The sequence below is a fragment of the Gossypium raimondii genome, chromosome 1 (genome assembly GCF_025698545.1).
Source record: "Gossypium raimondii isolate GPD5lz chromosome 1, ASM2569854v1, whole genome shotgun sequence".
NCBI classification, from domain to species: Eukaryota; Viridiplantae; Streptophyta; class Magnoliopsida; order Malvales; family Malvaceae; genus Gossypium; species Gossypium raimondii.
The window spans coordinates 1,504,852-1,647,494 of record NC_068565.1 but is presented as its reverse complement, the minus strand read 5'-3'; the positions used below and the strand labels follow the sequence as shown (position 1 = coordinate 1,647,494).

General features: G+C 30.6%; 14 protein-coding genes and 2 non-coding genes across 18 annotated transcripts; 7 read left to right on the top strand and 9 right to left on the bottom strand.

Moving 5' to 3' along the window:
* The first annotated feature begins 11,081 nt into the window (after positions 1–11,081).
* LOC105774495 (ACT domain-containing protein ACR4) lies at positions 11,082–14,135 on the top strand. The gene is made up of 7 exons (XM_012597005.2): positions 11,082–11,387; positions 11,539–11,584; positions 11,683–11,797; positions 11,883–11,950; positions 12,382–12,981; positions 13,465–13,569; positions 13,654–14,135. The coding sequence occupies exons 1-7, from the start codon at positions 11,314–11,316 to the stop codon at positions 13,996–13,998; spliced, it is 1,353 nt and encodes a 450-aa protein (XP_012452459.1). The 5' UTR covers positions 11,082–11,313; the 3' UTR covers positions 13,999–14,135.
* A 1,209-nt stretch (positions 14,136–15,344) lies between these two features.
* LOC105774479 (photosynthetic NDH subunit of lumenal location 5, chloroplastic) lies at positions 15,345–18,292 on the bottom strand. Its single transcript, XM_012596986.2, has 7 exons — positions 18,130–18,292; positions 17,809–18,024; positions 17,570–17,720; positions 17,382–17,470; positions 16,702–16,756; positions 16,326–16,411; positions 15,345–15,717 (listed from the first exon to the last, which is right to left on the bottom strand). Exons 1-7 carry the CDS (start codon positions 18,151–18,153, stop codon positions 15,559–15,561), a joined length of 780 nt encoding a protein of 259 aa, XP_012452440.1. The 5' UTR covers positions 18,154–18,292; the 3' UTR covers positions 15,345–15,558.
* Positions 18,293–19,071: 779 nt separating this feature from the next.
* On the bottom strand, positions 19,072–24,326 carry LOC105774465 (uncharacterized). The gene is made up of 10 exons (XM_012596975.2): positions 24,029–24,326; positions 23,773–23,945; positions 23,502–23,660; positions 22,639–22,788; positions 22,364–22,507; positions 22,039–22,195; positions 20,865–21,037; positions 20,001–20,056; positions 19,784–19,886; positions 19,072–19,510 (listed from the first exon to the last, which is right to left on the bottom strand). Exons 1-10 carry the CDS (start codon positions 24,252–24,254, stop codon positions 19,418–19,420), a joined length of 1,434 nt encoding a protein of 477 aa, XP_012452429.1. The 5' UTR covers positions 24,255–24,326; the 3' UTR covers positions 19,072–19,417.
* An 8,114-nt stretch (positions 24,327–32,440) lies between these two features.
* Positions 32,441–37,506, top strand: LOC105774446 (serine/threonine-protein kinase PBS1). The gene is made up of 5 exons (XM_012596948.2): positions 32,441–32,828; positions 33,204–33,409; positions 34,841–35,030; positions 36,260–36,651; positions 36,766–37,506. Exons 1-5 carry the CDS (start codon positions 32,708–32,710, stop codon positions 37,246–37,248), a joined length of 1,392 nt encoding a protein of 463 aa, XP_012452402.1. The 5' UTR covers positions 32,441–32,707; the 3' UTR covers positions 37,249–37,506.
* Positions 37,507–39,141: 1,635 nt separating this feature from the next.
* LOC105774455 (serine/threonine-protein kinase PBS1) lies at positions 39,142–44,168 on the top strand. Its single transcript, XM_012596960.2, has 5 exons — positions 39,142–39,589; positions 40,112–40,317; positions 41,595–41,784; positions 42,767–43,158; positions 43,274–44,168. Exons 1-5 carry the CDS (start codon positions 39,469–39,471, stop codon positions 43,754–43,756), a joined length of 1,392 nt encoding a protein of 463 aa, XP_012452414.1. The 5' UTR covers positions 39,142–39,468; the 3' UTR covers positions 43,757–44,168.
* A 920-nt stretch (positions 44,169–45,088) lies between these two features.
* On the bottom strand, positions 45,089–48,787 carry LOC105774437 (bidirectional sugar transporter SWEET15). Its single transcript, XM_012596938.2, has 6 exons — positions 48,572–48,787; positions 47,880–47,916; positions 47,583–47,793; positions 46,667–46,828; positions 46,448–46,567; positions 45,089–45,662 (listed from the first exon to the last, which is right to left on the bottom strand). The coding sequence occupies exons 1-6, from the start codon at positions 48,621–48,623 to the stop codon at positions 45,312–45,314; spliced, it is 933 nt and encodes a 310-aa protein (XP_012452392.1). The 5' UTR covers positions 48,624–48,787; the 3' UTR covers positions 45,089–45,311.
* A 15,499-nt stretch (positions 48,788–64,286) lies between these two features.
* Positions 64,287–69,204, top strand: LOC105774430 (pyruvate dehydrogenase E1 component subunit beta-2, mitochondrial). Its single transcript, XM_052629258.1, has 15 exons — positions 64,287–64,340; positions 64,429–64,503; positions 65,133–65,213; positions 65,328–65,354; positions 65,473–65,535; positions 65,648–65,734; positions 66,129–66,254; positions 66,452–66,585; positions 66,686–66,758; positions 66,898–66,963; positions 67,751–67,789; positions 67,875–67,999; positions 68,094–68,208; positions 68,320–68,426; positions 68,859–69,204. The coding sequence occupies exons 1-14, from the start codon at positions 64,317–64,319 to the stop codon at positions 68,371–68,373; spliced, it is 1,089 nt and encodes a 362-aa protein (XP_052485218.1). The 5' UTR covers positions 64,287–64,316; the 3' UTR covers positions 68,374–68,426; positions 68,859–69,204.
* Positions 69,205–69,360: 156 nt separating this feature from the next.
* LOC105774413 (leucine-rich repeat protein 1) lies at positions 69,361–72,303 on the bottom strand. 2 transcript variants are annotated; one of them, XM_012596906.2, is made up of 7 exons: positions 72,062–72,303; positions 71,818–71,950; positions 71,084–71,155; positions 70,844–70,987; positions 70,342–70,413; positions 69,854–69,925; positions 69,361–69,586 (listed from the first exon to the last, which is right to left on the bottom strand). In XM_012596906.2, exons 1-7 carry the CDS (start codon positions 72,144–72,146, stop codon positions 69,511–69,513), a joined length of 654 nt encoding a protein of 217 aa, XP_012452360.1. In that variant the 5' UTR covers positions 72,147–72,303; the 3' UTR covers positions 69,361–69,510. The 2 variants fall into 2 exon arrangements, with proteins under 2 accessions (XP_012452360.1, XP_012452365.1); XM_012596911.2 differs by lacking the exon at positions 70,342–70,413 and having other exon boundaries at positions 72,062–72,270.
* A 15,976-nt stretch (positions 72,304–88,279) lies between these two features.
* LOC105774405 (zinc finger protein CONSTANS-LIKE 14) lies at positions 88,280–91,073 on the bottom strand. Its single transcript, XM_012596897.2, has 4 exons — positions 90,087–91,073; positions 89,796–89,996; positions 88,999–89,267; positions 88,280–88,607 (listed from the first exon to the last, which is right to left on the bottom strand). The coding sequence occupies exons 1-4, from the start codon at positions 90,924–90,926 to the stop codon at positions 88,505–88,507; spliced, it is 1,413 nt and encodes a 470-aa protein (XP_012452351.1). The 5' UTR covers positions 90,927–91,073; the 3' UTR covers positions 88,280–88,504.
* Positions 91,074–103,051: 11,978 nt separating this feature from the next.
* LOC105774388 (GSH-induced LITAF domain protein) lies at positions 103,052–106,575 on the bottom strand. Of its 2 annotated transcripts, XM_052627414.1 has the most exons (4): positions 106,472–106,575; positions 106,081–106,338; positions 104,771–104,897; positions 103,052–103,301 (listed from the first exon to the last, which is right to left on the bottom strand). In XM_052627414.1, exons 2-4 carry the CDS (start codon positions 106,260–106,262, stop codon positions 103,218–103,220), a joined length of 393 nt encoding a protein of 130 aa, XP_052483374.1. In that variant the 5' UTR covers positions 106,263–106,338; positions 106,472–106,575; the 3' UTR covers positions 103,052–103,217. The 2 variants fall into 2 exon arrangements, with proteins under 2 accessions (XP_052483374.1, XP_012452333.1); XM_012596879.2 differs by having other exon boundaries at positions 106,081–106,560.
* A 2,493-nt stretch (positions 106,576–109,068) lies between these two features.
* Positions 109,069–110,037, top strand: LOC105774377 (protein CURLY FLAG LEAF 1). The gene is made up of 2 exons (XM_012596869.2): positions 109,069–109,395; positions 109,649–110,037. The coding sequence occupies exons 1-2, from the start codon at positions 109,162–109,164 to the stop codon at positions 109,958–109,960; spliced, it is 546 nt and encodes a 181-aa protein (XP_012452323.1). The 5' UTR covers positions 109,069–109,161; the 3' UTR covers positions 109,961–110,037.
* Positions 110,038–113,661: 3,624 nt separating this feature from the next.
* On the bottom strand, positions 113,662–116,624 carry LOC105774368 (GEM-like protein 5). Its single transcript, XM_012596860.2, has 3 exons — positions 116,105–116,624; positions 114,704–114,978; positions 113,662–114,108 (listed from the first exon to the last, which is right to left on the bottom strand). The coding sequence occupies exons 1-3, from the start codon at positions 116,511–116,513 to the stop codon at positions 113,905–113,907; spliced, it is 888 nt and encodes a 295-aa protein (XP_012452314.1). The 5' UTR covers positions 116,514–116,624; the 3' UTR covers positions 113,662–113,904.
* Positions 116,625–118,257: 1,633 nt separating this feature from the next.
* Positions 118,258–118,330, top strand: TRNAV-UAC (transfer RNA valine (anticodon UAC)). Its single transcript has one exon. It is a non-coding gene; the product is annotated as a tRNA-Val (tRNA).
* A 627-nt stretch (positions 118,331–118,957) lies between these two features.
* On the top strand, positions 118,958–119,030 carry TRNAV-UAC (transfer RNA valine (anticodon UAC)). The gene has a single exon. It is a non-coding gene; the product is annotated as a tRNA-Val (tRNA).
* Positions 119,031–120,593: 1,563 nt separating this feature from the next.
* On the bottom strand, positions 120,594–123,966 carry LOC105774358 (protein TIFY 9). The gene is made up of 6 exons (XM_012596847.2): positions 123,691–123,966; positions 123,416–123,590; positions 123,213–123,303; positions 122,999–123,119; positions 122,853–122,910; positions 120,594–120,986 (listed from the first exon to the last, which is right to left on the bottom strand). The coding sequence occupies exons 1-6, from the start codon at positions 123,791–123,793 to the stop codon at positions 120,962–120,964; spliced, it is 573 nt and encodes a 190-aa protein (XP_012452301.1). The 5' UTR covers positions 123,794–123,966; the 3' UTR covers positions 120,594–120,961.
* An 8,023-nt stretch (positions 123,967–131,989) lies between these two features.
* Positions 131,990–139,815, bottom strand: LOC105774353 (ADP-ribosylation factor GTPase-activating protein AGD3). The gene is made up of 19 exons (XM_012596835.2): positions 139,433–139,815; positions 138,554–138,630; positions 137,800–137,900; positions 137,424–137,494; positions 136,979–137,041; positions 136,714–136,758; positions 136,513–136,578; positions 136,348–136,395; positions 136,152–136,247; positions 136,017–136,058; positions 135,518–135,724; positions 135,296–135,427; positions 134,955–135,179; positions 134,689–134,775; positions 134,270–134,605; positions 133,812–133,957; positions 133,603–133,696; positions 132,908–133,395; positions 131,990–132,405 (listed from the first exon to the last, which is right to left on the bottom strand). The coding sequence occupies exons 1-19, from the start codon at positions 139,475–139,477 to the stop codon at positions 132,291–132,293; spliced, it is 2,484 nt and encodes an 827-aa protein (XP_012452289.1). The 5' UTR covers positions 139,478–139,815; the 3' UTR covers positions 131,990–132,290.
* Positions 139,816–142,643: the final 2,828 nt, after the last annotated feature.

The following is a 142,643-nucleotide window of genomic DNA, read 5'->3' as shown; positions in this document are numbered from 1 at the left end:
TGATATTTTCTACTCTCTTTTTTTTGTTTTTTTTTTGTTTTTTGCAATCCATGTGGTTAGCATGTGGTAGACAAATAGTTAATGTTAAATAGGATGTGGGTCTTTGATTGCAATGGGGAGAAATTCCTCCATTCATTGTGTTGTCATTGCCATGTGTTATTCTTTGTTGTTATTATTTTATATAAAAAAACGAAACAAAAATAAATAAAAAATAATTCATACGAAGTGTCGAGAGATACTGGTGATAGTTAAGAGTGTTGAGTGACCTATTGAGACAACCCAGGTAAGGTAATAATGTATAACAATTCCTTTAATTTCTCAAATAATTTGCGTCTAAAGCTAATATGATTTCATGCGTGTCTTGATGACATTGTAACAAAAAAATTACTAATAAAACCATAATTTCTAAATTAAAAAAAAATACGAAGATTAAATCTAAAATTTCATTAAATACAACATTATTGGTCGATATTTTCAAGCGCTTAATAATTACATTGAATTATGATTAAAACTGTAATCTAATAACGTTTTCTCTATCCACGTGATTCAAACTCGGAGTTTTATTTTGAAAATTTTCCGTTGTAGACTCTTAAATTTTAAAAATTTATATGTTAATATATGATAAAATTATAACTTGCCCTCTAAAACTAATAAAATTTCAATTTAATCCTTTAACAAATTATAAAAATATAAACAAATAATAAAATTATTTTTAACTCTCATAAAAATATGTAGCGTACAAATTTTTGGCATCCCAAATTTTTGGCATCCCCCAAGGGTGAGTGGGTTGTTAGGATGGAACAGGCAATGAAGTCAGCTTTTGACTCTACACGGGGTCGGATCTCCACTTGATTTAATAAGCAAGGAGCATATTATAAGATGATATATTTTCAGGACCTACCACTGCAATTTAATGTGCTCCTTCCCTTTCAATTTTTTCTCTTTTATAATATCATGGTATAATGCAACATTTAGTCCCTCAACTTGATAATATTTTCTATTTTAGTCCTTAAATTTTTATTCATATTAGCCTCGAAACTTGGCAGTTTTTTTTTTCCAATTTGGTTCTTGAACTTGGTTGTTAAGTTACGTTGACGTGATACTGAGAAAGTGTCATATCATCACCTAAAATTTTTTTAATAATTTTTTAATGATTTTAATATTTTTTTTGTATTTTTAGATTTCATATTAATTTTTTTTAATTTTCAAATGATGAAATAGCATGATCTCAGAATGTCGCATTATCACTATTAGACAAAATTAAATGCAATGATTAAATTGAGAAAAATTGTCAAGGTTTGAGACTAATGTGAACAAAAAAAAAAATCAAATTGGAAAAATTGCCAAGTTCAGGGACCAAATGTTGTTTTATCCCTAAAACATTTTTTTGGGCCAATATATTTAGGACTAAAGCAACCCACTAGACTAAAACCTACACATGTCGTATAGCAACTACACATGGTGTGTAACAGCCCAATTTTCAGTAATGTCAGAACAATGATTTGAGATCACTAAATTCGATGAAAAAGTTAGAAATATTTTTGAATCAGTGAATTTTGTGATTTAAAAGAAATTATTAGGTAAATTGGGTCAAAAACGAGGTATCGAGACCTCGATATCATAAACTGAGCCGTAAATATTTTTATAAATATTTACGGAGTGTTAATAGGGTAGTATTAAAGTTTCATTAAGAAATTTTAACGTTTCGATGGTTAATTATGAAAAGGATTAAATTGCAATAGAGATAAAAGTTTAATTATAGATTAAAGAAGAGTTAAAAGGACCAAATAGGCAATTATGCCTTTTTCCAAAGTTGAGGCGGCATAAGTATAAAAATCTGAGATTTTTATGTGTTAAAAAAATATTATTATATTATAGTAATGATTATGTTTTTATATTATATTATTATTAATATATTATATTATATTATTATATTATTATATATATATGACAAAGAAAGAAAGAAAAGAAACAGAGAGCAAAACAAAACAGAGAAGGGAGAAAGAAAGAAACAGAGAGCAAAACGAAACAGAGAAGGGAGAAAGAAAGAAAGAAAGAAAAAGAAAAAGAGAAATTTGGGGTTTTAAGGTTCAGAGTTAATTTGGTAAGTTAATTTAATCCCTTTTCTCTTAGTTTTAAAGTTTTTGGAATCCTAGAGATAAATACTACTTGATTTATGTTGATATTTTGAAAGTTAGTAGATTATTAGATGATGTTCATGTTGAATAAATTGAAGTGTTAGGGGTTAAATTGATTGAATTTCAAGTTAGAAGTTAGTAAAGGATTTAATTGTAAAATAAAGTGTAAGTTTTGAATAGTAGGGACTAAATTGAGAGAATTTCGAAATTAGGGATTTATGGTGAAATTGAAGAGTTAAAATGAGTTTATAGTAAGAATTAAGAGAGAATATAGAGTTAGATTGGGAAAAATAAAATTAGTATTGATAAGGGATTAAATTAGAATTTGGGTAAAGTTTAGGTATAAAAGAAAATATTTTAATGAAATTGTGTATTAATGATTTTAATTGTTTAATTACGTAGCTAATGTCGTGTACACGAGTCATTGTCCGAGAAAGGAAAGGGAAAGTGGACAAGGAGTGACTCGAGAGAAATTCGTTAGTATTACTATAATTGAATTTAATTATTAATTGTTAAAATTTAAATTAATATACATGATAAGCAAATTGAGGTAAGCATCACGATTGAATTGAATGATAAATACGTATTGGTATTGAACTTATTAATAGTAATTGTTGAATTTTGAATAATATGTTTAGTATTAAAAAATAGATGAATATTGATATTGAATTGTACATGAATTCGATTGGAAAATGAATTAAAAATATATATATGAATGGAATAAAAGTGAATTAAATTGTGAATAAGTGTGATATATGTGAATGGTGGAATAAGTAGTAAATTGTAATGACGGAGAAATGATAAATCCTTTTTGAAATAATTTTGTAAAGTATTTAAATAAATGAGATTCAGATTTAATGCCCAAGTAGATGGAATTTAGAACTACCAAGATATTAGTGGCATGCCATTAAGGAACTTATTAAGGAACTTTAGCGCGCTCTCTGATATTAGCACGTTGGTGCTCTCTGATATTAGCACGTTGGTGCTCTCTGATTATTAGCACGTTGGTGCTCTCTGATATTTAGCACGGCAGTGCTCTCTGTTTAGCACATTTGTGCTCTCTGTATTTGTTCCGTATATCCGGGGTGTTCTGTAAAATCTACTTTGGGCTAAGATTATAAGCTGTGGACAAAAGTGAATCATTAATGTGTTAAGGTAAGTCTTATAAAGTTTATATGTACCGTTTTAGGCATAATGTGCCGATTGGTGTGTTTTGTTGGATCCGTGTATCCGCCAAGATCTGAGTCAAGTTAATAGGGTAAATGAATAATTTTGATAATATAAATTTTTATTGAATGATCTTGAATATGAATTGAAATAGCTATTGTTAAGAAGTGAGAAGTGAAAATAAAATAATTTGAAAGAGTGAAATAATATGTGAATTCAACTGAATACAAGTTATTGAAATTTAGTTATGGATTTAATGAATAAATTGAGTGTTAAAAGATTTAAAGTACATATTGATTATAAATAGAAATGATAATGAATGAGTTGATAAATTGATTGAATTTGTATGAATTGGAATGAATTATTAGAATGAGATGTCGAAAAATCCAATAGAATTGAGATAGTGAAATAAGGTATGAATACAATTAAATACAAGAATTGAAATATTGCTTATTGTTATTAATGATCAAGTTGAGTTAAAGTATGAGATAATTAATGAATAATTGTAGACATAAATTAAATGTATATAAATTATCAATTAATATTATTAATTTGAATTATGGTAATACCACTTGAGTATACCCATACTCAGCGTCACGTTGTTTCGTATGCAGGATTATAGAAAACCAGGTGTTCGATCCAAAGATCCAAGTAATCCCGACCTCGAGACATTTTAGTGATGTACCTTTCTATTGATAATGTGGCATGTACCTAGGTAATGTATATACCTAAGTGATGTATAGGGTTAGTCATTTTGAATGTTGTATCTATGATATTGCTAAAGAAAGAGGTGTGAGTATGTGATAATGTTTGGCTTTTAAAATGGTTAAGTATGAAAATCAAGAAAGAGTAAATTTTGCAAAGAAACAGAATTCAGGCAGCAACAGTGACGTAACTTTGAAAAATCACCTAGGATAGTATAAAATGAATTAGAGGGTGAATGATATATGAAATGAAAGATTATTGAGTCTATTTTATAGAAAAATAACGGTTTAGCAAAAAGAAATTTATATTTTAAGATATGTGAATTTTAGTGAGAAATGGTCAGATCTATTTCTGGAGTCCCCTGTTCCGAGTTTAGAAAATCACTAAAAATGGTATAAAAATATTTATGAGTTGTAGTTTATATGTGTAGAATCCTTATTGAGTCTATTTTCTGTAGAAATAAGTGGTAATATCATATGAAAATCCTATAATGAGAAAATTTATTTTTAGTACCAAGGGGTCAGGACAGTCGAGTGAAGAAACAGGGGAGAATTTAACTAATAAACTGTACTAATTGGTCAAATCAAGAATTCTGAAAATTTTATGGTAGAAAGATATATGAGTCTAGTTTCAGGAAAAAATTACGAAATTAAATTTGGAGTTCCGTAGCTCGAGTTATAATCAATTTAGTAACTGCTGCGCGATTGGACAGATTACTGTAAACAGTGAAATTAATTTTTAAAACGAATTTTTATGCCCCGAATTAGTAAGATAAGCTAAGTAATGCCTCGTACTCGATTCCGGAAACAGTCTCGGGTAAGGGGTGTTACATGGTGAGACTAAAAACCCACACGTGACAATTGCACATGATGAAACTCAAACCGGGAAAGAAGCTAGAAATATTTTATGGGAGGGGGGCGAGATTGAGTTATATATTTTTATGAGAATTAAAATGTAATTTTACTATTATATTGCCATATATCTTTGTGATTTTTAGGAAGACTAAATCAAAATGTTATCATTTGGGGGGTAAACTATAATTTTACCATTTATTTACTTAAAATTTTATACAACTTCAAGAGCTAAAAACATAATTTTCATTTTAAGGGGTCAAGACCATTATCTGTGCCCTCCTTTTTGCCCCTAACTTGAACTTAAGTACTCAATGTCTCGGCACATTAGCTTTTGCCAATAATGTCGAGACCTCATTAACTAACCCATAAACAAAATGTTAAACATTGATATTAAATCAATAGCACATTATAAAGCATAATCAAATCGAAACTAAAATATATTTAAACTTAAATATATTTAAATAAAGTTCACATATGATGAAACATAAAACCAAAATAAAATCTGAACCCGATATTTCAATAACTTCAACCTTAATATTAAATCAATAGCACATTAATAGATAAACCCTCAATTAACCTCATAAAATTGCAAAAAGAATTAACAAATTTGACTCAAATAATTTTAACTATTAGATTAATCCAATTTATACCAAAAAAAATATGATTCCATTTTGTCTTTAATTTTCAATTATTTCATTTCATTATTATTACTCGAAATAATGTTAAATTTAAATCTTAACGTTTATCCTTTCTGTCAAATTAGCTTTTTTTTTTAAAATTAAATTTGACACTCAACATTTAAAAAAAAATTTGAATTTGACCATCAACCTTTCGAGAAGAGTCAATTTGTTTTTTTAACAACAATATTGACTAAAACGTTAATTTCGTTTAACATGACAGCCTGTATGGCAATCCACATGTATTTTACGTTTTCTTTTTTAAATTTTTATTAACTTTTTAAAAAATATATCTTTATAATTTTTAAATTATTTGTTGATATTACATTTAAGACAAATAGTGTTATATCGATTATGAAGAACACGTAAACTATCTTGTAAGTTGCCATACCAACATCGTTAAAAATTATCTTTTAGTCAGTATTTATATTAAAAATTGATTTGACTTTTTAAAAGATTAATGACCAAATTTAACTAAAAAAAAGTATAAAGTCTAAATTTGCACAAAAATGTAAATTCCTTTTTATTTTAACTTTTTTAAATAAAACTAGATTCATTAAAGCTTGGGAGGAAAGTAAAAGTAAATAAAATAATTATAAATAGGAAAAAGGCAACCATTATCACACATGCAAGTTGTAATTTTAGATATAGACAAAAGATGTGTACAATGGACAATAAAAAAAAAGTGGAAAATTGCTCCAAGGAGTGGGGATGATAGGGATATCCATATTCCACCTTTATTAAAACTAGGCCATAAAAATAAGTGTATAAAAAAAAGTTTAGGATATTTTTTTAGTTTAAATTTATTTAATTAACTTAATTGGGTTTAGGTTATAGTATTGTTGATAAAAGTTGAGATTTTCGGTCCTCGAGTATACGAGTTTAAGTTTCATTATGCACAATCAGGGGTGAAGTTAGAAAATTATTTCAGGGAGTCGAAGATGAATTACAAATTTAAATTATACTGACTTGTAATTCTTAAAATTTGAAGGGATTACAGGGCAATTTTATTATTTTTGGGGGAAGGCAACGCCACCGCTTGCCCCTTTGTCTATGCCCCTGTGCACAATTACTATGTGTGCGTCTCTAATTCTATCATACGTAATTGTCATGTGTGAAAATTTTAATAATATTTCGATTCTTCATCCGTCTGTATATAATACGAGCACATCAAATTTTATATAATACAAATTATTAATATATAGAAATTTATTCAAAAAATTATTAAATTCGATTCGATAAAATATTTTCAGATTGAAATTTACTCAAATTTAAATGAATTTGAATGGATAATGATGACAACTCTAAAATTTTTGAAACTAACCTAATAAAAACAAATGTTATTGACCATATTGTGCAAGTGGCAATACAAAATCCAATAGGGAAATAGGGATGTAATTGTAAAACTTGAAATTATATTATAAATAAAGCTAATAATAAGTGTGGCCAGGCCCCTTCTTCACCTCACTTTGTCCATTAGATATATTTATGGGTCGGGTTTGTACTTATATTTTTCAATTTCGAGTCAGTTTGATTTAATCTGATTTATTTTATTGTTTATTAATAAAAATATACAAAAATAAATTTTATATTAATATTGATATATTTTTATAATTAAACGAAAATAATTTATTTTTACTTTTTAAATAGTAAAATAGACCTTTTGGGCAATCACTTAAGCTTGAAATTTTGGAATCGACTTACCAATGAATACTTTTATTCATCCCTAGAAATAGAAAATTTTCCAAATCGATCGGTTTCAAAATAATATTTTTGAATAAATTTATCAAAATTTATGAAAATATATTTCATAAAATATATTAATAATATGAAAAAATAATATGATATGAGAGATTATGTATTAAATGTCATTTAATTAGTTTTAACTTTAATAACCCAAAACATATATTTATTGCAACTATTAAATTGATGTTAGGTACATCACATATCAAGTGTGAATGTTGAATTTATAAATTATATTTAATTTTTTTAAAATAATTTAAAATAAAACTATGAAGATAAAGAAAATTAATTCAAATTTTATCTTGTTTTTATTTATAATTAATTAATTATTAATAATGAAAATATTTTTAATTATAATCATAAAAACAGAGTTAATTGTACTGGACATCCCCAAACTGATATCTAATCTCCCAAACTTCAAACACTCTAATTACATCTCTAAACTTTCGATGTTATATCAATAAGGTCCTTCTATTATCAAAACCATTAATTTAACCGTTAAATGGCATGTCAAATCTTATGTGGCATGATTTAAAATGAAAATTTCAAAGAAAAGTAGAATGTTACCGCACAACTTTCAACAATTAAAACTAAAAATAAAGTAAAATCGAAAAAAAAAGCGAGTGAACGATAAAGCTTTTATAAGTGTTTTTAAAACCTCGAAACCGTGATTTTTACAATATTCATTTTTCTTTAAAATCTTCATTTTAAACCATGCCACGTAAGATTTGACATATTATTTAACAGTTAAATTAACAATTTTAGTAATAGAATGACCTTAATTATATAATCTTGATAGTTTAGGGATGTAATTAGAATATTAAAAGTTTGGGGATCAATTTAAAATGAAGGTTGTAGTTTAGGGATGTCTAGTGCAATTAACTCTAAAAATTTATACATATGAATAGTTTTAATTAGAATCAATCATTAAATTGATAACTAGAATATATTCAGGTTTAAACCGAAATAAATATAAAACAACTCGCATGTAATTTGTATAGTATAAAAATCGAACCTAAAATCTTAAAATTCTCGAGCACGTTGCTATTAAACGAAAACCTCATTAGTGACACTCCTATTTTTATATATTACATTAATTATAGACATGTTGCAAATTACAAAATTGTCCTTACATCAATATCTAAATTCAAAAACCTAAATCCAATAATAACAAAATCCAATAATTTGCGTATAAATGTTAATCTTACCTTCCTTTTCCTTTCAGTTCATTTGGGAAAATATAAGTGTTAAAGCAACATTTAAGTCTTTAAATTTGAGAAACAATTATCAATTTGGTCCTTAAAATTTTAGTAACTTTTTAATTTCGTCATTAAATTTGGATTCCTTTAATGCATGATAACGTGACATTTTAAAATTGTGTCATATCATCACCTGGAAATTTAAAAAATTTATATATTTAGGCCCCTGTACTATGAGTCAAATTGCATTTTACCCTGTTAACTAAAAAAATAGATAAATTAATCTCTGTATATTTCTACTATTAAAAACTAGCATAGCTGATGGAATAACTAAACGGTTACACATACCTCATGCTAGATGGTTACTTTTATCTGCTTTAGCTAATGTAGACATGAAATTGGGAGGGTTTAAGCAAAAATATAGACATGAAAAATGGGTTTAAACAAAAAATAAGGTATCTTTTTTAAATGGGACGAAATTTGGGTAGGATTTTTTTGCCTAAGCCTAGCTCGACCAAACCCGAATCAACCTAAATTTCATTTTTTGCTATTGTTTTGTTGCCATTTCATTGTTATTTTACTACTATTTTGTTGTTATTGTTTGAATACTATATAAATCTTGTTTTATTGTTAATTTTGTTACTATTTTAGAGGCATTTGTTTGCTAAGTTGCAACTATCTTAATGTTATTTAAGTATAAAAACTTTTTGTAATGTATATTCAATTTATTGGAAAACATTTATTTTAATAATTTTAGTATATTTAATGTATTATATTTTTAGATTTGTTTTTATATACAATAATAATCTAAAAAAAATTAATACAATCGAACTTGAGTTTGACTTGGGCAGAATTTTAAGCCCATTGTTTGAACCGAGCTAGACCCAAGCTTAGAAAAACATACTTAAAATTTGGCATCGACTCAATTCAACCCAACTCAACCTAATTCATGTCAACTCTAGTTAAAATCTGATCCCATCGGTTTTATTGGATAGGTTGAAAAAGTACATTTTTATTTTTATTTTATTATAAGTGTTGCACCATAAAATTTTGCTTTTTTAATAATAATTAGTTTACTTTAAGATATATATTAATTACATTTTTTATTTTTTAATGCATTTTTTTGGTATTCTAAATTAATAATAAAAACAAAAGAGCCATAAGAAAACAACATTGAGCGCCGCCGCCTTCCTTGTGAGCACAAAACTCAGCCGCAACATACAAACCCTAATAACTTAGGGTGGGGCCCGTATTACAATTAAAGCACGCGCTGCCCTTTTATTTCTTTAATATTAGGGTAAATTCTACCTCAACTCACTAAATTATTACTCGGGTTGATCACTTAACTTCAAAAAGATATAAAATTAGCACTGAATTATTTAAAATTTTTTATTTAAGTCACCGAGCTGTTAAGTTTTTTATTTTAAAATTCTGCTAGCAAGTTCTAACCGATAATTCGACGATTAGTACAATAGATCAGTTTAATGACCAAAATTTTTAGACAGTTCAATTACTATTTTATAACTTTTTAAAGTTGAATGATCAAAACCTAAACTTACTAATAGTTTAACGATCTTGGATATAAATCAGACCGGACCCTTAAATCGAGCACAATTTTCTATTCATGTAATTAATGAGTATCTCATAATTTAGTAATAATTAAATAACTATGGAAAGATGTGTGTCATTGCTGAATTGGCTAAACATTAAAATAAAAATCCAAAGAATCATGGACACATATATAAACATCTGTACAAATGTAAACGTGCTGGCCGATGAAAAAAATTAAAATATTAAATATTAAATAATATTTTTATAAAAACGTTTTGTCTTTTATTCATTTAAATTAAAAAAGGGTTAAAATATGTTGGTAGTCTCTATATTTTAACAATTTTAAGATCTAGTTTTGATACTTAAAAGTTAAAATTTAAATCCTTTCGATTTTTATTTAATATTTTTTTGAAATTTGCTTACTATTGAGTATTTATCGAGTTTATAATAATTTATTTTCGAATTTATATGCTTACATAGGTGAAACGAAGCCAATTTTTAATAAGGAGGTATCGATAATTGGACTCGAATTTTTAAATTAAAAAATAAAAGAAGATTTAATTTTAAGTTCACTTAAATAGAATGACTAAATCTCAAACTTTATTTAAATCTAGGGACTAATAATAGAATTTGACCATTAAAATAAATAATTTATATGACTTAATTTATTAGTTAGTGTATAGGTGGATTGAGCAAGTGGCATGGTAATTTGTATGATTACTAGTTAATGCAAATATTATAGTACTGGTTCGATTCGGTTAAGTTTTTTTCTTAAATTTTCGATTATTTGAGTTTTAATTTTTATATTAATGTTGGGTTTCGTGTTTTGAAACTTATTTTATTTGAATTGGACTGATTCAAAAAGATATTATACTAATTAACTCGAGAATCAATTTGAGTAGACTGAATTAATTTTTTTATATATTTTTAATTAATTATTTAATCGAATCGGACAAACCGATTGAATAATCAATTATTGGTCCGATTTTGAAAACATTATTGTCGATAATTCGTTATAAGATACACTGACGAGGGATTAAAAACTCTTCATCCAACTCAAGAGGCAGCCACCACCACCCAACAAAATCACCACACACACACACCCTTTCACAAAACCAAACTCTGAATCCAAAGCTTAACAAACTCTGTGTCTTTCACTGAACAAAAAAGGAAATATATTATATATAAACACTACCCCATTTCTCTACGTCTTTTCATAATATAATTCGCATTCAAGTTCCTCTCTTTGTTGTTGGGTTCTTTTTGCTTTTCACAAAAAATGGATTGTTGGTCTTCTTCTTTAACGGTGGATGAAGAGTTTGAGAAGCTCGTTATTCGTATGAACCCACCAAGGTATACCATTATTATTATTATTTTGGTGTGAATTTTTCATTTATAAAGTGGGGTTCTTTTATGTTTTTTTTTTTAAATTCATCTTTCAATGGGGGAGGAAATTTCAAGAATTTTGCCTTTGAATTTTTTGTTTTTGATGTTGGTTTTGCAGGGTTACAGTTGATAATGCAACAAGCAGGAATGCAACTTTGATTAAGGTACCGGATTGAATATTTTTACAATTTGTTGAGGATTTTTGAAAAAAAAAAGTTATGGTTTTATTGGGATTTTTTTTTTGTTTTTTTGTTTTTTGCAGGTTGATAGTGCTAATAAGAGAGGAAGCCTTTTAGAAGTGGTTCAGGTTTTAACGGATTTAGATCTTTTAATTCAACGAGCTTACATTTCTTCAGATGGGGAATGGTTCATGGATGGTTAGTCTTCTTTTGTTTGTAAACTATTGGGACTCTGTTTCTTTTTATTCTGATTGGGGATTTTTATCAAACGGTTTGTGTGCAGTGTTTCATGTCACAGATCAACATGGCAATAAGCTATCTGAAGTTGATGTTGCAGAGAAAATTCAACAGGTAATTCTTCAAAAACAAAAACCCTGAATTTTTCTTATAAAAAAATTCATCAAACTATGGATATTTGGCTGAAAATTCCATTAAAAAAGTGGTATTTTGATATTACTGAGGTTATATAGGGGAGGGGAGGGCGGGTAGGATTATCCCGAGATCAAACTCAAGACTTAAGGTCAACCGGAACTTCATTTCAACAATAGTCCTTTGCCAGGCTCGTTATGAGCCTTATTGTTGCAGCTTGTTGTGTACTTATCTGGTTGAATGCTTCCATTACTCGATACCGACCTGAGCCGAGTTTTCGAGCATAATTGCCGTCCCGTACTTAAATAGATACAATGTTGTCAGACAAAACAGGGAACAGTGTTCATTGTATGTCTGTACTATGAATGGTTTTAGCTTAAATGTTATTAATGATTGATTTGACATGTTTTCAGCAACTGGGACCGAGATCGTATAGTTTCCGGTCCTTGACAAGATCTGTGGGTGTCCAAGCTGCTTCAAAACAAACAATTATTGAACTGACAGGGAGAGACCGACCAGGTTTGTTGTCGGAGATTTTTGCTGTTCTTACCGACCTTAAATGTAATGTCGTAGCTGCTGAAGTATGGACTCATAACTCAAGAATGGCATCGGTTGTTTACATTGCTGACGAGACAACTGGATTATCGATCGACAACCCTGAAAGACTAACGAAGATCAAACAGCTTCTCCTCTATGTCCTGAAAGGGGATAGAGATAAGATGAATGCTAACACCGCTGTTTCGTTAGGATCGATGCATAAGGAAAGGAGGCTGCATCAAATGATGTATGCTGATCGTGACTATGATATGAGTGATGCTAACAGTGGATCAACAAGTGATAGGAGTAAACCGCTAGTAACCGTGGAAAATTGTGAACATAAGGGTTACACCGTTGTAAACTTGAGGTGCCCCGATCGGCCTAAGCTACTATTTGATACAGTTTGCACATTGACAGATATGCAGTATGTTGTATACCATGCGACCGTCATAGCAGAAGGACCTGAAGCTTATCAGGTTGGTCCGGTATTATGTTCTTTTGGGTAAAAGTACTATGGAGGCCTTTGTGGTAGGAGTTGGATTGAATTTTGCCTCGTCTACTCAAAAAATGGGTAAATTAATCTTTGAATGTTAGATCAAAGACCAAATTGGCCCTTTTTGTTAAAAATTTCATTCATTTTTACTTTTAAAAACTGGTTTTTGAATGTTAACATGAGGTATACGTGGCACGCCACATGTAACTGTCTAGTTATTTCGTCAGCTAAACCAGTTTTTAATAATAAAAATGGATGAAAATTTCAACAGAAAGGACTAGTTTGCTCTTTGATCTAATATACAGGGACTAATTTGCCATTTTTTTGAGTAAAAGGGGCAATATGCAATCCGAATCCTAGTATGTATAGGAGCTTTCATGATACTTTTACCGTTCATTTCGATTTAAAATCAACAATCCCAAGATAGTTAAATTCATGGATTATGATCCATTTTATTGATTGATAGGAATACTATATCCGGCACATGGATGGTTGCCCTATTAGCTCCGAAGCCGAGCAACAAAGGGTAATCCATTGTTTAGAGGCAGCTATCAAAAGACGAGCTTCCGAGGTACAAAAAACCGCGAAGTTCTGATTACTTTCGCCAATGTGTTGTCTCAATATCAATATGTTGCTTGTTTGTCATGTGCTGCAGGGCATAAGATTAGAACTTTGCAGTGACGACCGAGTCGGCCTTCTATCGGATGTGACTCGCATATTCAGAGAAAATGGTCTTTCTGTCACTCGAGCGGAGGTTAAAACAAGGGGTTCCCAAGCCGTAAACATATTTTACGTGACTGATGCATCTGGGAATCCAGTAAAAAGTGAAACAATTGAAGCAGTTCGAAAAGAGATTGGTCTTACTATACTCCACGTGAAGGACGATGCCTACTCGAAATCCCCGCTACAAGAGAGTCGGATATTCTCATTGGGAACGCTATTCAAATCTCGATCCGAAAAGATTCTTTACAACCTGGGATTGATAAAGTCATGTTCTTGAAGTGTAAATTGTTGACAAAAATCTGGATTTAGACATAGCCATTTTCAGCTTGTAAAAAAAAAAGCTCATGTAAATACATTTCTTTGGCTTCCATCTCATGGTCTTAAAGACTACTGTAAATACATATATGTTACTCTTTTTCTTTTTTTTTTTCATTTTTTTAAGAAAACAATTTTTAAAAATGGCTTTAAAAGCTTCAAATTCTGTGGTATAATTGCTTTTAGACATTGCCAACATATTCTAGAAAATGAAATGAGAGTTGCACAATGCCCTTTGGCATATCATGGTGTCAACTGCAAGCCAATCATGTGTCTTCATTAACAAATTGAGTGGAGTAATGGATATATATATATATATATGAGTAAAAGTATTATGGAGGTGTTTGTATTAAAAGTTAGTATGTATTTATTTTATTCAAAAATACTAATTTATTCTTTGATCTAATGTATGGGGGCTAATTTACCTATTTTTTAATAGAGTGAGCAAAATACAATTTGATTTTTAGTATAAAAGTCTCTCTGAATATTTATGTATGTATGTATGTATGGATAGAGATCTACTTAGTGTAAAATTAACATGTTTTTACATACTTCAACAATTTTTTCTATGATTGATATTTTAACAATCGAACCGTCATATTTCATGTATAATAAGTATTTAATGTGAATTAAAAAAATTATGAACGTGTGTAAAATTATATTTAATTTTACACATAAATAAATCCGAATCAATGTATCTAATAGTAGCCATATAATATAATATATATATATATATAAAAGAAAAAGGTGTGGTGGAAATTGAGTTGGGTTGATTATTGGGGGCTTTTTATCGTGGATGGAGTTGGTATGCAGCATGAGGTGGAGCATCATCTTCACACTCACAATCATATGCTTTATCTATCTATGACATGACTGATGAATTTAAGGTAGACTATATATCCCCCAATGATTCCTATGTATGTATGTATGTATGTATGTATCCAAATTGCATTCCACTGGGTTTTCATGGTTTGTTCTTTTAGCAAATAAACAAACGGGTGTTGACCAAGCCACTCTCATTAAGCAAAGCAAGTGAACATAAACTTTCACTAGGGATGAGCAAAACTCAGTTAATGAACAAGGGAAGATAAGGTCATGTATCTTTTTATTAACCGACTTAACCAAAAAAAACCCAACCAATCAAAGTTATTTCGGTTTCCTTTAAATCAGTTTGGCTTTTAGTTATCGTTTATGAAAAAACCAGTTTATGGTTTTAAACCGAACCGATCAACTGCATGCTCAGTCAAATTGAAGTCCATTACAACTATTCAAGGTCAAAGTGAGCCATGGGCATTCATCAAATCAAAGTTTAAAGGAAAGCTCAGTCATTTTCAATATCACAAGTTTTCAGTCAAAATCTAAAGAGCACTTTTTGAGTGTTTGATTCCTAGGTATATATATCCATACATGAGATGAAGAAAAACACTTCTCTAGTAACTCAAAATTCATTTAAACTAGAGCCTTTGTATCGCGAAAACTACTCCGAAGTTCGGGGAAAAACTTGAAACATGAACACCTAGCATCAGGTTTCAGACATTGGAAGCTCACCACAGTCACTGATAACCACCTTCTTCCTAGGGCGGTCTCCCCTATCAGTCTCTTGTGATTCAATGAGCTTAACGGTATCCATGCCTTCCAAAACCTGCCCAAATACAACATGCCTTTGATCCAGCCATGGTGTCTGCAATACATATATATTAGCATTGGAGTTATAATGCCTGTATTAAGAGCAGCTATAGATAATTTCTAATCGAAACTAATATAGCTAAAAGAAAGCATCGGGAATAGCTCCTCTCTAACTCGTTGCAACTCGTGCGCAATGGTGACAGCAACTGAAAAGTAAACATTAATTGAAACCTAAAGCATGTGATCTATTCCGAGTAAAATATCAGACATGTAACTTGAGATAGTTTAGGGTTCAACAGTACAACAATGATAAGTCCTCTTGTATAATGTAATATTTGCAATGAAATCTAATGACAGAGAATTCAATTTCCACACATGAGAGACTGGCAGCAGCACATTCACACTATCATTATAAATAGTATTAGCAATAAACTATTTGATTTTATGTTGGTGGGTAAAATGTCAAGTCTTTCACAATTTTTTGTCAACTAAAGCATCAACCATCACAAGTCATGCCAAAGACTATAATAGTATCACTTTCGATAAAAAAACTACAGCCAAACCAGTAACCGGCCAACATGAGACGCAAGAAAAACTACAATGATAACATTAAAACCCAAAAACACTAGCAATGATGTTTAACTGAACAAGGAATCAACATACCTTGACAGTGCAAATGAAAAATTGGCTGCCATTGGTGTTGGGGCCAGCATTTGCCATACTAACGACACCTGGTCCAGCATGAGATACTGCAGGACATTCTATGTATCAGAAATATGCAGGAAGCGTGCATTAAAGACATAAATTTGGAAGCATTGTTCACTAGTTTCTGACAAACTAAAAGTTTGATTAACAGCATACTGGATAACCTGAGCTTGCTAGCTCAGGTCTTCAATGAAAGGGAAAAAGGATCAAAAGATAATAAGTTAATAGGTTAGATTATCCCGAAAAAGAATCCTGCACTACCACCATCTTGCTAAAACATGGATGTGCTAATCAACACTTCTATATTTGATACAAATAATAACAATCGACTTACGCTTGAAGTTTTCATCTTTGAAGGTACGACCATATATGCTTTTGCCTCCGGTTCCCTGCAAAATAATTCAAAATCATTGCTTCTTCAAGCATTTGGAAGCTGATAAATGCCTACATTCTATACCGACTCAGAAGGTCAAACAATAATGCCTCATTGCATAAGAAAACGGCAAGCAAACAGAAGGAGCATTTTCTTGGAAGATATAAATATACTTTTTAAAGAATCCGACAAGGAAATTGCTGACATTCAATATACAATAAAGATGAAAAGGAATTAAGAGAAAGAAAATTCTATGCAACTGAGACAAAGAACGGACAAAGAAAAAAAACTATATTAATAAAACAGATTGGTCTTCGATGCATGACTTTGTGTTGAAGCAAACATTATTGACGGAAACCTAAGTTCACCATAGCGGAGACGCAATGGCCATTAAGGTGGATTAGTCTCCAAATATGTTTAAGACCGCCACATGAAATATAATTTATATACATTAAACATGGAGATTATGCCTGCTAGACTAAGTAATGAATCGACCAAATTTCATTTTTGTTTGTCAACAATGTTCAATATGATCGAGAAAGTAAAGGCCGCATTTTTTTGAAACATTATCGGGTTCCATGCCACCAATACTACGAATGTGATTAGCAAAGCTTTCGTATATCGAGCACGAATATACTCACATTTCCTTTATCAAAATCTCCTCCTTGAATCATGAAATCTTTAATGACACGATGAAAAGCCGAACCTTTATACCCGAAACCCTTTTCGCCTAAACCAAAGAACACCCACAAGATCACAAAAAAAACTAAAAATCAGTACACCAATTCTTTATCTATGTTAAAACCAAAATCAAAACAAAATTTCAAACCAGTGCAAAGGGCTCGGAAATTTTCAGTAGTTTGAGGCACATCATCACCGTACAATCCAATCACAATTTTCCCAGCTAGTTTACCCACTGGGTTCCCGATACTTACATCGAAAAACACCTTATTTGTTATTTTCGATTGAATAGGTGCTACCTACAAAAACTCAAAAATCAAAAAGAAAATGATCAATACAAAATACTCCCAAAATCCCAAAAACCCAAAACCCAGAAAAAACCCTAACCTCAGCAGTGGCCCGAACACTGCGGCGAACACGGTGATTATTGGTCTGGGGTGAGTTAAAACGGGGAAAACGAAATGACCCAGAGAAGGAACTCGATGAAGATGAAATCTTGGGGGAAAGTGAGAGTGTTCGAGGGAAGTTAAAGGAATTACAGGATGTGGAAATGGGTTGGTTCTTGGGAGGGGTTCTTGGAGATGAAAGAAGACCCACATTTGACTGCAAAGAAGGTGAAAAAATGAGAACGTTAATGAAGAAGAAAATGATTAGAGATATATAACAAGTAAAGAGAAGTTAAAAAGGGGGAAATACAGTAATATATACCAGTGTTGTTAAAGAAGACGCCATGGGAGAGAATCTTGGAGCTTGAAGGGTATATTGCAAAATGGGGGAATATGCTAAAATGAGAAATGAAGGGTTGAAATCACTATGAATTTATCCACCGTGTGGGCTTTGTTTTTATAGGACAACATGAAGATGACCGAGTACTCGCAAGGTAACAGTTATGGATAGTGGAGAGCATGAGACGGTTAAAACTGATTTAACTGATTCATCAATTCCGTTAAAACTACTGCTTTAGCTGACTATAATTTTAACCGTTATCTAAGGTATAATTTTTCTTTAAAGCTGGAATGGTATTTGATATTTTAAGACAACGTGGATTCGAGTATGCTGAAACGCATTATTCTCTTATCTAATCATATTAAAGTTTAATTTTTTAATTATTTTGTAAACATTTTAAAAATAAATAAAATAATCAAAATTTATCAATTTGTGAATGTTAAGGGTTCAATTTATTGAATTTTTTATAATTTAAATTAAAATGATAAATTTTGTAAACATTGAGGGCTAAATTTATTGGATTTTTTATATTTAGTATCAATTTGATAAAATATGCAAACATTAAAAGCTAAATTTATTATTAGACCAATAAAAACGTCCACGTCAACACTTTCGTCAAATTTCAAACCGCTGGTAATGTTCAGTGACCAAAAAATTTGATTTTGAATAGTTTACTAGCTAAATCGGAAAAATTAAAAATTGGCTGATAAAATTCAATAACCAAAATAAAATGTAGACAATAATTTAGTGACAATTTCTATACTTTACTCTTATTTTTAGTTTTTTTTTTTTTACAATACTCTTATTTTTAATATAGTGGCCACACTTTACTCTCATTTTAAATATATTAATTAATTTACCAAAATATATATTTTTGTAATTAGGGATAAAAATAAAGTGTTTGAGATTGAATTCAAATTCTCATAGGTATAATATAATGTTCTTGTTACTAAATTAAAAGTTATTAGCATAAAAATACATTTTCACTTACATTATTTTTGGGAACAATGTTTACTCTCCCTATTCATAAGTACAAAACATAGTGTTAACATTTTTTTTATAATGAAATTTGTACAAATATTACGGACAAAAGTCAATTGAATTCTAACTCAATTGACATGGACATTATTACTAATATAAGAGGACAGTATAATTATGGTTTTAATCTCTCTACTATGTCGAAATCTCAAATCTCGACATAGTAGAGGGACGAAAACGAGAATTAAACCGGTTTAAAGGCATTTATTCATCAAGAGTACACTGCATGAGATCAGTGGATGACATTCATTCTGCTTGGTAATTTGATACCTGCTCTTCTCAAAAGTTTGCTTGAAGCTTCTTTTGCTAATGATATAACTTCCTCCTGAAACAACACAATATATCCGATTAGATTAGTTTCACATTGTTGTTACGGTTGAAAAAGTACTTTTAAGAAGTGCGTTTGAAAAGCTAACTTGGGGTATGCTTAGAAGTACTTAGAAGTACTTTTCAACTAAACCAACTTTTCAAGCTATAAAAAATGCTAAACATGTAGTTTTTTCGAAGTCAAACTAAAAAGTTTACCATGGTAATAATAAACAGTAAACAATATCAAGCAGAAATTAGAAGAGAAGGAACAGATAATAAATAATAATACCTCATCTACATTTAAGATCTTCTTATCTCTCATAATCCACCGACCATTGCACATTACAGAGACAATGTTCTCAGTTCGCATGCAATATACAAGGTTGGAGATACTGCAAAATATTAAAGAAATTAATTCAGCATCCAAAAAAAGAATCATTACAGAGGCTAGTGTTTCTGTTTTCATCTTGTTTTTTTTTTATCATGTGAATGGTTTTCTTACTCACCAATCATGAATAGGAACCATAGACCATGAGAAAGGGTTGATAACAACCATGTCAGCCTACCAAATAAGCAACACAAACAGCAGTCAGTTTGAATGTTCTGACACATTGTGATGAAATGGATACTTAGTGATGGCAAAAGGCTTGAAATACCAGGCATAAGTTGGTCATGGGGGGAACTGTACCTTGATAGTATATGTAATTAGGAAATATTTCAATGAGGAACTCATATGGGATAATCAAGTTGGTATTCATTCTACGGTGTCTGCATTGCATTCCATGAGTCCTAAATATATATTAAGCATTTGACTGAGTTGGTGTCACGAGTCAACCGGATACCAACTCAGTTGGGAAATGATGAAAATACCCTTACTTTATAAAGTAAATTGTATTATTTTAAGATGTTTTGTCATTTTATATAGAAAAATATACACATATAACAGGATTTAAAACCAAGCCTTTATAGCAGCATTTGTACTTTACAGTTTAACCAAAACTCATTTATATCAAGTATTTTATAAATATATTTGTTACATAATTCTATTTTTACCCAAGCTAGTATGTATTATTTGCTTGGCTGGTGATTTTGCTATTTTCTTCCAGAAGCAAAAAAGCAAGAAGTTTATTTGGATACTAGAGTAAATAAAATAATTGGAAAGATTATATACAAAATTATATCATTTATATGACCAAATTCGTATTTCTACTTTTTCATAGCATGAATATGTTATATTTTAGTACTATATTTTACTTATCTGCCCATTTAAATCAATTATGATGTTGTTTTAAAACATTTACTTTTTCTCTTTTTAGCAATCATTCAAAAAGCAAAAGCAAATAACAGAAGGGCAATTAAAATAGTCTGACCTTTTTACCAATCTCAAGCGACCCTATTTCATTGTCCCAGAGTACTGATTTTGCACCATTAATTGTCACCATTTTGAGAAGTGTTTCAGCAGGGAAGGCTGTGGGATCAGTTGTTCCGTTTTCATGCACTTCCCGTCCTTTGTTAATCAGAGAAGCTAGGTACATCTCATCAACTACAAGGAAGAAGGTTCAGACTGTAAATAGAAATTGAAATCAACAAGCTTCTTGCATATGACATGACTGAGATAACAGTATAACCATTTTATGTTGTAGTAACAAGAAGGCTATGAGAAGCAGACGATAAATGCTAACACTCGGTTTCCTTACGCCTTACGGTTCAGCAAATTTTGGAAGCAAATAACGTCTATCCGACAAATTTTGGCCTATGAAATGCATTCACATACAGCAAACTTTTATGATTAATGGTCAATTTACCATTGAGGTTGAAAAGTGTTTTTTAAAAGATAAAATATCCATTTTAAACATTATGTTGTAAGGTAGAATATATGTTCGACTTCTTTAACGAGGATAAGAAAGTGATAACCAAAAGCACTTTTGCAAAGCCAAAAGCTAAAATTTTTAGCTTGGGTTAAAATCCCAGTTTAAAAACATTATTTGGTTTGAAAAGTAGCTTATTTACCATTGTTTTTGGTTTAAAATCATGATTTTAAAGTAACTTTCAGCATTAAGGCTTCCCTTACCATTGAGATTGAAAAGTGCTTGTTAACCCAAAATATGATTTTAAGCCAAAAACAATGGTAAACATGCTACTTTTCAAACCAAACAAATGTTTTTAAACCGGGATTTTAACCCAAGCCAAAAATTTTAGCTTTCAGCTCTGCAAAAGTGCTTTTGGTTGAAACCACTTTCTTATCCTCGTTAAAGAAGTCCGACATATGTTCTACTTTACAACATAATTTCTAAATTCTAAAATGAACATTTTACTTTCAAAATCACTTTTTGACAGCAATGGTAAACACTGTCAAACTTTTCAAAAATACTTTTCTACGTCACTTTTCAAAAGCACTTCTCAATCTCACTGGTAAACTGACCCTAGGAAAAGGGACTCCTTGGTCTAGTACAGCAAAAGCACACACAAACCTATTAAGCACAATGGTATTTTCAAATATGCAGTAAATGCAGGAAGAAACCATGTTTAAGAGATCAAACCTACCAATGCTCATTCTATTATTAGATGGTGCCCCATCTGTGCCCAAGGAGACAGTGATGCCAGCGTTGAGCATCTCCCTTATTCGTGCAAATCCGAGCATTCGCATAGCAGAAGCAGCACAGTGAGATACTTTGACCCCAGATCTTGAAAGAAAACCAATCTGAATAACATGATGGGAAAAAACTATGTACTTATCGATTACAAAGTAAACATCAAACACTTATCGAAGTTCAGTTTAGCACATTATCTGGTAAAATGGTAAGAAATTATGCATAGCAATTGAATTGTAGTTCAATTAAGCGTTAACACAAGTATTTCAGCAGCTCACCTCAGTATCATTTACACAAACTGTATGAGCTGCCAATAAGTTTTCTTGCAAGAAGTCTATCTTGTCCAAAAATGTAACTGTCCCATGATCGGCTTTTCGGGTTTCCATCACAACTTGGTTCTCATAGGGTATCTCTGCAACATGCTAAACCAAGGAAGATTATCCGAATCTACCATAAAAATAAACAAACTTCACCCCTCCAACATCCTCGTTTAGCCCGGTTTTTGCACACAGCATAAAAAAAGATAGAGAAAGAGAGGTAGAGATTTAAGTACCATATGGATGCCAGTTTTTAATTCTCTAGCGGCATCTCTGGTTTCAAGCAGTAAACGATCAGTAGAGTTCATAACTGTCCTAATTCCAAGCCATATCCTTATACGGCCATCTGCTGTATTATTGTGCTTCTCGTAAAGCTTCTTTTGAGACTGCCAAATTGAAGGAGCTTTGGTCATTCAACAGGAAATTTTGAATACAATAATAGAACATTAATGATTGCAAATGAAATAGTAATCAAATTAAGCCCAACCCCAATAACGGTACTTGTTCAATGGCAAAACTTGTGTGTTTCGAGTTAATTGGCCTGATGTTCAAGTTTAAACCTTGAGTTTGTAACCCGTTTCTCCTTCTTAAGGGTGCACTTGAGCCAAGCTGAGCCTAAATATTGATAAGCTTGAGCTCAAACTTGACTCGAAATTTGGAGCTTGAATCTATTTCTAAGCTCAAGCATGGCTCAAGATATAATCAAACTACTCAAGCTCAAACTCAATTAAGCTCGTTTATCAATTTTCATACTCAAACTTGAAGTTCAGCTCAATAATTAAGTTTAGGGCTAATGACATAATTAAGGGCAATAATGTAATGTTATAATCGAAAAATATTTTTATATATTAAAAATGAAAAGTTCGATCAGGCTGGTGAGCTCTTCGAGCGGAGTATTGCTAAGCTCAAATTCGGCTCAACCAATAGCTCAAGCTGCTCGAGCTCAACTCAGTAGTTACCAAATCGTTCAATTTTTTCTTTGAAGTAAACACGAGTAGTTTGCAAACATCAGTGTCTCATTTACAATACTACTCATTCCGCCGTTGCCGTTGTAATGTAATTTCTTACCAGTAAAAAAGGAAAAAATATTAAGCCCAACCTGAAGACATTCATCCGTTGTTCGAATCCCCCACGATGGCGGTAAACCATCACCGGAGTCCATGACTGAATCCGTTAAGCAAGCTCGCAATCCCAGCAACTCAACGGCTCTGGCCATTCCAGTCACGTGCTGCCCTCCAGCTTCAGCGAAGCACGTGACCTGTTCCAAAAATTATAACCAAAAAAATTCCCGGGAAAAAAAGCAAGACCATGAAATTAACATTCAATAAGAACAAAAAAAAAACCAATCCGAACAAAAAGGAAATGCTTACACCAGAGTGAATAAGTTCGACTCCGCAAAGTAAAGTAGAGATGTAAGAGTCTTCTTCGGTCATGTTGGACTCGTACGGCCAGATCCGATGGTGAAGCCACGTCATTAGATCAACGTCGTCGGCGATTCCTCTACCGAGCTGCTGCGAAGTGTGAACGTGTGTGTTGATGAATCCTACATCGACAACGCCCAAATGAATGGATAAATTCCTTGTTGATTTCTTATAAATAAAGCAGAAATTCTAAAGAAGGGAATACCTGGAAGCAATATTTGACCGTGGAGGTCGAGGATGTGGTGAGCGACATGGGAGAATTGTTGAAGAATATCGGGAGATTGACCGATGGCTTTGATTTTGTCTTTGTCGATGAAAACAGCTCCGTTTTGAAAGACTCGGCAATCAGAATCCATTGTGACGACCACCGCGTTGTGGAGTATCATGGTCGACGACTCTGAGACTGATCCGCCGCTGCTGATAGTTTCCATCCGTCGTTTTCTTCTTGCTTTGGCTTTGGCTTAAGCAAATGGTGAGCTTGTGCTCAGAGTTTTGACTCTTTGTAGTAGTTTACTGTTTACTTCGGGGATAAGTACCGTTATCTAGGTGAAATTATGTTAATAGTCCCTGTATTATGCGTAAATCATGGATTTAGTTTCTGTATATTATAATAGTGTTAATTGAGAAATCTTTACCTAAATTCCACCTTAACATGAACAAGACTAGACTCAAATTGTAAAACGAACAACCCATATAATATTAAAACCCATTTTAGTACCCATTTTATCATGACAAAATTGTTGAGTGAGACTAAAAAGGAGGAAATCTTAAATTTAGCATATCATATTAGGATTTAGGATTTTGTTCTAAAAGTATGGTTATTTGAATCGGGCCGGATTGATTGGTTAAATAGTTTAGACTAGAAATCTGTTGAGATATTGATTCGAAAAAGACATTAGACTACTAGTTGATTCAAGAATCAAGTTAAAACCAATTGAATTGAATTTTTTATCTTGTAATATATTTTAATATTTTTTAATAATTTATACAATCAAATAAAAAACCGATCAAACCGATATATTTACCAGTTTTGAAAATCTTCCTAAAAGTGAGTACAATAAGTATAAATGTTACAATTGAGTACAATAGCTAGCAATCACCGATGCTTATTGTATCAATGAATGTAACAGTTGAATTTCGAGATGTCTTGAAAAAAGCATAAATATAAATTTAGTCCCTAATATTTATTTTATTAATTTGTTTTTTATTCTTTTCTGGGGTTATTTTAACCATTAACCTTTAAATTTTAGTTAAAGTATTTTCTTTTATAAGCAAAAACTAACTGAAATGTTAAATTTTAATGATTTTGACATGACAACTCGTATGGTAGTCTACGATACTTCATTACTAAATTGAATAATTTAAAAAAATTTAAGAACTTTTAAAAATTTTGTTGAATTTTAAATATTTTAAAATTTTAAAATTTGTATGAATTATATGTGGACTACCACGTGAGTGGCTACATCGATATTATTTGAATTTTAATAATTCAATCAGTTTTCCCATCCAAAAAATACAATTTAACTAAAATTTGAAGGTTAAAGACTAAAATGATATATTAAAAACATTAGGGTTAAAATTTATCATTATACCAAAAAATTATAGGTAAAAATTATAGGTAAAATTATAGGTATAAATTTTGGAAGGTTATTTGATGCAATCCCGCGTGTGTTAATCATCAAGCTCCTTTTATTGAAAGCTTTTGGCTTAAATGACATTTGGTCCCTAAATTTTGTACTTTTTTTAAGTTGATACTTATGATTTTTTTGTCTCAACTTGATATTTAGATTTTCATTCCGTCAACTAAAGTGGTATTCTTTTTAACACCGTTTAATGATGGGACACGTGGTATTTTTAGATTGTGACACGTGATGATGATGGTGTCATAATTTGATATTTAAAAAAAGAAATAATAAAAATAAAATAATTAAAAATATTAAAAACTTTTTTAATCCTCTTCATCTCTCTTCGCCAATTTGTTGTCAATTTTATCATCAATGTCGGATTATGACGTCATCTCCGGCAAACCTCTCATTTCAAGAAAATAACAGTGTTTTCATTGTAACACTAAGGTGGATAAGATCTTAAAACTAGAAAAGGGAAAAAAAATCACAAGTTATCTTCAGAAAATTGAGCTCTCCTTGATGATCCTCGTGACAACAAAGGAAACATTCTTCGGCGTCTTCTCCAACAACTTTATAATTTTTGTATTTTTAAATTTTAATATTTTTATTTTATAAAATTTTTGCTTTTTATAATTTTAGATATTTTTAATAATTTTTTAAAGGAAACCAAATTATGACATCAACCATTTCACGTGTCACAACACATAGTAGTGCCATGTGTTTCCTATTTAATGTCGTTACAATAAAAGATTATAATTCTTGGCGAAATGAAAATCGAGATACCAAGTTAGGACAAAAAATTATAAGTACCAACATGGAGGAAAATACAAAATTTAGGGACCAACTATATATTTAAACCAAAACTTTTCTTTCTTTATTTTTATTTTTTGAAATTCTATCTTTTAATTATTATTCTCAATTAACCCAGTATAAGTGAGCACATGTGTGTCTCTAGAAGCTGCTAATTTTGAAATTTGGAAGAAAAATCATTGGCAAAACTATGAAAACAAGAAGTTTGTTTTTGTTTTTATTGAAAATTATGTTATAAATATATGTCCGAATAATTATAAAATAAAATAAAATAAATATAAATATAAATCAGAAATAGACGAAAATTAAAATATAATTGGACAAAATTTAACTATAGCAATTGGACATAGTAGAGTCTAATATTTAGAGATTCATGTATGATAATTTCAGTTAAGTGAGTCCGATAATGATGACATTGCCAATTTGAGAAGGTTTTCACTTCCTTAGAATCTTTGAACATAATATTTTTGTTTAAATCTACTAGCATTTGTCTAAACTCTTTTTTCAGGGCATGATATTTTTGTCAAAATTCATCCAAATTTTGGATACATAACACGACCCTTAAACAAGTCAATCGACCAAGCAAGGCGAAGTAAATCTTGAGGTAAGGTATCACTATTTTAATGAAGGATTCATTGATTAAAGTGGTTGACTTCTCGAGTTCCTTTCTACACGTGGTGTAATCATATGATAAATATTTTTCATATACGCTAATTAAAAAAAAAAGAATATAGCAACATCTAGTCTTTGAACTTGACAACTTTTTTTCAACTTAACCATGAATTTTGAAAAAAAAAATCCCTAAGTTTTTTCAAAAAAGTTAATTAAATCCCTTAAATTTTTGGGTAAACTATACCCAATGTCACTAAATTTTACTAAGCTTACATTTTGGCTACTCAACTTCAAAAAGTTACAAAATTGCCACTGAATTATTCGAAAGTTTTCATTTAAGTCACTAGCTATTAAAACCATAGTTGTATGACCTTCTTTATTTGCACCGCCTACACCAATCGAAAATTCTCCTTCTCCTTCTCCTTATTTTTCATAATTCAATTTTTTCATGAAACAATTTTGAACGTCTCAAATCTGTGAATCAAAATTCAAATAACTTTCTTCTCCGGTCTCCAACACTTACTGTCGGATCAAATGTATATTTTTCTACTTATTGATGATTACTAATCCATCATACCAATTTTCGAATAGGCAATAAAAGCTCGCTAGTAAAACTTTAATTTAAAAAAAATTAATAACCCAACAATTTAAATAAAAATTATCCAACAATTTCTAACATTTTTTAAACTAATAGTTTAGTTTTGGTAACATTGTCGGTGGCAGGCCAAAGCAATTTGTAGCCGACATGGCCACTATTACATGTTTTTTTATTCAACAACGTGGCACTATTACATATTACAAGGAAGATATTTAAAGGCCATTTATTTGGTACCCCTGTATGACCCTCATCTTATAATTAACCACATCAAGGGGTACACGTGTGCCATTAATTGGTAAATTTTATTTCACCTAATTTGGAACCATCCGAAAAAAATATCTTAAGTTTTGATTAGGGTAAATTACACCATTAGTCATTAAACTATAAGTAGGTTTTAGTTTTGGTCGCTTAATTATAAAAAGTTATAATTTGGTCATTGAATAATTCAAAAGTTTTCAATTAAGTCACTAACTTATTCAAACGTTTTTATTTAAGTCACTGAGTTGTTACTTTTTTTTTAAAGTTCCTCTAGCGAGTTCCAAGCGACGATTCAGCGATCGGTACGATGGATCAATACCCATCGACGAGTAGAAGAATATACCTTAAATCCAAGACGATCTGACAGTCAGCATCGAAGATTAAAGGAAAATGTTATTTGAATTTTGGTTCGCAAATTTGTGATGTTCAAAGTTGTCTAATAAAAAAATGAATTGTAGAAGAGAAGGGAAAATAGAGCTTTAAATTGGTGCAGGTAGTGCGAACAGAGAAAGCCGTATAGCATCAATTTTAACAGCATAGTGACTTAAATGAAAACTTTCGAATAGTTCAATGACCAATTTGTAACTTTTTAGTCAAGTGACCAAAACAAAAACTTACCCATAATTTAATGACTAATGGTGTAGTTTATCCTAATAATAATAATTATATTATGGCACACTTACTATATGAAAAAAAGAATTAATATATTTATAAAAATTGATAATAAATTAAATGTGACTTTTGTTGAAATGTCGAATACGCGAAAGTAAATTTTATTGTGTATTGAGTTCAAATATTATCATATGCATATGTTTTCTTGGATTTTATATTAAAATGACAAAAAATTCTTTTGGTAATTTAACAACCGAGTTGAATTATGAGAGACACCAACTCAATAATAATAATGATACTTTTATATTCGATATTCAAGAATCACATTAAATTTTGATTATTGTATATGATATATTCCTAATATTTGAAATGAAAACTTTACTTAAAAAGGGTACTAAATTTGTGGTAAAAGTACCATAAAGGCCCTTGTAGTTAGAGTTACATTGCATTTCGTCCCCTTTACTAAAAAAAGGGTAAATTAGTCATTGTACGTTAGATCAAATAGCAGACTAGTCCTTTCTATTAAAATATTAAAATATTCAATAGAAGAACCAATTTGCTATTTGAAATAATGTATATTGATTAATTTGCCCATTTTTTAAGTAAAGAAGAAAGAACACAATTCAACTATTAGTACAAGGACCTTTATGATATTTTTACCAATTTCTTTGTGCTTGATCTAACTGTTTGTAAGTTGAATATTAATTTCTTATAAGGTTGTTAAAAATCATTTAATAGATCATCCAAGTTGTGTATGTGTATTCCATGTGGGATGCATGAATATGGATGGTGGCATTTTAAAAACAAAAGTTATTGTGATTTGATACATTATATATATATAATTCCATGAAACCAAATTTATCCATTTCACACCATAGGTAGTCCACTTTGACCATTTAAAAGAAATTATAGATTTAAGATAGTGTGAAATGTAAATTTTTTTTCTAAATTTTAATATGTTATATGTATTATTATTATTATTATTATTATTATTATTATTATTTTGGTTAGAATATATACTAAATTTCTATATTTTTATAAATTTAGAATTTAATCTCTGTATTTTTATTTTTAGGAATTTAGTTTTTTATTTTCAAATTTCAAAATTCAAGTTTAATTGTTAGCACTGTTAAAATTATTTTGTTAAATTGATTCATTCTGACGTCGCTTTTTAAGTTACACTCTACCAAGTGAGTGTATATATTTATTTTAAAATGTCACACCAAAAATTTAACAAACAAAAAATTAATCTGGGACTAAATTTCTAAGAATAAAATTATAAAGACTAAATTTTAAAATTGTTAATAGTATAGGGACCTATACAAATTTTAGATGTGACAACCCACGTAACAATTCGTGTGTACTTCATGCTATTTTTTGAAAGTTTGTGAACTTTTAAATTTTTTTTTTAATTTTAAATTTTTTTTGACATGAAAAATAAGATAAATAATGTCATACTAGCATTACTAGCATGAAATGCATGTGAACTGCTATGAGCTGCCACGCCAATATCATGTAAAAATTAATGTTTTAGTTGGCATTTCTATTTAAATAATAATTTCGCTCTTTTTAAAAAGTTAAAAGCTAAATTTAGCTTGAAAATAATAAGAACCAAATTGATAGAAAATATAAACGCTAACAACTAAATTTATCATTATATATATTTTTATACATACTTCTTTAAACTTCAATGTGGTAATTAATTTAAGTTGTTAAATTAATTTAAAGTCTAGGTACATGGTTAAAGACCAAACTAATTGGCAAAATAACCACCAAAACTAGCTCATCAACAATTTCAGCCCTATTTAGAAATAGGTAAATTAGTTGATCTAGTCTTAACTTGATTGGTAAGAGTATTGTTATTAATGCAGGAGGACGTGAGTTCTAGTGCATTGAAGCACATTATCCTCCCATTTAAGGGTTAGAAAGGAGCTATGGGTAGTTCTAGTCACTGTATCAAAAAGAGTATATATGATAAAAATCTATAATGAGATTATTATTCAAAACTTTCTTTATCAAATTGTAAATGTTAAGGGTTAAATTTTTTGAGTCTTAAAATATTAAAATTTGTTGATTGAGTTTTAACTCGATTGACATGGGCATTGTTGTCAATATAGGAGGACGTGGGTTCGAATGCGTTGAAGCACATTATCCTCCTATTTATGGGTTGGGTAGGGGCTATGGGTAATTTTAGGCATTGTATTATAAAGAGTAGATATGATCAAAATTAATAATAAAATCGTTCAAAAAAAAGGATAAACTATATTAGTAGTAACCCAACTATAGTTTCTTTCTTTTTGGTCACTCAACTACAAGGGCGAAGTTAGAAAATTTTTCTAGGGGGGTCGAATGAAATTTTAATTTTTAATAGTCTATATCTTTATAATTTTTAAAGTATTAAATCAAATTTTTATAATTTTAGGGGGACTAAAGTTAAATTTTACCTTTACTAATTTTAAATTTTAAATTCTTTAGAGAGCTTAAATAATAATTTTCTATTTTAAGGGGGGCCGGGGCCCTTGCCAGCCTCCTAGATTCGCCTCTGTACAACTATACAAAGTTACAAAATGATCGCTCAACTATTCAATTTAGCAAAAAAGTAAAATGGTTATAAAACAATACTAAAAAACTTAATTTTAATTAAAATGAATAAATAACACACTTACTATTAAAAATTATGCTTTTCATTTTTGGTAAAATATAATAATTATTTGGAGTTAATAATTAATAATTATACAGAAAACTACTTATTAGGATAAAAAGGAATATAAAAGAAAAAGAAGAAAAATAAGATTCAGTTTAGTTGAAGTAAAACAAATAATTGCTTTATATTTATTAAATTTTATTAACATGATTAAAAATAATTATTATGTGTATATCTTATTTATCTATACTATTATTTAAGTTGTTAATTGAAAATTTTAATTTAGTCACTAACGTTTTAGATCATTTCTATTTTGGTCACTCACGTTTTAGATGATTTATATTTTGGGCACTCTCTCTTAAATAGTTAGTGAAAGTGATGATGTGGCATTTTTCTATCTGGTATAGTAACATAGTTAGTCCTTAATACTTACACATTTTTAAGATTGGTCCTTGAACACATATAATTAATATAAACTATATATTATAAAAAGTACAAAATATAATATTTATAAGACACAAGTTGGTACTTATGATTTTTTTATCATAATTTGGTATCTGGATTTTCATTCTGTCAAGGGTTTTGGTACGTTTTGTTACGGTGTTAAATATAAGGAACATGACACTCTTAGGTTGCAACATATGGTACTGATAATGTCATAATCTAATTTTTATAAAATAATAAAAATTTAAAAGAAAAATATATAAAATTGTATAAATTTTAAAATATAAAAGAAATTATAAAAATATATGTATCTAAAAATTAAAAATATTAAAAAATAAAAAATCTAAAATTCAAGCTAGAAAAATTGAAAACCGAAAAATTTACATCTTTTTCTAAATAAATTGCAAAAAAGTAGATGAGTATAAATTTTACAATAAATTTTAAGTTTAGAGATGAGTACTGATTATTACACGATTCTTTAAGTTGACAAGAACACAAAGATAATGATTTGAAAAAGGCTTAGAAGAAGCTTTTTCGTTTTTGTGTTGAGAATGTCATGAATTTTATAAAAATGCAAATTTACCTATAATTTTATTAAGATTTAATTATGTGTTTAAATATAATTGTAATTATATTTAGTAATATGTGCTTAAGGATTAAATTGAGAAAATTTATAAATATGAAAGCTAAATTTATTTAATTATTTAAAATTAAGACTAAATTGATAGAATGTATAAGTATTGTAGATCAAATGTATTATTATACTAATTAAAAAAGACCACATGATCACCTCCGTTAACTATTTAACTAAGAGTAATTAAAATAAAATGATCTACGTGAGTGATCAAAATAAAAATAATCTAAAATTTTAGTGATTAAACTGAAAATTTTCATAGTTGAGTGACGAAAACCGAAATACGCTAATAGTTAGGTGACTAATTCTATAATATACCCAATTTTACGCAGAATATGCACTGACCGAAAGACAAAAGAAAAAAAAAGCCGGCTTCTTCTTCCATTTTGCTTCAAAACTTTCTCTTTACTTTCAAATTTTATCAAAATAAACCCTTCCATCATTTTGAATTACGCGTATTTAATCCTTTATTTTTCAAAGATTTGATCGTTTAAAGGAATAGAATCAAGGGTGCCCGACATTTTAAATATATATTTTGAAAATTTTATAAATAAAAATACAGTATTGGGTATGCCAAGTTAACTGTAAATCTGATATAATTTTTAGGAAATTTTTTCTTGGTTCGTTTTGAAATTTTCTTTTAAGGGATGGGTTGTTTTTCTTGTTTCGATTCAAAGGAAGAAGAGAAGTTAAATACTGTAAATGAAACCAATGATCCAAAGCGACCCCAACCTATTGTTTCCTCTAATATTTCCAGATTATCATCAGGTTAGCCTTTTAATTTTATTTAAACTAGAAAATTAATTACCTAATTACCTTATTCATTTGATCTGATCTGGGTTTTCTCTGTTTTTTTATTTATTATTTCAATGTTTAGATGATGATAGTTACATTTTTATTTATCCCCATGAACCTTTTAGAGATTTAAAGTTGGGTTGTTGTTTTTTTAATGGAATTAGGATCCAATGATGATCTTGATTAAATGGAATTAATTCAATATTCATTGATAGATGTCTTGTAATTGGAATTAGCTTACTTTAGAATTATAAGCAAGTCCATGTTTTTTTGTTGTCAGATTGTTTCTTTGTATGTGAATGATAATTAGATCTTTAAATAATGTCTATTTCAATGGAGTTTTGGCAGGAGGTGACCGGCTTAGATCGAGGAGTAATGGAGGGTCTAAAAGGGAAATACCAAGTCTTAGGGATGGTCCTGGTGTTCAAATTGCTGCCCAAACTTTTAGTTTCCGAGAACTCGCTGCTGCAACGAAGAATTTCAGGCCGGAGTCTTTCTTAGGCGAAGGTGGATTTGGACGTGTTTACAAAGGGCGGCTCGAGAGTACTGGTCAGGTAATTGTTTATTGCTTTGGCCCTTTTCTTATGCTGCGGAAGGAAGATGGAAGTTGTATAATGTTTAGAGGTTGAAGGCTCAGTGTCTGGAAAGAAAATCTGTTGTTTATCTAAGATTCGGACATTTATTAACGTAGCATGTGAAGCATGGTATCAAACGCGTTAAGTGAAAGAATATAGCCTTCCAAGCTGTCTATATGGTAAAGACGTACACATGTTTAAAATTTGATCCATATGTTTTAAAATGCTTTTCTATCATATTTGAATTGGCATTTAACAACCAAACTAACAACCAGGTTAATAGAAAAACTTGATTGGTACAGTAATGATACTTTGAGGACTAGATTAAAACGTTTTGAAGTTTGAGGATCAATTTAGAACTGAACCATAATTTGAATCACATTTAATTACCGGTTATTGTGGCTATATCTGGCTCAATCTCAGTGGAAATCTATTAAAAAGTTATATAATCGAACTTGGATGCAGTTCTTTAATTTGATTGAACAATATCCATTTAGATCCAATATATCGGAGTATAGTTGATCCTTTGGTCAAATAAAGTATCATTCATCCTGCTGGAGTCTGTCTTGCTAATAAAATGTTGATTTCCAGTCTAAATCCTCGACAGGTGTCTAGAAAAAAAAAATCTATTGTTTATCTAATATTCGAACATTTATTAACGTAACACATGAAGCATGGTATCAAACGTGTTAAGTAAAATAACATAGCCTTCCAAGCTGTCTATGTGGTAAGGATGTACACGTGTTTAAAATTTGATCCACGTGTTTTAGATATGCTTTTATATCATATCTGAATGACATTTAACAACCAAACTAACAACTAGGTTGATAGAAAAACTTGTTGGCATGGTAATGATGCTTTGAGGACTAGATTAAAACATTTTGAAGTTTGAGGGTCAATGTAGAACTGAACCATAATTTAAATCTCATTTAATTACTCATTATAGTGGCTATGCTCAGTCATAGTGGAAATCTATTTAAAAGTTAAATAATTGAACTTGGATGCAGTTCTTTAATTTGACCGAATGATATCCATTTAGATGATCCGATTAATATCGGAGTATGGTTGATCCTTTGGTCAAATAAAGTATCATTCATCCTGCTTGAGTCTGTCTTGCTGATAAAATGTTGATTTCTGGTCTAAATACTCAACAGGTGTTATCATCACGTAGTTAAGTTGTGGAATGAGTCTGAAAATCCTATTGCTTCTTGTAGCACCAGTTTTTGTTATTAGGCTTAATGTCTTTGAAAATTATTTTGTTCTGTCGTAACTTGTAACTGAATTGTCATACAAGTGTATGTGAGATTTAAAAGAGGATCTATAAGTTTTCTTTTGAAATTACACAAATTGAAGGTTCTAATAGGACTTCATGTCATTACGTGTCTTAGATATATAGTTTCGCCTTTACAGGTAGTTGCAGTTAAACAGTTGGACAGAAATGGTCTCCAGGGTAACAGGGAATTCCTTGTTGAGGTTCTCATGCTCAGCCTTCTTCATCACCCTAATCTCGTTAACCTGATCGGTTATTGTGCTGATGGAGATCAACGGCTTCTTGTATACGAATTCATGCCCTTGGGATCCTTGGAAGATCATCTTCATGGTAATATTTTGGTGCTCTAATATGATTACTTTCATTAATTTATTTTCTCTAGAGGAACTGGTCCTACATCAAGCTTTAGAGCATGAGAAATCATTTTGTTTTTTAACACTTTGACTTTATGTGTCATTGACAGTCTGAAAAGGGAGTTATTGAAGTTAGATTTCCTCTTCTTTCTGTGTTAGTTCTATGCCTTTGATATTTTTTCGGGCTGTCAAGTAATTTTAATCTGTTTATCTTGGGTTAAAGTACCTATGAGGTCCTTATACTATTAAAAAGAATCAAATAAGTCCAAATCGTAACGGAGTTAACATTTACTGTAAAAATGTCTTGAAATTTTTTTCAATTGCAGTTCAATTTCAAACAAAAGATTTCATTTACAAAACTATAAAAATTTAAAAATATTAACTCTGTTAAACAGTAAATGTTAAATCTATTTCAGTTTGGCCTTATTTGATTCTTTTCAATAGTATATGGACCTCTAAGGTACGTTCACTGTCTATCTTGCATGGTAGATACATATTTGTGGATTTAAATATATTTTAATCTGTTTGTCTCACATGGTAGATGCTTAGCTGTGGGGTTTACATATATCTACTGATGAAGTTAATATAATTCTATAATTAAAAGCTACATACCTATAACATGAATATTTGTGCTTTTTATTCTGGTTAAGTAGTTATAATGGTTATTGTGTTTAATTTTTTGCATGATTTTTAGTTCGAGAATTCATGCTAGTAGCTTTAATAAATTGTATAAATGATCTAAATATCCATTTGTTTTGTATGAGAGTGACATTATTGTACTTGGTGTTCAACATGAGCTTAGATGACCTTTGCTCGGCTATTTGACATTGAAGTTAAACTTATGGTTAAATCGTATCTGATTAAGGCCAAGTTTTGCATTGTGGTTGACATGCAAAATCATGATTTGCCCTTGAAACTGAGTTTTGAGTAAAAAAGTGGCTTTTCACCATGGTTTTCCAAACAGTTTTCTGACCAGCTACAACGTAAACTAAGCCTAATTATGGTCGGAATCAATATGCTGTATGTATCTGTTTGAGACAGGTGATGTATTGTTAGATGAGTTTTGATTGCAGTGTCATGCCCTTTGACAGGTAAAAATATGATGGAGGCCCCTGTACTATGTGTCAGATTAAAGCATAGAAATTTATATAGCAGGAAGTGATAAACTTGATTGTATAATCTATTCTTTCTTTAATCTCTCTGCAGATCTTCCACCCAGTAAGGAACCGTTGGACTGGAACACGAGAATGAAGATAGCAGCCGGTGCAGCTAAGGGTTTGGAGTACCTCCATGATAAAGCAAACCCTCCTGTTATTTACAGGGACTTCAAGTCCTCCAACATATTACTGGAAGAAGGATTTCACCCGAAGTTATCCGATTTTGGGCTCGCGAAACTTGGTCCCGTTGGAGATAAATCGCATGTTTCCACCAGGGTTATGGGCACATATGGTTATTGTGCTCCTGAGTATGCCATGACTGGTCAATTGACGGTGAAATCTGATGTTTATAGTTTCGGGGTTGTCTTCTTAGAGCTAATTACAGGTAGGAAAGCTATCGACAGCTCTCAACCCCATGGTGAACAGAATCTTATAACATGGGTAACACATTCGAAATGTTTTTGTAGTTTGGTTGCCTAACTATCATGTTGTAGTATTGGCTAAGACTACTTAATAATCGAGGTTCTTTTTTTTCTCGTGGTTTTGTATATACAGGCACGTCCATTGTTCAATAACCGTCGCAAATTGTCAAAATTGGCAGATCCGCTATTGCAAGGACGGTTTCCAATGCGAGGTCTCTACCAAGCTCTAGCTGTGGCATCTATGTGTATTCAAGAGGAGGCCGCCACACGTCCTCTTATCGGTGATGTGGTCACAGCTCTCTCGTATTTAGCAAATCAAGCATACGATCCTAATACAACGGGGAATGGCCATAGAGGCTCTGGAGAAACCGATGAAAAAAGATACCGAGACGACAGAGGAGGAAGGGTATCGAAGAACGACGAAGGAGGAGTATCCGGCCGTAAGTGGGATTTAGAAGGGTCCGAGAAAGAGGACTCCCCTAGAGAAACAGCCAGGATGTTGAACAGGGATTTGGATAGGGAACGAGCTGTAGCTGAAGCCAAGATGTGGGGGGAGAATTGGCGAGAGAAAAGACGACAAAGCGCACAAGGTAGTTCCGATGGTTCAAACGGCTAACATCCCGATTTTCTTCTATCAATGTTTATCCAGATTTCTCACTTGAACCAGATGAAAAAAAAAAAAAACAAACATTTCCGAGCTCTCTTCAGCTCGTTCTATCCAAAAAGCTCGGCCCGATCGGCCTTGATGCGGAGACAAAGTGCAAGGACTTAGATGCTGACATATTCTTGAACTCCCATTCAGGTCCCTTTATATAAATTATAATGATTGACTATGTTTCTATAAACTTAAAACAAATAGACAATTTTCTTTATCGATCCTTTATATAAATTATAACAAAAAATTGGTAACTTTTGAAATAACATAAATATAATAATCATTTAATTTAAAGCTGTTAAAAGGATTTTATTAGAAAAATAAATTATTATTAACAAACAAAAAAAATATAATAATTATATGTATACTAAACTTGTGCATTTCGATTTCAAGGCATTGCGAGTCAGTAAAATGATTATAATATAATACTAAAAAGAATTAAAAATGTTAATTTTAATTAAAATAAATAAATAATATTAAAATTCTATCACAAGCTATGCGCATGGGAACTAAGTATTTAGAATATATAGATGCATGTATAAATAACATATAATAAATAATGAAATGTAATATTTGAAGCTAATAATAATACGATATATACAATATGACCAGTTTAAACTGTGAGTAAATATATTATATTAAGAATATTAAATGTACTCCAATAGTTTATCATAATTTTGTTATTTTTCTTGAATTGATATCGAGTTAACTTATGACACTAACTCAGTTAACGACATTATCAATGAGATTATGATATTCCTAAGATGTGGGCGAAAATAATTAAATAATATGTTTATTAAGAATTTACCCAAAAATCAAATGTTACTTTAGTTGAGATGGTGAAGCTGGGAGAATGTTTGGTGTTTTAGGTTTTGCTAAACAACTAAATTAGCTTGAAATGGCAAGTATCGTTTGAAATGGTGATAACACATAGCCCACTATTTTTTTTAGACGAGAGAAATGAGAGAGAGCTTCGATGACATCAAGCTCGGAAGCGACTCAACGGACGGCGTTTTCTTCCATTTTGGCTAAGAAGCTATCGCCGTTCTTGCAACTTACCATGAGCTCAAAGACCACATCTGCAACCAAGCCATTCAAAAGAGGAAAAAGAGGAGGGAATCGAAAAGTGAAAAGGAAACAACGAGAATTTTTTTTAAGCCGTAAAAGGAAAACGAAAATTTTAACTATTTTGCATAATTATTTTAAAGTAAAAAAAAAATCTCTTTAGTCTCTCTCAATTTTGATATTGAGCAAATTGGTCCCTCTCAAAAAATTCGAAGTAATTTAATTATTATCAATTTCAAAAGTGAGCAACTAAGGACAATTAACCACAACATTAATATTTTCATCAATTTTACATAAATTTGACTGGTATAGTAACAAATTTAGCTATCATAATTTAAACATTCTATCAATTTAGTCATGATTTAACAAATTTAGCCCGCAATCTTTTTGTAAATGTGTAAACGTTGAGGCTAAATTTGTTGAATTTTAGAATCAAGACCAAATTAACAAAATATGTAAACATCAAGTGCTAAATTTATTATTATACCAATCAAACTTATTCACAATTGTCCTTAATTGCTCACTTTTAAAATTGATAAGGATTAAATTGTTCTAAGTTTTTTAGAGGGATTAATTTTCTCAGAATTGCAATTGATAGGGACTGGAGAGGCCATTTTACCTTATTTTAATTAGAGTGACTAAATTGAAGGAAAAATTTAAAGTGACTAAAATAGAACAAATCCAATTGTAGAATCGCCATGGCTGTGATTTACGCTTTATTTTATCCAAGTTTTCACTCTATATGGTCAAAAGGAAGAGAGTTTAGTGGTAGTTATAAAATTTTTTTAATACATAATATACAGTAACCCAAAGCCGGCTTCTTCTTCGTCTTCTTCTTCTATTTTGCTTCAAAAATTTCTCTTTTACTTTCAAATATTTTTTATTAAACCCTTTCATAATTTTTAATTACGTTCATTGAATCCTTTATTTTTCAATGATTTGATCGTTTAAAGGCATAGAATCGAGGGTGCCCAAAATTTTTGTAACTTTTTATTTTGAATTTTTGTAAAAAAAAAAAGTATTGGGTATGCCAAGTTAACAGTAAATCTGATATAATTTTTAGGAATTTTAAGGAAATTTGATTTCTGGGTTCGTTTTGAAATTTTCTTTTAAGGGATGGGTTGTTTTCCTTGTTTCGATTCGAAGGAAGAAGAGAAGTTAAATACTGTAAATGAAAGCAATGATCCAAAGCAAGCCCAACCTACTGTTTCCTCTAATATTTCCAGCTTGTCATCAGGTTAGCTTTTAATTAAAAAAAAGAAAGAAAATTAATTACTTTATTCATTTGATCTGATCTGGGTTTTCTCTGTTTTTTTTCTTATTATTTCAATGTTTAGATGATGATATGCTTTTTTTTGTTGTAAAATTTTATCATTGTTATTTTTTATTTAACCCCATGGATGTTTTTAGAGATTTAAAGTTTGGGTGGTTTTTTAAAATGTAATTAGGATCTAATGATGATATTGATAAATCGGAATTTATTCAATATCTTAAACTAAAATTAGCTTACTTTAGAATATAATGATGACTTTTTAAAATTTTTTAGAGATTTAAAGTTTGGGTTGTTTTTGTTTTGATGTAATTAGGATCTAATGATGATATTGATAAATTGGAATTAATTTAATATCTTAAACTAAAATTGGCTTTCTTTAGAATATGATAAGCAAGTCCATATATCTTTTGTTGGTAGATTGTTTCTTTGTATGTAAATGGTACTTTAGATCTTTAATTAGTGTCTATTTCAATGGAGTTTTGGCAGGAGGGGACCGGCTTAGATCGAGGAGTAATGGAGGGTCCAAAAGGGAACTACCATGTCCCAGGGATGGTCCTGGTGTCCAAATTGCTGCCCATATTTTTAGTTTTCGCGAGCTTGCGGCTGCCACGAAGAATTTCAGGCCGGAGTCTTTCTTAGGTGAAGGTGGATTCGGACATGTTTACAAAGGGCAGCTCGAGAGTACTGGTCAGGTAATTGTTTATTCCTTCGGCCCTTGTTTTGTTCGAGCCTCGAACCTTGTTTTATTTGTCTTTATGCCACAAAAGGAAACATGGAAGTTGTATAATATTTAGAGGTTGGAGGCTTTTATCTAAGATTCTAAAATTTATTAATGTAGTACGTGAAGCATTAATAAAGCCGGAAATATCGTCATTAAGAATGTATTGGCCATATCTGGTTCAATCTTAGTGGAAATCTATTTAAAAGTTAAATAATCGAACTTGGATGCAGTTCTTTAATATGATCTAATGATATCTATTTAGATGATCGATTAATATCGGAGTATAGTTGATCCTTTGGTCAAATAAAGAAGCATTCATCCTGCTATAGTCTGTCTTGCTGATAAAATGTTGATTTCTGGTCTAAATCCTCAACAGGTGTGATCATCACGTAGGTGAGTTGCGAGATGAGTCTGAAAAATCCAATTGCTGCTTGCAGCACCAGTTTTTGTTGTTAGACTTATGCCTCGTTTGCTTACTAGTGTAATAACATGAGGAAAAAGCTTATTTATTACATATGTATTTCAACAGTTAGACATAAAATAAAGAATAGTTAGTACAAATTTAAATTTGAAAAATAAGTAATAACTTGTAAAAAATAAGACCTCTTCAAAATAAGTGAAAACTTCTCCTTCTCTTTGCTAAAATAAGTCATGAGAGTGGTTAAATATTACCAATTGAATTAGTTTATTGCTAACACAAATACTAAAACATGTGTAAAAAATAATACTCCTACCAAACATATCATTAAATTCTTAATAGGTGAAATACTATAGTTAGTAAGTATATTTAGGAACGAAGCCAAAAGTTTTATTGAGGGGAAGATTAAGTTACCTATTTTTATAAATAGTTAAAATGCAATTTCATCATTGTATTTTCTTATATCTTTATAATTTCTAGGACTAAATAAAAAATTTATCATTTTTGGGGTCAAACTATAATTGTACCATGTATTAACTTATAATTTTATAGATTTTGGGGGGCTCTAAAGAATAATTTTCCCATTTTAGGGGGGCCAAGGCCCTTGCCTGCCCCCCTCCCCCCCTTCCTTCGCCCCTGAGTATATCTCTGTGATTTGGAGAACAAATTTTCTGTGAAAATTGTTTTGTTCCCTTGTAACCAAATCATACATGTGTATACAAGATTTAAAAGATGATCTCTAGGTTTTCTTTTGAAATTGAACAAATTGAAGGTTCTCGTAGGACTTCATGTCATTAAGTGTCTTAGATATATGGTTTTTGCCTTTACAGGTAGTTGCGGTCAAACAGTTGGACAGAAATGGTCTCCAGGGTAACAGGGAATTTCTTGTCGAGGTCCTCATGCTAAGCCTTCTTCATCATCCTAATCTCGTTAATCTGATCGGTTATTGTGCCGATGGGGATCAACGGCTTCTTGTATATGAATTCATGCCATTGGGATCCTTGGAAGATCATCTTCATGGTAATATTTTGGTGCTCTAATATGATTACTTTCATTAATTTATTTTCTCTAGACAAACTGGTTCTACTGCAAGCTTTAGAGCATTAAAAATCTTATTTTATAACACTTTGACGTTACGTGTCACTGACAGTCCGAAAAAGGGAGTTATTTAAGTTCTATTTCCTCTTCTTTCTGTATGTAGTTCTATGCCTCTGATATTTTTTCAGACTGTCAGGTAATTATAATCTGTTTACTTTTCATGGTAGGTACATATTTGTGGATTTTAAATATTATTTGTCTGTTTGTCTCATATGGTAGATGCTTAGCTGTGGGGTTTACATATATATCATATATATACACTGATGAGGGTATGTAGTTATTGGAATGGTTATCGTGTTTGATTTTTCCAGATGATTTGTAGTTCGATAATTCATGCTAGAAGCTTTAATTAAAACGTATAGATGATCTAGATATCCATGCCTATCGATATTTGCTATCTACGAGAGAGTGACATTATTGTACTTCCTGGTGTTCAATGTGAGCTTAGATGACCTTTGCTTTGCTTTTTAACATGGAAATTAAACTTACGGTTAAACCGTGTCTGATTAAGGCCGAGTTTTGTGTTGTGGTTGACCTGTAAAACCCTGGTTTGCACTTACAATTGCTATTCCAGACAGGCTCAACATTTTCAGCCTAAAACCGAGTTTTCCGTAAAAAAAAAGGTGGCTTTTCACCTTGGTTTTCCACAGTTTTCCAACCAACTACAACGTAAACTAAGCCTAATTATGGTTGGAATCAATATGCTTTATGTATCTGTTTGAGACAGGTGATGTATTGTTGGATGAGTTTTGGTTTAAGTTAATACAGATGGATGCACACAAGGATTGCGGTGTTATGCCCTTCAATGTATTTTGCTTGTTTTGTGCTGTTTAAATACAGAAATTAAAATAGCAGGAAGTGGTAAACTTGATTATAGTCTGATCTTTAGTTAATCTCTTTGCAGATCTTCCACCTGGTAAGGAACCGTTGGACTGGAACACGAGAATGAAGATAGCAGCCGGTGCAGCCAAGGGTTTGGAGTACCTCCATGATAAAGCAAACCCTCCTGTTATTTACAGGGACTTCAAGTCCTCCAACATATTACTGGAAGAAGGATTTCACCCGAAGTTATCCGATTTTGGGCTCGCGAAACTTGGTCCCGTTGGAGATAAATCGCATGTTTCCACCAGGGTTATGGGCACGTATGGTTATTGTGCTCCTGAGTATGCCATGACTGGTCAATTGACGGTGAAATCTGATGTTTATAGTTTCGGGGTTGTCTTCTTAGAGTTAATTACCGGTAGGAAAGCTATCGATAGCACTCGACCCCATGGGGAACAGAATCTCATAACATGGGTAACACATTCGAAATGTTTTTGTAGTTTGGTTGCCTAACCATCATGTTGTAGTATCGGCTAAGACTACTTAATAATTGAGGTTCTTTTTTTTCTCATGGTTTTTGTATATACAGGCACGTCCATTGTTCACTAACCGTCGCAAATTGTCGAAATTGGCGGATCCATTATTGCAAGGACGGTTTCCAATGCGAGGTCTCTACCAAGCTCTAGCTGTGGCATCTATGTGCATTCAAGAGGAGGCCGCCGCACGTCCTCATATCGGAGATGTGGTCACTGCTCTCTCGTATCTGGCAAACCAAGCATATGATCCTAATGCATCAGGGCATGGCCATAGTGGCTCTGGAGAAACCGATGAAAAAAGATATCGAGACGACAGAGGAGGAAGGGTATCAAAGAACGACGAAGGAGGAGTATCAGGCTGTAGGTGGGATTTAGAAGGGTCCGAGAAAGATGACTCCCCTAAAGAAACGGCCAGGATGTTGAACAGGGATTTGGATAGGGAACGAGCCGTAGCTGAAGCGAAGATGTGGGGCGAGAATTGGCGGGAAAAAAGACGACAAAGCGCACAAGGTAGTTCCGATGGTTCAAATGGCTAACGTCCCGATATTATTTCATCAGTGTTTTTCCAGTTTTTTCACTCAAACCGGATGAAAAAAAAAAAAAAACACATTTCCAAGCTCTCTTCTGCTCGTTCTAACCGAAAAGCTCAGCCCGATTGGCCTCGGAAGGGAAGACAAAATGCAAGGACTTTGATGCTGACTTGTTCTTAACCCCCCATTCAGGTTCCTTTCTCTTTTCTTCACTTTAAAATCCTTTAGTGAATGATGGTGATGATGATGTGTACATTATCATGTTGGTGATAAAAATTTTGATAGTAAAAAAAGACAGCATGGGTCAAATTCTATCCTTTTGCTCTTTGTAAACTGTAAGGTCCCTCTCTGTACGGAACTTTTCTGTTTTGTCACTTACTGTAATATTATTATATGATTATTATGATTATGATGTCAATGACCCCATATTATGTCTTGTTGTGAATGAACAAATGATTCTTAAATTGAACATTCATTAAAGCTCCATTGAGAGCCACCTGGACGTAACCGTAAATGATATAAACTTTTATGATCCCAATAATGTTAAAAAAAGGACAAACATTTCCCTGCAATTTCAATAAAGTTTGTGGTTATGGTTGATTTGAGTTTTTTTTAAAAATTTTAGGGTTTGAGTATAGTTTTAAATTCGAGTTATTTTGAGTCCAATTGGTTTGGATTTGAGGCTCGAGTTTAGTATAAATCACAAATAATATATTTATATTTTGATAGGATGGCAAGATTTAAGTTCACAATAATTTGAGGGAGAACTCATGGGGTTTTAGCGTTGGCGAGTTTGGGTCAAGTTTCTTTTTTCAAGTTCAAGTCATTTTGAGATTGAATTGTTTTCGGTTTGGGTCAATTCGAATCAAGCCAATTTTATAAGTCAATTTAGGTTTGGGCTAGACGGGTTTGTATTATTAAGCTTTATGATCAAATTGAATTGGATCAAGTTTTTTATTCGAATTTTCAAGTACAGATTAAATCATTTTGAGTTTGAGTTAATTAGGGCTACTTGTTCAAATTATTTCACATTTTGATCATTTCAAGATCAGGTCAATTCTGGGTTTGAATTGGACGAATTTAGATTGTTAAATTTTATGATCAAATCAAATTAGATCGAGTTTTGGTTCGAGTTTTCAAATACAGGTCAAAATTGATAGGTTTATAAATACATAATACTTGTTATCCTTCTGATTTTGAGTCACTTAGAGTTCAACCTCAGGGTTACTTGATCATATTATTTCGAGTTTTAATCATTTTATGATTGGATCAATTTTGAGTTTAAGTTAAATAAATTGCATCGAATTTTTAATTTGAATTTTCAAGTCCGGGTCAGAATTAACAAAAACCGAAGAAAGACATTTCATCTTTCTCTATTCCAAAAAACAGTAATACATATATACACATACAAAACATAATAAAAAACATGGTGACAAACTGAAAAATAAACACCTCACAAACACAATCATTAGGAATGGGGGACCAAACCCAATCATGCAGGGGGTGCTAAACTGCAAATAAACCCAAAAAAAAAAAACATAATCCAATCATGTTTTTTTTTTTAAACGGGAGATTCATCCAAGTGGAGTTCACTAGAAAGTTCCAAACTTTTTTGGTGGCTGCTGCTACCATCATCATCATCATCATCATCATCAACTTCAATTGTGTGGTCATTTTCATTGCCATCACCTTGGTTTGTAGTATTCTGATTAGGGTTTTTAATAGTATCAATATCAATAGGATGAACCTCAGAGGAACCTAATTTGCTTAGGACAGAAATGGTGGTGGTGGTGGTGGTTTGTTCTTCTGGTACCTTCTTGTCTTCAACATTAATAACCTTGTCGGTGTTTCTGTATATGGCATATAATATCATTTGGAACATCCCTAAGATGAAGCCTACAACATTAGGGACCTGTGAAATTGACAGAAATTAATATATTGTTTAGTGGCTCAAATTGAAACATATAAAATAATAAAATGTTAGTGTCCCACGTCAAAGAAATGGTTTAATTGCAGATTGAGCCTTCGCTCAGTTGGACGTTGTTGTTGCAGCAACAAGGAGGATAGGTATAAGCATGTTTAATCCTTTTTGCCCTCCAATTTAAGGATAAGGGGTATGGGTAGTAGGAATTGTATAAAACCAATAAAAGGTTTAATTTTGTCTCAAATCCCTATACTCTTCAAACTTTTTAAAATTTCAAGAATTTTGTCTTTTCTATTTGTCTCAATTGAAAATTGAATTTTGATTGATAACACTATTAATGAACTGAATATCTGGTAATTTGATATTCAAATATTTGAGTTTAAAAATATTAAGGTGTAATTGATAACACATAGGGTCAAGATAAAATTATAAAACTTTGAGGGTTAGACTAAAATTTTTATTTTAAAAGAGCTTAAATAGGAGGGCCAAAACAATAATTATTTCTGTTTATCCAAAGACCTAAAAGGCTTAAATTGGATCATTAATATTTTAAAGGGACTAAAATTGAAATTTTCCTATTTAACTAGGGTCCAAGGCAAAAGACAATCAATTAAACTTTAAATTTTCTTTTCGAAAGAATTAAACTTTAATTTTTAAAACATACAACTAGAGGACTAAATTCTTGTAATTAAAAACAGAGGGACTAAATTTTAAAAATATGAAACACATAGAGACTAAAGAAAAATTAGACCAAAAAGAAAAGAACTTCTTACCGCTACGCAAAGGTCCTTAATAAATGCTCCGTAAGCAAACCACATAATTGCACTCAATGTTAGGGCCAACGATAAATTGAAAGGCATGAACTCAACGCTCTTTGTTTTAATAACTCTTGTCTGCAAAAAGAAAAGGGTTAATTACAAAACAAGTCCTTAATAATTTGAAAAAAGAATTCATCAAAGGGTTTTTGAAAAATCAGTAATTTAAACACTCACCGTGATGTTCAAAGGTGCAGCAAAAACAGATACTGAAATGGCGACGTTAATCCAACCAAGAACTTGGATTCGAATCGAATTTTTCACCAAAAAGTGAGTGACAATGAGAATTAATGAAAATAGTCCCAGGTTCATAGCTGCAAAAAGTTTTATGGCTGATATCTGCAAATTTCCCAAAGTTAGAATAAGCCAAAACAAACCATTGAGTTATATACATGTATGGGTTAATTTATCGGGTGTCCCTAAACTATGGTTCAGTTTCTAAATAGGTCCTCAAACATCAATGGGCTCTAATTGAGTTCTAAAAGTATTGTATCATTGCAGGCCCTTCAGCTATCTTGTTATTAGCTTGGAAAATAAATATGTCAGCTCAAAATCTGGCATGGAACATATTTAAAACACGTGGGTCAAATTATGGATACGTGTGTACTTATAGCACGATCTGCTTGGATACGATGTACTAAAAAAATAGCACAATAGGTACACACGTTTTTACAATTTGATCCATGTGATTTAAAAAAGCTCCACTTCATATCTGAACTTAGGGCAGTACTAGGGGTGGGTAGGGGGCCTTGACCTCCAAAAAAAGGTAAATTTGCAATAGATCCCTTCAGAATTTTTACAATCATAGGTTAATATGAAGGTAAAATTGCATTTTGACCCTTAATTTATAATTCAATTATGCACTATCCCTGTCCAAACTAAAATTTAACATCTAATTTGACTGCCATGCTAATAGAAAAACCTGATTGGTATAACACTAATATTTTGAGGACTCAATTGAAATGTTTTGAAGTTTAAGGACCAAATTAAAATTTATGCAATAGTTTGGGGACTTTTTTCAATCAGCCCTACATATCTGTATGGAAAAAAAATACCGAATTTGAAGGATGGTATATGAAATAAACCCACTCACCCTGCTCTTCCTAGGTGCATAAGCTAAGAACATAGAGATGTATAAAGTCTCCACAATGCATCCAAAGGAGTTGATTGTGATGAGAAGGAAAGCACCCTTTTTAATCAAAGCATAATACAACCACAACATGCAGCTGAACAATGCTACTTGGTATGGCAATGATTGGAAACTCTCTGTTGATTTCTTTTTATAAATCCTATAAAAAGTTGACCTGAAACAAAACAGAGGGACTTATTGAGGAATTATTCCTTTTTTAATTGAGAGATCAGATAAGACAATTAGAGTGACGATGCTTACAGTGGAGCCAGGAAAACCAGGATTGAGATGATATTACCTGCCATCGATTGAAAAAAGGAATTAAATTCATTGGTTATTTAGATTAAAAAAAAGATATATTACCGATCATTCTGTTAAAATTTTTATCTATTTTTACAGTTAAAAACCGGCTTCTGTAAGTCGGAATAAGCTACATACTGTTTGGATATTTTGTTAATTACACCCGTTTTTAACCGTAAAAATGAATGAAACTTTTAAAATAAATTCGATCCGACGTATATGAAAAAAACAAATTACCCCATAATACAGGGACCGAGAAAATCTTATGGTAATGCATTCATGCAGATGCATCGTTACTGTTTTCAAAAAAATAATGTCGGTATATATATGTATAGTATATATATTATATATAGTAAAATAATAATAAGATAGTGAAAAGACATTAAACATTATATCAGTAACCTACATCAACTTCTAAATCTTTTCATAATTACTCGTAATAATAATAATAAATACTGAAAAAAAGGCCAAAAACAGACCTAGTTTGTAAATTAATTATGAAAAGATGAAACCATAAAATAAAAATAAAACCCAGAAATAAAAGCGAAAATCTCAATGAAAGCATGCTTGAAAATCATATATATATGTATGTATGTATATATACATATATAACCTCCTTCAAGCTTCAGTTTCATAATATATATGGTACTAACCTAAGACACCAAATGCAACAGCCCAAGCATGGTGGTCGCTCATTATGGCCATATTCTTTTACTGCAAAAAACGAAAACGAGAGCTTTGAGCTTGGTTTTTTAAAGCACCAATGGTGGTGGTGGTGGTGACCACGGTGGTTATGGTGGCAGAGGCGGCGGTGGAACCCTTAGCTGGTTTTGCTGTATTTCTCGTATGGTGTAGGGAGGGTTTGTGTATGTATGTATATATAGGGGAGTGCAAGTAAGAGTGTGGATATTGAACTCTTCATATTTGCATGACAAGTGGAAAAAACACTAGCATGAAACGAAAAAAATCATTTCCTCTTACCATATTGTTTTCTATTACACGTGTCTATTTATTAGCGTGTTTACCCTTCCAATGTATTTGCCTACCCTAGCAGCTTAATCATTCCAAAACTCGAAATACGATATCATTAAGAGGGACAGTTATGAATCTTAAAATGATTAGTTTTTACGAATTTATTAAATCGGTATGGAGAATATCTTAATTTTAGGGTGTAATCGAGCCGAGCCAGAATATTGCCAAGTTCGAGTTTAAACTTGACTCGAAATTCAGAGCTCGATACTTGGCTTAAGCTCGACCGAACATCTGTTTTTAAGCTCAAGCTCAAATAGAGATATAATCGAGCTACTCGAGTTCGAGCTCGATTAAGCTCGTTTACAAATTTCTGTATCGAGTACGCCTTGATAATTAAGCTTAGTGTTAATAATATATATTAAGGGTAATGTAATTTAATAATATAAAAATATGAATAGCTCGATAAGGCTTGTGACCCATTCGAGTCAAGTAGTACTAAGTTCGAATTCGACTCTAGCTCGAGCTAGGCTTTATAATTACCAAATCAAGTTTAAATTTTTTTTCGAGTCGAACTCGAATATTTTGCGAGTTCCGATATCTCATTTATACCCCTAATCCTAATATTGTGAAGCATACACTACACCTAACAATTCTGACTAGAACTGAAAATTTTATTTCAAATTCAAACTCGAACTCAATTAGGTAATAAAAAAAAGTTAATGACTTGAACCTATTGATTCAAGCCTGAAATACCCAGAATCAAAAATTACTCGAACAATAACATGAGATGATACCACCTGAAAAGTTCAATTGGCAAACTTAAATGACGAAAATATACGATAATTTGAATTTAAAATAATTTGACCCAAATTGATCCCAGCAAAAAGCAACCCTAAACTTCTAATTTTGAAATTCAAACTTTGGATATGATGGGGAAGAACCTTGAAGCTTATAGGTATACTTAGGGTTTTCATATATGAGTAGATTAAAAGTATAATATTGAATGAGTTTAAATTCGATTTTTTTCGAATTGAATTTAAGTAAAGTTTCGATTGTGTCGAAGTTAGAGTTAGGCAAGGAATTTGTCCATCTTTGGCTCATGAGCAAAAGGAAAATATGTAATTTTGGCCCCTTCAAAATAATGATAATAATGCAATTTAGTCCTTTTAAAGACAAAATTTTAGTCTTAGCTTTTCCAAAATTTTAAAATTTTGTCTCAGTCCTCTTAACTAAAGTGTTTGGACTTAGGTTTCGGGTTTGAATCCTCTAAATGTAGAAAACAATACGAAGAGAACTTTATCTCTTCATTTAGGGTTTTGACTCAACTTAACTCCAAATTTAATCGGAATTCAAAATGAATTTCGAATGCCGAAGATTCAAACCCACCTCCATGGAAAATTTTGAATGTAATAAATGAGATCTAACAAGTTGGGGCGACACGAAATCAGCAAGAGAACTTGTAAGAAAACAATAGACGGCTATGGCGTGTATGTGTAAAGACAATTATCGTTTGCAATTGCATGAGACTCAGGTAATTGGGAAACACAGTAATATTGATATAATCAAGCCTTAAATGCTATACAAACAAAATGGAATACTCCCGTATAAGTCCTTAATTCATCTTGAAATTTCTCGTTTATATTTCTTTCACGTTTTATAATTACGTTTAAAGTACTGAATATACGAATCACGAGAGTTAAGTGAGATGGTAATGTCTTCTCTACCATTAACCAACGGTCTGATCTAATTCATTATTTTTTTGAACAATCTCATTATATATTCTGATAATATCTGCTCTTCCTGACACAACGCCTAGGATTACCCATAACCCCTCTCCAACCAATAAATAGGAGGATAATGTGCTTCAGCGCACTCGAACCCACGTCCTCCTGCACTGACAGCAATGCCCATGCCAATCGAGTCAAGACTCGACCGGCTATTAACACAATTATTGATATGACATCATTCTATGTTATATATATTGCATACACAAATAATTATATTTATCAAATATAAAATTATCTGAAGTATTTATTTCTTTAAATGTGAATCGTCCAATCAAAATGAAAGTTATATTTAAACCATAATATATAAAAACTTCATGTATAATGTACTTGTACCAAATCCAAATTCATGTACCAAATTAAACATTGAATCAAAGTTGTGATTTACTTTTGTGATTTGTCCTTTTCTTTAATGGATGAGATAAAAAGCATTCAAGATGAAATACCCAGGATTTCACAAATAATTGATAACTTATACCAAATGACTACTTTATAAATTAATTATTAAATTAATAAAATGTTTCCATGTTCATGAATGGGTGGTCGAATTTGGATTATTTTGATTCATTTTACTATTTACAAATAATTTAGATAAGTTTCGGCCATGAATTCAGTTTGAATATATGAATCTTTTTTTTGAAATATATTTTATATTAGTGTCATTGACTCTCTTAATTAAATATGTAAATTGCATTTTAGTCCTCTAATATATCAATAATTCAATTTAAATTTTTTTAATTCTTTGGGTAAATAGTATTTTCAGCCCCTCTTAGAAAATTAGTTATTTACTTTTAAGTCGTTTTATAACAACATTTTTAACTTTCCATTTTATTTCTCAGGGTATTTATCGGAGCGAATTTAGTAACTACTTCTTTACATTTTGTAGGTCCATTAAGGGGTAAAGTTGTTCCATACTCGGAGTAAAAATCGAATCTTTGACTACTGGTTAAAGTAGGAATGACCTTTGTCATGATTTTTAAATTTAATCCCTCAAAATATAGTAATTTTTTTATCTTGATTTCCCGAAAATTATATATGTGATTATTTGACAATGTTTTTCTCTTTTTTTTATTATAAAATCGACACAAAATTATATTAATATATTAATATTTATTGGTTGATGTGAAAATGAAACAAGATAAAAAGGGATAAAAATTACAAAAAAAAAGAAAAAAAAAAGAGATGAAAAAACAAATAAAGATGATGTTATCCTTCTTTTTTGCAGCAATCATGTGTGGTTCGGATTTGTGTAAGAATTCCACGTGTCGAGCACAAAGCTTGCCAGACAGATATTCTTTATGTAAAATGAATTATCAACAACTTCTTTTTGTTTCTTGGACTTATTCCACCACATGAAATTCTTTTAGACGATGAGAAATTTGTAAGATAATCTTCGATTATATTTGTTATCTTTGACACAATGCACCTCTTCTCAACCCTTAAATAGAAAGATAATGTGCTTCAACGCACTTAAATCTACGTTTTCCTATATTGACAACAATACCCATGCCAATCGAATTAAGACTTAATCGACCAAAGTGGCAAAGTTCCTTTTTTTTTTGGTGAAAAAGAACAAATTCGACTAACGCAAAGCTCGAATTCAAGCCACACCTGGGGCAATGAATACATTTGACCCTCAAACTATTACATGATCCCACTATAAGATAAAACTTTTTTGGTGAATTGCAATAATAGGACAAAGCCCGAATAACAAACTCGACTAGCGCGACTCGAACCCAGGCCACACCTGGGGCAATGAATACCTTTGACCATCAAACTATTACATAATCCCACTATAAGATAATTTTTTTGGTGAATTGCAATAACAGGGCAAAGCCCAAACAACAAACTCGACTAGCGCAACTCGAACTCAGGCCACACCTGGGGCAATGAACACCTTTGACCATCAAACTATTACATGATCCCACTATAAGATAAAAACTTAATCTTTAATATTTATTTTTATTTAATTATAATACATATTTTATATTTAATATTATTAAAACTATTTATAAAATTTTACAAATATAATGATATGATATTGAATATTATTAATATAATTATTTTTAATTTGTAAAGTTTTATTATCCTAATTTTTCTAAATCGATTATTTATCCAAACAAAGCAATGCAAACCCTAGTATTTTGAATTTATGAATTCTAAAATACTAGCATTTTAAAAATATCAAAAGTTTAAAATTCTTTATTCAAATACACTCTAAATTATTTCGCCGATATTCTGTACATATATAATAAAATAAGTGATATATTTTACGAGTAAGGTTAAAAAATTAACTTATGTTTTTACTACATAGTAAAAGAAAATTAATATTTGAAACTTGTAAAATTAAATATTTCTATTATCGAGGTCAGGGGTGAAACCAGTAATCTTTTCAAAGGTTGAGATTGGATTATAATTCTTTATGAGGTTAAAGTGTAGTTTTAGAATGCACATTACCTATGATTTCATCATTTTTCAATGGATTAAATAAAAAAAATTTGTTTTAAGAGGTCAAAGTACAATTTTATCATATAAAATATAAATATATATTATTCAAACCCAATAACTAAAGTCGGTTAAGTCAATTAACCAACCGACCTAAAGTCGATCTGGTTATGTCGATTTTTAAGCTCTAACTGGATCATATTGGTTTTCTGTAGATTATAGTCGGTTAAATAAAAAATTGATCATATCGACTGAAAAAAGCGAATGCTCTTCCCACTTGCCTACCCTCCTCCTACCTTAGATTCACATATAAATATTTGATACATTGCTAGTAGAATCCGAATATTATTGCAATTTCATTTTTTTAATATTTAACTTTTACTACTATACAACGTTAAAAATTTTAATATAATTTTATTTATCATACATGTATTTTTAAAACCAACCGCAAAATGAAAAATTGTTAGTTCAGTTCCTCCTAAACAATAAAATTACAAGTTAATATATGGTAAAATTGCACTTTAACCTCAAAAATAAAAAATACTTTTAATCCCTTAAAATTATGAAATTATAAATTAATCAAGATAAATTATATTTTGACCCTAAAAATATTTTAATTAAATTTCCGACCCTAAATCTAGTTTATCGATAGAGTCAAATATATTTAATTTGTTGAAAAATTTTACACATGATTTGCATGATTATAAGTCAAATTATTTGGGGACTCCTAGTAATGGTATTTGATTGCTAGCTATCTCTAGCTTTCCAGATGCCATAAGTGACAAAATGAAGATTTTGTTTAATGTTTTAATTTCGTCCTTTAATTTAATTAAGCTTTTATTTTTCATGACATCATTCTTTTTGGACTGAAATGCAAAATTAATCATTTTATTAGATAACAACGTCCTTTTTTTTTTTGGGGGGGGGGGGGGAGTGCTTCACCTCATCTTTAAAATCTTTTGCCTCCAATTTGATTTGACTTGTAGCTAAGCATCATCGCAAGTTATTTCAAAGTTTCTTTAAAAATAATTAAAAGTGATTTAAAGTTAAAACCCACAAAAAAGAAAGAAAGAAAAATTAAAGGTTAATTTATGTTGTTAGTCCTTGTATTATTGTAAGTTGCGGAGGTTGTCCTCATATTTAAATCCGGTCGATTTTAGCTCTTGTGACCCAGATGATAGGTGAGTTAAATTATGCTATTTTTAAAGTTTTATACATGGTAAATATATTATCATGTGTAATATTATGTCAGTCTGCTGATTTCAGTTAATGATTTTAAAGTTGAAAAGTATATGGACTGAAATGATCAGATTGAAGAACATGGATTGAATCTTCAATTTACATGTAGTAGGAGGCTAATAATAGAATCTGATCTAATGGATTTAACTATTACCATTCAGGTCATAACCGAATTTTCAGACCTTGAAAAGCACAGGGACTAAAAGAATCAAAATAGAGTACAAAGGACTGAATACTTGACTTATGTATAATACAGGGACTAGTAGCAGAATTTGACCAAAAATAATAAAGAAGCACTATCTTTATCATTTCCCTAATCATTTCCTTAATGATCATAAAATATATTTTACTTTTATGGATTAAAAATAGATTCTCCTTCCACTTGATTAATTAATCATTGATGAATAAAGGTTTGGCTCTCCATGCATACATAAGTCACCTTTTTATGGGATTTAAGATAAATATTAGGATTAAATTAATAAATAAAGTTGTTAAACTTTATCCTTTTATTTAAATTATTCTTTTAAATAAATAAAAAATCAAATAGTCGATTAAGTCTTAGCTCGATTGGTATGGGTATTGTTACTCATGCGGGTTCGAGCGCGCTGAAGCGCATTATCCTCCTATATATTTATGAGCTGGTGTGGGACTATGGACAGTTCTAGGCATTGTGTAAAAAAAAAACGAATATGATCAGAACCTATATTTATGATATTTTTAAGACACATTTTCTGTATTTATGATTGGAAATTAAATATTAAATAAATAATAATATTTAATTTTCTTGAGATTTTTAAAATTTACATTTACTAAACAATATATTTATATATTCAACACTTAATTTTCAATAAATACCAAACAAATTTTACAATCCAAATTTAGTATTAAATTTAAATTTAGTATATCAAACAACACCTTAAAAATTATGGGCTTATCTAGATAAATAACTAAAGTCCAGAGACGTTTTTAAAATTTTAGCTAAATGTGTGATATAGGACCATACATTTGGTATAAATATATTCAATGTAGGAGGACGTAGGTTTGAGTGCGCTGAAGCGTATTATCCTTCCATTTATGGGTTGAGTAGGGACTATGGGTAGTTCTACATATTGTGTAAAAATATATAGATATGATCAGAACCTATAATGAGATTATTCAAAAATAATGATCAATTGAATAAATTTAGGGGCAAAGCCAAAATTTCCTGGAGACAAATTTGAATTATAAATATTCAAGAGAGCTAGACTCCAAATTCATCGCTATATTAACGTAAAATTTTACAATTTCTAAAATTTTTTTAGGGACCAAACTGAATATTAAACTTCAGAGGCAATCAAAACGCAAATTTATCATAAAATTAACTTAAAATTTTGTATTTTTTTTTAGTTTTAAGGACCCCAAATCCCTTGATTGTCTCTGTAACAACATCCTCGAATAAATTCACAGTTGATGGACCGAAAATTTATGGTTTGATATACACTACCAATTCCCAAACATTTGTTTTCAAAAGAATTATGTGGGGTCGAATTTGATGACATTTATGGATCATAATTTGAGTTACATAGATTGAACCTTCATTTTCATTATTTATTTAATTTTGTATATATCCCTATAATTCAATTATAGGAACACTGTTGTATGCAAAAGGGGGAAAAGATAGACATTATATGTAGTGTTGAAAAACTTTTTGGCCACGATGATATGAACATGAAAAAAATTTGTGGCTTGCCTTCTTTGATTCACTAACGCAAAGCCAGTTCACCACCCCCTATCATTCATTATTGGCTTTGTAGATAATGACATGCATATTTTCATATATTATTGGCATTTGTGGTAGGGTTTAACCATGTTTTTAGACCACCCAATCATGGTGATCCAAGCTGCCCCTTAGGGTTTTTTCATGGTTGGGTGACTTGTTCAAGCTCGACTTATTGTTTGGTTTAGATGAAAGAAATAGGCTCAAGAAATTGAGTTGAAGAAGAAAAAAAACCTGTTTAGAAGTTAAAATATATCCAAATCTCTGTGCTTTGTGTACGCTTTAATGGTGTTAATAATTAGACCTGATTGTTATTGGTGTGATTAATACTTGTATGGGTTCATGTATCTTGTTTTTGTTCATGAATTCTGGGGTAGGGTTTAACAATATTTTTAGACCACTCAATCATGGTGATCCAAGCTGCCCCCTTAGGGCTTGTTCGAGGGTCGAACTCCCTGTTCAAGCTCGAAGACTCATTTTGATCTTTGGGGTGATTTGGATGAAAGTATTTGGTCTGAGAAATAAAGTTAAGGAAGCAAAAACAACCTGTTTAAAGGTTAAAATAGTTCGAAGTCCCTGTGCTCTTTGTACGTTTTAACGATGTTAACGATTGGACTTGATTGATATTGGTGTGATTAATACTTGTATGGATTCATGTATCTTGTTTCTTATTTCATAAATTTTGTGGTAGTGTTTAACCAGATTTTTAGATGACCCAATCTTGGTGATCCAAGTTGCCCCCTTTAAGGCTTTTTTGAGCGTCGACCCACCTGTTCAAGTTCAAAGTTTTATTAGTTTTTTGGGATGGTTTGGATGAAAGTATTAGGTTTGAGAAATGGAGTTGAGGAAGAAAAACAAAACCTGTTTAAAGATTAAAATATACCCAAATCCCTGTGCTCTTTGTACGTTTTAATGGTGTTAATAATTGAACCTAATTGATATGGTATGACTAATACTTGTATGGACCTGAATTTTAAAAATTGAAAAGTACAGAATTAAATTTCTGAAAATAAAATTAGAGGGACTAAATTTTAAATATATGAAAAATACAGAGACTTAAAATATAATTTAACTCTTTAAATTTCATTATGGTTTTTACCTTGCATTTTCTTTTTATAATTATATGTGTATATATTTAAATAATTAATAAAGTTTGAGATATTTATTATTGATAATGTCTTATAAGAAAAAAAAGTGCTTATGAATTTTCATAATCAATAATTGACTCATCAAAATATAACACTACCCTTTTAATTTACAAAAGGCTTAATATAATATTTGGTATTTGAATTTGACATTTTTACTAATTTGGTACCTAAACTTTTTTAGTCTAATTAGTACCCCAAACTTGACATTTTTCCTAATTTGGTATCTAAACTTGACACTTTTCTTAAGTTAGTACTTAAAACTTTTTGGGGGTCCAATTGGTACTTGACTCTTTTCTTAATTTGGTACTTGTTAAATGTTTTACAAATTACTCCAATATACTAACAATGTTATTTTTTTTATGAAGTAGAAAAATAATCAATGTATGAACGACATGTGATAGATGATATGATTTTTTTTTGCATTTTGTATGTTCAATTACTTTTAGTTTTAATTAATTAATTAATTAATTTATTAATTGAAAATAATGAATTTGTTTTAATTTGGGGTTTTAAAAATATTTTTTCTTATTTAATATTAATTAGTTAAGCATAGCTCAATACTATTTTTAAACATGAATTTCCTCTAATACTGACAATATTTTTGTAGCATAACAAAAAATTTTAACACCGCTAGTGTTTTATGTAATTTGTATAACATTTAATATTTAGGTGCCAAATTAGAAAAATGCCAAGTTCAAGTATCAAATTGGGCCCAAAAAAGTTTAGGTACCAAATTAGGAAAAAATGTCAAGTTCATGTACCAAATATTATATTAAACCTTTAATAAAATATGAATTTTAGAATCTAATACCATAATTAAATCTACGCAAGAGTCGAGTTATACTATATTATATTTTAAAGGATTTGGACAAAATGATAAAGTTAAACTCTTTAACAAGTAGGCCGAGCTTAAATTCTAATATTTTTAAATTATATTATATTACAATAATAAAATATCTGATAAGTCGTGTTTTATTTAATAAAAATATAAAAATATTAATTAAAAATTCGAAATATGGTAGTGAGGTACGGTAAGAGATGTGGATACCCCGAATGATACACCGATAAACAAACACAAAAAGTATAAAAGATTAAAGACAAAAGGTTGTTAACACAGTTTAAACTTAATTTACGATTTTGGTATGAGAAGTGCCAACATCGGTTCATAGGTACATCGTAGCCTATGCATCAACAATACATTTTCTTGGAAAAAAATAGAAAAATAATACGCACCAACATAAACAAGTTTATATTAACTATATATAAATAAAGGTGAATGTACATGGGAGATCCCTCTATCATAATAATTTGATCAAATTAATCCCTATATTATTAATTGTATAAGGACTACATTGATCCGTTTAATAATAGAGTAGCTAATTTAATCTAATCCCTGTAATAAAAGGACTTCCAAAATACTTCAACTTATAAATAAACCGTATTTAAATAAAATTAGAGGCTCATATTTAAATCGAACTTTTTTTTTCTAAAACGATGCTCCTATAACTTTCCGTAATCCCTTCCCAACCCATAAATAGGAGGCAATACGCGTTAGAGCGTGCTCAAACTTATGTCTTATTGCACTGATAACAATGTCAATGTCAGCCGAACTAAAACTCAATCAACAAGTTAAATCGAACTTAAACATAAACGGATGACATTGATATTATTAAACTAGACTTAAATCCAACCTAACACGATGACAAATAGCATATCCGACCATGGACACCTCTAGAGAATATAAGCCACCTTTTTAAGTTCAAATTTTGTTTTGCAACTTAACATTATGGGGCATGTTTGAACGTATAGGCGTTTTCGCTGTTTATTTTGTATTGTTTTATAGTGTGATATTTGGATGTTATATGCCTTTGGTATCATAATACAATGCGTGTCCAATCCAAGAACAAATAAAAATTCAGACATGTTCAGATTCCTACAAGCATCAAGGACCCCAACTGTATGCTTTGCTGTATTTTCTTGAATGCAATAATATTCCATATTCGATGTATTGATAGTTTTATCTATTTTCGGTGAATAATATAATGTATTATTATTGGGTGGAATAGGAAATAGTGAGGGACTTGTAAATAAATACTAATATTTAAATATTAAAGATGATATTGTCGGAAGGAGTAGTCATGAACCTCGAAAGGATTGGCTTTATGGACTGTATAGCGGACATAGATATACCTTATATTTTTCTAGAGTTTCGAGATTAGGATTTGAGTTTATAAAGTTTAGGATATCGGGTTTAGGAACTATGTTTAAATAAAGTTATTAATATCTATTTATAAATTATAGGGACGGAACGTACGAGGAGCTATAGGCATGGCTCTTTGAATCAGACTGAGAACTAATTGAGATATCAGTACAGAGAAAGGCATTAGACTGCTGGTTGGCTCGAGAACCAGTACGAACCGATTGAACTTTTATATTTATATTAGAATTCCTGAGTTTTTGCCTTTCTTGCATGGTTCAGCTAACCACAAAAAAATGCAATATTATACACTTATAAAATAGATATATCAACTTCATGTTCGAAACACGTGGATTTTTACTTCATAATTGGTATGGACAGAACCAAAATCCTCACATCACATTATTGTACTATGGTTTGGCTTAACATATATATAATAATTAAAATTAAAAAGAATAATATTAATACTTGAGTTAGCTCCATTTGACATTGTGCTACTTGTTCAGATATTTCAAGATGTTCTTGCTCTATAAATTCACCAGCGTTTTCGACAGAATAGGGTGACAAAACTCCGACCAAAGACAATACGAGACCTATTAGAGTCTAACTGCTCAACACTTAAGTGTCTCTGAGGCTGATAAACTGAAGAGTTTGGCATAGTTTGACTTAATCTCGTGACCTAGGCATTGTTCCCCATTAGTTTAGGCACTCCGAGGTATTAGTAGAATTGAAATTTTGGTATAATATTACACATTTAATTTAATTTTATAATTTTAGATTCAAATAATGTGTTCATATAAATGATTATATTTGTTGACTAAAGTTGATGAAGAAACAGGTCATGCAAAAGAACAAGAGCATGAAACAGAAAAAATCTTCAGTAGATAATCATATCCATAAATTATGAAATATATTTATATTTTTGTGACTCAAATTTGAGTTTTATTTTACGTAAATACGTGGGTTCTCTTTTAAATTTAATTTAGCTTTTAGTTTTATTTCGAATTTCAATTTGATTGTATTCTGTATCGGTTTTGTTCTAATTATAATTACTCGGGATGTATCTTCTTTGTGACCATATTGTATTTGTAAAGAACTCCTTCAAAATGATTTTGACTTGAACAATAAGCACTACATCCGTGAAATAAAATAACGTGGTTATATTTTTTGAAAGTATTACGTGAAAGTAGCAAGCTGAAATGGTACTATACATGCGATAATATTTTTGCCACATACGATTTTGTAAATAGCATAATTTAACGACTGTTGTTTGAGTTGGGAGTGAAATAATGATATTAGTGGCTTAAATGGGTTTGTTTATCCATTTACATATACGAGTAGATTGGGGTAGAATTTGACCCCACATTGGATCAAGTCGAGCTTGTGCAATGTATATCGTTGATATCATATGCATAAGCCTAACTCAAAATCGACCCGACCAAAAGGCAAGAGGAAATATTGATAATAAAATGAAGTTTCCCGGTGTGGTGTTAAGGAGGGGCCTTGGCTTCTAAAAAAAAAATTACTTTTAATCCCTTTAAAAATTATAAAAATTTAAGTCACTCTTACGGTACAATTGCACTATAACTCCTTAAAATTTAATTTTGATTTCTTCAAAATAAAAGAAATTATAATTTAATCCTTCAAAAGATTATAAAATTTAATGTCTCAAAATTTATAATTCAAATTTACCGCTCCATTAATATTAATTCTCGATTTATTTTGGTTTTGAAAATATTGATTTAGAATTTAATTTTGCTTTTAGACCCAAATATGATTTTTGGACATTAGGCTTGGGTTTTCTCTTTTCCAATTTGGGCCATGTCCATTTTTTTTTTTTCACTTATTTTCATTTCTTGTTTCTTTCTATTTGTTTTGTTGATTTTTTTCTCTTTATTTTTGGTTTATTTATTTTCCAAAATGCCAAAATAAATTATTTAATATGAAAATATATATTTTTAATATTTTAAATTGTTAAAAATTATTTATTTATGTGACATATACGTGGTCAGCAACGTAGACGTCACGTCAACAAAGTTACAAATGTCAACTTTTCCATCAATTTTGAAGGTAATTTGACAAAAAAATGTAAATTTAAGAGTTAAAAGAAACGAAAAATCAAATAACAAACTAAAATACTTTTCTTTTTGTAAAATTAGAGAATCAAATAAGTCATTATGTTTTATATAAACAAGCATAGAGAATGGCTCATGTACCATAATCTTTTTTCAATTAAGTACTTAAGTTAGGGAGGCGGCTCCTTGGACAATAATTTTGGAAGTGTTGTCCGTTGAATTATCAATAATGATAGGTATTACCTCAGTTGAGCGTCCCAAGGATTCATGTAAGGAAAGTGCCTTGATTCATAGAGATATGACGTGCATGGCTCAAGAGAGAAGTAGTGCTAACATTGTGCTTAATATTAGCCATGTAAATCACCTACGCACGCGAAGAGACTTGAACCACCAACCTAAGGAATAGAAGCCACACACTTACAAGTATGGGCCTAAAATTTTGCCCAGGCCCGGCCCGAGAAAAATATCATAAGCCCGAGCCCGGCCCGGCCTGCCCATTTTTAAAATAAACATTAAAAATTTATTTTAAAAATAAAAAAATAAAAAAAATTATTTTAAAAGTATTTTAAAAATAAAAAATAAAAAATATATATTTATTATATTTGGGCCGGGCCCGGGCCAAAAAAGTGTTGCCCGAGGCCCGGCCCGTTTTTTAAACGGGCCTCATTTTTTTGCCTAAGCCCATATTTCGAGCCTATATTTTTACCCGAACCCTCCCATATTTCGGGCGGGGCGTCGGGCCGGGCCGGGCCACCCGGCCCATGGACAGGTCTAGTATGGTACCGCCCGAGTTATCATTCCTACCATTGTTGATGATTCGATCAGTTACTTAATGGATGACAATTCAAAAACTTCTTTTAAAAGAATCAGTTTCTTTCAACAACAACTTTTTAAAATAAATCAACAACAAAATATTAATCGAAAATATTTATAAAAAATCAAAACTCACATTCAAACTATAATTTTTTTGAAAACCGTGCAATAATTTATGACCCTCTTTGCTCAACTAAGGAAGAAACCTTGGATCACTTGTTGATGTTGTAATGTAAGAACTATCCAGTTTGGGGCTATTTGTGGAACTTAGAATCGATTTGGTACCGTCTTAGAATGTTGCATCATCACATGTTAATGGAATCTAAATTTAAGGATCAAATTGGAAAAGTTATCAAATACTATCACCAACATGGACGAAAAAAAGTCCAAAGACCAAATTGGAAAAAAATTGCCAAGAGATTAAATTATTTTATATTTTTAGGGTCAATATATTATTTTGTACCTGAGTTTGGCTTCAATGTTTAATTTGGTACTTGAGTTTTTTGTCTCAAATTGGTACCTGAATTTTTTTCAATTTGATACTTGAGTTTTTCTTTATCTCATTTAAATACCTGAATTAGGTTTTAGTGTTTAGTTTGATACTTGAAATTTTTTTTTGCAAAAGTACTATGGAGGCCCTTGTACTAGAAAGTAGATTACATTTTGTCCCATCTACTTAAAAAATGAGCAATTTAGTCCCTATACATTAGATAAAAAGCAAACTAGTCCTTTTGTTTAAAAAATCTATCTATTTTTACTGTTAAAAACTAGTCCTCGTACGTCAGCATAAGATACACATGGTATGCTATGTATAACTGTCTAGTTATTCCATTAGTCACGCAAATTTTTAACAATTGAAATAGATGAAATTGTTAACAAAAAGGACCACTTTGTTTTTTAATCTAACATACAAAGGCTAATTTGCCATTCCTTGAGTAAATGGGGCAAAATGCAAATTGACTCCTAGTATAGGAGCCTCCATGATATTTTTACCATCCTTCTGCCCCAATTAAGTACCTACAATTTTTTCTGGAGCACACGTTATGTTGATTGGTATGGGTAATTGTTAAAATTGAGTCACCTGAATCCTTATTAAAATAAAATACAATGGTAAAATAAAATAAAATAAAAGTAAAATCCATATAGAGCTACACTTCTTTTATTTTATTTTAGAATAAGGTTTTCAACCTCATTACACTTCATCTATTTGATGTTGATTAAAATAAGGTGTTTAAATAGTAATCATTCGAATTAGACATAGTGAATTATCTTCTCCTCTACCGTGCTTTTCCATGTAAAAATTTACGTTCTTTATTTTTATTTTTGTAATACATTGTCATTATCGATGTTGTATTTTTCACAGTAATAAATTGAACATTTAAATGAATCTCAAGTACCAAATTAGGATAAAATTAAACTTAGGTACCAAATGTTAGAATAACCCTTTTTTATAGTACTTGTCTTTCAAAATTTTAAATTAATATTTAGTTGAATTGGTGTCAAGCGATTAGCTTAGTTGAGCTATCCTTGCTTGCCTACCAGTATCTAAAATTCCTTTCTATTTTTAGCCATTTTCTTGCCCATTAATTTCCCTTTAAAAAAAATCAAATCCCAAAATTCTAATTTCTTTATCATTATTGAAGGAAAAAGGAGGAGGGTATGTTCTTATTTTGTTTATTTCTTTGTTATGAATTAGATTTCTCATTTTTTAATTATAATTTCGTTTATTTTTCTTGATCAATTTTATTTTCTTGATTCAAGTTTCTGATTTACACTGATCATAGTTAAACTTAAATAAGCCTTTTTATACTGATCATAGCTGTAATTGAAATGTAATACTTGCTTCTTCTTTTTTGCTTGTTTGATTTATATGAATCTGGGTTTGCTTTGCAATTATTGAAATCATTGAAAAATCATGTTGTTTTTTTGGTGATTATAGAATCAGAAACCTAAATTGAAGAAGGAAAAGATGTTGGGAATTGTAAGGCAAAAGGTGATTTTTCTGGAAAACTCAGCTGCTCTTATATATAAGGCTTTTTCTGTTTTTGGTCTAATTTTATGATTTGTTTATTTTTATTCAGATGTTGGAACAGTCATTGAAGAAGATTCGACCTGCCGTGTCGGTGCTGAGAAGTTACTCATCTGCTGCAAAACAGGTTTTTCTTTTTGTCTTTTTAAATTTGGGTTTAGGGTTTAATGCTATTAGATATCAAATTGTGTAGTGCAAGTGTTAATCCAATGTTACATGGAACGTGGATCGGTATTATTCAAGGAACGGAAATTAGAATGCACTTTGCTAGGGGTAGTCTTCTCCGTCTCAGTTAGTAGGACAGAATACGAATTTTTTTTTTTAAACGAATTTTTTTTTAACTTATATATAGTTTTTGTATATTATATAAATATATGATTCTAAATAATTAAATTCTGAAGTTCATGAATTATTTCTTTTACTCAATAAATTTATAATAAACTATAGGTTAACAGGAATATTAGTTTTACCGAATTGGATCGTTAGTGTTCCCTGATTAGGAATGTGTGTACCAATTTGAAAATCTCTAGGAAGATCGTGATTTCTGGTAGATGTGTTTGCAAAAATGAATACACATATGCAAATATGGTTATGCTTGTATGTATATTTGTTTATGCATGAAGTTTTCATTTTCTTGAACTTAAATTTTAAATGGATTTTGTGATTGTTAATCTTTGATGAAGGCAAGGCAAAGCTTTCAAGGAGTGTTATAATACATATACATATGCATATACATATAATGACAATTATGTGCAGATGACTGTAAGAGAGGCATTAAACTCTGCTCTCGATGAGGAGATGTCAGCTGATTCGAAAGTCTTTTTGATGGGTGAAGAGGTGAGAAAATTTTAACACGGACTATTTTTTGATAATTCTAGCCATATTTTAATCTGTTCTTTTTGCTTTTATTCCGATTCTTATGTTTTTTATTTTGTTAATTATAAACGACAGGTCGGAGAATATCAGGGTGCATACAAGGTTGACATTTTTCTCGTGCAAGAATGAAGTTATTATTTCACCCTTTTAAAATAGAGGCTGGAGGAGCATTTTTTACATATGTCTAAAGATTGGCTTTTATTTCCATTTTTTTTTGTAGATAACCAAGGGGCTTCTCGATAAGTACGGACCCGAGAGGGTTCTTGATACTCCGATTACTGAGGTTATTTTTTTGCTGCCTTGCCAAACCTTCTTATACGTGCATGTATCGATGCCTTTTAGTTTCTTATCACATTTTTTTCTCACCGCAGTTTTTTTTATATCTTGTTTCATAGGCTGGTTTTACCGGAATTGCGGTTGGTGCTGCTTACTATGGTGTAAAGCCTGTTGTGGAGTTCATGACATTTAACTTCTCCATGCAGGTTCGAGAGTTCTGTCTTGTATCTCTGCTTATGTACACTTATATTGGTACTTTTTGTGCTACCATATGCATGTTGCGAAAAAGATGATGAAGTTAACAATTGAAACCCTGGTAAGTTTGTATGAATGAATCATTCATGTTTTGCCTCGAAGCCTAACATACAGGAACATAAGTGGTTTACTAGAACTTGGATGTTCAAAAGAGCAAATGATTTGGATGTATAATTATTTTATGCTAAAATTTACGAATATTGCAACATCGAATGTTCTGCTCAGAGGTGCACATTGCTCTTTTTAATATTAGTTAACAAATGATTTTGGTTTCTCTAAAATGTATTGTTATCGGATATTTTATTTGATGTATTGTTTTCTTTGATCTGTTGTCCTTTATGGCAGGCAATCGACCACATTATTAACTCTGCCGCAAAGACAAATTACATGTCTTCTGGCCGGATATCCGTACCCATTGTTTTTAGAGGTCCTAATGGTGCTGCAGCCGGTGTCGGTGCCCAACACTCTCAGGTTCGATTTCTTAGTACTGTTACTCACACCCGTTATTTGCTTTATTTACATGCATCTACGTTCTTTTATTCCCCAAAGCCACCCGAGGTTAAAAATCAAGTTACGTTGTACTAAAATGTTGTGATTATTGTTTACTTTGTTTGTTTCAATAGAGTAAGAAGTTTGTTCGATTGTTTTGTATCTTGGTTACTTTTTAGTGTTATGCCGCATGGTACGCTTCTTGTCCTGGGTTGAAAGTGCTGGCACCGTACAGTTCTGAAGATGCTCGTGGACTTCTCAAAGCTGGTATTAGAGATCCTGACCCGGTTGTTTTCCTTGAGAATGAGTTGTTGTAAGTGAATTATTAAACTAAGAGTCTTATGTATCGAGCCCCGGTCTGCATTCAATTAGAATGTTATCATCTGATGCTACTTCAACTTGTTCTGCTTCAGATACGGTGAATCCTTCCCTGTTTCTGATGAAGTTCTCGATTCCAGTTTTTGTCTTCCAATTGGAAAAGCTAAGGTACCCCTGAAATTTCAATCACAATGCCGTAATTATTACTATTTTCATCCATTTGCTTCCGTCGGTTCCGCTATAACTCGGATCTCATGAAGCCGCATTTTAATACATTTACATTAGTTTTTAACCGCTATTCTAACAGATAGAGAGGAAAGGAAAGGATGTGACCATTGCAGCTTATTCAAAAATGGTGGGCTATGCTCTTAAGGTACGTCTTGTATGCATGTATATGTGAATGCCCAATTATCATTCAAGATGCTTATAAGAGATAAAGGAATAATATAAGGTAGAACTTACGTACAAGAAGATCAAGTTCATCATTAATGGCCACGGAAAGTGCTGTTGTGCCTTAGGTGGGAACTTCATTTATCTGGTTTTCCGCATGCCCCTATGTTGACTTAGATTATATTTTCATCATTGTTAAAAGTACCATGGAAACCCCTCTATTAAGAGTCAAATTGCATTTTTCCCTCCTTACTCAAAAAATAATCAAATTAGTCCCTATACGTTAGATCAAAGAACAAATTGATCATTCCTGTTAAAAATTTCATCCATTTTTGCTGCTAAAAATTGGTGTGGTTGACAAAATAACCAAATAGTTACATGTAGCCTGCTACGTGTACCTCATGTTGACGTATAAGGCCAGTTTTTAATAGTAAAAATGGATAAAAATTTTAACAAAAGAACCTGTTTGCTCTTTTATTTAATATACAGGGACTAATTTACCCATTTTTTGAGTAGAGAAGGGCAAAATGCAATCCGGCTCCTAATACAAGGGCCTCCATGGTATTTTTACCTTTCGTCTGTTGGCTCAAGAACCAGTGAATATATGGTATGGTTTAGGTCAATTGAAGGAGTTAAAAGATTGCAAATGTTTGTTAATAGAACATCGAGTATCATATTAGGACTGCATGTTTTATTTTCTGAGAATTTATATATAGTACTAATATTTTGGCTCTGTGGAGTTATAAACTAAGAGATTGTTCGTCTTTCAGGCAGCCGAGACGCTTGAAAAGGATGGAATCGATGCTGAGGTAATAATTATTCTTGAAGAAAGTGCAACTCCTTTCGAACTGATTTGACCATTCTGCTAATGACTATTTTTTGTTAAAAATACAGGTTATAAATTTACGTTCCATTAGGCCACTAGATAGATCCACGATCAATGCCTCGGTCAGGAAAACCAACAGATTAGTAACAGTTGAAGAAGCGTTTCCACAGCACGGTGTCGGTGCTGAAATCTGGTTTGAGTTTTTTTTCTCTTAAAACCATTTAATTCCTGCTTCCCATATATATTCTGCCCCTTGCACATATTGACGCACTGTACTTGTCACACAGCGCATCTATTGTGGAGGAAAGTTTTGCATATCTCGATGCACCGGTTGAGAGAATCGCCGGAGCTGATGTTCCTATGCCATATGCAGCAAATCTCGAGAGAATGGCTGTGCCACAGGTGATATACCATTTCTCCCTATTCTCCTACAATTACCAGTACATATACACACATATATGTATATATATGCATGCAAACACACATAATTTTATTCATTTATGAATCATGCAGGTCGAAGATATAGTCCGTGCTGCAAAGAGAACTTGCTATAGATCGGTATCGTAGGCTGCTGCTCCATAATCAAAACCAGTCCAGGCAGCTTTCTTTTCCTAATACATGTTAGTGCTAATGCATCAACTTATTTTAATGCCTTATGCCGAGGGCATAGTGCTTTTAACAATATATACTTGTAAATACACGGTAAAAGTACTATAGAGGCTCTTATACTAGAAATTAAGTTGCATAAAAAATTGAGTAAATTAGTCCTTGCATGTTATATCAAAAAGCAAACAAATCCTTTTGTTAAAAGATCTATCTACTTCTACTATTAAAAACTAGTCTATGTACATTCACATGAGGTATATATAGCACATCACATATAACTATACGGTTATTTTGTCTGCTACGTTAGCTTTTATTAGTATAAATGGATGAAAATTTTAACAGAAAAAGTTCAATTTCCTAGGATTAATTTGTTCATTTTTTTAATAGAGAGGGTAAAATGTGATTTGATTCTTCGTGTATATATATAATCAATGAATCTTTTTCAGGAATCAAGAGAGATCGATTCTCAACACTGTGGGGGGGAGGAGCTGATTTCTCAAGCCAAGATTTATGTTTTGTAGCATAAGGTAATAGAATTAATACGTCTATAACATGAAAGTTATCATGTCTTGAAATAAGGTTTACTGTGCGAAAGGAACTAATGTTGTAATGAGCTCATAAATGGCAAACCAACGGGCTCGGCTGGGTTCAGATTGGATTGTTTTGAAACTCCATATATTGGTGTTCAATTTCGGGTTTAGATTATTTCATATTTAAATATTTAGGGGATTAAGATATATGGATTTCAGACTATGTCGATTTTTTACCATCTTTGATTCAGATTTTTTTCAAGTGGAAGGTTTTTTTTTTTCAGTTTTCGATAACTTTTTAACGTATGTTGGATCGAGTGGCAAGAAGTTCGATATTTTTTAAGCAAAAGTTTTCAAGTTTTATAGATAAAAGAAAAAAAGTTGCAAGAGATTTACGTTTATCCGATACCGAAAGATCTTTAAAAAAACTCCATTATGATATATATATATATATTATACAACAAAAAGAGATACAATTAGTTTAGGGTTCTAAAGAAGTGCTATAACACCAACTTCTTCCATATATAAAGAGATAATATATATGTGAAATTTGGCTATATAAATTATATCATTTGCATCTTCCTGTATCATATCTCACAAATCCCATCAGCTCCGGTCCTTCCAGTCTTGAATTATTTTTAAAACTGCAATAAACAATAATCAAAGATGAAATCCCTATGGAATAATACTAGGGTTGGCAATTTGATTTACTTTGCTATCTTATGTCCTCTTTGGGGTCTACCTTTGATACATGAACATAACAACTATATCCGTTCTTATCCCTAAATTTGGATTCCGTCAAACTCTTACACTTTTCAAGTTCAAGTATCAAAGTAGAACAGGGACTAAAAATTACATTAACCCAATAATAATTGAAAGCTTTCAAAGCCTGTAAAAATCACTTCATTTACCTTTCCTCTGAAAACTTAGAGAAGGAACCCGTGGTGGGGATTGTACCACACAAGTCATTGTTTGAGACATCACTGTTTCACACACCATAAATAGTAATTAAAACAACAATAATAACGGGGATAATTTCATAAGATGTCCCCGAAGACAATGACGAGATTTTAAATTGGTCCCGAAAATGTTCAAAAGGAAATATAAATCACGAGGGGCAGCAAAGTAAAAAAGAAAAAGGATGCCGAAAGGCTTAAATTGAATTAAAAATTTTCTTAGAAGGGCTGAAAACTGAAATTTCACTATGTTATATGCAAGTGTTTAAAATTTAATCAAACCAAGCTAGTATTAAGCTAAGTTTATTGAAATGATACTGATATTTTCAAGACTCAATTAAAAAACTTTAAAGTTTGAGGACCGATTTAAAATCAAAGTCATTGTTTGGGATGCCTAGTAGAATTAACCCATAATTAGTGTTTAGAGAAAGCTTAGGACGCACAAGATCTTTAAATTTGGGAGCTTGGTAAGTTGTCTGGGAATTCTTCCCGTCAGTCTATTACCATTCAATCGGCTGCATGAAATCAATACAAACATTAAAATCTTATAGAAATTTTTAAAGTTAATCCTTGAATTTGATTTTTTTTTTCAATTTAATCCTTGAAGTTTTTGGTCCATAGTTTTGGAACTTAACAACTTTTCTTAATTTAGTTTTTAAACTTGGATTCCATTAAAGTATAATGATGTGACAGACTCTCAGATGTGTCATATCATCACCTAAAATTATAAAAAAAATTAAAATTTTTTTTTAAAAAAGGTATAATTTTATATTTAAATTTTTTAGAAGATGTAACATAATCTCAGAATTGAAAAAAGCTGTCAAGTTTGGAGGCTAGTATGGACCAAAAAAAAGAATTCAAGGATCAAAGTGAATAAAGTTATCAAGGTCAGGGACTAAATATTAATTTAACCCCTAAAAGATTAAGACAGAAAAGTTTACATACAGGAAATTAAGATTGGAGAGCTTGGAAAGAGAAGCAGGAATAGATCCAGTAAGGTTATTATTGTAAAGATCCAAACTCACTAAGCTTTTTAACCCTCCAATTTCTTCTGGTATGGAACCCTCCAAGTTGTTCATATACAGCTCTCTGTATATACATTAGTCAATGAAATGACCAAATTAACCTTGTAATTATCATTAAATTTTAAAAAAGTCACTGCAAAAAAATCTTATATTTGCTTACAAATATTGAAGACGTTCAAGCTTTCCCAACTGAGGTACCAATCTGCCCTTCAATTTTGCATTTCCAAGATCTCTGCAAATGTTGTTATTATTATTATTATTAGTGACAAAATCAATAAGAACATGCAAAAAAAAAAAAGTTTCATCACAGGTCAATTTATGGTTTTGGTCCCTCTACTTTGAAATCTAGTTATTGCAGTTTAATTTGGCATAATTTTCATCACAGGTCAATTTTCGATAATCTCATAACTAAGTTGCATCAACATTTTAATAGTTGGCATAGCCAGGGGCAGATAGGGGGGCCTCTTTGTTAAATAGTATAATTCCGACTTTAGTCCCTTTCAAATATTTAATATTCAATTTAATTCTTTTTAACCTCTTTGTTAAATAAATATTGCTTTTTTGACTATATATATATATATAGATATACACAAAAGATTAAAAAAAATCTAAAATGAAACGGAAAAGGTGAAGTGATTTTTGTGTGTGTAATGGTAATGGTAGTTTACTAAATCCCTAACTTAAGCATAATAGAGGGACCAAAACCATAATTTAACCTTCATCAAACTAATCCAAACCATCCAATATTTACAAACTTTACACAAGCAAACATCATCTATTTACATAAAAACATAAGCAGTAAAAGAAAGCAACACACAAAAAGGTGAGGTGATTAGCATGTATGTATGTGTATGCGTGTGTATGTATGTATATGTATGTATGTAAGGTACTTACAGACGAGTAACACGATTATCAGCATCACAGGTAACATGAAACCAAGTACAAGGATCCACCAAGGTTGGATCCCAACTCTTGAGCACATTTTTAGGGTCTTTAACACTTCTCCTCAATGCATACAAAGCATCCCCTAATATTTCACCATTTTTATTCACACACCCAAAACTCATATCAATATTTCACCACCATAATATATATATGTATGTATGTATAAACCCCAATGAACAGAAAATTCCATTACCTTCAACATTTGCGACTGTGGGTGCCAATGTGTTGAAAAAAACAGCAACAAAAACAAGAGCTTGAACTAGGTTATGCATGGCCATTATCAAAGTGGTTGATTCTTACTGGTTTTTGGGGACTATAATGGTGGTGCTATATATATAAAGAGGTGGGGGTGTTTTGGGTTAATTTGAAAAAGGCAAAAGGTTTAGTGGTGTTGGGAAGAATTTATAGAGCCCATAAAAGGACCGATGAGTTTAGTGTAGTGTAGGGCGAATAGTAGTAGGAAGGGAACCTTTCTTTTGTTTTTGAAACAAGGTGGGGGCTGTTTCACGTGGGGGCATCTTCTCTGTTGCCATTGCACAATCCTCGATTCACCCATCAGTAATTTGCCTTTCTTCTTTTTAATCCTTTTTATTGTTAAAACTATCATTTAGGATACTGTAGTAGGAGTCGGATTGTATTTTTTTTTTTATTTAAAAATTTGATAAATTAATTTTTATATGTTAAAAATTTCATCTATTTCTACTGTTAAAAATTGGTGTAACTCACGAAATAACCAAATAGTTACACGTGGAATTCCACGTGTACCTTATGTTGAAATACAATGACCAGTTTTTAACTGTAAAAATAGATTGAATTTTTAATAGAATGACTAATTTACTTTTTGTTCTAACATATAAGGACTAATTTGCCAACACTTGTTTGAGAATGGCTAGTATTGCACTCAAACACTTCTTGGTTTTCTTCTTTTAATTTTATATGCGTACAAGAGGGAATTTTGAGACTAAGTTTTGGAGGGGCTAATTAAAATTTTCGAAAATTTTAAGAGTTCAATGAGATTTTTTCAAAAAAAAAATAGAGATTAATTAAAATTTTTAAAAATTTTGTTAGATTAATGAGAATTTCAAAAAAAATTAAAGAGCATAATTAAAGTTTTCAAAAAAATTAAAAGGCATAATGAAAATTTTCAAAAATTTGGAGGTCAAATTAAAATTTTAACAAATTTCAATGGAAAATGAAATTTTCCAAAAATTAGGGGTCTCAATATCAGCCTTTGGATTTATTTATATCGGTGTAAAACTAGCATGGTTTTATATACTTTCATAATTTTTTACAATTAATATTTTAACAATTTAACCATTGAATTTATCAATATAAGTACAGTTTGTCATGCATGTAAAATCTCGAAAAGAATTAATATTTCATCTTATCGATCTAAAAGAATATCTATATTAATATATTTAACGATTAAATTTTTTACATAAAATAAATAATTAAAAATTTTAATTTATTTCAAATTTAACATGCAAAACCTACATAAACGAAACATAAAATATGATGATCGATTTATTAAAATATTGATTGTAAAAGGAAGTATACCATAAGGTTCCTTCCTCCATGAATACCTAACTTTTTTTCTTGTCATTTGATTTAATAAAAGGTTTGGCATATATTCTTTTAAAAAATTGTTTTAATTAAATTTAATTAAAACAAATTTTAAATATAAATAATTTAAAGGTGGTTGTTGGATCGAATTAAATTGAATAGAGTTAAAGAATTTGAGTTTTATTTTATTATATCAATTCAGTTTGAAATTATTTTAATCGAATTGAGTCGAATTAATTTGTTCGAGTTAAATTTTTAAAAAGATTTAGATTAAAATCTTATTGATAATAAAACTAAATTCCAAACTCGAGCACTTAAATTGGAGACCATATATATTGGAAAAACTCATGTATCGATTTGAGCATGGAAATACCAAACTCAACTACCAAGTTGGGACTGAAAAATAAAATTCATGTACCAAATTGAACTTCAAAACTAAACTTAAGTACCAAACACTATATTAAGCCTTTAATTTGAGTGGAATAATATTTTATTTATAGATTACGTGCATGGAAGTAACTGAGTTGAGGGAGACAAGGAGCAGAGCAGGCAAATCTTTTGAACACTGTCGGAGCCAAAACCCAGATTGGTAAGAATAATGGAGACCCCTCTGCCATTTTTGTCTATTTTTATTTTTATTTTATAATAAATAAAATAAAGATGCTATAGCAATATAAAATTACAGTATTTTAAAGGTAATGAATATGGACAAATTTTAAACAGCATTGACAAAAGAGAATAATTTTATTAATTTATTAGATGTTCTTTGCATATTGTGTTTCATATTCCTTTTTCCTTCGATTAAGTCTTAACTCGACTGGTATTGGTATTATTGTCAATACAAGAGGTTATGGGTTCGAGTGCGTTGAAACGCATTATCATCTTATTTAAAGGTTGGGAGAGGTTATGGGTAGTTCTAAACATTGTATAAATAAGAGCTGATATTTTAAGAAACTATAATAAGATTAATGTTCAAAATTGAAGTGAATAATATGTTAAATGCAAATATATTCATTGGTCTAATTCTAGTTTGAGTCCCTCTATTGTGTTAAAATTTGAGATTTAATCATTTTACTTTAATTTGGTATAATTTGATATTTTACTTCGATAATGTTATTAGTAGGTTGAAGTTAATAACACTGAGCCTCATCTCTTGTTCAATCTTTTAAAAATAAATTTGTTTATATTTCTAATTTACACGGTATATTGAATTATATTTCCATGTAAAAATAAGATAAAATTAGGTAATTTATAAACATTGAGAAATTAAATTTTAAATTTTAAGGCTAAATTAATAAATGTGTAAATTTTGAGGACTAAAGTTGTTATTATGTCAATTTTAAAAGCTGCCACATCATCTTCCCGTTAGCCATTTAAGAGCCGATGACCAAAAAAGAACAAACTTTGAATAGTTCGGTGACCATTTTGTAACTTTTCATAGTTGTATGACCAAAAAAGAAACTTACTAATAGTTGAGTGACTAGAAATGTAGTTTACCCTACTTAATAATTAATCATGAATCCATTATTTATCACTTTAGTCCTTAATTAGATTCGGTATTGAGAGGCTGATGGCCCTATTTAAAAAGCAGAAAGGTTCTTCATTAGTCAACCAAAATATTGGCATCTCATCTTTTTCATTTTTAAGATTGCTTAAATCATGATTTAGTCCTTAAATTATACCCTTTTTTATATTTTGGTATTTAAATTTTTGAGTTCCATTTAGTACATAAATTATCATTTTCGTCCTATTTTACCTTTAAAAGAGAATTACCAATAAAAACATGATAAGTGACACATTCATATTGGACAGCGTAATTCTAAAGATAAAATGGAGTGAAAATAATGGGACAAAAAAAATTCAAATATAAAATGAAAAAAAGGTATAATTTAAAGGTTAAATTGTTATATAAGCCTTTTGAGATATAAAATGAAAAAATATATATAAAAATGAAAAAAAAAAACACAAAAAATGATAATTCAATTCAACCGATTTTTTCTCGGTTCAGTCGGTCCAAACCGATTCTTGGGTCAACTGGTTCAAAGCTCCTCTCTGGATTGGTACCCCAACCAATTCTCGATTCAACCAGTCAAATCCGGTTCAAACAGCTTTGACAAATAGTTAGAAATATTTAATTCATTTAAAACTTGTCATGTACAGTCTACGTGAAATAATGTCTGCTTTTTTTTTAATACGATAGATCCAAATTGTCTATGGAGTAAGTAGATACGCAGTTACAATTTAATTTATGTGTTTTAATTATGTTGCACGCCATATTCAGAATAACATTAATGCCTAAATTGACAAGTAGGCTGACGAAAGGACTTATTTGATACAACACAAATGCTGGATAATTGACTTAGAACTTTTTGAAGTTTTGGGACCAATATAAAATCCATGAGATAGTTTGGGACTTTGGTGCAATTAACCCTAAACGTTTTAAATTAGAGATTTTACAACTTTTATTTGATAGGTGCCTATAGACTTGTCCATGGGCCGGACCGGGTCTGGAAAAAATTTTGACCCGGCCCGAAATATGGGCCTAAAATTTTGCCCAGGCCCGGCCCGAGAAAATATCATAAGCCTGAGCCCGGCCCATTTTTTAATAAACATTAAAAATTATTTTAAAAATAAAAAATAAAAAATATATATTTTAAAAGTATTTTAAAATTTAAAAATATATATTTATTATATTCGGGCCGAGCCGGGCCAAAAAAAGTGGTGCCCGAGGCCCGGCCCATTTTTTAAACGGGCCTCATTTTTTTGCCTAAGCCCATATTTCGGACCTATATTTTTACCCAAACCCTCCCATATTTTGGGCGGGCCGTCGGGCCGGGCCACCCGGCCCATGGACAGGTCTAGGTGCCTATAAATATAAACTTAATTCTACAAAGGACAGCAATAATACAATTTTGTAGCATTGAAATTGAAATCTCAGTATCTTTGAATGTTGTGTCAGAATGGTTGGTAAAATTAGGACATGGCACCAAAATGTCATTATCAATTTCATTTTCTTTGCTTTAGTCCAAGTTTTGTTATTGTCTTTTTGTCGGTGCCCTAAACTTTAAATTGCATATTAACCAGCACATATATTAGTAAGTTGGTGGAGGAATTAAAAATCGAATAGGATTGATGGGTTAAATCGATTGATTCGAAAATTGGTTGGTTCAATGTTTCAATTATATATATGATGGGTCGAGATGTTAGAGAAATTGACTTGAATTGATAAACTCGATTAAAACAGGTAAAAAAATGGGTTTTTATTTTTGTTATACCAAAGATATTAAGCTCGAGAAAACGACTATCAAGCACGAATATGTTACCCGACCTAAGAGAAAGAAATCTATAATGACCGGCTAGGAAATTCTTATTACCCAAAAGTAGTCTTGACGAGAACAACGACCTCAACCAATCTTAAGTAATGAGCGATTAAGTTCACACTACTCTAACATAAGCTATGCCCCCACAATGCCTAGAGGATCAGATATATTCATTCCGGAGCACACTTGTTACTCATACTCTACTCAAATATTTTCTTAAGCTCACCACCGTTATCTGACTTAAGCATCAAAGAATATATCGGAACATAGGTTTTGACATTATTAAAGTTTACCCTCTATATTGCAGGTGTTCGATCATTCTCAACCCTCTCGAATTGACTGAAACAATTTTTTATTACTTAATTTTGAATTTTTAACTAAAAAATTCGGTTTACTTCTAACCCATAAAAATTTATAATTGTATTTTCTCATTTGATAAAAGAAATTCTAGTTTCGGTTTTGCATAATTCTAGATACATGAATGGGATCTCAAGTAGAGTTGTCTAAATGGCAAGCAATCCGCCCGGCCCAACTCGGCATGAGCCAAGTTTTGATAATCGATCCGAATTCTATTTAAATAATTAAAAAATATTTTTATATCTAAATTTAATTATAAAAAATTTAAATATTGTGAATAATGAACGAGTTTATGTGATTAATTCAAAAATAGACCTGAACTTGAAAATTTTTTAAAACCGAGTTACGAAGTGACCGGACCCATGAAGGGTTCTTCTCTGAAGCCTAGTTGTAGTTAGGTTGGATGGAGCCTGGAGGGAGGGGTGATTATTAAATACCATGTGAAGGGAAACTCTTCTTTTAATGTTTTGATCATGAAATGACTTTGGCCTTTAAAGGGTCCATTCCTTGTAGTGTTCTGACTTTACCTTTTCACTTGGTTTGCATTTTGCATGTTTGTGGTCTATTGGACTTCATTTACACTTCATCTTTTATGATTATGTAGGAGATGAAGTCCAAATGTGAAATATTTTATTTAATTTAAATGTGATACGAAAATCACGATTTTCGTTTGATCCAACTTGAAAAGTTTGATGTGTAACTCATTTGTTAAAGAAATAAAATAGAGAGACAAAATTGGGGATATGTGGGGGTGAAGGTTCGAGGGCCGAAATCCTTAAAAAATGCGCATAGGACTATACTTCTATTAGACGTTGGTTAAACAAAAATGATCCTTTAACCCTTAAAAATTGCGCATAGTCGGAAAACTCTTGTATTCTTTAGTGAATTTCTCCTCATCTGTCTGTGACTTTTCCTGATAAAGGTTTTCCACGTAAAATCTGTGTGTTCTTATTTTTCTTTCTTATTATTTTGTGATCATTCCTACTGCCATTATCGACGTACAGTATAACAATATATTAAAGCTAAATCAAAATTAATTCTTTTTCATTTTATATTGCAAATGAGAAAATATGAAAAATCCAAATAAGGTGGGACACACATAAAACACCTTTTCTTTTTTACAATCTAGGGTTAGAGGAGGACTAAATTAGATATGATTGCAACTTTACTTCTTAAAAGGAGTGAATTGACTAAGCCAACATTAAAGGACCCAATTTTATGTTATCTTCTTTTTTCTCCTTTAATCATAGTTTTGGAAAGAAAAGAAAAAGTTGGACCAAATTGTAAAAAGCTTTGTCCTTACATTTTCTTCTTCTACAAAGAGAATAAAAAGGTTTTCCACACGGACCATTGATTGTATAATCACTACCACAAACCATCATTTTTTTTTGGTACTTTTGCCAGTCAACTTTTGACCATTGGACTTAAAAAAAAAAAGTATTTTCAAGAATCTAACTCAATTTAGTTTTGTAGTACACAAAAACAAAGGTAAAATTCTATAGAAGGTCCCTGTATTATGTGTTTTTGGTGGATTTTGTCCTTTTACTGTGAATAGATCATTTGTAATCCCCCCCCCTACTTTTAGAAATGTATATTTTAAACATTAGGTAACATGAGTCAGTAAGTATTGGATGTAGTAGTAAGGCACGTAGCATCCGAGGAAGACTCAGGTTCAAACCTTGTAGAAGACGTTATTGAGACAAAAATAAAAAGATTAAGAATGAACAAATTACAATAGGGGGATTAAATCCACCAAAAAAACATGATACAAGGACCTTATATACAATTTGACCCAACAATAAACCATAATCAAGCAAGTTAAGTTGAGATTCTAGTCAACTTTTAATGTTTAAACTCTATCTAATAATTAAATAATTTATATTCAATACATTCAAGCCAATAAAGTTTACAAGTTTTTGTCACTAGATGAATGGTTTGTTGGCAAATTTATTTATTTTTAAATATTTATTTATTTACTAATAATGTGTTATAGATATAGTACAATTATAGATATAGTACAAATTACAAATGATACATGTTTGATTAATTAAGACTAGAATTAACTCGATACAGAGCATAAAAAACTAAAAAAATGAAATATATTTAGACCCAGGACCAACACATTGTGGAGTGTGCCTCACATTTCGTCCGAAACAGAGCCGACGTCCCGACAATGTGACAAGTGACGTCACGACGTGGCAAGATGTTTCTTACTAAACTAGGTTTCTTCTCCTAGTTAAACTCGACCATCTTTTCCCAGTCAAACTCTAATAACTCTAGGGATATTCTAATCAGACTAAGCCACGATTTTTAGCCTATAAATAGGGCTTTTAACACCTTTAGCGAGAAAATTACAACAACAAAATTAAGAGAGAGTTTTGTGGGAATTTCAAGAGAACTTTGTATTTTTGGGTTCGAGCTTGTTTGTTTCTCCATCTTGCACCCTTCTTTGGTTATTTGTCATTCTAGTGAAGTTTTCTTTACCCGTGATTTTTTATCCTCTTTGAAAGGGTTTTTACACGTAAATATTTGTATCTAATTTTCTCGTTTTTCTTTCTTGTTCGCCGCATAATTCAAATTTAACCCAACACACATGATTGAAGTTAAACCCAAAAATAATCTAAAAAGAAAACACATAAATTTTGTACCTAATAAAATTCGAATTTAAACCTTCAAACACTTTGAGTTAAATCAAATAGGACAAATATGAAAGATAATGGATTTTGCATTAAGGCATGGAGTCCACAAGGATAGATCCTTTGATGGTGCAAATTGACCAAACATTGACATGTTAGAGACAACATGTTCCCCCAATGCTTTATTTTCCCTCCTCCTTCAAATTAAATCTTGTTTTAATTTAAAGTTTTCCCTTTAAGAAAAAAAAAAGGTTTTAAAGCTTTCCTCAAAAGTGGCTTTTTCTAAGCCAATTTGTTGGGGGACCATCAAAGAGATGCCACAATTTTGATTCTTGTCTTTATTCTCTTAATTAAGTCAAATTTAACTTAATTACATCATCAATCAATTATATCAGGGAGAAGTCAGAAATTTTATTTCGAAAAAATAAAAATAAAAATTTATATTAAATTATCTTAAATCAATTATTAATTTAAAAAAACCCAAATTGAGAAATTGAAAAAGAATTTAAATTTAATTAAATTTAAAATAATTTTTATACTTAATAAGTTGACATCCTTAAAAGTTAAAGCAAATAATAAATAAAATATAAAGGAAAAGAAGAAGACAAAGAAGATGCTGCCAAGTAAATGCAACACTAGCATGCACTAAAATCTCTCTTCTTTTCAAGACCTCCAAAAGAATATTTAATAAGACTTTTAAAATATAAAATAAAATATAAAACATCATTAATCAATGGCCCCAAATCATAAGAACATATCCTCCAATTCACCTTTATTTTCCATTCAATCACATCTTTAATATTAAAATTTTATCTAGTAATTATAGGTTCTGATCATATCTGCTCTTCTTGACATAATGCCTAGAATCACCTATAGCCCCTCTCCAACCCATAAATAGTAGGATAATGCGCTTCAGCATACTTGAACTCACATCCTCTTGTATTGGTAACAATGTCCATACCAGTCGAGTTAAGATTCGTTCCAATTATTTTTCAAATCCGAATTATTGAGTTTTTTTTTCTAGTTAAATTATGCTGGTCGAGTTAATCGAATTGAGATTTCAAGTTTCTATCAAAAGTATGGATCTAATCTAATAAAAGTAAAAATTTTCATTGACCTTGTATAAATAATGAATTTTGATGTGGATAGATTTATTATACACCAAAAGGACCAAAAGAAAAGACATTTATTTTTCAAAGATAATGGGTAGTGGGGTATAAATTCTCATTTATATTTATATTTATATATATACACAATGGATTTACGGTACTCCCATTATATGGATGAAAATAAATTGAGTCTTAATTCAATCGGTATGTGCATTATTATCAATGCATGAGGAAGTGGGCTCGAATGTGTTGAAGCACATTATCTTCCTATTTATAAGTTGAGGAGGGATTATGGATAGTTTTAGACATCGTATCGAAAAAAATTCAAATAAATACTTTAGTTGAAATGATAAAAGTTAATTTTTAGATATACACGTGTCTCTTATTCAAATCTCAATATAATAATATTTTTATTAAAAATTGAAAAGACAAAAAACACCCTCGTATTAATATTTGTCACTACGTAAAAGTAAGAGTCTTTTTTGGAATTTCTCAATTAGGTGTCATATCAAATTGTCCTGCGGTCCTGGATTATTCTTGTTACTGCAAGCCTGACTCGACTTAAAATGTAAGCCTTAAATTTTATCTAAATTCATTTATATTTGTCAATTTTTAAATCAAGTTCGTCTTAGATACGTACATGTTATTTTTAATTTTAAAAAATATTTTATGTTTGATTTAACTATTTTATGTGCTTGTATTTCTAATGTTTACATTATATTATTACATATTGAATTTTTATGTGATATATATTACATAAATTATAAAAGTCAAATAAGATAATATTTAAAAAAATATAAAATGGGCCGGGCCAGACAAAGCTCGGGCCTTAAATGATTAAGTCCAAGCTCTACCCATATTTTAAACGGGTCTATTTTTTTTTTTTTTGCCTAAACTCATTTTTCAAACCTTATACTTTTGTGCAAACTCTCTCATATTTCAAGCAGAACTTCAGACTTAAATAGAAAACCCGACCCTTTAACATTTTTAATTCTCGATGTATACATTTTACACACTAAATTGTACAAAAATATACACATAAATAAATAAATACTACCAGTGCATTTGCATTTAACCTTACCTGTGAGATTTTCATGGTGAAGGGTCCCTGTAAACATATTGTCTGATGCACAATAAAATACTTCAATCACTTGTTAATAAATAAATAAATAGATTATTTTATTTTAATTAAATTAATTAGAAAAATTGTATTTTAATACCTCTTAAAAATCAATAATCTAGTTTAAGCTTATTTTTTATAATATTTTATAATTTTATAACTCCCTTAATATTAGAGACATTCATGAGCCGAGATAAACTGGATTTGAGTCAGTTTTATGTACAATATTTGTTCACTTTACGTTCACCAAACCCAGGCTGATTTAAAAGATAGGCTTAAAATTTTGTCTAAGCTTATCTATATTTGTAAATAACTAACCTAAGTCTTTTTTATGTAATATAAATTATATAAGATATGAAATGAAAATGAAAATGAAAATATAGGTTAAAGTACTGGAAGTCCTTGTATTATAGGGACCGTATCAAATTGGTCCCTCTATTATTAAATGGATCAATCTAGTCCCTATACTATTGAAAATAATCAAAAAATCCAAATTGTTACCGAGTTAACATTTCTTGTATAAAAATGTCTTGAAAGTCACTTTTTCCAACAAACAAAAGATTTCATTTACAAAACCATAAATACTTTAAATACATTAACTCTATTAAACAATAAATGTTAATTCTATTCCAATTTGATATTATTTGATTCTTGTTAATAGTATAAGGACTAAATTGATTCATTTAATAATAGAGGACTAATTTGATACAATTCCTATAATACATGGACTTCCCAAGTACATTCACCTAAAAGTATATTACAAAAGTATAAAAACAGTCAGGCCAAGTCAAACTCGGGCTAAATGTTGAAACTCAAGCTTAACCCATATTTAAAACAAGCTTGATGGTCAAGGGTGTTCACCGTCCTAAGTGTGGCTTGGGTTCAAATCACGCTAGTCATGTTGGTTGTTTGAGTTTTTGTCCTGTTATTATAATTCATCAAAAATATATAATAATAATAATAATAATTCAACTTGAATTGTGCCACTTAATTTATTGCTATCCAACCTCCTCCTGAAATGAAGGAAATTAGTGGGTTAATATACTATCTGGCACCTGAATTTAATTTTAATATTCAATTTGGTACTTGAGTTTTTTTCAATTTGGTGTTCGTGTTTAGCTTCAATATTCAATTTGATATCCAATCCTTTTTTTTTTTGTCTCAACTGAGTAGCTATGTTTTTTTTTAAGTAGAGCACACATGTCAAACAATCATTAGGCCACATGATGTGGTTTGGGTTAAATACTAAATTGAAAATTAAAGTGAAACTCAAGTACCAAATTGAATGTTTAAGCCAAATTCAAATACCAAATAATATATTAACCCTATATAAAAATACAAAAATAACAAAGAAACAAGGTTTCCAAGAGATGAAGGGATAGGACCAGCAAGCTTATTGAGCTGTAAATCCAAGCTCCCAAGCTTTGTTCAGTTGCCAATTTCTTTTGGAATGATGCCTGTTAGATTATTGGCAAATGCCTCTCTGCCACCAAAAAAAGTAAAATTGAATTATAAATATTTTTAAAATTAAAATGTAATTTTATCGTTGTATTTACGGTTTTTAAAGAGATTAAATTAAAATTTTATTCCCTATCGTTGTTTCGGAGTATCAAGCTTTCAATTATGATCTAAATTTGATAATCCAACCCTAATCTATTTAAATCCGTATTGATTCAAGTTGATTACACAAAAAATAAATAATTTAAACCCATCTGATTTGAACGAGTAATGACCCAATTCAAAAATTTAAAATATTTTTGACCAAAATAATATAACACGAAATGATTCGAGCTCAAAACGAATAAAACCCAAATTTACTCAACTCAAACTCAAATTAAGACTTGCCCAAATTAATTCGACCCAAAACCAATCCGAAAGAATAGGGAAAGAAAATATTACTTACAAATATCGAAGATTTGGAAGAAGCCCAAGCTCTGGAACTAGAGGTCCTCATAATCCTGCATTACCAAGGTCCCTTCAAGAATCAAACGTCATTTCAATTGACATACATACATACATATACTTGAACCCTTATGACAGAGTTTTCCCTGTTGCAAGTAACATGAAACCCAGAGCATGGGTCGACCAGTGTAGGATCCAAGGTTTTAAGAACGTTGTTTGGGTCCACCAGTTGAGTTTTCCAAGAATGTAGAGCATCTCCTGTATCACATAACAAGCATTTTAACACAAGCTGTTTATTGATTTACAATTTTTTTTTGTATGATGCATAAACTCGGACTTGTGTATTTCAGATTGTTATAACATTAACGATGTCAATTGAGCTAAGATTTAGTTGGTTTATTGAGGGGTGTCGACTCCTTTAGGAGAAATCTTCGTAGTGTAATTCATCTGGTAGTTGACTAATCCCCCAACAATAGAAGGTATTGTCCCCTGGTCATGTTGGGATTTTGTTTCCCACTTCCACCAATAGTTAACTTTGTTCACCAAGAATGGGGACGCGTTGAGAAATCGGGCTATTCATTGGCACATGACCACCCATCAAGGGAACGTGAGTAGACATGTTAATGAGTTGGGTTGGGCTTAAACATGATAGTAACACACTTTATTCTTGCCCAAGTTTAGCTCGACCCAAAATATGAGCCTAACATTGTCCAAGGTCGCCTATATTTATAAATGGCTAACCCAAGCCCGTTTTAGGTCCATCCATGTTATTTTTAAAAAAAATTAAATATATATTATTTTAATATTTAATAATTTAAAAACTTTTTTATTTATTATAGTTTAATATATAGTCATTTTATTTTTTGTAATGTTTACATTATAGTAGTATTATATATTATTATAGATTTAATCTTTATAATGGGCCCGAGCAGTTTTTATATATTATGTAAAGACCGAGCTCAACCCATATTTTAAACAGGCCTAATTTTTTGGCCCAAACCCATTTTTCAAGCCTAGTATTTTTTCTCAAACCCTCCCAAACTTCGGGATAGACTTCGGGCCAGGACAGGTAGCCCAACCCATGAACATGTCTAGACATGAATAGACCTATCCATGGCCGAGCCTAGACAAGGTCTTTTTTGTCTTGGACCAAGCTGGCCCAAATAGAATATAAATAATAAAAATTTGAAAATTTAAATTTAATTATAGAGATATATAAAAAAAATTAATATTTTAATATTTTTTTGAATAATGAACTAGGCTTTTTTGGGGAGGAGCTAAAAAAGAGCTCAGACTTGAAAAAAAAATGTTTTGGAATCGCGGCTCAAACCCCTAGGTAGGTGGCCCTACACCCACGAACTGCCAGATTCCTCAAGGTTCTCCCCTTTTATGAATCAAGTTGCTCAACGCACGTCGACTCTTAATGGAGGCAAGAGACTAAACCCCGACACGGTCTGAGGACAATACATTTAGTTGTTAGAGGGACTGATTGACTGCCAACAGGCAATACTTTAAAGATTTCTCCCAAATTAATCGACCCTCCTCTACATGATTAATTAAACATTAATTTATATCATTGTAATCCACAGGTTTCCTTACCAGTCAAGCGTTGAAGTTAATGTAAAACAAAATATAAGTTGTCATAAAATGAAATCAAATGGCGCACACACATGTGTCACGAGTCGCAGAAATTTTAATCCCATAACGCACGCGTATATATATATATATATATTAATACCTTCAGAATTGCAATCTACAAGAACACTTATAGTTGCAACAAACAGGAGATAAACTAGAATATTTGAAGCCATAACACTTTAACAAATTCATTAAAAAAAAAAGAGGTAGAGCTAATTACTTCAAGGAGGAGATTCTTTTCTCCTTTGGCTACAATCTTATCAAGGAAATATATAGGCACCAAGGGAGAGGAGAAAGTAAGAAAAAAAACAATTGTTTATGTTAGGGTTAATTTCACCTAACATTACCAAATTATCACACGTTTTAGTTTAGTCCCTAAGCTTTAAAGTATTCTGATTGAGCCCTTAAAGTATCAGTATATTGTTTTGATTAGGTCATTCTGTTAGCCTAGCCATTAGCTTTGGCCTTAGACATTAAAATATCAACTCAAATTTGAAGCATATTTAAAACACATAGATCAAATTATAACCATGTTCATAATTACCGTATGAACAACTTGAATCTGACATGTTAAAAGGAAAAAAAAAATAGCACTTCTGTATGTTACTGATATTATTTAAATAAAAAAAAACTTTAAATCTAAGCTATTCACATGATAGGTACAAACATATTTATAAATTTGACTCACGCATTTTAAATATGCTCCACATTAGATCTAAAGTAGCATTTAACGCCTAAATTGATGGGTAGGTTGATGGGACTTGGTTTATATAAATGTTAATCCTTTGATGACTCGATTAAAACGTTCTGAAATTTAGAGATTAATTTAAAATATGAGTGGTAATTTAAGAATGCTTGGTGAAATTAATCCATTATAATTATTTATACAGAAGTTGCATAAAGTCTAACTAAATTTTAGAGTCGAGATAGATTGGACCCATAAAGGCACTAAGCTTTTTCAACATTATTTTTTTCATCCATAAGATTCAAAAATTAAACCCGAAACCTTATTTAAGTACTGAATTCAACGTATATGGATAAAAATTGAATCATTAAGAGATATTCAGTGATAGAGACTCTCTCTATCATGACTCAATATTCTGCCCAAATTTGATATTAGAAAACCTAATTTGATTTATTGCTTTTCAACAATGTAATATATTATAATATTTTCTGCCCAAATTTTTGACCAAAAATTAAGACTAAGCCATTAAAAACAAAGCTTTCGAAGCTTCACTTAAAAGGTTGGAAAACTTCATGGTGTAGGTGAAAATTACTTTGGGCATAATAATAAAATTAGTCCTTAATGTTTACATTTTTTATCAATTTGATCTTTATTATTTTTAGCTAAAATTGACACTTAACCTTTTAAAAAGAGTCAAAATTAACCATCAACATTTCGAAAAGAGTCGAATTGTTATTTTTTAATAAAAATATTGACTAAAATGTTAAAATTTTAAATATGGTAGCCTACATGGCAATCCATGTGTACTTCAATCTAATTTATTAAATTTTTTATGAACTTTTTTTATATATTTTTAATTTAAATTTTTCTATTTTTTGAATATTTTATAATTTGCAACTTATTATTGAGTGACAAATAGTGCCATGTCAGTATAAAGTCCGACTAGCGAACTCTAAGTGATGATTTAATGATCGGTATAGTGGATCAGTACCCATCGACAAGTAGAAGAGCCCACCTTAGATCCAAATCGATCTAACAGTCAGTGACGGAGACCAGAGAAGAAAGCTGTTGGGATTTTAGTTTGTAGATTCATGACGTTCAAAGATGCTTCACGAAAAAAATAGAATTGTAGAAGAGAAGGGGAAGAAGAGCTTTCGATTGGTGCAGATGGCAAACAAATGTCATATAGCAATAATTTTAATAGCCTAGAGACTTAAATGAAAATTTTCGACTAGTTCAGTGACCATTTTGTAACTTTTTAAAGTTGAATGACCACGATGTAAATTCACAAATAGTTTAATTTAGTGACCTTGATTGTAGGGCATTTACTAAGATTATTTAACATGATTCAATTGAGTAAGATTTTATTGTTTTATTAATAAATTAACGCATCTTTTCTAATAAATTAATTTCATATTTTATTTTTAAAATAAATAAATTGAAATTGAAGAGGAGCAATAATTATATGGCACTTTCTTTTATCAAAATGATAAATAAGAAATAATTTTTATTAAAAACATAATAAAGTTCGCTATGGCTTAAGGACAAATTTAACTAAAATTTTTAAAATGAATGGTAAATTTATTATAAATATAATTTAGATAAAATATTAAATTTTCTCAATAATAAATATATATAGTTAAATTATTACTGAAAAATTATATTAAATAATTAAAGAATTTAATTCATTAATTTGTATTAAAAAATTATCATGAGAATATAAGATAACCCATTAATTTGTTTCAAGCCCTAAGACTATCCGATTAATCCAAATTCCAATCCGATCCAATTTTATTTAACCACGAAAAATCAATAACCAAATCTAAATTAACTCAAGCTAATAGAACCCAGAATCAACTTGAACTCAAAAAACATGTAATGATCCAAATAAAAAATTATCTAAACTTGTAATGATCTGACTCAAACCTAAAATGACCCAAACTTGAAGTTAACCCAAACCAAAACCAAAACGACCTAAAAACTTTATAACCTGAATTAAACCGATCTAAATTGATCCAACCAAAACCCAATCTGACCCAACCAATTGAAAATTCTACCTGAAAAGCATCGACTCACAGCCATAATCACAATCATCCTCCACCCCTCCTTTGCCTTACCATAACTCAAAATTCCATTGTTTGTGTCGTTAGGAAGGAAAGAGCAAAATTTTAAATGTGAAGGAACCAGCTAACATCAAACTAATAGAGAATATAGAAATGCTAAAATTACAGGTTTAGATGTAACAAAGGAAATATTTACAGCAATCTAAGCAAAAAAGATCACTCACTCTCAGTAGTACAGCCTTTTTAATCATCAGGAGCTTCAGTAGCCTTCACAAATCGACCTTTCACTCGTTTCCTCGTATCCGCTCTAGCCTTCCTCGATTCATATCGTATGTGTTTATCATACCTAATCGGACCACAATAAAGCAAATCATAGTTAAATTAAATCCTCAAAGTAATCAAGTCTTTCTTATCAGTTTAGTCAGTAAAAGTACCATGGAGCCTTATATTAAGAGTCGAATTGCATTTTGTCTCCTCTACTAAAGTAATAGGTAAATTAATCCCTTCTGTTAAAAATTTTACCCATTTGTACAATTAAAAACTGGCGTGGCTAATGGAATAATTAGACATGCCACGAGTACCTCAGGTTGATGTATAGAAACCAATCTTTAACAGTAGAAATAAATAAATTTTTTAACACAAGTATTAGTTTGTTTTTTTATCTAACGTATGGGCCAACTTGGTACTTTTACAATTTAGTCATAACAAATCGTGAGTGCACAGATTTAGTTATATACCTTCTTGTTTTCTTCTTCTCCTTGTAACGTTGCATGGCATTGCCTCTGTTTTGTGCCAGCAACTCACGATCCGCCTTACTGGTTGCAGTTAGCGTTGTGTGGTCGACCGGCCTCACAAGGAAAGGTTGTTCGGAGAAGTGAACATCATTACAACCGGTAGAGCCTTTGGGTTTACCAAGAGCTGACCCTGATGATGGCTTTGGTATTGGTAGATTGTTGCTCTCAGATGTGGATGGTCCCTGACTTGCCCCTGGATGATTCGAGTCGTTCTGCATTTTCAAGCTCCATAATCAACACTCAAAAGAATCTTTTAATGTTAGAAAACACAAAGGTACCCATTGCTAAGTTTATATGGTATCAAACAAAGAGAACAATGAGGAAATAACTATCAAAATAACCCATCACACAGAATAGCGAGAACAAGGTAATTGGTTAGGGTTTATGGGCTTTATATGGTTAAAAATTGATCTTTTTGTTAAAATTTCATCCAATTATATTATTAAAAACTGGTAGATGTACGTCAGCATAAGATATAGGTGGCATGTAACATGTCGTTGTTTAACAGAATGCAATCCGACTCCTAATATAGGACCATCCAAGATACTTTTACCCAGAAACTAGCTTTTTGAGTTGGCTTGGAAAAAAACTAAACACACCCAAACAACCCCGTGTTAAATTGGCAGAAACTCCAATAATGGATATAGATATAATGTGAACATACGAATTTATGAACAAGAAAATCACAAAGATAGATTTAAGAGTGAAAGAAAATAATGGAAATGAGCAAAGGAACATACATTATTGAGTGAAGCCAAATCGTGTTTTGAAGGAGGGTAACCCATCAAATTACCATTATCAGTCAAAGATGTCTCTTTCATACATTGACTGAAATTCTTAATCACGAAAGCTGCATCACCACCGTACCCAACTTCTTCTTCTAATCGAGATTGGCTACATTCTTCTTGACCCCTCAATCGTCCTAACTTAAAATCCCAAATCTGTAATCAATTCTAACCAATTTATTGTTAATACAATTTTCTAAAGCCAAGTAACATTGAATTTTTTTTTAATGAAATAAAGGAAAGTACCTGAGAAGTTTGATTGTTCGGATTACCGTTTAATACCACATTTCCTCCATTAACGATGCGCTCACTCTCTTGCGTTTGCATCATAAGCAAAGAAGTGAATAGAGCTTGCGTTTGCGTTTCCGTTCCCGGTTCCGGCAACGGCTGTAAAACTTCTTGTTGAGTCAAAAACCCGCCGTTTTGTTCGACGTTCGACGCTAGATTCTCTTCACCTCCACCGCCACCACCACCGTCTCCAACACCTTCTCCTCCGCCGCCGCACATGAGATCTCTTTTCATCAACTCAACGAGCTGCTTATAAATTACCTGTTTACACTTCCCGCTTCCGGTATTCTGCTTCTTCAACGTCTCCCCGTAACAACCAAAACTCTCGTACGGCACCATCATTTCTTGCAAGCTAGTTTCGTACAACCACGATTCCACCGCCGGCATCATCAAATCCTGATGACACACGTTCCAGTTCCGATCCGTCGTTTTCTTCTCTTCCAGATCAAATCCCCAAACCGAAGCCAACTCCAAAGCCGACGGACAACCAGAAAACCCTTCCACCAATGTCCGATCGTGCGCCGCCGACACGGAACAACTACCGTGTGCATCCCAATCACACTCTTGACAAAGCACCAAATTATCGGTCGAACACAGAACCGAAACCGGTTCAGAGCTACAATTATCACAGATCTGAGACCGTACGTGCTTACGAGAGAGCAGATTCGCTGAGTGTACGTGCTGGTCACAAAACAAACACAGCTTGGCCGAGTCTGCTCGGCAGTAAAGAACCGCTATTTGTTCATTGCAGAAATCACACGGCACAGCTCCTTTACCTTCAGAAACTGGACTAACCATAGCTTTTTTTGGATCAAATCTAAATTAAAAGTTTGAAAAACCCTAGCCTCAATGAAGAAGATGAAATGTTAAGCTTTCAAAGCGTAGCAGAGATCAAAGCAGAGATAATTAAATAATATATACATAAATGTTTTTTTTTAATTATTATATGTTGAAACAGATTACTATTTTTGTAGGGTATAATTCGCAGTGTAATGAGCACATGAGAAGTATGGGGGAAAGGGAGTTTGTTTGTAGTTTTGACTCTGATAATTAAATTAAAGGATAAAAGCATCATCTAGTCCCTCACTTTAATACTTTTTTAATTTGGTCCTTGATCTTTTTTGGTTCCGGAATTTGGCATATTTCCTTTTTGATGTGAGAGTATCGTGTCACCACCCCAACTTTTTAAAAATTTTATATAAAAACTAGATAACTAAATTTAAGGGATAAAGCATCATTTAGTACCAGAATTTGATTTTTTTTAATTTAGTCCCTGAACTTTTTTTATCCATGTTAATTCTTGAATCTGGCAACTTTTTAATTTGATCCCTAAACTTAAAATTTTATTTTAGAAATTCATATAAAATCTAAAAATATAAAAAATATAAAAAATTCAGTTAATGACATGACACAATCTTAGAGTGTCACATTATTATACTTCAACGAAATCCAAGTTTAAGGACCAATTTGAGAAAAGCTACCAAGTTTCGAGACTAATATAAAGCAAAAAATAAAAAGATTAGGGATCAAGGTGAGAAAATGTGTCAAAATTCATATTCTAAAGGTTGTTTTATCCCTTAAATAAAATAAAATAAAATAAAATGTTTAAAAAAATATACTTGGTACTTTTTCAAACTCTAAACTAACTGAATTGGAGGATATTATCCGTTTAAACGCATTTTAACTCGTGATCTTTAGGTTGTTATACTAACTACAGTGCTAATCGAGCCAAGATTCAATCGGCCTAATTTTAATATTTTAATTGATAATAATATAACATTATTATAATATTATTAATTAGTCTAAATAGTTAATATTATTAATTATTTCTATTAAAATACTCGTTTTAACAAAATTACATTATTATTTTTACCGAGTAGTTAATGGTATTAACTATTTGTACAAACTAGCAAACTTATTGGTTAATTTTGAATTTCACCCTTCTATTTTAGACTTTACGAAAAATTAGTTAGTCATTCTATTATTCAATTCTTACACTTTACGAAAAGTTAGTCTAATTAAGTAACACTGTTAACCTTGCCATTAAACCGCTAACTTGAAAGTAATTATTTTAGTAATTTAATACAGAGAACTAAAAATCAATAATTCAACAATTTACGAGCAACAAAATAGAAAAAAATAGCATTTTCAAGTTCACGTGTTTATTAACAATCATATAAAATTTTAGTTTTCGCTTTTTCAAAGACCAAATTCGAACAAATAAAATTAAAAGACTAACTTCTAAGATTTTGTAAAATAAATGGATGAAATTTATAATTATACATCAAAGTAAACTATAGCACTATTAAATTATAGGAGTCAAATATTGAATTAGAGTATAATAAAGGGCTAAAACTACAATTTCACCAAAGTAATACCGTTAGGCCGCTTTCTTTTCCTTTCTTTTTTTTAATTTTAATTAATTTTTTAGGATTTTGATGTAAAAAGGTGAGATACTGTAGCTGACGATTGAGTTCAGAAAATATCTTTACCCATTTTGCTGAGCTGGCATATCAGCATACTTTATTAAATTATTTTTATATATCCTGTAAATATCTTGGGTTGTTTTAACTTTCTTTTCAAGGTTTTTAGATAGAATCGATGATCGGATCGAGTAGATCATCGGTTCGTCTATTTGATCAATTTATTTAGTTTAATTAAATAAATTATTTTTATATTTTGATTCAATTGATTTAATCACTCGATTTAATTGATTACTAGTTTTTGAATTAACTAATTCGATATATTTTTGGTCAATATCTCGATTAATCGATCTTGTTCAAACAATTAATCGAAATATAACTATGATTAATCATTATACTAATAACCAAAATATATACAAATACAATTAAATTAATAATCGAAATATATTTAACCCGAAATAAATTCATAAATTCTTAAAGCGTCAATTGGATCATTGAGTTAATGCATAATTAGCTACTAAATGATATATTAAATACTAATTAATAATTTTAATTACTTGTATAAATTAAATGATTAATTTGTAGTTACTCCGAAAATATTGGTAAAAAGGATAAATTATTATTTAATCCTTAAATTTAATAATTTTTTGAATCTAAGTTCAAAGACTAAATTAAAAAAGTTATCAAGTCTGCATTGTGATTTGTGATGCGAGATTATACCACATAATCACTTGAAATTTTTCAAAAGAAATTATGATTATTTATAATATTTGATTTTTTAGAAAAATTATGGTGATGACGTGATTTAATCTTAAAGCACCATATAATCACACTTTATTTGAATCTAAGTTTAGAGACCAAATTGAAAAAAAAGGTCAAGTTCCATTAACGTATGATGATGCGACATTTAGAGATTGTGTCACATCATTATCTAAATTTTTCAAAAACTTAAATTTTATAATATTTGGTATTTTAATTTACATATTTTAAAAATTAAGTGATGACGTGATTTAATCTCAAACTGTGACATCATCTATTTGAATCCAAATTAAAAGATCAAATTGTAAAAAGTTATCAAGCTCAAGAACTAATGTTGACCAAACAAAAAAGTTAAAGGATCAAGTTGAAAAACGTTCCCAATTTTAGGGACTAAATGTTGTTTTATCCAAAAAGAATCACGTGGACGGCATAGATAGATGAGCTGAGCTAAGCCGATACCAAGAAAAAAGTGAATTGCGGCTTCCGAAGTCAAGTTACGGACAAAGACACGTCGTCATCCATGACGTTTTTTAGCTCTACTGCCTAACTTACCTTTTTTTTTTATTAGATTCACTTTTTCTTTTTGGAAAGGTTAAAATTTTTCATAAGCCCTTCTACTCTTCACAATTTTAGAATTTAATCCATATACTTTTACTTTCAAGAATTTAATAATTTTATTATTTTTTAGAACTAAAATGCAATTTTAGGAGTTTAGAATTTGATACACCAAAAATTAATTTTTGGGCCGAAATTGAATTATATAATTTTTAGAATTAAAATTCAATTTCATATTTATATCTTTATAACTTTTAAAGGATTAAATTAAATTTTATCATTTATAGAAAGCGCAATTTAGTTATTTACCCGTTTATAATTTTGTAAAGAGATCAATATGATGTTTTTTTCAATTTAGGGGACCCTAACCCCAGTCAACCACCCTTAGTGCTAGGGGCGAATCTAGGGGGCTGGCAAGGGATCCGGTCCCCCTAAAATAGGCTGGAATGCCTATATACCTAAATTCGCCGTTTCGACTACCACAATGGTGCACTCCATCAGTTCCCTCGCTATCTGAGCCATAGAAGATGTTTTTTTGACCAATAGCTACATAAACACATATTACGTTTTGCCTTTACTGATTGAGAATCATATTCTCTAAAAATGATAAAATTTTGATGTAATCCTTTAAAAATTACAATTTAATTTCGGCCCCCTAAAAAGAGATTTTAACTTTCCCCTTCTTGGTGCCACCTTGAATACACGAAAAATACTCAAAACCCAAAGATAAAAATCACGGTGTTTAAGACTTAGTTAAAAATCAATATTGCTTAGACGACTAATCTAACCATTAAGATCAGTATTTACAAATGCTCTAGCCAAAGGATCAGTTGAACCGAACCACGAATGACCTTTCGGTCTAGCCATTGCTACATCTTTCTATTTTATGAGAACTTTAAATTTTTAGTTTGTACACTTTAATCTATCATAAATTGATGTTCATATTTTACGAAAATCGAGAAATTATATCTTTTGATAATACCATTAGAATTTTTTTTTGTTAAATCACGAGCTTAGGTCTCCAAAGTTCAATAACTTATATGAAAAAAAAGTAAAAAAAAAAATAATAGTTAAATTTAATGTGTGTACTAACAAATTGGATTAACTTTTCAATTTTTATAAAGTACGAGGATCAAATCAGGGGCGAACCTAGAATATTGTTTGGGGGACAAATTTGAGTAATAATTTTTTTTGGGGAGGTAAGGTAGAATTTTGCTATTATATTTGTTTGTAAATTTCATAAATTTTGAAGCGACTAAAGAGGCAAATTTACCGTATTAAGAGACCAAGACCGGATCAAATTATAATAAATTAAAATTAGTAAATTAACTATTTTCTCGCTTTCCGTGAAATAAAAAACAAAATATGCTAATTACTTGATTTATTCAAATATATTTAGAGTTGATTCGAAAAAATCGAATATTTCCGAGATTTTTTTTATTTATCAAAGAACCTATCTACTAAAGCCGAAGATGACTACCCGAATCCGTGTTGAATCTGATTTACGTTGCTGGCTCTTTCGATTCGTTTCATTCTCACTACGATGTCAAAATCGTCTTTTCCTTTTGTAAAAAAAAAAAAAAAGAAGAAGGTGAATAACAGATCTTAATTATCCTTTCACATCTTTTTTTTTCTTTTTCTGATTTTTTGTAAGTAGGTACCTCTCCCACCGTCCTACAATATCCTACTAATATTACAATATTACTTTTTTAGTTTTTTTTTTTGTTGATTGAGTCATAAGGGCATTATTGTCAATATAGGAGGACGTGGGTTCGAGTGTGCTAAAACGTATTATCTTCATATTTGTGGGTTGGGGAGAGGCTATGGGTAGTTCTAGGCATTATGTCAAAAAAAGTAAATATGATCAGAACCCATTTTTTTTCTCAAAATTCGAACATTCATTATTGTATTTTCATGATTAAAACATATCTGTATTGTCAACAGATAAGGTTAAATTTGAATTATAATTTTTTTTTTAAAAAGTCAAAGTACTAATTTTTAATTTTATAAGTTTTAGAAGGATTTTAATGTAACTTTATTATGGGGAGGGGGTAACGGGATTACTTGCCTTCCTAGATCTGCCCCTAATTGTTAACGAGGTCTTGGTAATATTGATAAATGTTGAAGTTCTAATATTGAGTATTTAAGTTCAAGTTTCATTGTATGCAAATGTTATGTGTGATTTTTTTTCCTAAATAAAGGCAAAGTCAGAAATTTTATATTAGGGATATAAAATTGAATTATAAAATTTTGGGGGCTAAAACATAGTTTTACCATTTTATTTACTTAAAACTTTATAAAACAATATTTTAGTTTCGCCCCTGATTTGATCCTCGTATTTTATAAAAATTAAAAAGTTAATCCAATTTGTTATTGCTCAATTCAACAAACGTTAATATATTTAGATAAGAGTAAACTATATTAGAGGTCACCCTAAAATAATATCGTTCATATTTTGGTCACTGTAATTTTCATTTGTCAATATAGTCATTGTCGTTAGAAAATTTAACCAAAATAGTCACTCTGTCGTTAAGCCCTTAAGGGATTGTTGACTAGACCTATAAAAAAAAGGGAAAATTGTTCTTTTGGTCCTTTAAAATTTTTTTATGTTAATCCCTTAAATCCCTATCAAAAACCCATATTAAATAACATAAAAAAAAAAATGCTTGATCCAGCCTACAATATGCTTCCTCCGCTGTCTTCCCCCACTATCTCCTCCGATCTCGACACTAAGGTAAATTTCCTAATTACCCATGTTTTCCCTTTTATTTGTTTTCCAACTTAATAGTTTAGTTGCACTATTTTTTTTCAAATGGATCATGATTTATGAAAAGATGATAACTCTTCACATAGAAACTATATGTATTAAGAGCCCTCAGCCACAGTCAGGGTACGAAAATCCAAACCAAAGTCAACGACAACATCAACAATGGAAGAAGAGGAAGGTACTTAATCGGTGATGACATTTTTTAGGGCGAAAACCATGACAATGTTTTATTGTTCGGGTGATAGACGACAGAGTGGATAAGGTGGCAATGTCATAGAGGGAGAAGCTATAGTAAATCACTATCTTTTTCTTTCGTTACACATAAAAAAAAATTTAAAACTTTGCACGTAAGTAATGGTGTTAATTGAAATTTTGTAATTTTTAAAAGGATTAAAAGAAAATTTTTTCTGTTTTTTGCGGTTCCAGACAACAATTCATTAAGAATTTAACGATTAAGTGACTATTTTAATCAATTTTTCTAAACACTGTGAGTAAATTATAAAAAAAAAGATAATTATTAATTGAATTGAGAGTTATAAATTTTTAACCTTGGTTTATTTTTACCGCTTTTATAGTAAAAAACCAAAAAAAAAAAAGTTACTAGCAAAATCAGTCACGTTTTGAGGCCGCAATATAAACAGTAAAATCACGTTTATTACAAGGTGGTTGAATGAATCAATCAAAAAAGGGTAAAATGAGAATATGGGTGTCGGTTTGATGGTCAGGGTTAGTGGCGGAGCTCAAAATTTTGGGAGATTCGGAATTAAATTATATATTTTTATGTTAATAAAAATATAATTTCATAATTTTAAGAAGCTATATCTTTATAATTTTTAAATGGTTAAATCAAATTTTTATCATTTAGGACAAAGTGTCATTTTACATTACTAATTTAAAATTTTATAAATTATAAAGGGCCTAAATTAAAATTTTACCATTTTAGGGGGCCCATGGCCCCCTGGGTCTCCATCAGGATATTCATCATCTTAAATGAGGCCTGAGTTCGAGTCGCGCTAGGGCTTTGCCCTCCCTTTATAATTCACAAAAAAAAAGAAGGTAAAATGATTAAATTAGTAAAATCTATTGAACTTGACCGAGATTGGTTTAAATATTAAAGTTAAATTATATTATTAATCTTTGAAAGTTGTGGATTTACTCTATGTATTTTAATTTGATTAGTTTTAGCCTTTGTACTTTTTTAATTTTTGAAATTTTAATCCTAACCCGAACAGTAGCAATAAATTTTTTATGTTAAATTCAATTACTAGTCATATACTAAGCGTACAATTGCAAATCTGGTCTATATTCTCGAACAAGATCATTCTAAGTCCCAACTTTTGGAAATACATTAATTAGATTTTCAGTGAGTAACATGTGAAAAATAAGAAGCTAGCACAACATTGGACATATGATAATACGTTTACCCATCGAGTTTAGAATTAACAAAGCTTAATTTAATGAATTTAACAACTATTGTTAAATTTTTTAATGCAATTTTTTTATCTCAATCAAGTACCTAAATTTGACTTCAATGTTCAATTTAGTACATAAGCTTTTTTTTTTTGTGTGTGTGTTTCATTTAAAATCTATATTTTTTTTACTAGAGCATACACGTCTAACATTTATCATGCCACACGATGCCATTTGATTTAGATATCAAATAAAATATTGGAGCTAAACTTAAATACCAAATTGAATAATAAAACTAAACTCAGGGACCAAATGATATATTAACTTTTTTTAAACAAATAATCCATGTTTGAAGGAAGAAAGCGAGCCAAGGTCTGCCTGCACCAAATCTTTGTAGACAAGATCTTTAATAAAAAAGACGTGACCAAATCTTTTTTATTTAATATTTATAATATTATTTCACAATTATTTATTATTTTTTTAATAATTAATTCTATAAAATTATCGTTGTATATACCATGTGATGTGCATTAAATTAAAGCATTTGTACAGTATGTTGGGACAAGGACAATTAACCACACCAAGACAACAAATAAAATATAGGTCCGTGATTTGAAAACGGAAATACGAGTTCGGATCAATAATTCTACGTTATTCAGTAAATGATTTTATTTAATAATTGTCGAGACCATTTATTAGCTTGAGTTCGATTTACTCTTATAACGATGGTAATTGTAACCCCAATAATGATAACCGGACAAACAATCCCACAGCACACCAACATACGGCTAATGCAAAAGTTCTTTAACAATTTTCCGATAGTTATCTCATAATTTCTTTTATATCTAAGCAAATTCAAACAGGTTTAGCCTCCAAGTAAAATAAGTCGAAGGATAAGGATAAGTAAAATAGGCTTAGTACAGTTGGCAAAGGCAGAGGCTCTAAGTCTCGAATATTTAAGTTCAAGACTCGCTATATGCAATTATATACGCTTGTCTTTGAACCCATCATGTTTGGTTGTCATGTCATACAATTATTATTGGGTTAGTATTTGATATATTGACAGTGTACTTTTTTTTATTCTACGAGCAGCTTTAAAATTTAAAAAAATTGACATGTATATATATTTTTAAATATTTAATAATTAATATATTAAAATTTTAGAAATTTCAATTTTAATATTTGTTAATATAATATATGTTAGTGTATATATACTAATAATTTTATATTATATAATATAATAAATTTAATAATTAAACTTATGTATTTATAGAAATTTAATATAACTAATGTATACAAAATTATTAGCATCAAATAATTTAATGTGTATTTTATTTTTAATATATGTATATATGTGTAAAAATACTCGTATGTTTTATTAATTAATAGAAAATTAAATGTAAAAAAAGCAAAATAAATAAAAAAGAAAATACAATTTTCGTGAAAGGTTGCTCTTTTTTATGTTTGTATGCATTAAAAGTATTATGGAAGCCCTTATAATAGAAGTCGGATTGCATTTTGTGTCTGGAACTTAATTTGAAAGCCATATTTCGACCCGGACGTTTTCGGGATGCCCCTAATAACCAACAAATGGCAGGTGCTTTTCCTTGTGTGGATCCTATTTCAATGGGAACTTGATGAGTCGGTTTGCCTACACGTCTTGCTTTTACTGCTATATCGGGAGTTACTCCACGTATTGCTTGACGTAAAACAGATAGTGGATTTGTTTCTGTCTCAAGACCTACGGGCCAAGGGATAGTCTCAGGTAGACAATTTCCATGGGGCGTAGGCCTTCCAAAAGGTAACAAAGGCGTGCAAAGGTTTCCTCGAGCCGGACGGAGATTGGCCCTCGAGTGTAAAGGCAAAAGGGAGCTTGACTGCAAGACCCACCCGTCGAGCAGGGACGAAAGTCGGCCTTAGTGATCCGACGGTGCCGAGTGGAAGGGTTGTCGCTCGATAGATAAAAGTTACTCTAGGGATAACAGGCTGATCTTCTCCAATAGCTCACATCGACGGGAAGGTTTGGCACCTCGATGTCGGCTCTTCGCCACATGGGGCTATAGTATGTTCCAAGGGTTGGGCTGTTCGCCCATTAAAGCAGTACGTTCTACTAAAAAAATGAACAAATTAGTTCTTGTACGTCACATTAAAGAGCAAATTAGCTCTTTCTGTTAAAATTTTCATCCATTATATTGTTAAAAATTGACATGTTTGACGAAATAAGTAGACAATGACATGTGGTATATAACATGCCATGTGTATATTATGCTAACGTACAAAGATTAGTTTCTAACAAAATGACTGATTTGCTCTTTGGTCTAACATATATATAGGGATTAATTATTAGATCTGCCATCAATTTTGATTAATATATAATTTGATATGTAAATTTTGATTTTATGTAATTATATAAAAAATTATTTTTAATCAATTTTACATATTATTAATTAGAAAATAAGAAAATCAGACTTGTAATTAACTTAGAAAGAAAATATCCAAGAAACTATCTTTCAAACAGTGCATCTTATCAACACTACTTTTCCATGAATATATTCCTTAATGGATTTGGCAAGATTTCATTTGTTGAAAAAATATCAACATGATTTAAAATTTCATTGCACCATAAATATCTGGGAATAAACTTATCCATGGATTGAGTTATGCTTTAATTTTAAACTATTTAATTTCAGGTTATTTTTGGTCTAATTTGATCGGGTGCATCGAACTATTTTATCGTTTAAAAATTAATAAAATATTTTAAAAATAATTTACAAGTAATTTTAAATTTTTATTATTTAAATCGAATTCAGGTCAAGTTAGTTTGATACATGAAAATTCTTGTCCAAGCCTAGCTCAGGCGGTGACCTTGGGAGGCCTACTGTCAAACTTCCCCAAAAAGGTTAACGTGCCGAAGCTAAGGGATCAATAGACCTATCGAATACGCGGGTCAGATTGATTTCAAGAAGAATTTATATTTGGATTTAGGTTGTTTTCGATTCTGTCGTTTTAGATCTGGGTTATTTCAAGTTCTACTATTACCAGAGGTAAAGCCGGGGCAGGCAAGGGATTGCCCCCTTGGGTAACGAGAAGTTTTCATTTTTAGCCCTTTCGAAAAATTTAAAATTTAATCTAATCCTTTTTAACCTTCAATCAAATAGCAAAAATCAACTGGATCAATAAAATTAACATTTTAAGTTTGGATAAAAATTAATTAGCGAGTCTAAATCGTGCTATTTCGATGTGAAAGGACAAATCCACCCTTAAGGAATCATTCGAAATTCATGAAATTGGCCTAAAAATGCAACTAAGACTTGTGCTTTGACACATCCACCTCTCCTTCCCCATTAAGTGTAATGAAATTAAAAATATGCTCATCCTTATATTCCTCATATATCTAGAATATAATTCTTCTATATTTAGCTTTAAAAGATTTTAAATTTTTTTTCAAATTAAAGTTTCTTCTATTAAATCTGACGGCGTGACATTTTGAAATAAAAAGTAAACTTGATAACCATGTAACAAAAAAAATAATAACGTTGAAATAAACTTATATTTAATAAATCGGGTTAATAATTGAATAACACAATCTTCAAATTACATTTGTAAAGTGACAAAGTGGCTCTCCTACTAGAGTTGACATTGTGGAGAAAGAAAAATGGAGAATCCCAAGTCGGCTGATTTACATCACCTCAGACAAAACAATGAGATGAGATCCAAATGTCTGGTATACATGATTGAGTTGTGGATGGCATGATGATGGGTTTTTGGAATAAAATGATGTAAAAAGTGGAATGTGAAGCCAAGGATGAAATGGAATATTTTGCTTTATAGATTTTGTTGGGTTAAAAGCAAAAAGTGAAAAACACTTATTAAATATATTGATTCGAGTCTAAATTAACTTAAATCTAGCATTGACATGATTTGAAAAATTCAAACCTTAAACCTGCATGACCTAAACTTAAACAACCCAAAGAGTTGAGAGAGCTTTCCCTTAGTTTAGGGCCCGACTCAACTCGATTCTGACATAGCTGAGGCCTGTCGGAAGTGTCTTAGACGGTGAAAAAGAAGTGTTACAAATTAAATCGAAGGGGAAGAGAGGTCCTACATGAAGACTTAAGAGTGGTGTTTTTGTAGCCAAGGATGACATGCCGGTGGCTGGCCTAGTCTAGGCATGGAATTTTAGAATCAGAAATGAAATTGGTAGCACCACAAAAAGGTGAGATGGCCCACTTTGTTGGATCAAGTTGGTGGTGCAAAAGTTGGAAGAGAAATTGGAATGCACCACAGGCGGTCTTCTTGGCTACGAAACCGGCTTTTATTGCTTGCCGGACTTTCTCTTTGTCCCCAATCAGACCAAACGGAGACTTTCTCCTATTCTCTTCTCTAATCTTGCCACTCTTTCTCTAGATAGGCTACCAAAATAGAGATGGTATAGGTAAAATCTATCTATATATCCATGGTAAAAGTACCATGGAGTACCCTAGGAGTTGGATTGCATTTTGTCTTGTCTACTCAAAAAATAGGTAAATTGGTCACTATACATTAGATCAAAGAGAAAACCGTTCTTTTATTAAAAATTTCATCCATTTTTACTGTTAAAAACTAATCTCAGCATGAGGTACACGTAGATAAAAGTTTTAACGGAAAGGACCAATTTGCTCTTCTAACTAACATACCAGGACTAAGTTGCCCATTTTTTGAATAGAGGGAGCAAAGTGTAATTTAACCCCTAGTACAAAGGCTTCCATGGTATTTTTACCATTTATCTATCTATTTGTATACCTGTCTACATTTATATATATTATACAGAAGAAGAAATGAAACAAAAGCATATACAATGAACATAACCATCGATTTTCGGTAGAAGGCGAGTATATACGATCGGCCATTCGAAGGAGTAAGAAAAACTTAAAAAGGTTGAGAAGCATTATCTTATGGTCATGTAGGCTAATTATGTTAATATTCACAATAGGGTTCCAAATGAGTGCAAGAATATATGTAGCTAGTGGTATGACAACATATGGAGAAGAGCTTTTTAGTCTATTTACCAGGAAACAACATTCGTAATAGGACATCCTTGTATGGCCAAAAAGATTTGTTTTAGCAAAATGCCAGAAAAAGCAGAATACAAATTGATTAAAACAGTTATATCATAATGATTTTAGTAGGGACTTATCATGCAGGCAAAGCAAAACTCTCTTGCACCCATTGTGGCATATCCACCACTGCACATGGATCTGGTTTCTCAAAATCAGCAACCTGCAAGAAGAACCATCAAACAAAAAATTTGCATAAAAATGAAAACAAGCATAATGGCCTAACGTGACATTAAGTTTTGGGGTTTAATTAAAACTTTTAAAAACTTTGAGGGAGCTAATTAAAATTCTAAAAAATTTTAAAAGGCTTCGAAAATTTTTCAAATATTGGCTCCTCTGCCTCCAAGGAGGTGACACTCCTGGCAAACACCGAATGAGTGAGATAAAGCCATCCAAGGTTAATTGTTTCGAACGTCCCAAAATTATAGTTTAGATCAAGGGCGAAGCCAGAAATTTTGTTTAGGGGGGCCGAAATGAAATTTTAATTTTTAAGAGTCTATATCTTTATAATTTTTAAAGGATTAAATTAAATTTTCATAATTTTAAGGGGTGCCAAAGTGTAATTTTACCTTTACTAAATTAAAATTTTAAAATTTTTTAAAGAGTCAAAACAACAATTTTTCATTTTATGGGGGGTCGGGGCCCCTACCAGTCCCCTAGATTCGCCTTTGGTTTAGATGCTAAATTAACCTTCAATCTTCAAAACATTTTATTTGAGTCGTTAAAATATTAATATCTACCAATCAAGTCATTTTATTAGCCTAGTCATCAGCTTGGATATTAAATGTCAACATGGATCTAATGTGAAGCATATTTAAAAATTAAAACAAGTTCGTCAAATTTTAAACACACGTACCTACTGAATGGATATCTTGGATATGATGTGTTAGAGAAAAAAGACAATGCCATTTAATTTTAAGAAAGCTATTTCGTTTTCTTTCCAACATGACTGATCTAAATTGCACCTACGATAAGTAAACACGTATTTTCATGCTCACATTAAATCCAAACTACCATTTAATGCCTAAACTAGCAGTTAGATTGACAAAATGACATATTGTATATATTTTGAGGATTCAATTTAAAAAATGTTTTGAAGTTAGTAAACCAATTTAGAATCTAAACCATAATTTGAAGGGTAAAAGCACCATGGAGACCCATATACTAAGAGTCAAACTGCATTTTGCTTCCTTTATTCAAAAAATATGCAAATTAGTCCCTATACATTAGATGAAAGAGCAAACTAGTCATTTCTATTAAAAAATTATCCATTTTTACTGTTAAAAACTGACATTGCTAATAAGATAACCAAACATGTGGCTCATTCTGACATACAAGATCAATTTTTAACAGTAAAAATGGATAAATTTTAACAGAAGGACCACTATGCTCATTGATCTAATGTACTAGGACTAATTTACCCATTTTAAATAGAGAGAATAAAATACAATTCGACTCTTAATATAAAAACTTTTACGGTACTTTTACCTAATTTAAATACCTCCAGTACAATTCCAGAAGATTATGAACTTAGGCTCTTGTTCTCTAACATGGGTGAGAGCTTCTTTCGTTTCATACAAGGAACCCTGAATTTACTTCCACATGCACCAAAAAAATCAAGGAAAGGCTCACCTTTTCGGTGCACGCCGGGCAATAATGATACTTATGCCACAGGCAGTCCATTGATGGGCAAAGAAAGCATATTCCAAGCATGAAGGGCATCATGCAAGCAACATATGCTGCCAAGCTAGGTTTAGACCTGAAATAACACATTGAAATTTAAAGATTTGATGATGGATAACAGTCAATATAATCTTTTAAACAGCCCTATACTAAAAATTTTAACAAATTAATCTCTCTACGTTAGATTAAAGAGCAAACAAGTCATTTTAATTAAAAATTCCATCCATTTCTACTGTTAAAAACAACCAAGCCACATGTATTTTAAATTGACGTATAGGACCAGCTTTTAACAATAAAAATGGGTGAAATTTTAAACAAAAGAACCAATTTGCTATTTAATCTAAGGTACAAAGGCAAATTTATTCATTTTTTGAGCAGAGAGAGCAAAATACAATTCAACACGCAGGGTACTGTAATTGGTTGAGTGACAAATAGAAGGGATGAGAGACGAGCGTTAAAAAGTGGAAAAGAAAACTAAATTTTGAATACGCTTGGTTGGAAACAAAAGTGAGAGAAGAAAAAAATAAAATAGAAATAAAATTATGTATTTTTAAATATTTTTTAACTCTATCAAGTAATGGATAGAAATAAAATTTAAATTGTTTTTTTTTTTCTATTTTTTCATTTTTCTATGAATCACACCTATAGAAAGAAAAATAATATTTTCTATCATTTTAATTTTCTATCCACTCAATTTTTCATCTTTTCAATTTCTTTTTATTCTATTAAACAAAATCTTAATGCAAGGACCTCCATTAAACATTAAAATAACAAATGCCTCTAAAATAATAATAAAATTAACAATAAAACAAAATTATACAATATCCAATCAATATCAACAAAATAATAATAACGTAATAGTAAATGGTAACAAAATAGCAGCAAAACAATAAGAAAATAGTACTTTTTTGTTTTTTTTTGTTAATTTAGACTATGCCAAGGCCGAAAAAACTTTACTTAAAAATGGGTTTTAATGTTTTGCTCAAACCCATTTTTTAGACATTTTTTTCAATAGCTCCACTTTTTCAAGCAGACCTTTGAACCAAACCACCCGACCTAATTCATTGACAGGTATATTCCGAACAAAATCACTAACATCTCAATCTCATACGCAATGCAAAAACAAACACCCAAGCAAGTAAACAACACAATGCAATTAAATTAAATCTTAAAAAAAAAACCCAAAAATTACATAAAATCGAAATCGGGATTCTCCCTTTGGGTCATAACTCATAAACAAAAAGGATATATAGATTTACCTGACGATGGTGAGTCCAGAATTACCACAATAAGGACAATTAAAAGGAGCTGGGGTGTCTCGATACATTGTTTGGTGAATCGGAATACCCTTTGGATCACCATATATGACGCTCGCTTGGTACGGATTCACCCCAACAAAGTATGGAACTCCGACCACCGGCTCATCGTGTTTCTTGAACATTTTTATTTTCACTTTTTCCGGTGGGATTTTGATAGAAAAAATTGGTTTCTTCCCCCCAAAGAATACGAGAGAAAATCTGGGAAATTGTATTGAAAAAAAAAAAAAGAAAAAAGGAAAAGGAGTAAATGTTAAGGGTATTTGATTTTGTGGGGTTAAGTGACAGGGAATTCAATTACTTGGGATTTTGGGGAAAATTCATTTTTCTTTACCTGAAAGTTCCATTTTCAGATGGATTTAATGAACGGAAATCCGATTCCTTCGTTTTCTAGAAAGAGGGAAGTTTGAGCATTGTGCACGTAGGAATGATATGGTTTGATTAGTTGGTCCGATTCGATTCATTTATTCATTTTAGCATGGTTTTTACATTAATCGTTATAAAATCAATTAAGGTATTAATCTTAAAATAATAGATTGTGCCAGTTGACCACTGAATAGTTTCGAATCAATTAAATTTGAATTGGACTAGAAATAAGATGAAATGTTTTTCTTTTTAAACGTTTTTTATGAATTTTTAATTGAATCGATTGAATTGGTGAATTAATGGTTTGACCGGTTTGATCGCCAGTCCAATTTTGAAAATTTTGCATTTTGGACTATTTCGAAAGTTTAGACAAAAATATTAAATTCAAAAAATAGACTTGAACAAGAAGTTCAGCCATAAAATAAGTTGAAACTATTTTTTTTTTAAATATTTTTAATGAATTTTTATTGAATCGATTAGACTGGTGAATAAATGGCTGGATCAGTCTGGTCACCGATCCGATTTTAAAAACCTTGCGTTTTGGATTAGATTAGTTCAGAAGTTGGAATATTCAGTCAAACTCAGAAAGTTTACTTAAATTTTGAGAGAGTTTAGATAAAAATACTAAATTTAAAAATAAACTCAACCAAAGAAAATAAATTTGTTTAAAATATGAAATGAAAATTTTTAACTGAAACTACTAACAACAATAATGATTAAACTAGGACTTTGAATTTTAAAAGTCAAAGGATTGAATTTTTAACTTTTAAAGTACAGGGACTAAATCTCAAATTCTATAAAGGTACAGAGACTACTAGCATATTTTAACCTAAACAAAATATTAAGTTTTTAGTATTCAAAATTCTAATAAATGAAAAATATATATTTAATGGATATTAATTATATCTATTTGTACAATTTAACAATCCCAAACTTATACACACTCAATAAAATCGAATCCACACAAGCACAACTTGTAAATTGATCCCGCGACTTTAGAAATATAGCGAACACCTTTGACCAATTAGTCAAATGTTGGGTTCAAATAGATTTAAACCGACTTGAATTAATTATTTATAAATTTGAGGCTCATATTTTGAGTTGGGTTAATACCACGCATTTGGTCTAGCTCATTAAAACCCTTATTTTAGATTAACTTCGGGTGAAGAAGTTTTTATTGATGTGATCTAAATTTAAATTAAATAATTTTAAAAATTAATGATATTAATATTAATATAAAATTATATTTTAAATATTTTATTTTTTTTAAACGGTGACATGTGCTATTTAAATGAGTAAAGCTATGATGTAGAGTGGGGCGAGGTGGATTTTTTTTATTTTAGATAGTGGGTATGGAGAACCCTGACCCACTCCATTATATAAAATTACCATTTTATCTTCCTATATATAAGTTATTAAAAGGATGAAAATGTAATAACATAATATAAAAAAATCATATATTTTATGTTTAAATATTTGCTTGACTTTAAAAAGATTGAAAATATTAAAAATAGGTAGCCAAAAATTAAATTGAAGCGGAGCCGGGTGAGGTGGGAATGAATGCATTTAACATTCATAAAGGTGAGAGTGATTTTCAAGATTATACATTCATGATGAAGCAAGACGGGTGGTGGATCAGAGCGTACTAATTGCAGTTTAATAGTGAATTTAGCGATACCCATCGTCGACTCACTCCATTATCATCCCTAATAAAGACAAAATTAAATATATATATAAAATACCATTTAATAATGAAAATGTGATGTGGAGTTGCATGAGCATTGCCATTCTATTATTAAAGGTCATGTACAATGCCCATTTGACTTTTGGAGGCTTTTAGAACTGTTTGACTTTTTTTAATACATCAAATAAACAAATCCATTATTTTTATTTTAATTGTATTTTATATAATATAAATAAAATATAATTAATATGATATGATATATAAAAATTATTTTATACTAGTGGAAGAATAAAAATAATAAAAAAGAGTTATTTAAGCAATTATTTAACAGAAACACTAATAATTATTGACAAAATAATGTATCGGGTCGAAGTTTCATCATGCATAAATATTATGTGTGAGTTTTCTTCGAATTTACAAGTTCAAGTTATTCGAGTTTGCCAATAAGATTTTTCAAGTCAATTCATCTCGAGTCTAGGTCACTTCGAGATATTTCTTGAGCACACTTTGGTTTTGGGTTAATTTTTGTTCGTGACGATTTTTAATCGAGTCATTTTCGTACTTGAATCAAGCAAATACGAGCCGATAACTTTTTATAATCAAATCAGGTTGGGTCAAGTTTAGCTTTAGATAAGCTAATGTTTTAATAATCAATCCGAAGATCGAATTGGTTAAACCATTTCTTGATTCAAAATTAAAATCTAAACATTAATTCTATAAATTATAAAAATCCGGTTTAAAATGATTTTTAATCGAATTTTTTCTTATTCAATCCTCTAATTTTTTTTAATATCGATCCAATCTGATTACAACAACTACGGATTAATCCGAATTTAAAATGATAAAAGGGTTATTTAAATGCAATCCACAAGTGAAACGGTTCAATCAACGCACCATACTCTCTTCTTTTCCTTTTGTTTACCCACAAATCTTCCGTCGTTTTCTTCACTATCGCGGAATAATAATACGGTATAATGACAGCGCCACCCACGGCGGCGATCACGGCAGCTTTACGAAATTGTTCATTGAATCACGAAACAACAACCACCGGCGTCGGCTCTTTAGAAGAAGAAGGAAAAATAAGGAGGCCAATGGCACCAAAAGATAACGACGACGTGCTTCAAAACGGCACCGTTTCCGGCACTACCTTGGACCTCAACCCCCATCTCTCTATTCCTCATTATAGGGAACAATGCCTAGTTCTAGAGGTTAGTTTAATTCACTCTCTTTTGTTTTGAAATAATTACAACGTTATTTGAGATGCATTTAATGCCAAAACCCCATGGCGGATCTTGGTTTCTTTCCTTATATATGTATATATATATGTTCTTTAATTGGTTTTTTTGAATTCTTCTCGTATTTATTGCTTCTAACTGTTAAGATTTATTGGACTGTACACCTAATTCACTTTTGGATCAAAAAAGAATTGATTGTAAATTAGGAAAGTTTTTCATATGACAGACAGGAGAGGATCCAAAAACGGCCGCCGAGTACGGCGGAGATTCTTACTCAGAAAATGACGATGACGGCGGCGGCGACGACGATGATAATAACTGGTATGACAGTGAGGAATCATCTCCGTCTTCTTCTTTTTCTTCTTCAAGAGATTACAAAAACGACCACCACAGCCATGGAATCGAGGAAGAAAACGACGACGTTTTGGTCGTGGCCGGTTGTAAGAGCTGTTATATGTATTTCATGGTGGCTAAGAAAACTGAAGGTTGCCCTAAATGTAATGGTCAACTTCTTCGTTTTGATCATCACCATGAATGAACCCAGATTTGAATTTTTTAAATTTATTTTTTTTCTTCTCACTTAATCAAAAAAAAAAAATTCCCTTTACTTTATTATGATTGTTCTTCATTTTTTTTTCCGAAAAATTTCTATAAACTTCTCAATTAGTTTAGAAAGAATCGCAGTTGGATCGAAACGAAAATCAATTACGATTAAAGATTTTAATAATTCATTTTATTTTAAAATATAATTTGATCTTCAATTGGATTTTAAAAATATTGGGACACCATTGGTGGGGAGGTCAAAGGAATAATACTGATAATGATTGCGACGTGAGGGGGACGGGGGCTTTTTAATTTTCCTAGGCATTTTTTTATTTTAATAAATTAATATTTTTTTTAAGTAATCAACTAATATATTTTACAAAAAATATTTATAATAATATTTCTTCTTTTCAAATATAAAAATATTTTAAAAGTGATATGATATTTACTTAACTCGTGATATTATTTTAATTATAGATTAAATTTTAATATAAAATCTATATACCAGTAATTATCATTATAAGTGTTAATGGGCCAGGTTCAGGTCGGGTTTAAGTATGACATTAACATGTTTTATATTTGTCCAAGCTCGACTTAGCCCGAAATATGGGCCTAAAATTTTGTCTAAATTTGCCCATATTTGTAAGAGATTAACTCAAGCTCATTTTTAGGCTTGATCATATTATTTTTAATTTTTTTTAAATATTTATATTATGTTATTTTAATATTTAATAATTTTATACATTTTTTATTTATTAAAAAATTTTATTTAGTCATCTTAACATTATTTTAATGTTTACATTAAAGTAGTATTATATATTTAGTATAAGTTTATTTTTTAATGTGTAAATTACATAATATAAAGTATTATAAACTTAAAAATAGGTTGGATTGGGTTGAGTTTGGGCCTTCAATATTCAAATTTGAGTCCAACCCATATTTTAAATGAGCCTAATTTTTGTCTAGACCTATTTTTCGAGTATAATATTTTTATCCAAACTTTCCCAAAATTTGAGCAGGCCTAGGCGGGTTATCACAAGACAACACTTGTTAAAAGTAAAAATATAACATTGAATGACAAAATAAAATAAAATTTCCAGATTAGTATTTTAAAACTTAGATTTAGAAAATATAAAAATAAAATATTTGAAATATTTTAATATGATTTCATATAAATAAACAAAATTTTTAATATAAAATAAAATATTTTAATATAATTTAATATAAAAATAAATATATTAAAATATTATTAAATTATATATTATTTTTATTAAATTATATTTAATAATAATTACGTTAAAATATGATTAAATTATTTATTATTTTTATCAAATTATTTTTAATAATAATCCTATTAAAATTTAATAACAATAACAATAATCATCTATCTAAAAAAATTCTGCTAAGGGTACTCTAGTCATTTCAGTTTTTTTCCTTATGTTATTACAACATCATTCCATTCAACTAAATAGTTAAATTACTGATTACAACTCTATTTTATTATAGCGAACCAAACGTAGTGTTAAACTATTGTTGTCTAGTCATGATTTTTAGAATCTGACCGGACCATTTAGTTGGACCAGGAATTGGCCGAGTTATTAGTTCGAAACAAAAGGTTAGACCTGTTAGTTCATTAACGGGTATGAACCAGTTGAATCAGGACAAAAAAAATGATTGAATGGCTAAACAGTTTGAACTAGCTGTTTTTTACGATCTTTTAATGATTTTTAATCGAACCATGTGAATCGATGGTCTGGCCAATTTCACCATCGATCCAACTTTGAGAACATTACATTTAATTGAGTGTTAGTCTTCAGATTTAAGCGTTGCAGTTGATATACCATCAATATATAAATTTATACATTAACAATAAATCATACACTAATATTTTGCTAAAAACCTATAAAAATAATTACAAATTATTAAAATTATTTTTTATTAATTATTATCCTTAATTAATGAAGGGGAAGGCTGCAGTAATATTAATTTAGGGTTGTAAACAAAGATAATTGGGGCTTTATTTTTAATTAGACATCCCAACATTCAACAAATAGTAATTATGGTCACTTTCTCTTGAAGCAATGATTATTCCCAACACAATTATTTAATAAATTTTAAAACAATAAAAATTTTCTTTTTAGTTCTTGTTTGCCACTAAGAAAATAAAGTCAATGTTATGATGAGTGGCATAGTTCAAAAATAAAAGATGATATTTTGAATGTAGTTTGTTTTTGGGTTTTGACAAAATTAGAATTTTAGTATTTTATTTTAAAAAATAAAAATAAAAAAATTTGGTCCAATCATCAAAATCGTAAGTATTTTTTTGTCGAAATTTATCAACTTGAAACTTGATTAGGTTGTTCTCATATTACATGGTATATGATCGACAAAAAAATAAAATGATAAATTGACAAATTTTTGCAGAAAACGAAAATGATTTGACTAGAATTTTAAATTAAAAAAATGTAAAGGAATTAAATTTTAAATTTTAAAATAAAAGGACTAAATCTTAAATTCTATATAAATACAAGTACTAACAACATATTTTATCCAAGTGATTTTGATAAACACTTATTCCATTCCATCCTATTTGTTTTCTAAAATTATTATTTTAGCTCTTAATATATATAAAATTAAGTTACGGAGAGATTCACTTCCACAAGATAAAAATGAAAATAATTTTACACACTTCGTAATTATTTATAGGATTAATATTTTAACGATTTAACCGTTAAATTTATCAATATAATTGTACTTGTCATGCATATAGATTTTCGAACCGATCCAATATCTCTATCATCTTGATCTGAAACACCCGGATAATATATTTATTCAACGATTGAAAACTTTTACATAAAACAAATAGTTAGAAGTTTTAAATTTACATCAAATTTGACATGTATGGTCTACATGAATAGACTATAAAATATAACAGTTAAATCGTTAGAATATTAAGCATATAAACAATTACGAAAGTATGTAAAACTACTTTAACTTTTACATTGCGTAAATGAATCTTTCCTCGTTTTTTTTAACATTAATTTCATTATATATTCTTATCATATTTGACAACAATACATAGACCTGGCCTGAACTTGACCCAACCTTGATGGGACTAGAGTTGTCCATAGCCCACCCGAAAAATGGAAGAGTTTGGACAAAGATATAGGCCTGAAAAATGAGTTTGGAAAAAAATAAAACCTGTTTAGAAAATTGACCAATCCTCGAGTAAGGTTTTTTGGCTCGGCTCGGCCTGAATTTGCAATAAAAAAAACCCTTGTTGTTTTTCCATGTTTTCTTGCTTTTTTGCCACTGTTTTGCTACCATTCCACTATTATGTTATTACTATTTTATTATTAATATTTGGATATTGTATAACATTTATTTTATTGTTAATTTTGTTACTATTTTAGAGGTATTTGCTTGTTAAGTTGCACTTATCTTAGTTTTATTTAAGTATAAAGATTTTTTAAAATTGATTTTTAATTTGTTGGGAAACATTTATTTTAATATTTTTGGTGTAATTGGTGTATTATATTTTTGAAAATCTTTTATATTAAAAAATAAAAATTAAAAAAACTAATACGGGTAGGTCGGGCCGGGTTTGGGTTTTAGTATTTTTATTCGAGTTGAGTTTAGGTAAGGTCGAGCCTAAAATTTTATTAAGGCCCGAACTGGGCCATGAAGAACTCTAAGTGAACTCAATATCTAAGAATAATTATTGTAATTTTTTTAATACAATTTCCCACTCCACAATCTAATTGAAAGTTGAAATGCATATTGAGGAGGCCTCCTCTAGTTTTAGGCTTTTAGGCATACATTCACAAGTTTTAGCCTTCACTATTCAAGCTAACGTACCAAACATAATTAACTTAGAAAATTAAAATTTGGAGTATATAATATGGTACGTAGGATCGATCCGAAGATGGTTCCCCCCAACTAGGCAGCCACTGGTTCCGTTGTTGCGTTGAAATCTAGCACATTGTTCAATAGTTCAAACGATGCTTTTTCAAACTTAACAAATCCCATGAACCAAAAATCGTGACCATCAATGGTAACGACCTCGATGTAGCTCTCCGATGCCGGGTTTTCCTTCATCACCACCGGATACACCGTTGCGATATCGGACAAAGGTATCATAACCTATTTTAGACATTTATGATGTTCATGGGGTAGATTATCAATAAATGCAATGGAAGATGTAACTTAGTTACATGGGTTCACAAAGATGAAATCCGATGTGAATTTCACTTTAGAATAATTAAGATTTAATATGGTTGAGTCTAAATAAGAAAAAAATTATAAAAGAAAAAAAAATTCTGTGCGACTTCATTGATTAATTATCTATGTGTCTTTCAAGTATGTATTCTCTCCATCAATTGGGACGCTCTCACTCAAGGTATTCTCTCCAATCCTTGAGGGTTCACGGAGTGAGAGCACCTTGATTGGGTGACAAAATCCTCAGGGTTCTCTATAGAGTTGAGTGACAAAACTTGAGTCCTGGAACAATACTTACAATTGTTGAGAGTCGTATCGATTGCCTAACGGATGAAATCTTGGAGACTTTTCCCAAAGGAGTCGATGCCCTCAACAAAATTATTAAAGCCCCCTCAAAAAAAAAAAAATCTAGCAATATTATCTTTGAGATTTTAACCTAAGGTCTCTCATTTGAAATGCAATTTACTCAATATTTGTAATTGATGCATGCCATGCCCTACCTTTTAGATGTGTGTATTACCTTATAGTAGGTCCAAGTCTCTTGACCCGATGGAGCAACGAAGGATAAGGGACGATCACTGCAAAAGGCAACCCTAGCAGTGGATAAATAAAGAGTCCCTGCAACAGGGCCTGTTGTTGTGGAGAGGTAACAAGCAAATGCCTTCTTCAACTTTTCATTTGGATCAGTTGCAAATATCTTCTTGAAAAGTGAGTCGAACCCACCCTTTGTTATGGCTTTCGCCGTTAGGTTTACTTTACCCCACGCAGCATCCGATACCGACGATCCACTTCTCACTGTAGTTTTCATCGTTGTATATGTAAATATTTTTTTGCAACATCTTGTTAAAAGAATTTCGATAAAAAATGGGGTTAATTCCATTAAAAGTTCTCAAACAATGGTTCATATTTTAAATTAGTCACCGAACTTCAGAACATCTTAATCGGCTCTTCAAAATATCGATATTTTATCAATTAGGTTCTTCCGTTAGTCGGTCATTACCTTGGGTGTTAAGTGTCAACTCAAATATAACGTGAAGCATAAATATTTCAAGCACACAGATCAAAATGAAAGTACACGTGTATCTATTGGACCGATAACTTAGATTTATTGTGTTAAAAAATATAGACCTTCTAATAATTATTGACAGTGACACTATCCTTCTTTTTTAACACATCAAAAGGTAAATATGTGTTTTAAATATGTTCCATATTAGATACAAACTCACAGTTAGAGTGATGAAAGAATCTGGTTGATTCAAAATATTAATACTTTGAGGATCCAATTAGAACCATGGTAATCAATATTGTTTCGATATTGATTATGCCTTAAACCATTGGTAAGCAGTTTATGGTAATCAATATTGTTTCGATATTGATTATGCCTTAAACCATTGGTAAGCAGTTTAAGTTCCATTCTAGTCAAAATTTCGAAATATTTCAGCTGTTTCAAAGTGTTTTGTTTGATACCCACTTCTATTGGTGCATACTAATTATATATGTTCTTTTTGACACAATGCTTAAAACTACTCGTAACTCCTCTCCAACTCATAAATAGAAGGATAATGTGCTTCAGCACACTCGAACTCACGTCCTTCTGCATTGACAACAATGCTCATACCAATCGAATTAAGACTCAATCAACAAGTTTTAATATTTTTATCTTAACTATCTTTATTTTTTATAATTATTTTCAAAAATACAATATAATCATTTAAATAAGTTATTTAAGTTAATAATAAATTTTAAATTTATATTTACATTATATAAAACTCATCGGCACAGTATTAACTATCATTATTAGAAGTTTTAAATTTTAGGACTAATTTAAAATCTAAAAAATCATTTGGGACCTTTGATGGAATTAACCCATAACAAATGCACAAACAAAAATCTATATCAGTTGCATAAGCATCCAACTTACGGTTGTGCCAGACGCTGCGTGCGACGGTCTCGGCCTTCCTACTCCAAGTATTGAAAACGTTAATCACAAGTTCAAATGAATTTTGGGTCGGTTTTTCAGCAGGAGTGTAAACGAGGTAAGGCAGCTCGTGAATTTGCTGGTGGTCGCCGGCGACCCATAAAGCGGCCTTCTGGTTATCCGGGTGGACAACAGGGACCGCCGGCTGTCCCATGACGTGGGTACCCCATTGCTTAGTATCTTCCTCCGATGATGAAGATGATCGCGGTTCGTTTGCAGATGATTGTTGATGATGATGATGATGATCATCATCATCATCAAGTTTTGGTTGTGGTGCATCAGCTATTGTTGTTGGGGATGGTTCACGGGGCTCTTCTTCTACTTTAGAATTTCCTTCAGATTTTGCAGCCATGGTCTTTAATGGTGATTTAATGGCACAACTGGGAAATTCTTTCGGTGGAAGATGAAAATACTTCCTAATATATAGACCAATAAATGGTTAAACCAGCTCTTAACAATCACCGGACATGAAAATTGTCCAAAACAATTATAAAATTTTATATGTTGTAGATAAGTTGTCATTATCAAGAGAAAATTCTAAGAAGTTGTTCATTTTGGTGGATTGTGTTCTATAAATAGGAGGAACAGTATACTTTTATTGTGTATTAACCCAGGCTTGTTGTGAATTAAATTAACCCTAAGGGCCCCTATTTAAGAGATCGTTTTCATAGAAGTCTTGTAGATCGAATTATATTTTGGTTTAGGTTTGTCAATTCTGATTGAAATTCGAAAATTCGATAAACTTAAATTTGATTATAAAAGTCAGTTACTTAAATTCAAACTAATCGAAATCCGAAATTATCTGAATTCAAATTCGGAATAGCCATAACTTGAATTGATTTAAACATGAAGTGACCAAATCATGAAATGATTCGAACCCCGCAATGACTCACAAAAAAGAAAAACCCTAAGCTTCAAACTCGAATGACTTGAACTTCAAACAACTTAAATCTTGAAAAGGCCCATATATGAAAAAAGAAAATCCTAAACTTGAAGTTGACTAAAACTAAATAACCCGACCCAAAATAACTCAAAAATTGTAAATTACAAATTATATCCAGATTAACTTAACTCGAACCCAATCCAATCCATACAATTGAGATGTCAATTTTGATGTTGTTGTCATATGAAATGATAGATAGGAACCTTCCTACTAAATTGTCAAATGGCTACCTTTTTAATTACTAAAAGTAAAATTGCGTAATTATACATGAATTTTGATTTTGTACATATAATTATACAACTTTGATTTGATTTAATTTTCACAAATTATTAATACAATTATCGATATAGCATCATTTTATGCTTATATATTGCACATGTAGTTAATTATATTTATCCAATATAAAAATAAATTGATATATTTATTTAAATGTATATAATTGAATCACAGGCAAATTTTTGTGTATAAATTTGAACTGCAATCGTAATTCCATATATATAATTAGACCAAATTAAAGTGATGTATCAAATTATATATTAAATTAAAGTTCATGTATATTCTCGAGATTTATCCCTTTTGTGTTTATATCATATATGTACTTTGAACTTACCAATTAAGCACATTGTGGACTTCTAATAACTCTTTATGCTAAGTTGTAAATGTTCATTGGTTAAAACCTTTGTTTCAATTGCAAAATTTTCAAAAAAAATCACTTTGATATAATTTGTCCAGCATTTAATGAATAAATTTAATATTTCACTTTGGGTTAATATACCATTTGGTATATGAGTTTAGTTTCAATGTTTGATTTGGTACGCAGACTAAATTATATCATCTGGCCCAATGAATATTTCACACGTATGCTTTAGTAAAATAAACATAGGTACTTAATTAGGGCAAAAAAACTCAGGTACTAAATTAAACATTGAATTCAAACTCTAGTGCTTAAATGGGACAAAGAAAAAACTTAAGTATAAAATTGAACATTAAAACCAAACTTAGATATTAACTTGGGACACAAAAAACTTAGGTACTGAATTAAACATTAAAGCTAAGCTCAAATACCAAATCGTATATTAACCCTTTTCATTCTTTATGACTTCTTAAACAGAGTTGAAAGATTGATTTTTAATTACAGCAGTCTCATGAATAAGTTGCTGTGGTGTAGTGGTTATCACGTTAGTCTTACACACTAAAGGTCCCCAGTTCGATCCTGGGCAGCAACAGTTATTATATTTTTCTTTTCTTTTCTTTTCTTTCTTTCTTCTTCTTCTTCTTCTTCTTTTTTTTTTTTTTTGTATTTGAAAGAATTATAACTTTCAAGATTTTTACTTATAACCTCCACCAAGTGAGACACAAACTCGAATCTTAAAAGTAATATTATTTAAAAAATGAATCGTAAAAGAGAAATGAAAGATTAAAAAGATATAATAAAACATCAATAAATAGTAAGATCAAAAGTTTGGTTTAATAAATTGTTTATTCAAGTGAAGAAAAGGTTTTATGAAATAGTTACGTTATGATAATTAGTTAATAAATTAGTAGTAACAATTGTTAACTCCATAAACGAGATTAAAAAGCTGCATGTTAATATATACTTTCATTTAGATTAAATCGTGCCATATGTTTAGAAAAACCTTAAACCAATCTAACTCTATCTCACCAAATAGCTATTGGTATAGTGATAAATGATTTGAAATGTTTAATTTTTGTTGACTTCAAATATTAAATTAAATATTAAAGTTAAAATTAAATACCAAATAATATATTAACCGTCTTTCATTTATTATCACGTGACTTCTTAAATAAATCTGAAGATAGTTAGAATTAAATTCCAAATTTAGAATCAACAGGTTGCTGTGGTGTAGTGGTTATCACGTTAGTCTTACACACTAAAGGTCCCCAGTTCGATCCTGGGCAGCAACATAAATAAAATTTTCAGTTCAGTATTCAATATTTTCAATAAATTCTTTATGTTTTGTTCCCAATTCGACCGACCGGAAATAACATTAACCGACCTTTCAATATTTTCAATAAATTTTTTATGTTTTGTTCCCAATTTGATATAAATTTTAAGAATTATGTTTTTACTTTTATGATTTTTCAAATTATAGATTTCAGGTTCTTTTTTAATTTTAAAGAATAAAATGTAAAATGTATTGGTTGAGAGGAGGTTAAACTTGCTTTGAGAAAAGTCCACGAAGTGTTCTCCGTTAGGAATCGATGGCCTACTCAATAGGTTGATATTGGACCCAAAGTATCTATACTCTCATTTGGATTAAACTGCGCTACATGTTTTCAAAAACCCTAACTCATGTACAGATAAAAAAAACCTAAACCAATCTAACTCAATCTCATCAACTAACTATTGTACGGTGCCAAATAATTTTAGTTGTTTAAGTTTTTATTAACATCAAATTTCGAGTTTAAATTTAGATAATCCATTTTGTTTTTCTATAAAGAAAATTTTAAAAAATCTTAGCTTAATAGATTATATTGTAAATATTGAGATTTTAAGTCAAGTTCCTCCATGTATAGTTGCCCATGTTCCATTATAGGCAATTGTGCATGTATAAGTTTTGGTCCGGATCATTTTTATTTTATTTATCTATTTGTGTGTTATAATGGTTTGATTATACTTAATAGTTGCTCGGATATGTACTTGTAACAAAACTTATTTCTTTCAAAAAGAATTGAGATCTTCTCTATATAAATTATTTTTGTTTTCTCTAAATTTTATTTTAGCTGAAATCCCAAAAATAAAAGAAGACATATCCAAATTTATTATGAACCATATCTAAAATACCAAATGAATTGTACTTTGTAATAGTTATTTCTGAATATTGATTATAGTTTTTCAAATATATTATTCATAATAATATCTTATAAAATAATTTAGGATAAATTCATTTTTTTGATCTGAACTTAGTAATTGTTCTTATGTCGAGACTTGAATTTTTTTATTTAAATTAATTGTTGAACTTGATAATTATTCTCACATTAGAGCCTAAACTAGACCATTGTTCTCAAAATTATCGAGTTTAGGCCCTAATTAGCATATTAACCCAAAAATTTATACAAGTGAGTCGAGGAGGTGAGCTTGATACTCGGCTCAAGCACGATCAAACATTTGTTTTTAAGCTCAAGATATAATTAAACTACTCGAGTTCAAGCTCAGTTATACTCGAGCTTAAACTCAACTCAATAATTAAACTTAGAACTAAAAATATATATTAAAAATAATAACATAATTTAATAATATAAAATATATAACAATAAAATTCAGGATGAAATCAAATAATATTAAACTTGAATTTGATTCAGTTACCAAATTTTATTTTATTTACCAAAATCAGAGTACATGGGGAATGAAAATGGGAAGAAAACACAGAGAGGAGAAAAAGATAACGTAACAGTGATCTAGACATTCCGTAACACGTGCCAATTCCAGTGAGGGAATAATTCAATGCACCAAAACAGGTAGCAAAATTAATAATAACAAACACATGCTTTTATTAGAATTGTATAATAACAGTAAATAAAGTCATAAATTAATTAATTAAAGGGAAGGTCAGCATATAACATGTGACATAAAAACCAACGTCTTCAAATCCATAAATATATATAAAAAAATTTTAAAAAAAAGCTTCAAGTCCCTATTATTAGACCCTAAATTAGCCATTTTCTTCTATATACTTGTAGATATATATTATATTATCTGCATAAGCTAAAACTAAAATTATCTTTCTTTGTCGGCTCCTTTTTTGAGTTTTCTTCTACGTTGTGTTTAATAAAATGGGGCCCTTCCTCCTTTTTTCTTCAAAACGCGTTTTTTTGGTTTAGGTGGTGTATAGCGACTACCAAGCATAAGGGGAAGTCAACCTAAAAACGAAAACAAATAAAACCACGTGTTAGATATTTGACGTTTTTGAGAGGAAACTTCGTTGTTTCATTGATGATTTCAAGCATCACATCAACAAAAATTTATTTATGTTTTGGCCCATTCAACGAAATCGAAACATAAATTTATTCAAACTTAAAATAGTTTAAATTCAAAATTATTGGAATAAATACATTAAAATGACTTAAATCTAAATCAATTAAAACAAAAAACCCGACCTAAAAGACTTTAATATCAAACCCAAATGATCCGACCCTAAAGCTGAACCAATAAAAAACTGAAATTATCCAAAACTCAAACTAAACAGATGCCCCTTAAGGCCAACTTTTCAATGTGATTCCAAAATTTTCATTATGCCTTTTGTAATTTTTAAAAATTCTAATTAAGTCTCTAAAATTTTTGAAAATTTTAACCAAACCCCACAACTTAAATGGCAACAATCTGAAATGAAATATAAACATGCTCAATTCATAGAAACAAACAAAGAGAAAGCCAATATTTTGTGATGAATTTTTAATTTAAATAAGTGAGAAATCACCGAGACCGACCATTGATTAAGTTGTTATCGCTCATCAACAAAATTTTAATAAAATTTTATAAATTATATTATCATGAAAATATTTTATTTAAAAAAAATTACTCGTAAAAACATCATATGTACGACTATATCATAAAAATAATGTATTATTATTCAAAGTGTGATTGAGCCTATTACTAGATTTATTAAATGTTTGTCAAAAGTAGGTGTTCGGCAAATCAATAAATGAATGAAATATTTAGCTAGGGAGGAAAACATGGACCGTCTAGTGATGGGACTCGTGGTCAATGTGCCTCCCTATTCAAAACCGTGTGATGTAGGTTTAATCTTTTAAAAAAGAAAATATATATTTAGTGCCTTTTGTATATTGGAAATTTAAATGTGAAAGTGAAAAAGTAATAAATAAAAAAGTTAAAATTCTTAAATAGATGGCTTGGTTGACACGGTTTATAAAACACCATAATTTGGTCATTTTCCAAATCGTTGCCTTTTCCATGTGCTTCAATACAAGCAAGCAAAATCACATTTGGATTTTATAAAAATAAATAAATTAATTCTCACTATTAAAATTAAGAAATCGTCATATATTTTATTTTTTAGATAAATCTTAATTAAAATATATAATGGTTTTTTAATCTACTTATAAAATAATATTTATACGAAGTGTACCACAATACCTATTTATTTTAGATTTATTTTTATTTTACCTAACAATATGACATAAGGATGCAATATTTAGTTATGAAGTACCATCCTAAAACTAATGGGTGAAGGGTATTTTTAGTCCAACACATTTGAAGTTAAAGTAAAATCAATCGATATTTCAGTTGTTTTTATCTAAATTGATACCTTCTTTAAGGGATAACAAATTCTTTATACTCAATTTTAATTTTCTTTTAATGATTGAAATTGTCGAGGGGACAATTCTTTCAAGAAAAGTTTTTAAAGTATTGTCTTTGGGTCTTGTCAGAATTTTGTCTCTTACGTTTGTCGAAAACCATATACGATTCATAGAAAGGGAGCAATTAGCCGTTGATGGGTGACCGTGCGCTCACATATGGCTCGTTGCCTTGAGGCACTCCCTTTTTATGAACCCTATGCGGCTCTCCACAAAGTTGGAGGACAAAGCCTTGGCACGATCCAAGAACAATACTTGACATTTTGAAACTAATGATCCCAACCCACTCAACAGAAAATATTTCCGAGCTTTATAAAATTTCTATAAATCATACTTTCAGTTGTTTTTTTTTTTTTTAGAAAATTAGTAAAAATTCTGTAAATTCGTCTCCAACAGAGTAATATATCTAACCTCTCTTTGCGCTTTTCCAGAAATCTTTGCAGCGACTTTCTTCTAGCAATTGGCAAATCTGCATAAAAATATCCAAAACAATAGCTTAAGTTACCAAAAGTACGTACATACATACATAAATACATATGTACGTTTATAATACTAACCTCCATTACGAGCTTCGAGGAGGTTTTGTTGATCACTTGAAGGATTTGCAGCTTTTGATGAGTCTACAGATTCAATGTTTTTTGAGCTTCCTTCAACGGCAAGTTTGAAGATGCTTTCCGCCTATTTTTTTTTTTAAACACAAGTTTAATGCACTGAATTTAAAAAAGAAAGAAGGATTAATTTAATTCCTTTCCTATCTATGGATAAACGAACCTTGTCTCGAGGTACATTGATTACGGAAACCGTTCCGTTGTAAAAAATCGTCAACGGAGCAGTTTCAGGACTATCCTCAGAAGGAGTAGACCTGAAAAAAAAATGTTAAAACCTTTTTCTTTTTTGTATATTCACGTTAATGATTTAAAATCGGTTACGATGCTAGATCAACCATGAAAGTACGGAACGAGTTCAGTACGTACCTCAAAGCAGGATTGAGTAGAGGTAAAGAAGGAAGCGAAGTACTCCGATCTTCTTTAGGACTCGACGGAACCGAAAAGGATTTTCTCCAATCAACCGGATTCCGGTTCGTCGAACCGGAAGCAATCACAGATTTGATAAGTTCCGGATTCATCTTCGAAATGGCGCCTTGAATACCTATCAAAATTCAAAAAAAAAAATCACTAACTATCACTTAAAAGCACTAAAAATTCACTAAAAATCACTAAAAATTCAAAAAAAATAATCGAAACGTTACCTCGGAAGCTCCGGCGGCGATCGAGGAATTTCTGGAACTGAGATTTGCAGGAATTGGCTTTCTCCATGCCGAAGAAATCAAGCTCGACGGTAGCTCTGGACATTTTTTCTTTAACTTTTCAAAGAGAAAAAAATGAAAAATCCTTTTCCTTTCTTTTCTTTTTTGTTTCTGTTTGGTTTAAAAGAAAATGAGAGAAAATTGAAGCATATATATATGAAGAAGCGGAGGGAAAGTGAATGATTTTTTTGGCATAAATGAAAATTGCATTACACGAGATGCATGACAATGTATTAAAGGAGATTCTCTGTATTTATTAATAATAATAATATGGGTAAATTCAAGCTAATGTCACTAACTATTAGTATATTTAAATTTTAGTCACTCAACTTTAAAAAGTTACAAAATAATCCTTTAACTATTTGAAAGTTTTCATTTAAATCATTGGGCCGTCAAAATCGTTGTTGTATAGCTTCTTTTGCTTGCACAGCTTCCACCAATCGAAACCTCTCATTTCTCTTCTCTTCCACAGTTCAGGTTTTTTTTCAAAAAATAATTTTGAATGTCACGAATCTATGAACCAAAATCCAAACAGTTTTTTTTCTCCGATCTACTACACTAACCGTCAAATCGCCTTGGATCTAAGACATGTTCTTCTACTCGTTGACATGTGCTGATCTACCATACTGATCGTTAAATCGTCACTTGGTACTCACTAGCTAGACTTAAAAAAAAATAACAGCTTAGTGACTTAGATAAAAAAAACTTAAGGATAGTTTATTTAGTGACCACTTTGTAACTTTTCAAACTTGAGTGACCAAAACATAAATTGATTGTATAATACCTAATAATAATTATTAAAAATGGTGATTTTATTTGAATTATTTATTAAAAATTGTATATTCGGTGGGTAAAGCGTATAAAAAAATAATACGTACACGTCTTCCACGTGGGATCTGTGTTGCCAACAAATGAAGAAGGTTCAACCCTATGACCATAATAGTGTATACGTCAGTCTTTATATGTTTCTTTTCTCTTTTTGGGTTAATTTCACCGGACATCCCTAAATTATGACTCAAATTTGGATCTGGTCATCCAATTTCAATTTTTTTTAATTTAGTACTTAGTATTGTATCAATCACGTCATTTCACCGATATAACCATCAGCTTAGATGTTAAATGTTAGTTAAAACATGACAATGATCATGTTTAAAATACATTAATTAAATAGTAAACGTGTGTATAATGACAATTGTTTATGTTTTTAACACATCAAATCCAACTACCAATGTGCAGTTACATTCGTGTTTACGATCTGATCCATGTGTTTTAAATATACACCGTGTCATATCTAAACTATTATTTATCGCCTAAATTGATGGCTACGATAATGATAGGACCTAATTAATACAATACTAATACTTTTAGGACTCAATTGAAAATATTTAAAGTTTAAATGTTAGTTTAGAACCAGGGCTAATATGGGGATATTTGATGCAATCAACTCTTCTTTTCTTGAACTTATATAAATTGATTTTTTTTTTTACATTTAACTCCTAAACTTAACAAATTTTCCCAATTTGATCTCCGGTTTTTTGTCCATGTGACGACATTGCATTCGATATTATCAACCAATCTCATATGTAATGATATCATATAATCTCAAAGTACCACATCATTACGTAAATCATAATTGAGAAAAGTTGTCAAGTTTTAGGACTAATGTAGGAAAAAATTAAGGACCAAGTTGAAAATTATTATTAAGTTCAGTGATTAAATATTGTTTATCCCAAATGATTTTAAAAGAATATTATTTTAGTATGTATTGTTATTGACTATGGTAGGCATACTCACTTCAAAAAAAAAAAAAGCTTTTCATTTAATTTTATTTTAACCCTTAAATTTATATTATTTTATCAAATTACCCCAAAATGGATGAAAAGTTAACATTTTTAACTTTGTTGATGTGGTATACATGTGAATTGCCACATGGACGACATGTCATCATATAATTACTTTTCAAAATTTTAAAAATTCAAAAATATATTTAAAAATTAAAATTATTAAAAACATAAAATATAAAAATATTTTTTTAATATTTTAAAATTTAGAAAATAATTAAATATTATCGTGTCATCCACGTATATGTCATGTCGGTAAAGTTAACAAAATTTTCCATCCATTTTAGAGTGATTTGATGAAAATACAAATTCAAAGGTTAAAAGAGACGAAACACTAAATAGATGACTAAAATGATTTTTTTTATAAATTTAGAGGACCAAAAAGTTATTATACCTTATTATTATTATTATTATTATTATTATTAAAATCTTATATATAAAATATGTAAACTTTCAACAAAATTTAGAGTGTGTAATTATAAAAATATTTTCTAATAATTATTATGTAATTGCAAATCATATATAAAAAATATTTTTATTATTAATATATTATTTTTCGTCGTTGATTTGGTCTAAATTTAATGGGTGGGAGACAGGGGAGCAAGTGCAAAGGATATCTCTTGTTGTATCAAAATTGACATTATAATGAAAAATATATATAATTGCAGTATAAGGACTGTGAACTTTGATTTTTCTTTTGTTTGACCAAATTATACTTTTGCAAAATTTGACCAATTCTACTTCATGAAAAACCTTTGTGCAAATAGACTTTCCATCACGTTGCTACTATCACATGTTACATGTGAATTAATTAAGGTTTGGGACTTTTTCTTTGGTAGAAGATTTGGAGATTTAAATCTTTAATTTGATGGTGCAATTGAATTATTTATGTTTGTGACCAATAATTGTAGACATATTGGACCAACATACTTCTTCAGTCTCTTTCAATTTTGAAATCGAGCAGATTAATCTCTCTCAAAAAATTGGATCAATTACCACTGTTAATTTCGAAAGTGAACAAATGAGGATAATTGATCACGTCGTTAATTTTGATTGATATAATAATAAATTCAGCGTTCAGTGTTTACATGTTTTGTTATTTTGGCCTTAATTTTAAAAAAATTCAACAAATGCATCGTCAACATTTACACAAATGTTGCGGGATAAATTTGTTAAATTATGACCAAATTGACGGAATGTGTAGATTTTAAGGGCTAACTTTGTTATTATACCAATCAAAATCATGTACAATTGATGGAAAATATTAACGTCCTGATTAATTGTCTTTAGTTGCTCACTTTTGAAAATTGATAGAGATTAAATTGCTCTAGGTTTTTTTTTTATTGAATGGATCAATTTGCTCGATTTTGAAATTGAGAGGGACTGGAGAGGATTTTTTTACCTATTTTTAGGGAAAGAATTTAAGTTCTAATACTGGAGATGGTATTGTTAGAAAAGACAGCCATGAGCCTTGAAAAAATACGTATTCATGAATGGTAAAATACCTTGATTATGCAGAAAAAAACTATTTACGACTATCAAAATGTCTTAAAAATATTTTTTGACTGAGTTTAAGTACTAGAGCTGTCCATGGGCCGGGCCTGAAAAAATTTTCAGCCCGACTCTTAGGCCAGGGCCCGGCCCGAAATATGGGCCTGAAATTTTGCCCAGGCCCGGCCCGAGAAAAAAAGAGTAGGCCCGGCCCGGCCCGATTTTTAATAAACACAAAAAAATATTTTTAAAGTATTTTAAAATTAAAAATTAAAAAATAAAAATAAAAAATATATATTTATTATATTCGGGCCGGGCCCGTCCCGGGCCAAAAAAATTGAGCCCGAGCCCGGCCCATTTTTTAAACGGGCCTCATTTTTTTACCCAAGCCCATATTTCGGGCCTATATTTTTACCCGAACCCTCTCATATTTCGGGCGGGCCGTCGGGCCGAGCCGGGCCGCCCGGCCCATGGACAGGTCTATTAAGTACTAGTAATAGTAAAAATATGGTTAAGTTATTCTATTAGTCCATTTACTTTGCAAAAGTTGTGGATTTAGTTCATGTGTTTTAAATTTATCAATTTTAGTCCTTGTATTTTTTTAATTTTAAAATTTTAGTCCTGGCCCAAACAGTAGCAATTAAATTTGTTAGGTTAAATTCAATTACTAGTCATGTGCTATGCATACAATTGTATATTTAATCGATATTCTCCAATTGGTTCATTTTAAATCCACAAACTTTTCAAAGTTCGAATTTCAGTCTTGACATAAATGATAGTCTTTAGTCCGTTAGCTGGAATTTTAGTGAGTAATATGTGGAAAGAATAAGGTGATATAACATTACACATATAATAAATTGTTTGTCACATTAGATTTTGGAAATAACAGAAATTAATGAATTTAATAGTTATTTTTTGGCGAAGACTAAATTTTAAATTTTGAAAAGTACAAGGACTAAAAATGGTTAAATTAAAGTATAGGAACTAAATCCACAACTTTTGTAAAGTACAATGATTTATAGCAGAATTTAACTTAAAATATTTGGTAACATTCAAGACCAATAACTTTATAATAATAAAAAATCGTATATTTTCACTTTCAAGAATTTAATTCCTCTACTTTTCAAATTTCAAAATTTACTTCAAATTGTTAAACCGTTAAATTTATTATGTTAAATTTCCGATATGATATTTTGAAATAATAAAAAAACCCTTCACTTAGCAGCCATATAAAAAAAAATGATATTCCGATGTTAACAATTGGAATTATATTTTAAATTGAAATGTTTGAGGGATTAAATTATTTTAAAAAAAATAAGGGACTAGATTCTAAATATATGAAAAGTATAAAAAAATTTAATTTTTTAATAATATAATGGAATTGCTAAATAAATGGGTTGTTAGGAAACCAGGGTGTATGTACACAGGTTTTAGGCAAAGTGCGACGTCAGTGAGGACCAAATTATGATTTTAAAAAGATTATTAAGTTATAATTATATAATCAAAACATGTCATAATCAAGTGTTGCATTCATTAAATACTCAATAATTGATAAATCCAACTTTAATAAACAAATTAAAATACAATTAACATGTCATCTTAAAGTGTTTAAACCTACATCTCAATCATTAAAGCTAAAACTCTCACCTGATCGGCTTTTTAACGGGTTGGTACTGTTCTTAATTGAAGATTTATCTTTTGACCGTAAGGAGAGTTAAAGTGCTCGAAATTACTTGAAGAGGCGACGAATTCAACTGAGCAAAAATATTTTATCGGATCTGATTGCATGTGTGGTGCATGACCACCTAGGTAGGGTTTGAACCCATGCTCTTTTATAGCCTTGTTAGGCAATTATGTGATTCAACGATGCAATTTTTCTCTGTTGAACCTACTGTCTCTTTAGATAACTTCAATCACTTTGGCACTCATAGAGTCGAGAGACAACTTTGGCAAGCGACAAACGATACTTAGAAGACTTCACTTAAAGGAAGTGGCCCCTTTAAAATTTTAAATTAGTAAAGGTAAAATTACAGTTTAGCCCCCTTAAAAACATAAAATTTTGATTTAATTCTTTAAAAATTATAAATATATAGTCTATTAAAATAGTGAAATTGTAATTTTACTATCGTATTTTGATCCCCTTAAAAAAAATTCTAATTTCCCCCCTACTTAAAGGAGTCGCCCTCCCCTTAATCAAAGTTTTTGATTCAATAAATCATTAAAAAAATTCATAATAATAAAACAAGTAAAAAACAGTTCAACAAATTTAATCAGTCTACACCGATTCAGGGTCAACCAATCTAAAATTTGTCCCTAAACCGCTACTCCGAACCGTTTCCTTTGCCCCCAACATATATAAAATTTAATACACAATTAATTATATCCATGATCTAATATTAATTAGTGTGGCGTGAACGCAATTAAAAGAGAGGAAAGGTGGGTAGAAAATTAATGAAAATGTTTGTTAAAATGAAAGCACCACCGGAATCACGTGGTGGAATGTTTTTATGACTGACATGCCTTAATTTTAATTGCGTAATTTGTATTTAAATTTATTTATTTTTTTATATTATTTTTTTTAATTTTCTTCGTTCAAGATTAATATTCAAATTCTCTTTCTGTCAACTAAATTGACACCTAAATTTAATGACGTTAAATGTAAGACACATGACAGGATAATATTTTGACCCTTAAATGAATAAAAAAAAAAGCGCATTAAAACAACGTGAGCGCGAGAGTAGGGATCTGTGGGCTTGAAATCCTATTGGTGTGGGTGAGCCGACTATTTTACTAAAGTCGGTCTGCTACTTCCTCCTGCTTCGTGCTTGTCGCCTCGCCTACTTCATGCAAAAACATCGGTTGACCGTAAAATGCAATGCACTTGAAATGTTTTATTTTTTTATTTTGAGATTTGGAGTTATGAGTAGTTGGGTTAAAATGTCATAAATCACTATGCTTTTAAAAAAAATTTGAAATTGAGTTATTAGAGATTAATTCTTTTATTTTTAAATTTTAAAATTTAAGTTGAATCGTTAATATTATTAAATTTAAGTTTATTATAACGATATTTCCGGTTATATAGCTACCGAGGAGATTTTTTATTATTTCAAAATGTCACAATTAATTTAACAAAAAATAATAATGTTGATACTTAAATTTGAATTTTGAAGTCTAAAAGTAAGACTAAATTTCTAAAAATAAAAGTATAAGGATTCAATTTTAAATTTGAGAGAAGTATAGAGAGTTATGACGTATTTTGATCTAGATTAAAATATACTTTTAAGTTCATTACTCTTCAGAAATTTAGAATTTAGTCCATGTGCTTTTATTTTTAGAAATGTAATCCTCTATTTTAAAATTTTCAAAATTCAATTCCAATCGTTAGCACCGTTTTTTTTAAATTTATTGGTGTGACATTTTGAAATAAAACAGATATTCATTTGGCAATCATGTAACTAAAAGATAATATTGTAATGAACTTAAATTTATTTAAAAATTTAACAATGTTAACGATTGAACCTGCATTTTTTTTTAAATAAGGAAAGCAAAGATCTCTTTGGAATAAAAGTAAGGGATTAAAGACTAAAAGTACAGGGACTTGAAGCAATTTTTAACTTAAAAAATGAAATATGAGTAGATCCACTGGTTCAGGTTTTGTATAGTCCGACACTTGTTTTGTACCAACTTGTTTATCCATGATCGTTTTATTTTAATAAAATGGAATTATATCAAAAAGTTTTTTTTTTAATTGAATACGATTAGGTAAAAAAGAGACAAAAGATAAATTTATTTATTAATTTAAAATTGTTTTTATTGAATTTGGTATCACAAATTAACGAAACACTAAAAGAACAAATAAAAATAAATTTATAAGGGAGAAGAAATTTATTAATAATATTAAATAAGTAACTTAATAAATTCAATTAGGTTCAACCAATTTAATTAAATAAATTATAAAAATAAAGAAAAATAATTATTAAAAATTAGAGAAAACTGATTCAAACAATTTTTTAACTCGATTCAACTGGTCTAACCCCTTTTTTCAAGATCAATACTCCGATCAGTTCCCGACCTGATTTAGGGCTAATTTGGCAATGTTTTTGAAAAGTGCTGTAGAAAAATGTTTTTAAGAAGTGCTTTTGAAAAATTTAAGTGTTTGGTATTGCTGTCAAAAAGTGCTTTTGAGAAATAAAATATTCATTTTAAACATGATATTATAAAGTAACAAATATATATTTAAATAATGTTCAAATTAGTTAATATTATGATATTTTAGCAAAAATATAAAAATAATTTATTATAACTAATTGTTAATATTTTAATATATAATATTAATTTTAAATATTTCTAAGTAATTAATATTAATTATTTATTAAATTTAATTAAAATATATAAACTATATTGAAATATTTAAATATAATAATTAAATATTTGTAATTAGATATTGACACAATTGCATTATTTTAAAATTATTTTTATTTTTAATTAATACTTTTAACACATTTGTACTATTTTTAATTAATTCTAAGTTCTAACGTCTATTTGGAAAAAGAAATAGTAAGGTTAAAAAAGTAAAATATCAGCCAAAAGCACTTTTGAGCTGAAAAAAGCTAAAAAATTCTGATTTTTCATCTGGGAAAAACACTTAAAATAAGTTAAAAAATTTTCTACATTGACGTCTATTCTTTATTGCTTTTTAAGGAAAAATATTTTTTAATGAAAAAACTCATCTGAGAAGCATTGGAGAACATAACCTTAAACAACATCGAGTTGTAATTATTCAATCGGAGATGCTCTCCGATTTGGGGATCCAACTTACCCCCAATTCGGAATCTAGTCAAGATCAATGTGACTACCGAATACAAGTAGTTAGTCGACAGATATATATATATAGAGAGAGAGAGAGAGAATGCAGAACAAAGCATCTGAATAAAACAAATGTAAGAACACAGAATTGCCCTAAAATCTAATCCTCAACTCAACAGCTCCCACCATGAAAAGGAACAAAACTAGCAAACACAAAACACATTGCATGCCATTGCCTTTACCACATTCCATTTTCACTCTCCTCTAAAATCCCCCATCAAACCAAACACTACTGACATCCATAGATTTAGTAAATTACACACACACAAAAAATAAAAACGAATACGATTTTCAAATTCCACACTTCAGGTTCGAGTCGTACTTACTTTCTTTTTTTCGGGGAATTTACCGGTTGGCGTCTGCTAATAAAGCAAGGACCTCACTGTCACTGATATCAGATTCTACTGCAAGTTTAAGAGGGGTTTTCCCTTCCCTATTTATCGCATGTGGATCCGCTCCCCTGCAAAAACCACATACATTGTCATGACATTCCAAATACGGTAGATACGATGTATACAGGTAAAAGTACCATAGAAGTCTCTGTACTAGAAGTCAGATTGCATTTTACCTCTTCTACTTAAAAAATAGGCAAATTAGTCCTATACGTTAGATCAAAAGAGCAAATTAGTTCTTTCTATTAAAAATTTCATTCATTTATACGTTTTAAAACTGACGTGGCTGATGGAATACTCAGATAGTGACACGTGGCATGCCACATCTACCTCATGCTGACGTATAAAAATTAGTTTTTAACAGTAGAAACGAATGGAATTTTTAACACACTAACCAGTTTGCTCTTTAATCTAAAGATTACTTTACCCATTTTTGAGTAGAGGTAAAATGCAATCTGACTTCTAGTATAGGCGTCTCGATGATACTTTTACTGATGTATATGGTATGCAGATCAAAGGCATGAAAACAAAGCAGATATAAACACAATGTAGCAAAGATGAGTAAATCACCTGGTAAGTAGTAATTTAGCAAATGCCGTTTTGCCTCGGTGAATACATCGATGAAGTGGCGTTTGACTTCTTGAATCCATTGCATTTATATTTGCTCCACATTGTAATAGAAGTTCAAGCATGCCAATGTCAGCAGTTTCACAGGCAAGGTGAAGTAGGGTGCAACCATCAAAATCGTCTGTGATTTGGCTCTCACTGGTTCCCAGCAAGTTGAATGAGCTAGCAGAGGATCTATCAGATGAATCTGCTGCTATGTAACTGGAGCTGTTATCAGCATTCGCATGTTCTTGCAGTAGCAGCGCTTTGGCAAGGGTTAATGAAGGCCCGGGAGATTGTTCGTACACTGCATTTATATCTGCTTCACAACTAACAATATAACGGTATACAGCCTTCTTGTCATTGGCACGAACACCCTCCCAAATCTGTTGTGCCACGGGATTAGGATGTTGCTTGTCTTTAGGCTTGCGAACGAAAAGCTTTTCTGCGTACTGCGATCAAAAGAAACAGAAATTTCCGTCAAGTTTATGCTAGTTGAATAATTGTAAATTGTTAGAAAATATGTATATATTTTAAGCCTGAAAATATTGTCGGACTTTCAGAATCATCAAAATTAAATAATAATAAAAAAAATCATCTCACGCAACTATCTAAAATAATAATAATGTAAAGACTAGAATACATGGGAAATGCTTGACCTTTGCATGAATGAACTTCTCCTTTGCAGATATAGAATCAGTATGACAAGGCTTGCCCGTAAGAAGCAACTGCAGTTTATCAGACTTGTAAAAGCTTCATCACCGGAATAACAAGCGTTAGTAACAAGCAGCAAAAGAATCAAGTTCGGTTTTATATTACTGGAAATATCTTATTTTAAACATATATAAATTAATATATATATATTTACCCCGTAAGGGTGAGATCGACATGGAGAGCACTTCTTGACTGCAAAAATTCCTCCCAAACTGAGTTAGCAAAGGTATTGCCGAGAGATTGAAACAAACCTATAACAGAGGGCTCCCATACTTTTACATCAAGAGTAAGTGATCGAACCTGAAATATTAACCAACAGAAAATTAAGAGTTACATAAATGATGAGGCAACATTGGTACCATTCCCGAGTGATTTTTTTTCCCGAGTAAAGAGTTCATTTCAGTAGAAAATGTTTTGTCTACGGAAACAACTAATACAAACTCCAACAAGCAAGATCAAGCTACCCCTTCATTACTGAGAACCAATGACTGATTAAACATAAGAAAATCAAGAGAAAGAACAATCGATAAATAAAATACTTTAGTTTTAGTGATGCAGGATTCTCAATAAGGAATGCAGAAAAAGGTAATAGATATAATTTATTAAATTTACCTTTGATATGTGAACACCGAGATTACGGTGAACACCGGAACATTCAATACAAACAAGAACACCCAGATTCAAAGATGCCCAATCGGGTTCAGGGGCACCACAATCTGCACATTTATCATTGCCACATACTCTTCGCAGTACATCAATTGGCTTTTCGATTTTTATAGAGGACCTTAGATGTTGTGAAGCTTTTGATTGGTGTTCATTATGTGCATTAACAAGGTTTCTCTCAGAGGTATATTCTTCACCAGCAGTATGATCAAAATCAGAACTTTCAAACGAACTCTCACTGGTAGATCGATGATGACCACTTCCCATGGGACTAGAAGAAAGACACTGAAACAGTATTGGAATATAATTGTCAATATAATGATAAGGAAATCGATACTTGAAACTCATGCTACATCTTTAATAATTACCCTCTCAGGAGCCTGAGAATTAAGTAATGAAGCAATAACCCCAGTTATTTTCTCAATCCAATCCATCTGATCTAGTGCACTCTCTGCCTGCACTGACAAGCACAATCAAACATTATTGAGGATCAATTGCCAAATAATAACCCTCAATCCTTCACGAGTGTAACATTTTTGGCACAATGATTTGTCAATAGGTTGATCCCAGAAACGATTTGTGTGTATACATATATTAACCCCTATAAGAACTACAGCCCACGCATAAGTCATACCTGCAAAGTGTAATTCTTTGTTGGAGAAATTATCCTAAAACAAAATCTCAAATCTGACTGGTCAGCGTCAACTTTAATAGTTGATGTAAGCAGGTTCACAGTGTGATGGGCAACGGATTTTTCATCATGTACGCCACCATGATTATGAGAAGAAAGCCACCGACCCAATAATCCAGATCCAAGATCAGAGTTATTTCTCTGACCGGAAAGGTGGCTGCCAGACCCCTAACAATAGATGAAGAACAATTATAAGAGCAGAAAAGAGCATTGATCATAGAATGAACTTCAAGCACCCTGGTTCTCAATATTTTTTCCAAAGGGCAGAACAGGAAGATTCTTACAGATGATTTACTAATCTGCTTGCGGTAGTAATACAGCATTCCTCGGCTATCAAGGACAAAAAATCTTCTTTTCCAGTCTCCTCTTAAGTTTGACGAACGTTTTGAGAGATAGCCTTGTCGAATAGTTTGAACCTGGAGGAGTATTTTTCAGTTTTAGAAGCAGATTGATGGGACTAATACAATCTCACAAACAGAGCTCTGAGATAAAAAGCTTCTTTAAACCTTTCCCTTTGCAGCAGACTGCATAACTGCCTCTATCATTTTATGTGAACTTCTACCTATTGCTTGTATACCATCTCCGTTAGGAGAACCATTAGAAGACCATCTACTCTCTCTGGCAACCTGCCTTTTGTACTCCTGCATTCTTTCATTTAAAGCTGCCTGCTCATAGTTTGATCTTTCTCTTGATTGTCGTGCATAAGTCAAGACCTGCAGGACTTGTATTTCAACAATGAGCACACAATCAATAGTATAGTGAATCCACGGATGTAGGGATAATCAAAAAGGACAAGATACAACTTTTTTCCCTGCTATGGTTTGCTTGCATTTTATAACCTGCTATGACTAATCTATCAAATAAACGATATATATTTGGTATAGGATATTATTTTCTTCTCTTTTGAGGAAATGAAGTGGATGAAGGAAAGAAAGCTAAGCTAGAGAAGATGTAGAGATATTTGTCTTAGTCTAGAGAAAACTTGTATGATAATTGATAACAAACCTGATTAATATATGGCTCCATTTGATGCAATAATTCGTAACCCTACAAATAAACAAAACTTATAATAAGAAGAAATGCACTAAGCAAGTGATAGAAACATGAGAAAGAAATTGAGAAGTCCTGCCATGTGATCACCTGTTTGAAGTAACGACGATGTGCATCCATAGTCCCACTGACTGCTTCCAGAAACTCAAATCTCTTTTTTGCTTCAACAGTTGAAAGAGCAGTTACCTGTAATTATAAACCACAGTGCTCTCATTACATATCTTGAACATTCTGAAATATCACAGCAACATCAATTTAGAAACTGATCAGCAAGCAATTCACTCACTAGATTGAAACGAGCTTGCTCAAATGTCGACCTCGCATTATGAAGTTCCTAGAATAACTCCAACAATGTCAGAGTACTTAGGGACTTTCCATCAATATGATAGATACATAGGTAAGAATGTCAGATACAAGAAAATAGAAACTATCAAGCCATTTTGCAATATACCTCTTCCAAAACATTGGCAATATCACTCTTCGTACTTTTCCTCAGTGAAAGAAACTTTTCCCGAGCCTGTAAGATTATTCAAATTGGCATTATATAACTATGAATATGATTTTAGACCAACTTAAGACCTATAATATCACATTCAAGAAACATTAAAATCATGCCAACAAACTGCACTAGCAAAAAAGGCATCTAAAGCACCTGGTCATAAATGAGACTAGCCTTGTCGAAGCGCTTACGTGCTTCCTGCACTAAGATAAGATTTTTAAAACCAACAGTTAATCAAATAAAATATGTATAACTATGCACATATTACTAAACCTCAGATGAACCTATATCAGAGCAAAACATATCAACCTATTTTTATAGCAAGAGTTAATTTGGTTGCCAGCTTTAACTTAGTTTCACATCCTCCCAAATTTATAGGGCTGCTTAAATCTCAAAAGCAAGAAGAACCAGGGGTTACCTTGACCTCAAGTAAATCAGTATCAACAAACTGCACTAATCTTTCATTTAGCTCGGTTTCAACCTGAGAAAGAAAAGAAAGCAGTTTGCTATTTTCAATACTATTTTAAATCAATATGATTGAACAATAAACTATATACAGTGTTGAAGTTCAATATATTTATAACATTTACATTCTCACAATGTTCAAAACAGAGATCTAAAAATGACAAGAGATCAGTTTTTAAGATTGTGCACTGCAATTTTAGATAGCCAGTAAGAAAATAACAAACAAAAATATTCATTTATGACTGAAATTTCTAAATTATGAATCAGTCTTTCAGTTACTATTCTTGTAGCAGCAGTTCGAGAGTGTCAAAGAATTGAATTATCCAAAATCAGTCATTTTCATATCCTCACTTTCGTAAATTTGGTATTCATGCTCAGAAGATACTTCAGAAATTTACCTGAGATCGAAGGATTTCCTTGTATGTCCCAATTTCTCTCAATGCTATGGTAAACTTGGTCATAACAGGCCCTAAAGAAGTGGGAAAAAAAGGGTACAATTATTGCTATGGTGCCATAAAAATCATTGCACCAGAATAAATCTTCATGTGATGCTTGAACAAAAGAACGAAAGGACAAAGTAATAAGGAGGCTTTTGGACATCTTATGGGGATCAACCCAACAAATATTACAACCTGAAGCATTACAGCAACAACAGTGAAGCGACTACCACTAAAGACTGCCCAATCACTTCAAGGTGCATATGCATCAAGTAGCAACCAACATTCGAGCAATTCCAATAAACAACTTTCGCACAAAGATTGAGCAAATACATACCTCCAAAAGCCACACTAATATTGTCATTATGGCCTCCACCAAACATTTCAAGGGCATTTGCAAAGGCTATGTCACCATCATATCCCTCCCCAAGTCCTTCACTGCAATCAGAAAAAAAACATGCAAATGAATATTTCAGAAACTCATGGCTCCAATAGCAAGCAGTAGCAACCCCACTGCACCTCCTTCCCTCTTCAAAGGACAAAACCCAAGAAGAAAAAGAATAAAAAGTCTATTCCAGTTGAGGGCTACAATTATGTAACTAGTTTTACAGAAATGGAAAAGATATTCGTATCAGCATCCTCAAGTAAATGAAAGTGTCGACTTAACACAGATTTCCATCAATTATTTGAAGGGTCAAGTACCAAAAATAATAATGCATACAAAAATGTCAGTTTTTCTTTGAATGCAAGGCTGCATTCGGCTTTTGTATCAGATGCTTGACCAGCATGTACGAGGAACTATTTCAACATACGAGACTTCCTCAAAACAGCAGAAATGTAGGAACAAGAATAGGTTATGACAATTAATTTACACAATTGACATCTTTTATGTTCAAGAGGCATAAATAAACAAACATAAACCAATACTTAGCGCATTTGTGAAAGACATACTGGGCTATTTCTTTATTTAGATTAGAAATCTTAGCTTGGCCATGTCACATTCTCATACATATCAGTTCATAAGGCAAAAAGAGATCTTGCTTACTGAAAACAAAAAGATACACAGACAAAATTTGATGATCTAAACATACGTGTATTTTCGACATCCTTTAAAAAACCTTAAGCTTCTCTCCCGTAACAACTCCGCGCTTTCCTCCATGCATTGTATCTGTCTCACCAAACAAAACAAATGAATTACCAACATATGATCCATAAGTAACTAAACAGATGCATTTTCTGACAAGGCTCTATTATCAGCATGTGTAGAAAACAAAATAAACATGACAAGAGATCAAATAACTTACTCTGAAACCTAAAATCAAAATAAAGGCGAAAAAGACAATCACTAATGAATTGGAAGCATGGAAACAACATCCATTTCTCATAAAAATCAGAGAAGCTAACCAACCTATGATCTTCGTAGGCATAAGAACAGCTCAAAATCCAAGAGAAACAACAGTTAGAAGATGTCCTCACCATAACCATGCTAATAGTAAAGGAAAACAATGTCTTAAAAGCAAACTTAGATACTCCATCCCACTACAATCAGCATTTTACCAAGACAAATTTAGATGTAGGATTGGCACTTGATAAACATATTCATGATAAAAAGTTCACCAGGAATATATCATAAAAGGATCTTAATTAACTCAAAATTAAAAAGCATAAGAAGCCATCGGATAATTGAAAACCTATGGTACCTAATAATACAAATCATCATCAATCAGTCCCTAAAAGCCACAAATTAATATCTATTCGTCATCAAGCTAAATATCTAATTTTTCTAAAGCAGCCAAACGCTTGTTTACTTATTTTCTTCTTCTTATTTTACCCTTTAACAGCAGAATGCAAAAAAAAACGGAGCACTAAAGTTCACTAAACCGGCAATCAAATTACGCAACCCGGAAATAATAAAGCTAAAAAATTAAACCTCGAACACGAAGCACGAAGCAAGCGAAAAGAGAGTGAACCTGCTTGCGGAACATGGGAGAGTCATCGAGCTTAGCGAAATGCATTGTGGAAGCGACGATTCTTTGTTCTCTTTACGATGAATCTTAGTTACCATCACACTGATGATGTTCGATCCTTCGTATGAACAAAAAAAAAAATTTAACCTCACGAGATCTCCTTTTCAGCTCGATTTAAACCTCCACAAAAGATTTTTGAAAAAAATTAAAAGACGAATTTACTTGAAGAGCTTAATTGACGAAGAATAATCAGCTTTCAAAGAAATTCAGCTCGAATTTCATGGATTTTATGGTGTTTAACTTAAAGAAAAAAAATTAATTAATTTTTGCATAAAGTTTGTTTACTGTAGAATTTTTAGTTTTTTTTTTTTCTTTTTCACTTTTCTATTTTGTTTCAAAGCGGGCAAGAAAAAAACAAACCCAGAAACCAGAAAAGGAAGGAAAAAAAAAAGGTAAAGTGAGAAAGAAAACATGAGTTTTAGAAAAGGTTAAAATCTGATCCAAGTCCCTACACTCTTCACACATTTGAAGATTAGTCCTTCCTTTTTATTTTACTTTTACTTTTCTAATTTCAAAATTCAAGTCCAATTGTTAGCCTCGTTAACACTTATTCTAAATATACAGAAAATACAAAAACTCGATACATATTTTAACCTTTTAAAAATGCCATCTCATTTTTCTCCCGATATAAAAATCATGCTATAATCTTAGTCAATTCCAATGTTTTTAGAACCGAACCTATAGTCAAACTAGTCAATCTACAAATTCATCAATTCGACTGGAGATTCGACCAATTCGATTAAAAAATAAAAAATGGTTCAATTTATTTTTTTAGTTGATTCAACTGACCCATACCGTTTCAATGTGACTCTTCGAATCAATACCTCGATCAATTCCCAATTCAAACATCATTAGTTACTTCCACTAGAGATTATTAAACTATTACCCAAATTCTAATTTGGTTTAGATACCAATTGGATCAAATTCTTAAAACGTGTATACGAGCAACTTGAATCTAACACGTTAAAAATAATTCATATTAAATTTTATTGACACTTTAATAATTCTAAAAAATTGTAAACATTATTTCATTTTCTTCTCTCCATTTTCCCTTAATTGTTTTATCTAAATTTGTCCACAAATTTTAAAATATTTTAATTAAGTCCTGAAAATATAAGTATCATATGAAATAATTCCATCCGCTAGTCTCGGTGTTAATACTAGCTCGAATATGAAGTAGAGCATATTTAAAATACATAAATCAACTTTTAAACACACGTAAATCTATCGATTGAACGATTAGGATATGATATGTTAAAAATTAACCTTTATAAATTTTAATGATATTATCTGTGTTTTTTTTATAAGAAATTTAACTTTTTTATGCCATAGGTACATATGGACTTAAATTTTGATTCACATTATATCCGAGTCGACATTTAACGTCAAAACTGACGTATAAAAGATAAAAAGGCATGATTTAGATGATATTAATACTTTAAAAAATTCAATTAAAACGTTTCAAAATTTAACGATTGTTTTAAAATACGAGCCGCAATTTGAAGATGTAAGGTACAATTGAACCTAAATATATGCATTATGGACTGTAAAAGTACATTTGGGTCCCTATACAATTAAAAAGTAAGCAAATTGGTCCATCTATAATCAATTGGAGCACTTAAAACCTGTACTATTAAATTTAAGGGTCTGTTTGATTGACGGAATTGATTTTCTGAAAAATCATTTCCAACTTTTCCAGCGTTTGATTGGCGGAAAACATTTTCCATTTGGAAAATGAACTCCAAAACAAGGGAAAATGAGTTACATTTTAGGAAAAATGTATTACCCTTTTAATTTCCGTAAGACATTTTCCGTGCTCTCCTCTTTATCGCCTCCTTCATTCCTTCCTTCATTTCCGGTAGAAAATTGCTTCTATTTATCGATTTTCCAGTAACTTATTTTTTTAATTATTCAATACTTGTTTTTTTAACACAATTACAAATAATTTATTTGATATTAGTTTTTTTCAATTTATAACGATTAATATTGTAGCTTAATAATTGAGTATTATTATAAATAAATCATTGCAATATATGTAAAAATAATTTAAAATATAAAAATTTATTAATATATATTAATATATGTAAAAATAACTTTTTCGTAAAATATTTTAGGAATCACAAACAAATGAAAATATTTTACATGATTCAATCAAACACCGAAAATATTTTCCAAGAAATCATTTTACAGAAAAGTAAAGCATTTTTCCAGAAATCATTTTACGGAAAATATTTTACTGGCTATCAAACAGACCCTAAAGTAGGTTGATAAAATTAATGACGTGGAACCATTAGATTAATAGTAGTTTAACCTGACGTGGAAATTTAAAAATTTATTGCATACTTGTGGACGCATCAGACATGTTCAGACAAAATAGTAAAAAAAAAAAGTTTTATTTAATTTATATAAATTAAAACTTAAGAAAAAATTAAATAAAATAGAACATTAAAAAAATTCACAAGTAGATCTCACATCAGCATGTTAATTTGGGAAAGTCATTAGTTTCTTGATGGACGGGTGATTTTTCCACAATAATGATGGTGGAAGAGACTGGCACTTCAAATTTGGACGATGGTAATGGTGTGACTAGGAGCTAAGGGTGGTGTTTTGTGGGATGTGTTGCTCAGTCTGGGCGGACCGTCATTGGAGACGTGTACCTCTATCTCGTCTACTGTCGGGTGTGACGGCAGGATTTCTCTTACTCTGGAGCTGGACGTTTCAAAGGTTTTATTGATTTACGGGGATGGGGGTCAACAGAGGTGGTTGGGTTTTCTTTCGATTTTACTTTGGCTGTGGGTAGGAGGTAATAGCTGTTATCTTTTTTTTGTTTAGAGTTTTCTTTGGTGTTTTACTTGCAGTCTATCTATGTCATTGTATGATGCGCTGCCGTTTTCATTAATAAATAATCCTAGCTTTTATTCAAAAAAATCACTAAAATTTCATCTAATTCATGATAATGTTATTGTTTAACGTAATATCTTGTTACAGTGAAATTCTTTTTAAATCAATGGTTGTGGTTAAAAGATGAAAATAAGATAACTGTAATCATTTGATTAAGTAATGATAGAAATTAGAAAATTGTGCTGGTGACTCAAAACCTGTTAAATCAATTATCAAATATCAATTATCAAATCAATTTCTTTTCGTATTTGAT

What these genes read in the sequence shown, in the direction of transcription:
- LOC105774405 (XM_012596897.2), bottom strand. Translation starts at nt 90,926, where the DNA reads ATGGTTAGTCCAGTTTCTGAAGGTAAAGGAGCTGTGCCGTGTGATTTC. An exon ending in ATTTGGCTTCACTCAATAAT is followed by an intron (nt 89,268 to 89,795) that starts GTATGTTCCTTT and finishes TTGAAAATGCAG; the next exon opens with AACGACTCGAATCATCCAGG. An exon ending in GAGAAGAAGAAAACAAGAAG is followed by an intron (nt 88,608 to 88,998) that starts GTATATAACTAA and finishes TGGTCCGATTAG; the next exon opens with GTATGATAAACACATACGAT.
- LOC105774430 (XM_052629258.1), top strand. Translation starts at nt 64,317, where the DNA reads ATGTTGGGAATTGTAAGGCAAAAG. An exon ending in AATATCAGGGTGCATACAAG is followed by an intron (nt 65,355 to 65,472) that starts GTTGACATTTTT and finishes TTTTTTTTGTAG; the next exon opens with ATAACCAAGGGGCTTCTCGA. An exon ending in TTCCAATTGGAAAAGCTAAG is followed by an intron (nt 66,759 to 66,897) that starts GTACCCCTGAAA and finishes CTATTCTAACAG; the next exon opens with ATAGAGAGGAAAGGAAAGGA.
- LOC105774353 (XM_012596835.2), bottom strand. Translation starts at nt 139,477, where the DNA reads ATGCATTTCGCTAAGCTCGATGACTCTCCCATGTTCCGCAAGCAG. An exon ending in ATCGTCGTTACTTCAAACAG is followed by an intron (nt 136,059 to 136,151) that starts GTGATCACATGG and finishes GTTTATTTGTAG; the next exon opens with GGTTACGAATTATTGCATCA. An exon ending in GTCGATCTCACCCTTACGGG is followed by an intron (nt 133,697 to 133,811) that starts GTAAATATATAT and finishes CCGGTGATGAAG; the next exon opens with CTTTTACAAGTCTGATAAAC.
- LOC105774479 (XM_012596986.2), bottom strand. Translation starts at nt 18,153, where the DNA reads ATGGCGTCTTCTTTAACAACACTG. An exon ending in CGTCTTCTTTAACAACACTG is followed by an intron (nt 18,025 to 18,129) that starts GTATATATTACT and finishes CCTTCTTTGCAG; the next exon opens with TCAAATGTGGGTCTTCTTTC. An exon ending in GTGTTCGGGCCACTGCTGAG is followed by an intron (nt 17,721 to 17,808) that starts GTTAGGGTTTTT and finishes GAGTTTTTGTAG; the next exon opens with GTAGCACCTATTCAATCGAA.
- LOC105774495 (XM_012597005.2), top strand. Translation starts at nt 11,314, where the DNA reads ATGGATTGTTGGTCTTCTTCTTTAACGGTGGATGAAGAGTTTGAGAAG. An exon ending in TGGGGAATGGTTCATGGATG is followed by an intron (nt 11,798 to 11,882) that starts GTTAGTCTTCTT and finishes GTTTGTGTGCAG; the next exon opens with TGTTTCATGTCACAGATCAA. An exon ending in TTGCAGAGAAAATTCAACAG is followed by an intron (nt 11,951 to 12,381) that starts GTAATTCTTCAA and finishes ACATGTTTTCAG; the next exon opens with CAACTGGGACCGAGATCGTA.
- LOC105774437 (XM_012596938.2), bottom strand. Translation starts at nt 48,623, where the DNA reads ATGGCCATAATGAGCGACCACCATGCTTGGGCTGTTGCATTTGGTGTC. An exon ending in TGTTGCATTTGGTGTCTTAG is followed by an intron (nt 47,917 to 48,571) that starts GTTAGTACCATA and finishes AATCGATGGCAG; the next exon opens with GTAATATCATCTCAATCCTG. An exon ending in ATGCACCTAGGAAGAGCAGG is followed by an intron (nt 46,829 to 47,582) that starts GTGAGTGGGTTT and finishes GGAAATTTGCAG; the next exon opens with ATATCAGCCATAAAACTTTT.
- LOC105774413 (XM_012596906.2), bottom strand. Translation starts at nt 72,146, where the DNA reads ATGGCCATGCATAACCTAGTTCAAGCTCTTGTTTTTGTTGCTGTTTTT. An exon ending in CTTGAACGTCTTCAATATTT is followed by an intron (nt 70,988 to 71,083) that starts GTAAGCAAATAT and finishes ATGTATATACAG; the next exon opens with AGAGCTGTATATGAACAACT. An exon ending in CTCCCAAATTTAAAGATCTT is followed by an intron (nt 69,926 to 70,341) that starts GTGCGTCCTAAG and finishes TGTGTGAAACAG; the next exon opens with TGATGTCTCAAACAATGACT.
- LOC105774377 (XM_012596869.2), top strand. Translation starts at nt 109,162, where the DNA reads ATGACAGCGCCACCCACGGCGGCGATCACGGCAGCTTTACGAAATTGT. An exon ending in AACAATGCCTAGTTCTAGAG is followed by an intron (nt 109,396 to 109,648) that starts GTTAGTTTAATT and finishes TTCATATGACAG; the next exon opens with ACAGGAGAGGATCCAAAAAC.
- LOC105774358 (XM_012596847.2), bottom strand. Translation starts at nt 123,793, where the DNA reads ATGTCCAGAGCTACCGTCGAGCTTGATTTCTTCGGCATGGAGAAAGCC. An exon ending in CCTCGAAGCTCGTAATGGAG is followed by an intron (nt 122,911 to 122,998) that starts GTTAGTATTATA and finishes ATTTTTATGCAG; the next exon opens with ATTTGCCAATTGCTAGAAGA. An exon ending in CTGGAAAAGCGCAAAGAGAG is followed by an intron (nt 120,987 to 122,852) that starts GTTAGATATATT and finishes TTTCGTTTTTAG; the next exon opens with GTTGACTTCCCCTTATGCTT.
- LOC105774368 (XM_012596860.2), bottom strand. Translation starts at nt 116,513, where the DNA reads ATGGCTGCAAAATCTGAAGGAAATTCTAAAGTAGAAGAAGAGCCCCGT. An exon ending in ACGCAGCGTCTGGCACAACC is followed by an intron (nt 114,979 to 116,104) that starts GTAAGTTGGATG and finishes TGAAAACTACAG; the next exon opens with TGAGAAGTGGATCGTCGGTA. An exon ending in AGACTTGGACCTACTATAAG is followed by an intron (nt 114,109 to 114,703) that starts GTAATACACACA and finishes TGTCTAAAATAG; the next exon opens with GTTATGATACCTTTGTCCGA.
- LOC105774388 (XM_052627414.1), bottom strand. Translation starts at nt 106,262, where the DNA reads ATGTTCAAGAAACACGATGAGCCGGTGGTCGGAGTTCCATACTTTGTT. An exon ending in TCTGGACTCACCATCGTCAG is followed by an intron (nt 104,898 to 106,080) that starts GTAAATCTATAT and finishes GTGTTATTTCAG; the next exon opens with GTCTAAACCTAGCTTGGCAG. An exon ending in GCCCGGCGTGCACCGAAAAG is followed by an intron (nt 103,302 to 104,770) that starts GTGAGCCTTTCC and finishes TTCTTCTTGCAG; the next exon opens with GTTGCTGATTTTGAGAAACC.
- LOC105774455 (XM_012596960.2), top strand. Translation starts at nt 39,469, where the DNA reads ATGGGTTGTTTTCCTTGTTTCGATTCGAAGGAAGAAGAGAAGTTAAAT. An exon ending in TATTTCCAGCTTGTCATCAG is followed by an intron (nt 39,590 to 40,111) that starts GTTAGCTTTTAA and finishes GAGTTTTGGCAG; the next exon opens with GAGGGGACCGGCTTAGATCG. An exon ending in AACAGAATCTCATAACATGG is followed by an intron (nt 43,159 to 43,273) that starts GTAACACATTCG and finishes TTGTATATACAG; the next exon opens with GCACGTCCATTGTTCACTAA.
- LOC105774446 (XM_012596948.2), top strand. Translation starts at nt 32,708, where the DNA reads ATGGGTTGTTTTTCTTGTTTCGATTCAAAGGAAGAAGAGAAGTTAAAT. An exon ending in CTTGGAAGATCATCTTCATG is followed by an intron (nt 35,031 to 36,259) that starts GTAATATTTTGG and finishes ATCTCTCTGCAG; the next exon opens with ATCTTCCACCCAGTAAGGAA. An exon ending in AACAGAATCTTATAACATGG is followed by an intron (nt 36,652 to 36,765) that starts GTAACACATTCG and finishes TTGTATATACAG; the next exon opens with GCACGTCCATTGTTCAATAA.
- LOC105774465 (XM_012596975.2), bottom strand. Translation starts at nt 24,254, where the DNA reads ATGGAAACTATCAGCAGCGGCGGATCAGTCTCAGAGTCGTCGACCATG. An exon ending in TCGAACTTATTCACTCTGGT is followed by an intron (nt 23,661 to 23,772) that starts GTAAGCATTTCC and finishes TTTTTGGAACAG; the next exon opens with GTCACGTGCTTCGCTGAAGC. An exon ending in CAACGGATGAATGTCTTCAG is followed by an intron (nt 22,789 to 23,501) that starts GTTGGGCTTAAT and finishes TCAATTTGGCAG; the next exon opens with TCTCAAAAGAAGCTTTACGA.